This window comes from Lutjanus erythropterus, chromosome 11 (genome assembly GCF_056507025.1).
Source record: "Lutjanus erythropterus isolate fLutEry1 chromosome 11, fLutEry1.hap2, whole genome shotgun sequence".
In the NCBI taxonomy this organism is placed as follows: domain Eukaryota; kingdom Metazoa; phylum Chordata; class Actinopteri; order Lutjaniformes; family Lutjanidae; genus Lutjanus; species Lutjanus erythropterus.
In genome coordinates, this window is record NC_139327.1 from 27,563,133 (window position 1) to 27,707,311 (window position 144,179).

The following is a 144,179-nucleotide window of genomic DNA, read 5'->3' on the forward strand; positions in this document are numbered from 1 at the left end:
ACACTCTTATCAATTCCTTTCCCTAATGGTGGAGTGATAACTCTCTGTAGGTTTTTCACCTTGAATGGCATGTTTCACACAGTCATTTGAGCCACTGTATTACAAAAATATTAGTTATAGCAGTCAAAACTACTTATATACAAGCATTTTTTCTCATCATTATCATTAATAAACCTGAGAGAAATTATGCAAATGTCATAATAACCTCTATACAGAAGCCATAATATGTTAGAGAAGAAGAAAAATAAATCCACACAGTCACACTGTATCAGCAACTGGAAAAATCTACACACACGCATACACTGATCAATTAGTTCCATCATAATAATGTAATCTTAAGTAATATCAAGTTAATGCTGCTGTCGTCCTGGTTTTCAGTAAAGCTATTTGACACCAATGTATTTCCTTGTTAATGTTTCCATTCGCAACAAGCCTGCTGGTTGGAATAACCTCAGATGTTCCCTTCGTTCTTACCCATTACTGATTAACCCTGAGGGGAATTTTTAACTTGAATATAGCATCTTAAGCAGGCTTCTCACTTCCTCATCTGTTATCTTCCTCAAGAGAATCAAATCATTCACCCTGACCTTCTTATCACTGTTTAAAGAGACCTCCCTATTTATTACAGCGATGATGTCATATGAGCCAGAATGTACTTTAAATGGGCATCCATCATCTTATCAACCTTTCCAAGGTCCTTTTTTTATCAGAACGGAGCATGACATCACAATGACTTTGGCAAACCCGAGAACCATACCTGATGCTAACTAGCCTCCATGCTAACTACAGTTAAATTATTAGGTTATGTTAGGGTATCACCAAAGTTCTTTTGCATGCCACAATATTGTGAATTTATCTCCAATACTTCATCCTGAATAGTCTGAATTTACTACCCATGAATCCTTGATAATAAGGGGTCTGACAGACTTTGGACACCCACTTTGTAGCTCCTACCTTAGAAACACAATCTCATTATTTTGAGGGTAAAATGTATCCCTGTTCCTCCTTGTTATTCGTACTTGGGTTCCTAAAACAATGCATTTCAAACAGGCCTGCAACTATGGCTGAATGATTTTTTAAAAAGTATATAATTGCGATTATTATGACTAATATTATGATAGCAATATGATTTGTGATAGTAGAGGAAATGATAATTTGGACATAATCATTCTCATTTTCATTGAAAAATATTAAACATTAAAATGATTATGATGTAATTTTTTGCAGGGATCTGTACCAAACAAAAATCAACCAGCAAATGCTTGACACAATTTCCAGAAGTCTACAGTGACATCTTCAAATTGCAATTCTCATCCAACCAACATTTACTAACTGATGAATGATAAAGACAGATAGTAAATACTTACATTTAAAAGGCTGGAAACAGCAAATGTTTGACATTTTTACATGAAAATGTTTTTTATTTGTTTATGTATTTGTTCGGATCCCCATTAGGTGAGTTCTAAAGCAAAACTAGTCTTCCTGAGATCCACATGACACAATTAATGTCAAAATAGCTGGCAATTAATTTTCTCTTGATCAATTAATGAATTAATCAACTCAACATTGCAGCTCTTCAGTCAAAACCTGCTGCTAACTGACAATGACTGATTAAATCAGGCTGAATCACATGTTGGTGGTTTACAACGAATATAATTACAAATCCTCTCTTGCACTTGATTAAAGCCAGTCAATCATTTCACAGCTAAAAATAAAACACAGGTGAATTCCCCATTCCTTATGATGACTCATTAGCTATTTCCTTGAAGTATTTACTGTCATGCAACCAACAACTCCAGTGAAAGCCTCACGTCATGCAGGTACAAAGGAAGAGGTGGAATTACAAGATCCCACTGTAAACAACACAGGTAAGAATAAGAGAAACCAATGAGCTGTTAACTGATTTATAGCACTTGACACCTTCCTGCTACATCCTTCACCCTTTATGTCACTCTCACACCTTCACCAGTTCAAACAGATGCTATATAGAGTGATAATGATTTAATTACTGCAGCGTTTGGTAGGTTAAAATAAGATATCTCCACCTTTTAGCTGCTTTATTTCTGGAATTTCATTACATTTTTTATGTGCAATCCAACCATTTCAACAACATTTAAATTAAGTTTTCACTGTGTCATTGTTTTTGGCCAGCGCCTCCATAAGCTTCCTTGTTAATGAAGAATCAGTTTGAACTCATCTGAACCTCTAACCTAACCCACATAGCAAAAACCAGTTTTAGTCCATCCTTGCAGCGGTGGGCTGTGTAAAAGGTCACAGAAAGAATGTAAACATCCGAGTCAAAACCACACAGTTAAACACACCGAGAGTAACTTTCCACTGTTAAAAACAGAGCAAGCAGCCCTTCCATGTCAAAGGACAACACACCACACACAGTCCCAAACTCCTAAATTGTGCTATTTTAAGTCTGTGTATTAATACACATATATTGTAAGTTGCTTTTCCATTATGCTGCACACATTTCCTGTTACTTTAGAGGGAGGGGGGTCATGTTTCATCACTCAGGGTAAGTTTACAGGTATGGCCCATGGCTTTGTGAGGCTTCTCTTATTTTATAGCCTTGCCCTTGTATTTGCTTCCATCTTTTGTTTCCGGCTTCCTTTCTTCTTTAATCTTCCTGCAAACACACACCAGCTACTCAAGCTATCATACATACATCCACCTGTATGCAGCAGCCATTCTGGAAAGTAACTAAGTACATTTACATCTTAGACATTTACTAAGTACATCCTCTATCAGAGGATAATAATCTATTTATCTATCTATCCACATATCTTTACTCCACAGCATTTCTTTAATAACTTAAGTTACAAGTTACTTTTCAGATTCATATTTTACAGGGTTCAATGTTATTTTTTCAACCGCTCAGTCAGGCAAGTGGGTCAGAAATCTTTTTTAAATTTTTTATTGGCAGTTATCAAATAACAACTAAAGACCAAAGATTAAAGTTGACTATCATGTTTAATCTAGGGCTGCAATGTCTATAAAATATCGTGATGATTTCCATCTCAGTTTTTCAAAGTCCAAGGTGATGTCTTTAAAGGTGTTGTTTTGTCACTTCATGAGCAAAGATACTCAGTTTACTATGATAAGAAGCAGAAGAAAAGTGGGAAGTCTCCTTATTTGAGTGGCCGGAAACAGCATTTTCTGACATTTTTTGCATGAAATTATTTGCACAAATAATTGTTCATCAACATACTATAATAGTTTAATCCCTTTTTAGCCCAGTCAGGCAGGTGAGTTCCAAGATTTTCTAGCCTGACATGCCATTTTTTGTGTCTTGGGCAAAAGGAAAATAATTAGTTTTGAGCCCTGTTTTATAAAGAAAACATGTCAAATATAATGTGTTGTTATAGATTTAACAACTAACAGTATAAAGAAAGTTAAAATTAGCCCCACTTTGAAAACACACACATTATAGATCACAGTTATTTCTCCAATAATGATACATAATAACACAACACTCAAATGGGCTATTTTTCTGCAATGTGAGTACTTAAGATGTTTAACATTTTAGCACATAAAGCCAGTGATACTAGAGTTTTACTCGGGTACATTTCTGAACGTATGTTTCCATCGTGTCAGTTCTACTTTACTTAAGTAAAGGATCTGAATACTTCTTCCACCCCTGTGCAGCAATTGCCAAAAGTGTGTGTGCTACTGTCACATGTTTTGGCTTTGCGTCAAGTTATCACACGGTGTGTCACTTATTTGCACTTTATCTGAGAAGTTCAAGCATCCATCCATTGCTGCATGACTGGCCAAGCAATGGATGAGCTTCGGACCATCAGGTATTTGTTTTGGATGCAATTGTTTGGTTACTTTTCTCTGTGCACATGTTTTTGTGTTGCTTCTTATTTATTTTTTCAAGTATCTTGCCTTTGTCTTTGTGTATATACACATGCATTACACCAGAACAATATGGTAAAAACAATAATATTGCCATTGTTTTGACAGATTATGCAATTGCAATATGATTCACGATTAGTGGGAGTCATTTTTGCATCACAATTTTCATTTTGACCAAAAAGCGAACAACTATTAATTGACAATTGATTGGGGTCTGTACCAAGCTACCACTTTTTCTGACGAGCACAAGTTCAAGCATCCATCAGCCCACAATGAAGCAGTGCATCATTAGATGAGCAGGTGTTTGTAGTGGATGCATACTTGCTTCTGCCTCCCCCAAGCTCCCATGCAAGTGTTTGTGTTGGTGTTTGTAAGTCTCTCTTGTGCTTTTCTGTGTGTGTATATGCATGCATTACACCCACACGCACGTCCACTCTACACTAACGTCTCTGCGAGGGTCTCACTGCAGCCTCCGGGTCAGACTCTGTGGGTGCAGTGGAGTCGAGCCGGGTCAGTGGCCTGAGCTGAGCGTCCAGCAGCAGCACACAGAGAGACCAGTGTGCTCGTCCTGCTCCCACCATCTGACCAACGCACCGCATGAGTGCTTCAGTTTCAGCCACAGCACAAAACACCAGTGTCTGGTTTCCCCTAAAGCAACCGTGCCACAGCCGTGGCGCCTTTTGTTCCCACTTTAAATAAAACATAGTCCAGTCATTAGGCAGAAAGGCCCTCCTGTGCATAATTCAGGGCCAGGTATCAATTTGAGACAAGGAGATAAGGTTAGAGAAGGACAATACTGTGTTGTTCTCACAATGCTGTCAAACTACACACATTGCATAAGTAATATACACCATGGAAAGTATGGAAATGACAATTAAATGTGCTACTCTATTATTTGGCTTTACCCTCTTGTCATTATATCCACATTACTAATGATTATTTATTAAAAATCTCATTGTGTTAATATTTTGTAAATATCCCAATGCTTTATATACTGTTGGGTGGTTTAATCTACAGCAATGCATCATACTCTACAAGATCATCATAAGTTTGCACTATTTGAGAATTTACACTATGTTATTTTAGAGAAAATGTGTAGAGCTGCAAAGACTGGTCAATTAATTGTCAATTATTAAATTAATCGCCAACTGGTTTGCTAATCGATTAATTGTTTGAGTCATTTTATAGGGAAGAAAAGTCCATTTTTTTTAACTCCTCTCTAACAGTAACTGACTATCTTTAGGTTGTGGAGAAAACAAGACATTTAAGAACCTCATCTTGAGATCTGAGAAACACTGATCAACATTTCATCAACCACACCACTAATCCAATTCATTCACAATAAAAAGAATTGTTAGTTGCAGCTCTAAAAATGTGTACGTCAACATGTGTGACGTAAATCGTTGAATAGCCTAAAAATATTGAGATATTATTTTATTGATTAGTCCATACAGCCTAAAAGCATGTGAAAAATGCTCATCAAAAATTTTCCCAAACCCAAATTGCTTCTTTTTTCCAACTAACAATTAAAAACCCAAATAAACGAAAAGAACAATCTTCACATTTAGGAAGCTGGAGGCAGCAAATGCTTTACATTTTTGCTTGAGAAATGACTGAATCAGTTACTCAATTATAAAATGGTTGGCGACTAATTTTCTTGCAATCAACTGATTGGTTAGCCAACAAATTGTTGCAACTCTATTTTATTTATAAGCCCATATCACAAAACCCAGTATTTATTCAAAAAAGTTGTGAGATTTGATTTTGTCCACATTAGTCCTATTCTAAACTATGATAAAAGTATGTAGGTTTACAGCAAAATTAATGTCTGTTGCATTTCACGACTACAGATGTAGTTATTTTTAGAGAAAAAAAATATTTAGAGAAAATGTGTATACTGAGATATATATCGTGTTTCAAAGAATATTTGTAAATCATATCGCCCTTCTCTACAACCATGACCACCATTTTTTTTTATCATTAATTCATCTGCCAGTTGTCTTCACGGGGCCAAAGATGACAACTACATCTTAGGATATCAAAAATGACAACATTTGAAATATATTTACTGAGTAAGAATATGATATATAGAAAATTCAGCAGAAATTCAACAGGTGATAAGCTATGTTCAAATACACAACCGCTGCGACCGCTAACAAGGACTGTTTGCTATCTAACGTTTCCTCCTGACTCTGAACACAACAGTTGTGGCTTATTAGCTAATAAAGGACTGCGGTTATTTTAACGCCCAATACACTTTATAACTCAAAAAAATACATCTATAAAGAGAGATTCAAGATAAAGTCTTCGTTTGGTTTCATAACGCTATCATATGACAATATAGACATGAAACGGTGACCAACAAGATGACAGTTGACAACCGAAACTGAGCAGCCACACAGCGATACTACATGCACCTGCTGCTGCTCCTACAAAGTCCCCTTCACGTACCTGCTGATTCCCGATCACTTCGCGGTTCTCAACTTGTACTCCTTCTTTCTTTCAGATGTGTTTCTTCTTCTCGAAAAAACAGTTAGAAGAGCATTAACTGACGGTAACATTTACTTTTTGTCGCACAGTCGTTGGCTGACGTCCCTCACATCCCTCGGTAATGAGCTTTCCTTTTCCCTTCGCTCGCAGTTAGCTTACCTTATTCCCTACAGAGAGAAGCGGATGAAAGGTAATAGAGGACCGTGTGGACCAATCAGATCCGGCGGGAGGCGGGCACGTTAGGAATACACGATATCCTATTGGTCGCTCCGTGTTAATGGCGGAACAGTGAAAACGGGAATTTCACTGTATTGTTTTGATGTTCTTCAATTCACTGAAAAGTGGCTGAATCTAAAACTAAACTGATATATTTACTGCAACACTGAACTCACTGACAGGGATATATGAAAGCACATTACTGCCGATAAAAGAAAAAAAAAAAACCCTCTTTTGTCTGTAAGAGTCGAAATTAAAAGATAAAAAGTCAAATTTATGAAATAAAAAGTTAAAATAATTAGATTAAAATCAGAATTATGCGTTAAATAAATTATGAGATAAAAACTCAAAACTATTTGATAAAAAGTCTAAATTATGGGACCAAAAGTCAAAATTCTGAGATAATTCATAATTATGAGATAAAGAAGTCAAAATTATGAAACATTAAGTCAAAACTATGAGATAATGAGTCATAATTATGACAATAAAGGCCAGAATTATGAGATAAAAGTCATAGCAAGTGGAAATTATTAGAAAAGAAATCATAATTGTGAGATAAAAAGTAAATGTTATGAGTTAAAAGTCGAAGTTATGAGTTTAAAAATCCATTATAAGATAAATAGGGGGAAATTATAAGACAAAAAAGTCAAACTTATGAGATAAATTTGAAATTCTGAGATAAAAAGTCAAAATTAAAGCCATCTTCATGATATGAAAAGTCATGGTTGTGAGATTAAAAATCAAAATTGTGAGATAAAAAAAGTTGAATTTATGAAACAAAAAGTCAAGTATGGAATTTAAATGAACATTTATCTCATAATTTCACCTTTTTATCTTATAATTCTTGATATTTTATTCATAATTCTGACTTTTATCTCAGCATTCCTCATAAATATGAGTTTAGGTTATTTTGTTTAGCTAATAGTTGAACAAATTAAATATTCATACTGAAGGGAAACGTAAATCTTTCAAATGTGATAACTATAAGTAAAAACTGACAAGAGAAAACCCAAAATGTGTAAAGACAAAATAGCAGTCTACACAAGAGTACAAACAGTCTATACAAGAGTTAATGTTCTCGAGGCAGCACAATGTGGATTGGAAGCAGCTAATCATTTCTAAGAGGCTCTGCAATGCCAAGCTAGGCTATATAAACTACTTTGAATACCTTTGTTTCATGCACAGAAAGATTAACTAGGCAGCATCTATTCTTATTGAAACAGACAAACAACATTTTGTTTTTCATCCAGCTGGCATTTATTCGTTATTCCATAATTATCAGTGTCAGACAGAGTGGAAGAGGTTCTTTTAGGTACTCAAATTACATTGTACACTTACAAGCAGCTGTCTTTTTGAGGACAGGGTCATGATATGTTACAATACAGTACAATGTCACACACAGTATAGCTACAGAGAGAAATATTATTTATATATTGGCAAAAGACTAATGTCACTTACATGGTAAAGTGTAATTTTTTTCTAAAATGACCACAAATTATATTTAGCTGGAGTACACTATTTTCTAATGTGAACTGTATTGTACATTTTTCTGTACATTTATATAATCAATCTGACCATGAAGCCCTGTTGGTGAATGTTTGTTTTTTTGGCATCTTAAAGAAATTAATGGCCTTGTGAGGTCTTTAAACATGCTTATGTACTGTATGACAAACTGTTAAAATGAAATAATAATAATAAAAAAAAGCAAAATGTGCTAACAGCAAAGGCAGATTATTATGTGACTGCTGGAAAAATAATCCACATAAAATGAGTGAATGATTGTATTGATATTTACAGAAATATATTTACTTTAAAATTCCTCTGTCAATTATAAGTTTACAGCAATTTACTGTATACATGTTATACAGTAAGTATGTCACACATTACAGTAATCATGCTATAAAAACTACAGAAAATGCTGTATATAAACTATACAGTAAGGATTTCTTCATTTTACAGTAATAATGCTGAATAATTACAGAATTTTGTTATAGTGTAGTTTACAATCAATGACTCCGATAAATGGTTTCAAAAGTCTTGAAAATTAAGTAAAAGTATGGAATTATCAGCAAAATGTACTTAAAACAGTAAAAGTACCCATTTTACTGTAGTGGCTGGTTGAGGTGGAGCTCATTTTAAACTATTTTGTACAGGACTGCAGATGAAGTGGAGTCAAAGTAGACAGTGGCATGAAAAGAAAATACTTACTAGAAGAGTACAAGTACCTCAAATTTGTATGACAGTGACTGTAATGACGATCCAGTGATAAAGAAGCTAAAACTGATGGGGTGACAGCACTGACAGTAGCACCTCATGACCACTTGGTGGCAATTTGTTCACTGAGAACTGAAGCAGACTGAAGTTTGGGCCTGTTGACAGCAGCTGTACCAATTATCTACTAGAGTATTTTTTAATTTTTATACACCTACATCTAAGAGGGGAATACTGTCCTACTCCTACTACTACTATTATCTAACAGCTGTAGTTACTTTCTTATTTATTATAAACAAAACCCATATGAGTTTAAAGAACACAATGCATTCCAGTGGGTGTATACTGCATTGCAAATAACACCACATCAACCAGCTGCATCATAAAATGCTGCTTAGTTTTTATTATTAGTATTATTATTTTATAAATGTACCTGTCATCTAGGCAGGCTAACATAATAATAATGTAGATATTATTGTACTATAAACAATTGAAATTGTGTTTTGTGGTAGAACTCTACAGATTAATTGAAGGAAAACACAAACAAACAAAAACAAAAACCTGTCTGTAAATTGACTTGAGTCAATATCCAACTTATTTTTTACTGCTTTATTATCTAAAAAAGTGAACTATTAATTGAGGTGAATCTAAACACTTTTCAAACCTTGAAACCACTACATTAAAACTCGAGTGTTTGCAAGGATTTTTAACAATTACAAGAACCCTGTGAATACTGATTCCCCTGTCCCTGGCTGCACTGAATACAAAACGTCCTTCATATCCACACTGGAACTTGTTGTGAGTGTTCATGAAGTCTGCATCGATTTATTTTTAAATGAATGTACCTGCAATTAGAGATTTGTTTGGGTTCTTTGTAGCTCTGCTAAGGTGCAATCAACAGATATGATAGATATGTTTGGAAATGATTTAGTCATTTAGAAATGGGAGTGTTTATAATATGCTGTCGTGTGTATTTATATGAGACTTTAAGTTTGTGACCTCTAGTAGCATTATGAAGGATGCACACAGATGCAAATACTGTGTTTTGGTGAGTAACACTGAATGCAAACATGACTTCCGTTTGTTTAAGAGACACTCCACAGGGGATATTTAAATTTACTGTTCAGTGAATCATAGAAAAAACACAAAGTCCAATTTGTTGTCTTAACTAGGCAGTCCTGAGCTTTTAGTCTTTCAGACCAACTAAATGAAAACTTCAAAATGTTAACAAGACATGAGATGCATGTGTGAGCTGCTTCAAGTGCTCTTTTTTTCCTCTACAGCTCATTAATATCATGAAATAAAACAAGTAATACTCCATTAAACATATCCATATATATTTTATTCTCAATACGGCAAAATACAAAGAATATTCAGGACAGACTCTCATTAGTCACAATTAATACTCACTTCACAAGAATGCTTTTAAATTACATAACCTAAGTTTGAAGATCAAACTCAATGAGTACCTTTAATCATATTGCATCCATCATATATAGTATCTCTATCATCAGTTCTCTTAAAACTAATCCAATTTAGTCTATTGTACATAGTGTGTATGCTGCTGCTGTTGGTCTCACTTTAGAGACGACTTTTAGAAAAAAGGTGTTATACAACATACTGTATAAACTGCTACAACTGTTCTGACCTGTAGAGAAATACCTCTGTTTCAAAAGACATGTTGGACCAATTGTTCAAAAGGGACAAATAGTAAATACATCTCTCTCATGAGGACGAAAACAGACGCGGTTTTACATAACAGACTGTACACGCCATCATCCATCCATCCATCCATCCATCCATCCATCCATCCATCCATCCATCCATCCATCCATCCATCCAATGAGATCAACAATATACATTTCATGAAAAGTACACGCCTCCATATCAAATACAGAGAAGACAAAATATTCGCACTTGGATCTCTAGAGACATTAATGATTATGTGGCGAACGTGATACTGAGAGACAGTGAAGCAGAAGAAGACAAAGAATACGAGCACAGTAAGAAAAAGGACTGAGAAATCAAGTCGATATACAGACCGGGATCTGTAACAGCTTGGAAGAAGAAGAAGGAGAAGAAGAAGAAGAAGAAAACACAAAAGCCCACAGAGAAAACAAAATGTGCATAAAGTATCTCACAAATGTATTTACAGCATTTTTAAATTTCAATAGAAATGTCAACCTGTAGTAGAAATTCACCCTTAAAGAAATGTTATATTTACACTTTATACATTTGTATTTAAATAGAAACATGCAAGTGTTAACATCTTCCTACTGAATGTCAAAAAAACTCATCTTACCCTGGATTCTTTCAAGTTAGAATTAATATTAATTACTACTTTACAATGAAATCTCATCATGAACAACCCCCAATACATTTACATCTTCCTATTTCATAAAATGGTACTCCGTAAAATGGCAAAAATAGAAAAAAACGTTAAGCAAAGGGGCAGAAAAATAAATAAGTGTGAGTAGCAAACTGTTAAAAATTATTCTAATGCTAAATTTTGTACATTTGACTACAAGATAGTGTAGGGAACACAAGGCGCGGACCTGTACTTACAAAGTGTACCAGTGTATGAAGACATTGACTGGGCTGGCAAAACCCACAGAGGAATTCCTATGAGAAAAAGTGGCCTCCAGCTTTTTAAGTACAAAATGGCTCAAGCCATCTGTGTTTGGTTATAAAAACAGATCTATATACACATATATACTAAACCAGTACACAAAAATTGCAAAAGCTAAAGGCATTGGACACTTGAGTTCAACAGGTTTCTCACTGAGGCGGAAAAAAAGGAGTGGGGAAAAAAATCCCAAGCCTAAAAATTAAATTTTTCTCCACAGAAACAGATCCTTTTTTTTTTTTTTTTGTAAAAATCCTGCATAGATTAAAATAATACCTCCTCTGACTTTCTCTTTTTCAAGTGCAAGAGGAAATAACAGTATCCCCTCCTACAGTAAAGGCCAGGGAGCCAGTGAAGGAAAAGAAAATACAAAACCCAAAAGAAAAAGGTCAAACCTGAGCCAAATAGTAATTCTTTGGATTTGTTTTGGAAGAAAAAGAAAAGGTGTAAGTTGAGGTGTCAACTCAGAAAATACACCAAATTTATGTCTGAAAATAGAAGAAAAGTACAAGAAAGACTATCACAGGTTTTTAAGGGATAGTTGGGATTATCTGAAGTGTGGCTGTATGAGATACAACACGCTCCCAGTTTGAAGAAAGAAAGAAAGAAGAAGTACCGCTGAAGGAAGCTAAGCAATTTATTGCTGTGGAGGATCAGCAGCACAATGAATTTTAGCTGCTTAAAATAAAAAAAATAATCAATATCAGTTTAAGTGTATGCTATATTAAAAATATTTTCATGGCTTTACCTTGCCGTCTGACAGCTTTTTCTGAGGGGAAAACAGTGTTATATAAGTCAAATATCCAAACCTCACTGGTGAAATCTGTCATTTTACCTCATAGAAAATGGCAGCTGCTGGTCTACTGCTGCCTCGATCACTTAGTTTGTTTGTGTTACCGTCTGACTTTTGTGTTGAAAAAGATTAGTTCAGATTCATCAAAGTCACACAGTAACACAAACAAACAAACAGATCAAGGCAGCAGCAGACCAGCAACACCATGTTCTGTGAGGTAAAATTACTGATTTTGTGAATGAAGTCTGGTTGAGCGGGGTTGGCTTATATAGCTGTAGTTTTCTGTCCAAAAAAGGCTGTCTGACAGCAGGATAAAACAATGAAAATATTCTAAATATTACACATACTTGCACTGACTAAGATTTCTTTTACAATGTGTTTTGCTGCTGACCCTGCAGCACATTTCTCAGCTTCCAGGTGGTTACTCCTCTGTGTTTCTCCAAACTGGAAGCATGTTGACTTCTACTGTAGCTAATACACTGACTATCGATAAATACCTCATACAACCCCACTTAAAATAATCCAGGCTATCCCTTTTACACTTGCTGGCACTTTCCTCTCATCAAAAACTCATCTGGCATTAGCTAAACCAACCAATAATAATTTCCATAAATACTATTTGGCCCAGGCTTTAATATTTCCAGCATGTTTTAGTTGGAAGTGGACTAAAAAAAAAAAGGACAAAAAAAAAAAAAAGGACAGTCCTTCATGTTATTGACCATTACCAAACACCCAAAAGTCACAAAACCTTGAGTGTAACGTAATTCATTCAAAACAACCATCATTCATTTCCCCTTGATGACAACCAGTAAATTTAAATAACCAACAGAAATGTTCATATCTGGACAGCTGACATACTCTGATGTCTTTACCCTGCCAGCTGTAGCACGCTGACATCAACTACCTGATGCGTTTCTTATCTAACATCTTGTAATACAAGCATTGATTAAGATTTTAAAATTTAAATAGGAACAATTACATACACAAATACTTTGCATCTTATAACCCTTGTTCAACCCTGTTTTACAAGTATGCATTTGAAAAGTTATACTTCTGCTTGGCCAGAAGACGAACAAATAAAAAAAGAACTGCTTGGTATATAAATAAAATCTATATTGGCCGTTATATTTTTGAAATATATAATAATCATAGATTTAAAACTCTTTGTTCTATAAATGCAACACTGCTAATCTGCATCAATGACGACTCTCTAAAAAACATCTTTTCCTTTCTGATGAACTTTTGTTGTGCCAAATTAGTGGTCCAGTTTTTTTTTTTAGCAACTGCAATGTAAGTTACTGCACTGTACATGTGGAAATGATTCAATACTTAAAAACACTCCCTGCTGTTCCTTAGAAAAATACACTCTGAGCAAACACGGGGATCAAAACATGAATAACACTGTGAGGAAGTGACTCACCCTCAAGGGAAATTTCTCAATGAACAATGAGCGTAAAAACATTTCATAGGAAAGAGACCTGTACTCTGGAATTTCAAAGACAGCAAATCTCTTAGAGATGAATGTTAATGTGATCAATCTAATTAAGGCCAAGAGAACAGAAGTGCCCACTAGTGGCCCCTGGAGGCCACGCTGCTCCTTACAGCAAACTTCACTGAAGTGGTTTGGACAACCGGGACTCCCTAAAAGCATTTTATTTAATCCTGATGGGCCTGGTTTTGCAGGATGTAGCATAACAAAAAGTTGGACTGAGTGGCAAAGTATAGGCAAATTTTACTTCTAAAGCTTGAAAAATTAAACAAACTAGACTGAATACATGAGATAAGTTTATTAGATGTGTGTGAGCCTTGTTAGCCTGTTTGATACTACACTGATAGAGTACAGACCCCACATTTTTGTTGCTGGACATCATTCATTCTTGAGAACTGGGATAAAACTGTATTTTTTATGCAGGAAAATATATTTTACAAGATCAAACTCATGAGGAGGCCAACCTCATAATATGGACACCATTTAGTTCAGGGAGGTGTAATGTATCTTCATAAACTAATGATTACATAAATAACAAAATCATCTCTGTTTGCAGTAATAATCAGTCGTGAGGTCTCCTGTATGTTTAATCTTGGGCTTAAGGCAAACATTACATTAATAAACAACTTTTTAGGTTATGTTTTTTTTTATCCACAAAGTGACAAAACGATTCAAACGACCCCAGGGCAAAATACCAAGTTTTTAGGGAGTCCCTTCAACAACTAGCAGGGCTATAATAAGTTCATGATTGTGAAAATATAAAATGACACTGTTAAAAACAAATACACTGATTAATAATGATAACATCAATAAATATGTGTGTGTCAGAAGTATTAATCTGCTGTGCACAGTAGCCCTTCCAACAGTCCGAAAAATCTTGCGGGCATGCTGCAAGATTAACCTCTAGTGCCTGGAGACTATGAATGAAAGATAAATCATAATGGTGTAAAGCATCTTAATTCATGACACCATCTTCGCTCTAAAACGTCAAATGCGTCGACAGGACTTAAAACTGAAAGACTGCAATTAAAACATTATTGTTGCCAGCTTCCGTTAACTGCTAAGATTTTAAAAATGCAAAAAACACAAAAGAGGGTAAATAAAAACAGCTGATTCAGATATGATGGGTGGCTGTTCGTTTTCCTGTAGCTCACATACAAGGCACAAAAATGATAAAGAGAAACCTTCATTTTTAAAGCACCTTTGGTGTTTATGGGAGGTACTTTGGTGAAACAAAGTCAAATAAAAAATTAAAAAGCCAAAGTAGCCTAAAAACCAAACCCCATTTTTAAGCATATTCATAGCCCAGCGCTTCCATGCTGAATAGATAAAAACATGGCCTTCGTAGATTTTGTCTGAATGCCGATATATGAAGCGTGGCGATGAGCTCGTTTTGTTCCTGTGCTGCAGCTTCGATGCTTCTCCCTGTGTGGTGCTGTCGACGGTGTGAGATGCTCTAAATTGCTCAGTGTTTTTGGCAAGCTGGTGTAGGAAATGGACACAGTGTTGGAGATATGTTTGAGGAGTTCATCACGTGTGTGTGTGTGTGTGTGTGTGTGTGTGTGTGTACATGGAGGACCAGAGGCGGGCTGTGTGTGTGCATACAGTACATGTGTGTGTCTGTCTGCAAGGGCATGCTTGTGTGTCTTTGAGCACATGTTTCCGAGGTGTGTGTGTGTGTGTGTGTGCGTGTGTGTGAGAGAGAGCAGCGTGCAGGAGGCGAGTCCTCGCTAGGGAATAAGCTTTGCGTCCAGTCGCAGCCAGTGGAGGCCCTGCCGTGTGTAACGCACCAGTTCTGTCATGCTGCTGGTGTTGAAGATCAGAGGACCCATCACCTTGTCCAACTCTAAGAAGAAGTCTGAGGAGACAAAAGACACAGCGTCAGTTTGAAAACCGCTGACTCGAGGACCGTTTCATCACAGGCTTTCAAAAAAGGACAAATCGATGGGAGGTCTGCAGAGTGATTATTATTTTATCTTTAGTTACTTTATCTGGAAAAGAATCGTGGAAATACCACATTTTTTAATCCACCTGGAGGAGACGACTAGTCTAAAAGTTAGAAAACACTCAGAAAACAGTCAATATTGTTTACAACTTTGATAAAGACTTAGTTGAGTCAAAATGCATTGGTGTATCCATTATTTAATAAGGAATTTTTAATTTATTTTTTATTTTAATTTATTGCCTTGGATCATTCCAAACTGCCATCCATCATTTTTCACTTATATCGTCGGTAAGGTAGAAAGCCACCTTCCCTGAAGAGCATCTGACTTTTCCTTTTTTTTTTTGCATTGCCAATACTACTTTTTTTTTTTCGACCCTGTGCAGCACTTCCCATTTTTCCTTTATTCATTGCAACTTAATCGATAAGGTTAAACAGCCTTAAGCATTCGCCTGCAACAAAGTTGAACATAAAGCAGATCTTGTGCAGTCACTGCTATGACGAGCTGTTATCACTTGAAATTTACAAGAATCACTGAATCTGCAGGTAAACAAGGTCATACTGGTCTGCAGAGTGCAGCTAACATTAGCAGCACCGGCAGCCTGCTCTCCTCCTCTTGTCTGTGCTGAATGTGGTTACACATTGCCCTAGTTGAGTGGTTATACGCCAGTGTATTCTGACACAGCCTACAAACAACCTTATTTTCATTTTCGAGATCAAAACTACCACCGCCGGACCACACTGGCTTTATGAAACGTCATCTGCCCCACTTTCAACCTTGCTAGTTTACAACATCAGCGAGAGGAGCTGTAGCCCCAGCTAGCGGCTGGCAGCTGCAGGACATCTTGGACTCAGCAGTAAACTAGCGCTGTACATTAATAAAATACTAATAATTAGTTTAACTGACAAGTATTCTTGGTGTCGAGTTGTAATGTTTAACCATTTAGTTTAATCCTTTAGTTTCGAATTCTCACACTTGAAAAGTTAAAACCAACATATATTTGGTATTTTTGTTTGATGAATTACAAACTATCTGCTGTCAAAATTGTTGTCAATATCGTGTCAAACTAATAATTTCAGCACTAGTGAATACTTTTTAGTTTTTAAAGTATTTTTGCGACCATGACACAGAATACAGTAAAGATGTGAAAGGAAACTTCTGCACCAACGATTTTTTTTTATCTCCAATCAAGTGGAAACAATCCTGTCATTTCAAAATAAATTTCCAAAATTTTCTCTTCACATAAACATCTGAATTTGAAGAATACACAACATAGCATATATAAAATTTTGTTTCGAATTGTTGGGTTAACAACGAATTTATCTTTATATAAAAATATAAAATTTTAGAGTTAGAGATGTCAATTTCCCCCCCAAAATGGTATTGAATATTGATTGATTTTTCAAGGTATTGTTTCAAAGTTAGAAATTTCAGCATCGTGACAACACTAGGAGGGACTGCCTACCTATCCAATTAACAATAATAAAAAAAATTGACAAGCTTTCGAGGTAGTTTACCCTTCTGCTCCTTGGACAGTTGCTCCGCCTGGTCCCAGACCTCGGTGGCGTACAGGAAGTTGGAGGTGACCTGGACGTAGCTGGCGGCCATCTGGTGGATCCGCTGAGGGATGGTCACAGACGAGCTGGCGCTGCTGCTGCTGCTGACTGATGGGTAGCCACCGCCTGTGCCAGGCGACAGCTTGGGAGACACTGGAGAGGGCATACCCGCTGCCTTGCTGCGTTAGGAAACAGACACAAGCAGACATGATCATCTGGTAACTGGTTTAAAAACAGTTTGGTAAATGGTTAAGTTATTTTTAGACGTTAAAACAAACACATGCGACCACATGATAGTTAAATAGAGTGTTGTGTAATGTAATTGCTGCCCACTATGACTCAAAACTGTTTCTCAAAACAACACCTAAAAACAGGTGCAATTACAGCAAATCAACAAGTGTCTGCAGAGACACACAAAACAGTATTTACCAGTTTCCTTAACTTCATGCGAAATCTAAAACTTTAACCCGTAAACTAATTTAATATACTTTTTCTCAACATTCAAGACTTACTTTCCCATTCCAGGAGAGGGAGCCTGGGTGTTACTCAGAGAATTCTGTCAAACAAAATAAGGTGAACAACATTGTTTACACAGTCAGGAGGCTGGTTAAACATTCACAGAAAAAAAGAACACTGCATGCAAGGATTCCAGGAAACGAAAAGTACCTTTAAGTGTTCGGTGAGTGTTTTGGAGTATTTTAGTGCGCTGTCTTTCCTCAGCTTGAATAACCGCAGGTAGAGGAGAGACTGGCATCGAAGGCTGGAAAGAGAAATAGGTTAATATTGATCTAAAACCACAGTTATGTGTAAATACACTACTAATGCTCCATAATCAAATAGCCTTCACCTCAAAGTACTCGGATTCCTGGCTATGGACAGGACAACACAAGGTCTGTGCGATATGATCAAAATCTCATATCCTGATAATTTTATAAACAATGAATCCAGTGAATATATAACATAACCACACGGACAAGCCACATGGACATATTTTTTAAAATTATGTTTTGTACTATATTCCCAGAAAATAAAGGGCAACTTACTCATATTTGATTATTTTTCTCCTTTTATGTAGAACTGTCATGCAAATTCTAAATTAAACATGTATAAAAATATAAAATATTAATGTATGAATTATAAATAGATTAATGGAAAACATTTCAGGTGAAGGAGATCAGTGGTGTTTGAGTCTGTTGTGAGGACAGTAATTTGCAAAATGGGTTTTTTTGGTCCATGTCAGACTTTCCATAAAAACTGAATAAAACGTCTATGTGACAGCAGTAGCCCTTCTTTTAGGTACAAACTCCTCATTTTGTCCTCCTCTTGTTCAATTTACCCCGTTTATTTTGTGTTGCCTTCATGCACCATTTCCTGCCTCCATCCATGCCATGTGGAGGAACTCAAAGTGTTTGCACAGTCCTATCTTGAACGAAATGGAAATCCATCTCCAGATGTTATCCAGTGTACTCACCAAAGCACAGCTAGCCTCTTGTCTGCTGAAGTAGCATCTGGGGCCATGTAGCTTTTTAACTTCATAGTGTATCTGAACACAGAAACAGGACAAATGTTTAGTTCTTAGGAGAAACAACTCTTAAAGTCATTATAGAAACAGAGATTTAGGTGAGTTAAGCTAGTAGCAGCAAGGAGTGTAACAATCCATCGATACAATCCCATCAATGCAAAGTGAAAGCTTTCATCAATACTGATACCCATTTATTTTGAAATTCCAATGACCCACCTTCAGACAATGCTAGCGCCTGGTAGATAATGGCAAATAGTCAAGAAAAAGATGATGAGAATATTTACCCCTGACATATGAATGAATCAAACTAAAAGTATGAAAACAAATAGTCAGGAGACACAACGAGCCTGGGTGGGCATCCAGCCCACTAACGTGTTGTTCTCACCATGGAAATATTAGCTGCTCATTTGTCAGTATTAGGCTGAAAAAAGGTGCATACATTTTCTGTTGGGGGATGCAGTGCAGTGAGTGAGAAAAAATATAAATAATTCATGTTATTTGTGAAGCATTAAGTAGAAGAAAAGTCTGCTAACTACAAGGCTAATTTATGGAATATAAATGCCATAAGCTTAAGCTACTAAAGGTGACTGGAGGTAACCGTTTTGTCTCGGAGTCTTGGCAGTTATTACTGAGCCTAATTTAATACTTATGTTAAATCTTGTCGATGTTAAAGCTGCTGTAGGCTAATTGAACATTCACCCCTCTCTCTGCTGCTTTGTATCACTCTGCTAAGCCCCTCCCACAAATGATGCACAAACATGCAAGCCCATTTTGCTGGGCTTGAAGCCCAACATTAAAGCTGTAATCCGTTGAAACTAGCAAGCAAACTAATGTCTGTTCTATTCGTCTACTTATGTTTGACGTGGTGGTAAGAAAGATCCAAACACACCAAACAGAGCCACTGTGATTGGCTAGTTACGTGCTAGTTAAACCTGATTGGTTGTTTGATTGAGACTGGGTCTAACTTTAATAAAATACATACAAAGGGGCTGGCGCTCTCAGACACATTTTTAAAAGGAACCCTTTGATTAATTATTGTTAATGAGATGCAATGGTCATTACATAAACTAAACTATAATGAAATAATATTGCCTACTGCAGCTTTGATCTGTGTTTTATGTGTGTTTCTTTCTTTTATGGCCAAAAACAGAAAAGAAAGGGATGGCAGCTTCTTCTGTAACTGACTGTGTTAAAGGGGCATATGAATAAAGGTCCTTGAAATTAATCAAATCTAAATTAAAAGAATCAATATAATATTGAGTAGCAGCTAATGTGGCCTTGAGCCACTAGCCTCAAATAGATACAAGGTGCGAGCTACAGAGGTCTGGTAAGTTCACTTCTTTTGTGCACATTGATTTTTTTCACTTTTAAACTTGTATACTTCAGCCCTGACTGACACTGCCTCAAGTAAAATCCGTGGAGTTCCCCTTTAAATTGCAATGCTGTGCCACTGATGATGTTATTTATGTTTGTCCTTACTTGATGAGCTCCACCGTCTCAGCATACATGGGGAAGGGAGACTTGGCCTCCTGGGCGCTCTTCTCCAGAGCGTTACCACATTCAATGAACGACACCACAGCATCCAGGTAGTAAACCGCCTTCTCAAAGCGGTCCAACTGTAAGAGAGGGAACAGACAGGGAGCAGAAATAAACTCAGTGTGTTAGTGAGCACCATCACAGCAGTAGAGGACTAAATGCAGTTCACATGACATTTAATTTGACAAGGTTTTGACATGGCCACGTTACATAACTGACACGGTTTGACTTGGTGTGGATTATATAAACTCTCTTTCCATTAAATAGCAGCAGAAGCAGCCCTGGGAGAGTTGCACACGGCCTCATTCAATTCAAGGTAGAGCTGCGGCTAATTATTACTTTCACTTTCAATAAATCTGATGCTTTTTATTGACTTTGTCCAACCAAAACACAAAGACTACTTATTTGTCATAAATAACATGAAGCTGGAATCAAAGGTTTGACATTTTGCTTAAAAAAAATGACAAATTATTAATCAGTTATAAAAGTAGTTGGCAACTAGTTTTCTTCTGACCAACTAATCAATTAATCAACTAATCAAAGTGCTGCATCACCTCCATTTTTCCAAAATTAATCTGCCTAAAATGCTCTCAGATGTAGATTCGACCAATCTTCAAACCACTGTCAGACATTTTCAAAATGGTAATTCAGATGGATCCTATGACACGTAGTTTTGGCACAGTAGAAGAAAACAATCTCTGTAACTCGGCTCAAAATAACCAAATTTGTCACTTTTTTTACAGAGACTATTTCCACTCATTATCCTCTGAGCTGGACTCAGTGGCTGAAGGAGGTGATGCAGCACCTTAACCTTGAGAAACCGAGGAAAAAAACAAAACTTTTGTCCACAGGAGCCTCCAAAATCTAATGTACTAAATTACTAATTTAAAGCAACTAAAATGCAGCTGCTTAAACTGCTAAAATATAAAATAAATAAACAATAAGTGTTTTATTCATTCCTACATTTTATTCACTTTCTAATTAACTGATTTTTGATTTTAGCAGTTACCATCCTCTGTATAAATACAAATGCAGAAGCAAAATAATGATTCAAGGATTTCAAGTGGAAATAAAATGCAGCAGAGTCGGGTGTCTCATGAGCCCCAGGTAAGTAAGTGACACCTGACCTGCAGTTAAATATAGCAACATGTTCATTGTTCAGCAGCCTGGTAACAAAAGCATTTTTGTTTTTGTTTGTTCTTGGATGTCTACCTGATTACAAATGGGATTTGGAAAACTTTGATGTAAATTTCTGAGTCAATACAACAAACATGAAACCATGTTCTAATATCCAACAGTGAGCCCTATGCAAAATCCTACTGGGATGTTTTTTTTACTCTCCTCTCACTTCTTTGCATGCAGCAACTGACACAAACAGCTCAATTTCATATGTAAATAGTCACTAGGTGCTCGCTCTTACCAGTGCATCTGCATTGTGTTTGAGTTTCTTGGCCTCTTGTAAGTAGTGATCTGCAGAATGGACCCTGAAACAAAATTGTTTTAAAAATTAATTATAAAAAAACAGCCCAACAGAAACAATTTTACAAAACTGTGCATTTCCTCTAAGCATAAAACCTGTACAGTACAAATAAAAACATTCTCTTAAATCCTTATTATTCCATCAAAATCAAACTCTGAAACAAAAAACACAAAACTAAGAAGGAACACTGTGTTGTTTCTTTACCTCTGCATGAAAAGAACACAGACTCCCAACAGAGCACCTTTTAAAATGGAAATTTACGTCATCTCTGCTGCACGCAGGCACATCTATTCATGACCTCCCCAACCTCCTACAGCTTTATGCATCAAAGGCAACCCTAGATCCCCACAGCAGTTCTTTCTGCATACCCTGCTGAGGGGTTATCCACAGTGGAAAGAGCTCCTCTTACCTGTCCTCAAACACCAGCTTGGATCTCTGAGACTTGGAGCCGTCCGTGGAGAGCGGCGGCACGGCCAGCTGGTTATCACAGCCCTTTGAGGATTTCTCCTGCAGAGACAGCGAGCAAGAGGGAATAAAGTTACAGGAAGAAAGACAGCCTGGTGTTTGAAGTGGAGGATAAAACAGAGAAAAAGGTGAGACTGAGGGAGTCTGGAGGTAGACATGTTTCACGCTCTATGGATATTGGGAATAAATAATATATACTGTAGGCCCAAATAAATACCTGAATCATTAGTGTCATGAATCATATTTAAAAACATGCATGCCCTAAGTGCTAATTAATATTAAAAGCCATCAGGCTATGCTCTCAACACTCTTTGTTAACCCTTTAATGCTGCGTTCCAGCATTAAATGCCAGAATTTCACCACTCCCTAAAAGAAAAAGTACAACGCAACACCACTCTAAGTCAGAATTTCTACTTGTGAACTCATAGTCTCGCATGGCAGGACCTCTCTCCAAAGCGTTCATCACTGGAGAAAGGTGAGGAAATGACATTTGGTGTAGCTGTACTGTTGACCAGGTGGAAACCGTACACTTTTAGAGTCGCAGGGCTTAAACACGCTATTCAGTGTCAGAAACCGGTTGTGCTAACGAAAAGATAAAAAGGAAAAATTTGTCATGAATCATGAGAATTGTGAACCTGGAAAAAAAGACAGCAGAGGGCAATGAAAAACAGGAGTCTCTCAGGAAAATCGGGAAGGTTGGCAAATGTTCTTCCCACTTGTTATTCAAGTTCCCTAGAGAAAACGCTGCACAGCTGGCAAACATGATGAAAGATTGCACGCCAACTTCCCAGTTTTCACAAATACGAATGCCCGGCATTAAGGTTGCTCACACCCACCTTGCCCTCGCGTGTGCTACGTCCCTTGTCCTCTCCTTTTCTGTGTTTGGAGGTGGAGTTGCTCTTGGTGCTGTGGCTTCCCTCCTTCCCACTTCCTGTCCCGCTGGACAAAGAGGTCGAAGACTGGCTGACTGTCCTCTTCCGACTTGGATGCTCTGCCTTGGGGGTCCGTTGAAGACCTGACATGGAGGGAGAGGGGACTGGCTCCTCTTTCTTCTCCAGAGACCTTTTAGACCTGGTGGGATGTGAATAATCAGTGTAATACACATTATTACTTAAAGGGACAGTTCAGCTTATTTGAAGTGGGATTGTATGAGGTACTTATTAATCAGTGTATTACCTACAGTAAATAAATGAATGCTATTGCTAACCCTTTTTGTATGTGGGATTTGCAAACATTTAAGCTTTTGAACGTATTAAAAAGAGATACTTTGACTATGAACAATGCAATTTAAAAAAACTTTTTTTTTCAATTTCCTGAAAAGTGACAGTTTTAGACACACAAGGTTTATGCTCAACAAGACGGTAAGTTTTAAGTGTATGCTATATTTAGAATATTTTCATCACTTTACCTTGCTGTCAGATTGCCCTTTCCTATGGGAAACTACCATCACATAAACCAAATATCACTCTCTCCAAACCACCCAAACTCCATTGTCAAAATCAGTAATTTTACCAAGCAAAACATGAAGTTTTACTGCTGCCTTGATTGCTTAGGTTTTTTTTATTTGTTGTGTGACTTTGGCAGTTTATAATGATAGTTTACATTCACAGAAGTCACACAACAACACAAACAAACTAAGATCAAGGCAGGGGTAGACCGGCAACATAAGTGTTCTGCAAGGTAAAATTAATGAGTGCACCAACAGGGTTTGGCTGAAAATATTTTTTTAGGTGGCTAAAATACATTTTTGCTGCCGACTCTGTCCACAGCAGTGCACTGCTTCTTACACCAGTACTTCTGCAGCTTCTCCCATATACAGTAATACAGTGACTAGGTACCTCATACAACCGCACTTCAAAAAAAATCTCAACAATCCCTTTAAATGGATCTGTTTTGTAGCAGTTATACACTCTGAATCACAAAACATTAACACTCAAAGATTAAATATTAACATTTCAAGTATTTCAACATTAAGAACTTAGCAGAGATGTCATTAGAATAAAGGTTAACAGGCTGTAATGTAATAAACAAGCCACGTCACTGAGCTTTTAAACTTAAATTTTTATGACGCTCATTAGAGTTTATAGGGTTTATTTGTGAGTTGTAAGAACAGAGAAAAAGACATCTGGAAAGCCTCGTTCTGCCTGTTACAAAATGAAGTTCAATTGTCACACCAAGTGCGCCGAGTGTTCCTGGTGTGCAGAGGGTTCATGGTGAATGATAATCAGGAGGGAAAAGAAGAATACTCACTCTTTACTGCTGTTCTTATGATGGGACAGAGACTTATCCTCCAGCTTGCATCGCTTGCTCTCTGGCTTGGTGCCTTCTTCGTCGTTCTAAAGAGAAAAAAGATCACAGAAAATTAAAAACAAAGACACATTAAAGGATTTATTGATGTATGTGCGTGTGCCTCTGTAGAGAGTGATTTTAAAAAGGTACAGTGCAACCCTCTGCCAATGCTGGCTGTTACACCCTGAGATATCAGCTAAGTCTCTTTTCTCTGGTAGTTTCACAGCTATGATTAAAAAACTTGCACCATCACCTAATGGCAGAATTTCCAGATCTGGATATCCACCAAAATTTAATCAATTGTTCTTTGGCTCAAAGGCATTTTCTTGTTTTAAACGAAATCTGTTTGAAGGTTATTTTAAGAGACTTGGTTTCCTTTGGAAGGCCAACTAAAATGGAACATCATAAGTTCCCTTATAAAAGCAATAACAAATACAAGCTCTCAATGAATCACGATTCAGGGTGCAAGATCGTACTGAAAACACCACCCTCTAAAAAAGTTTTAGAGCAGGGGTCTCAAACAGCCTTTCACACCCCTTGACAATGCTACAAATGACGTGTTTAAAATGTGTGTTGTTCAGTTGCACAAGTGACGTGACACAACAGAAATGGCATGAGAAAATAAGTGCAGATGAAAAATTAAAAGTAAAAATCATAAAAATAAGACAGGTCTGCTGCTAGTATGCCAGTTTGTAAGTCTATTACCTGTTACTTTGTATACAGACAGTGGTTCAATTCAAAGTAAGGCATTTAAATTCAAAATAAAGTTAAATTAAACCTTTTTTTCATTAAAAATAGGTAATTAAAATGATCAGTGATTATCAATAATGACTAAAATAAAGCATTTTATCCTGATTGTCCAGCCCTCCTTAAACATCTATATGTTAAAGTAAAATTTACACTTACAGGGAAAATCTGATATTTTACTCTCCTTTTACTCTTCCTAAAGTGATAAAAAAAAATGCACTCATCAGGAGTAGCATCAAAGCAGCAAAGAACACAAACAGGAATTCCATACCTTGTGTTTCCTCTTGGTCTTACTCGAGGTCTTCTCAGAGCTCTGTTTGCTGAAGTCTTTGCTGTCTCTGTCTAGAGAGTCATCCCTCTCCGCTTTTATCTCGACAGGCTCCTTGTAGGGCCGCCCTGGGATCCTTGACAGCAGGTTGAGATCTATAGGAAATGGGAAGGAAAGGGAAGGGTAGGGTTCAGTTAGGTCCAAAGTAAAGACAAGCGTCACAAGTGTGCACTCAAGCTAGACGAGTATAAAACAAGTGCACAGAATACAGTGAGAATTTGTACAAGACCATGTCCTGATTGAATACAATGTGTCTGAACTGTGCAGTGCTAAACTTTTGTCAGATGCCCTGTTTCTATTTATCCATGATGCTACTGTTGAAAGTGCTGCAAAACAGTTGATTCATTCTGTTAAGATAAAGTGTTATCTGTTTGATTCCTCCTACGGTGTCAGCTAGCCGGAGGGAGACTGCCAGAGAGCTACTTATAAAGCTAACTGACAATCGCTAATAGCAACCTACTAACGAAACATATAAAATATCAAAGTATAACATGTTTTCTATTTAAAAAGAAGAACATAAGAAGTAGGGCTGTCTCCAACTCAGGCTTTTTTTTAGTTGAATCGGATTTGTCCATCCAATACGAACATTCAATGATTAGTGTTTTTGTTTTTGATTTTGTGTTTTACGAGTAAGACTCACATTTTAAAACATCTGACAACATGAAAACATCTGATTTTCACACACTCAGAGAAAGTAAAAGTCTGTGGCCTCCTATGGCTCAGTTATAAAATCAATTGGACCTGCAAAACATCTCCCTCCAGGCTGTAGCAGCATTGCAGCTGCTGTCTGGCATCACCTGCCCGGCACACTCTTCTTCACACCGTAAATTTAGAGTTTATTTTGATCAAACCAGAGCTGGTGACTGTTGGAACCGTGGAAATACGACCAAAGACGTTTTTGGTGAGTTTTATTTCGTTCCTGTCTGTTTGAATGAAGCCGATGATGATGTTTTGCAGTTTAGTCTAGTGAGTTTGCAGATAACAATAAAACAGCTTTCTTTCTTTTTTTTTTTTCAAATACGTATATTACTCTCTCACTGTAGTGATCCTTTTCATAATGTTGTCAGAGACTTACAATATCATTCTGAGTCTGTCAGTGACAAAAACAAGCACAAGCAAGTGTCAGCTACCCTGTGCGCTGCACTCGGCTGAAGTGTCTGACAGCACATCACCTACGCTCTGTTTCTTTCTCTCTTGTCTGCCTCAATCAGTTAGTTTTGTTGTTTATGATGATTTAGACACTCTGTAAATTTTACGGCCTGTCATGCTGTTGCATTGTTGTGTACAATGATGCAGCTAAATAATAAGAACTGAAACTTGTTTACCAAACCACTTGTTTGACCTTCTCTCATCATCTTTTTATTAAGTGTGCCAGCTAATATGAAAATATACTTATGATTCCCCTTGATTTCTCTTTGAAATTTTCTCCCTGCGACCAGTTTTATCTTTTAATTGTAATGCACACTGACTGACAAAGAAATAAAAGGACTCGAGGAATCTCAGTTGTTTGAGGGGTCTCTGACTAATGATTTAAATTTTCGACTTTGAGCGAGCAGTCCTCGTTAGAAGATAGCAAGTACTCACCCACCTTCTACTTGAGTGGTTACATCTCCAGTCTGATCTCAAGAGCACAGCTGATAGGTACATTGCACGGTGGGGAATTATCTTTTCAAAATGTGGACATTTACCACCCACTGACTGATAAATGTTCACATTCATCGTTATCATTATTTTGTGTTTGAAATCTAGCAGCCACTTTCTTCTTTTACCTGCTTCTGGCTGATCCTAATTTCCCACCCTGTTAATGTTTTTGATTACATGAAGAAGTGCATATTTTAACAGATTCAACGCCCCATGTTATGTTTCAATTAGGACACAGTATCTGACTCTAAGCAGTTTTGACTCACCTATCTTCACTAGTAAAACCTGCTGTTGCGGCGGCCTCGCTGGGTACCGCTCCTCAGGGTCGCTGAGTGGAGACAACAACTCTTTCTCCTCCATGGGAGAAAACACACACACAGGCGTCCTGATACTCTCTGTGTACTTGGGCGTCTGCGATGAGGATGGGATGCTGTCATTCCCCTCAGAGTCCGATGATGAAGAGTCCGTATCAACAAACTCCCGAGACTTCTGGGAAGTCTTGGTGGGCGCCTTGGCCTTGCGTTTATCTGCCGTGGTGGTGACAGCAGCCGTCGTGGGCCTCGGAGAGGATTTAGGCTCTTTTTTGATGCTCGGTTTGCGGGAACCTTTCGTGGCAGCTTTGGGCCGATGAGGAGGAATCTCCGGAGGCGCCTCAGTCTCCACTTTCAGACCTCCCTTGGGCTCCTCCACCACTGGGGGCTTCTCAGACTTTTTAGGCTGTTTTTTACCCACACTCCTTCGTGGGTTCGTGCTACCCTCACTCTGGGCGGGGGATTTTTGCCGGCCACGACCGCCCTCTGCGCCCTTTTGCGCTGCTCGTAGGTCCCTGCCGGGGGTGGGTGTTGTTGAGTCTTTTGACCCACCTCCCTGGCTGCCGTAGCTGCGTCCTGAGCCGTTGTCTCTTCCCTCTTTCTTGCACTTGGTCGGAACATTATTGTCCACTGGAGAAGCTGGTGAGAACTGCTTGGTCTTCTTGAACCAGTTGTCCAGCTGCCATTTGTTGGCCATGGCTGGTTCAGGCTGAAGGGAAGCAGAAGAACACAAAGATGTCAGAAATGATCTTCGTGAGAAAAAAAAATGAATTATTATTATTGGCCAGAAGAAAAAACAATCAATGTGTTGTAATAATCTGAATACAAAACAAGAGTGAATGAAGTTACATACAGTTTTCTCAAAAACACATAAAAAAAGTGACACTTAAATTAAAAGTAACCTCTACTTCATAATCCAATCAACATTTAAGATGTGTCAAAATCATATTTAATAATTTTTAAGGCCTATATTTCACATTATTGGACTCCAGACTACGTTTAAAGGACCAACAGAAACCAGGTTGTACAAAGTTAATGTTTTGTGTCATTACTTCGGGAGAGGCGGGCCGCGGGTGCTCATTGGCTTCGCTGTCCGTCGTGCTGCTTTCACTCTCGCTGTCGGAGCCTGAGCTGCTCTCTGAGCCGCTGTGGCTGCTCGAATCGTCCCTCGACTGCTCCGCTCCTTCACTGTTATTGCTGTAGTTAGAGTCAAACAGAATTATACTGTGTGTAAAAAAAAATACATATTCAGTCATGCTGAAATTGCAGATAAGATTTAAAACACAGGGCATGATTCAGTTGTGTGTATGCATAGATCAATAAATACAAGTACACAGTTACAGTTCACAGTTGAGCTATAATGATAATAATAATGTGAGCATCCACACTGATGAATGATAACAGCTGGCAGTATGCCTCAAGTAAAACTACATTTTTAATATGCACTCAGCAGCCTAATAAGTTGTGGGCTATACTAAACGCAGGTGTAGCTGTCAGTGTTTTTATCATTCACCAAATTGCTCTGAAAGTTATTCCAACAATATAATTCACTACTGTTCACTCCTGCTGTCTTTGTAGTTGTGGTATGGACCCCATCCACTTGAAGTAGAATGATTTTTAAAACAATATAGTTATAATTATAGTCGTCATTCTTGATATGGGTGGTCCTGTAGGGACAAATCTTTTCGCTCATTGTGAAGATTTGAACTGTTCAATGGGCCGATAATCTCTGGACAATAAGCAACAGTTTTATAACGGAGGATTATTCTTAACCACGACATAAAGCTTCTGTTCTATTCATGATTTGTAATTTGCACATTTTTCAGCTGTGTTTTTCTAGAATTGGGTATTTGCTTCACACTACAGTCCTTGTGTCACTGATAACTCCCACGGCTGGCCTTGGGCAGCAACAAGGACAGAATCTGCCAGAAACTGCACTTTATTTTTCACACTTAGGAACTTTCTGTACTCATGGAGAAACCCTGGGAAGTGTATTTCTGAACCAACAACAAAGGAATAAGTCCAGACTTAATATAATTTTATAAAAAAGCCAATTTTTGAGGTTTAACAAAAAAACAAACAAACAAACAAACCAAAAATAAGCGAATTGATTATTTCATATCAAAGACCAAAAGATATTCCTCTTTCAGTTCAGATTGTGCCACTGAGCTGATGATTCAGTTTTAATTTCGGATTGCTCCTAGGGACATGATTTTATTAATACCAACATGGATACTGCTTATTGATACTGATCAATTATCAATAATCTTGCTGATACTACTTTGCATAGTTTGATGCATGACAAGAAAACATGCATAAGTGTGAAAGGTGGTGGTAATCTCCTGAGCTAACAAGGACCAGTGTTAATAAAATGAGAATAGCTGGCCTAGTCCACCTTAAACGTCAGTCCACCTTAGGTGAGCCTGCAGCATTTATTCACAGACAAACAGCCTAAGAACTGTAAGCAAACAGCACTTCACTGCTACTTTCACAGCTATAACGTCACACATGCTCTCTCAACTGAGCACACGTCAACAGCGAGACTAGAGTGAATTAACGTCACATAAATACAGTTAGCTGAAGCGTTTGTCCAGGAGCTTATAAATATTTCACTACTGACCAATCAGGAACTGGTACCAATTTAGTACTGGCTTTTGATACCCATCCCTAATTGCCTCATCCATATGAGAACATAATATAAGATACAAAATGACAGAAAAGAAGAAAGTTACCTAAAATAAATGTCTTTGAATATAATGCAAGTCAAAACCAAACATGGCCTGAGAATTTAAGCTGGAGTCAACATCTCCCTGCTACAGTCATAACAAAAACTCATATCACACAGTGTTCAAATTTCACAGAAGCAGATGTAGTCCTGTGTGTGCTTGTGTACCTTGCTGATGTGTTCCTCGAGGCATTCTTGGCAGAGTCCTGTTCTCCATCACTGTCCTCACTGCTGCTCAGCTTCAGGTCATCTTCCAGCATACTGAGATACAGGAATGAAACTAAATTAAATCTTTTTATTTTATTACCGCAGTGTAATTGCTACAGTTCGGGATTGCTGGCTCCGCATGACTGAGGCCATCTATGCACGTCTGGTTTCTTTAGGTTTCTTAATTTACATTAGGGATGAATGAGTACAACATTATCTGTATCTGGGAATGGGTTATTGGTCAGGGTTTATTTTGCAATAATGACCTGCTCACTGTACATTATCCTGTTTATTGCATGGTTACTTACTTAAAAAAAAAAATCAATAATTTTACACAAAATATTTGTTTTAAACTGATTTTATGGATTTAAAATGAATTTATTGTTCCTCCAGAGTCTATAATCAGAACTGTGTCCATAGCAACGGTCTGTTCTTCATAGCAACGGTCTGTTATACAGAAATAACAGACCTTAATGCTGTAATTGACCAGTCAGCGTTGAGTATTTAACAAAGCCATGTAATAAAATGCCTTTACTGCTTGGCATCAAGCCAAAACTTGTGTAATATTAGCTACCCAATAATGATTTCCCTTCGTCACAACTACAGATACTGACAGTTTTCTCTGATGATACTTGCACCCATATAAAGTACACTATCCATACTCCTTTCAGATTAATACTCACTCAACCCTACTCCAGATAAATATGTGTTTTAATGTCCTGCTCTCTGTTGTGTGAATCCATACTGGAAAAACTACAAACATGGGTTCATGATGACAAAGGATGAAACACTTACGTTGGCTGGTCATCACAAGCTTTGGGCTGGTGGCTGCCTGAGCTCTTGGAAGAACTGGCTCGCTCTAGAAACACACAAACAAACCTCATGAGCAATAACTGGACGCAAACATGCAAATCAAATATAAAGATGCACCAATCGATCTGCCAGCGATTGGAACTGGATGACTTTCAGTTTGGCCAGCTATAACTTCACAGCTGTGAGTGAAGATGACTGAGTTTTTAATTTGTAATACCTGTTAGGCCAAAATCAGCTGTGGAACAACAACCACAAAAATGTTCAGAAAAACAAACTTATTTAGACACTTAGAACACCATCACCCTGCTGAACGCATCCAATTTGAAGACGCTAGTAAAGGTAAAGTGTAGTGTAGGTAAAGCTAGAGGGCATGCAGAGCTATCCGCGAGCTGGCAGTCTCTGCTACATTTCACTAGTATCAGCAATTCAAGCCAAAAAGAAGAAAGAGGGGAAATCAGAATCAGCATGTAAGACTTTTTTTTAATAAAAAAAGTTGGAATCGGCCAACAAAATTGCAAATAGTGCATCTCTAATCAGAAATATAGACAGTATAAATACATAATTGTTTGGTAAACATTGTATTGGATGTGTGTGATACTCACTGTGTCCACCTGGAAAAGGATGAGAATCCTGAGGTAAAGAAAAGACATATTCTGAATTATTCTGATGATCCTTTTTGTCTTTTCATGCATTACCATATAACGTGTTTGTTAAGCAAATTAATCAATCAATAAATCAACTAAAAAAGATTTATTCCTCCTTGAATTTGTGGCAGTTTATATTTACATGACAGCACTTCACGAAACAAACACCAAAGCTGACTGAAAAGTAGTTCTTCTTCTATCAGATTAAATATTCATCAATATTAACCCCCATGACACATCATAGTTCCAATTAGACATTCATTAAACAAGATTTGTCTTGATTGGCTGCATGTGTTATGTAAGGTCAACACCATACAAAAGTAATAACAAATAATTAAGTGTAATTAATTCATCATGACAGATTCATTTGAACGGTAAACACAGGGACTGGTGTGATGCTGACCTTGGTGGGGAATGGAAACTTGGAGGGCTCAGTTTTGCAGGGGGTGTGGATGGCTGTCAGCGGAGGGGGCCACGACTGAGTCATTTCCTGAAAGACGGGAAAAAAAAAGAGAAAAACACACACACACAGGGAAAGAATGTGCAAATTAGTTGTGAGGTGTGAGTAATGCAAAATGCTCTTTCACTGACTTCAGGCAGCAGGCTTTTCTATGAATGCTCAAGAGATTTTAATCAAAACATAGCGACATACGTACCTTCAGGATCTCGTCGACACAGTTTGCGTCACCAGATCCCTAAAGACGAAGGAGGGGAAATACAAGTTTAGCACATGTTCATGAAGAAAATGATGCAGCAGGTGAACATCCATTTTCAGTGGCATGAGTCATTCTTTGGGCATTTTATGAGACATATGAGTTCAGTCAGACCAAATGCACCCTGCTGTGAGATAATCTATTCCAGTTATTACATCATTACAAATACATGCTCCAAACATAAACACTGCTCTGCCGTTCTAAGTCTATATATTCCACATGCAACAGCCACTAGTATTGATTTATATCTTAAAGTTTAACTTTTTCAACCTGAACCCTATTTTTCCATCATTTAGTCACTAATGGTGACAACATTTTTAAAAAATGTTTCAGTATTGAGGGAAACCACTGCAGCAGGCAAAAAGGAAACTAAGCTACAGTGTAATTCCTACAGGTAGAGTTGTCATGACACCAGAATTTTAAACTACATACAATACTCGTGTTTAAAATGATAATCAATCTCTCTTTCAATACCACAGCAAAAAGATAAAAAAGGCAGAACAATATTTTTCTTTTTTTTTCAGAACCTGCACACAGTGCTGGTGCATAAAGAGTCAGTGAGAACTGTTATGCTGCAAGCCAAATTTCAGGTAGAACAATAAAGGCTGAACTGAAATAAGATCTTGAACGAGCACTTAAGATATATACTATCAAAAGGTAGTATTAGGTTGTTTTTAAACAAGTAGTTTTGAAAAACTGTCGATACTTGGATACTTTTGACAAGGTTACCTCTGGAAAACTGCACACCATCAGCGCTTCCACTAAAAGTGCTTGCTTTTTGCTAACGACAGGCTCAGACTGTTATTATAAGGGTTTAACAGACCCCCTTTGCAAAAAGGGGCTTTTTAACATCACCATTGTCATCATCTTCATTCAAACTCAACAGAACCAAAATGAAAGTCATCAAAACCATATTTTCACTGTTCCAACAATCAACAACTCTTGTTTTGTCTAAATTAACCCTCAATTCATCCCATTAGATGTAAAAATATTGGGAGAAGAGCGAGAGGGAATTTTTTTTCCAACCAAACAACCAGAGTTTGCGATTGCTGGAACAGTGCAAAGACTAGCCTGCAAATAGAGGGTTTGAAGAATTGTGACACCTCTAAATTTAAAAACTAAATTAAAAATACAAAGTCTGTAGACAATCCTTACCTCAACCGGCTGTGAGGGGATCTTGAGTTTGGACAGTGAGGCCTTGCTGTTGGACTTCATCTCTCCCATGGTGCTGCTGTGCGACTGTCCGCTGTAGCTTTCTGCTTGTGAGCTCTTGGGTTCCGCTGTCTCCTGGCCGTCCATAGGCCGCACATACGCTGTGGGCTTTTGCAGCATGGAGCCTGGTTTGGACATGAGGGACGGGGGAAAGGCCTGACTCGAGTGCTGTCCGCTGGGGAAGGAGGTGTGAACCCGCGAGGGTGAGTCCCAGTTGGCCTCTCTGTCTCGCGGGGACTTGGAGCGGTAGCGCTCCTTGCTGTGATGCTGCTCGGCTGACAAGGAGCTCCGCAAGTGGCTGTTGCTGCTGGAGGAACTCAGCGAGCCCTTGGCGGGACTCGACGTGTGCGACTTTGAGTGCTCTGACCCTCCGCTGTGTTTACTTGACTTCTTTTCCCGCACCTCGCCTCCGTGTCTTTGGCTACTGCTGCTGCTGCCGCTACTGCCACCGCTGCCCCTCTGGCCGCTGAGCCCTGAGCGTTTCTGGGACTGGGATGAAGATCCACCTGCTGCGGGGCCAACAGGAGTCCACTTACTGCTCTGGCTGCTGCCACCGCCACGCTGGTCCCCACCAAACAAAGGCGGGCCCGACTTCTCCTCAGAGGAAGATGAGCTGTTAGAAGGTTTACTGCTGAGCTTTGGAAGTGTGTCACCGATCGGTTCTTTCATCTCGTCGTAATTGCCCAGCATGCTCTGAATACGGCTGGACAGTTTATCTTCCTTGCTGGACTGAAGAGAGAAGCAGATAATGGTGGAGAGGACAGCATGATGATGGAGGAAAAAATAAAAAAAGAGGAGACAGAGAAGAAAATAAATGAGAGAAATGAAAAGAGAGAAGAAGGGGCAGAGAAAACAGTCATTATGGGCATGAGTTCAACACTTGGGTTAATTGCTTTTCATCAAAAACACTGAAAGCAGAGAGAAAATGTATCCCTCCTACTAAGAAAAACTAAAAATCAGTAAAATATGCAAATTAAAATGCAAATTTTCACCTGACAAAAGACAAAAATGATATCCTAATCCCATGTGTCACCAGGTTTATGTTACAAAATAATCAATTGAACATAAAAAGCGATTTAATCAGCCAATCAAACAGCTGGACTGTTCAAACTGGGGCCCAGATCAGCCCACACCCATCTGTGACCACAGATAAGAGTCCACCCGCAGTTACAACACAGAGGTTAATCAATCACTTTGAGGACACGAATTCCAGCAGACCTGCGTGCAATCAACCCGTGACAGAAGTCTGTACAGAATATCCACTTTCACACGCGGCCCCAGATTCACACACAGGGTGAGGAAACACAAACCGTTGCCTGTAGCAGGAAATGTAACCAGCTTGGTCATAACATGCACTCGACAACCTCCTGCTAGCATGGCCAGGCTCACACGTGAGTGGTTGGTGAAGTGCAGCATTGTAGATGTTTCTTATATGGGGTTGGTTTCTCTTTGTAGTATGGATAAAAATAATGTGTTTTATTATGATGGCATTAGATCTTGAGTGGAACAAAATACCTTCTACTTTTTAAATAAAGTTAATTACTTAAATTTAAGTACTTTATATAAGTATTTTCAAAGGGGTGTTTTCAAGATGCAAACAATGAGAAGTAATAAAAAGAAGGTGCTTGAGATAAATTAGAAACAGCTGAATCATTAGACTGTTTGTTCATCAAACTCACTGTTTAGAGACATTGATTGCAACACTCTGTAGTCTGGCAGAAGAAAAACAAGTAAGTTGTACTGTACTGTAAATAATGTATTATAGTAACATAATCAGTCCAAAAGACCCCAATTAGCTCGTATTTTGTCAGTTGAACCTCTAAACTTGCAGGAGCAGCAGCATCTCAAAATGACTAACTGTGACAAATGACAAAACTAACTGTGATGGACGTGGACGGCAGTGTGAGCACAACTCCAGTTTAACGCTGCAACTAACGATTACTTTCAATGGCATTTAATCTCTGAATTATTTTCCTGATCAATCAAGTAGTTGTTTGGTCTATAAAATGTCAGGAAATGGTGAAAAATGTTGATCACTGTTTTGCAAAGCACGAGATAACATCCTCAAATGTCTTGTTTTGTCCACAAGCCAAAGATCGTCCTTTGTCAAGGACAATTAAAGAAACTCGTAAGTATTCACATTTGAGAAGCTGAAATCGGAGAATTACGACTTTTTTCTTCAAAAATTACTCAAAGCGATTGATTATTACAATAGTTGGCGATTAAATTAATACCTGAAAACCAATCTATTAATCCATAAAATGTTGACCCTCTCTGCTCTGGTTCAAAAGCGGTTTGGCCAATTTCACCAACAGTCATCACCAGACGGTGGTACACATAGGTCAGTGTACATTCTGGCAGTTCATATTTTTGTTTTAAACCAAAAAGGAAACCCCTAAAATATCATATTTTTTGTTTTGCTTTTTCAGCTACTGCTGTTCCCTGCGATTGAGTCCTTGGCTGACAGCCCTGTCAGCAGCCCCACCAGGGAGGCACTCCATGGTGCGCTGGGATTTTACAGCTGAACTATAAGTAGGAGATCTCAAACTTAAACTTTCTCTGACTATGTGAAAATCTGTTTTCACATCACAGACGATAAAGAAAGGCGTTTAAACGTGAGGTAGGCTGAAACGTGAGGTTTATGTAGGTTGATATAGGAGTTAAGTGTAAAACGTGTTTTTAAAAAAAACAGACAAGAAAAGAATGAATAATCCAATCTTCATATAGAACAGCCAAATCTAATTTAACTCTTGTGCAGCCCTGCATAATACATACATAATATGCTGTACAAAATGTATATCTCAGATTAAATCTGTGTCAAACCTTTTGATATTGCCCTTGTTGTCTGCAGAAACTTTCCATATAAAGAACTCAGGAATACCTCTAGGATGACCAGAGGAACCTGGTTTAAGTTTTGTTTCCTGCCCCACAGAAATACCCCTGAGGCAGTACTTGCCTTCCAGCCAGGGACTACTCTTTCTAACTAGGGTTGCAACAGCTTTTTCACCGTATGATACTGGTCTCAGAAAATATAATGGTTTTACGGTATCACAATATACAGTATTACACAATTCGTATAATTAGCAGTCACAGTGACACTTTAAGGGGCAGAAATACAGGAGTTTTGGTTGAAGAAATGCTTAAAAATAATACTATTAGAGTAGAATTAAATTCCATAGATGAGCAAATGTACATGATATCATATCCGTCAATGTTCATACCCTTGTATTCTGATCATTTTCAAACATCAGTGTAAACACTGCATTTCCACAACAGTAAAGGAAGAAAATAAACACTGATTGTCATCTATTCAAAATAATTTCCTCTGCTCTAATGGCCGTCTTTTCCCATGCAAAATAACAAACTAAGCAATCAGTTTTCAGTCTCATATCTGTCTAATTTGCCTAATCTCTGCAGTTTTTAAATTGCAGTTTAAAAAGCAAACATGAATGTGCCTAATGGAATTTTGATTGTTTCTGGAACTAGAACTTGGCACAGTTTGGTTAAAAAGGCCTGTTAATCACAATGAAGGGACTCTTGATTAAAAAACATGCATTTATACAATATGTATGTACTGCATCATCAAAAATACAAGATCAGAGTTTAATCCTATATTATCCTGAAATACACAATACTACAGGGCTCAAATTTTCAGCAGATAATCTTGTGCTCTTCGCTCTGTGCAGCTGAGTTACAAGTGCGTGAACTCTGCACCATAAAAATGTTACTGCTCGGCTGGTCTACATCTGGGAGGCCGCAGCTGCAGCTGTGCGCACACATGGCCTTTAATGCAGAACACAGTAAACTTAGACTTACTGGAGCATGACAGAGGGGGAGAAAAAAGTCAAACTGAAGCTTACATAAGACTCAGAAAAGCCAGAGATATAAAGTGCACAACAGCCAGTGTCTTAAACAGTTGGCCTTTTTCACATTTGTTGTACTATCGCCCAGCAAGCCACCCAGACACAAGAATAAAAACGCACATTAAAATTATTTGCTGCAAATGCCTTTTTTTCTGCACAAAGGTCAAGGAGTATTCCTTCTTCAATGTCAGCTTTCACTTTGTTGTGGACCAAAACATGAAGGCCTGCACTCATCACTCACCTCTGCTCCCCTTCCTACTCCCAACCTGTCAGGACACATTCCTTGTTGCCTCTTTGATGGCTCACTCCAGCAAAGGAGAGCAGCCACTTACCTCTGCTCAAATCTGGTTAGTGGCAAAGATTAGACCAGTACGGAGAACTCAAATCCTCTTTACAATTACACTGACCGGGTGGAGGCCGGCTGGCCTACATCTACATGTATGTGTGTCGTTCTCATGTTTACCTTCCTCAGCTGCACCACAAAACAGCTCAACAAAGACAGGTGTTGTCATTTCAACTATCTCTTTTGTGTTGTGTGCGGAGTCAGTCACAAGCTGACAACTAACCATTATCTAATTCAGGTCAGAAATGTCTGGCAAAACATTTGACACTTTTTTATTCATTTAATTTAATTTTATGCCCTTGTCAAGTTTTATTCCTTGTTTTTACTCTTATTATTTCACTCTATTACAGTTTTCACTTGTTCTGTCTTATTGTCAGTCATCTGTTAAGCACTCTGAATTGCATTAACCTGTATGAAAGATGCCACACAAATAAAGTTTGAGACATTGCAGCCTTAGATTAAACACAACAATCCACTTTAGACTTTGTTGTAATTTGATAAGCGCTAAGAAATAAAACAATTTGTATAGGGGGAAATAAAAATTGATCATGAGCAGGTCGATTTCTGACACAGTTGCCCAACTGAGCAAGTGCAAAAAACATTAACACTGAACCCTGTAATAAGTAAGTCAAGGTTTCCGTTAAACTGAGTGAATGAAAGTGAGGGTAAATATGAGCAGCAATAAATAGTGACAGTTTACTCCCCTGTTGTTTTACATGTGTGTATGACTAAAATACATGCACTAACATTTCTCAAAAATCTCCACAAAGAGTACAACTTTACATCAATAACTATCTTCAGTTTCTATAAATAATAATTAGTTGGATAAAACCTGTTGTATATTTTAAAGGACATCTCTTTGACTTTGTTGGTTGTAAAAAACACTTTGCGGCAATTGCCAAACTCCTTCCAGCAAATGTGAACCAATATGATAAGGCAGAGGGTGTATCTTGGTTGTCTTGTTGAAAAAGTTGGCAAATTGCTTTATTCAGGGTGGCCCCCTGGGTTCTCCAAGCTAAATTTAAGACTATTTAAGACCTTTTTAATACCACTTAAAAGTAGGAAAGATATCATGGGAAATCAGTATGGGTTTTAAGCCCTACAGATAAGTACTTGAATTTAATAAAACATTTCATTATAAAACTCACATTCATATTGCCTGGAATAGGCTTAACTCACCCATATTTTGGATTCTGCTGCCACTTAAAAAACAGCACTTATCAGTTTGTTTTCATTATTAAATAATTACTTTTTAAAAAACAGATTATTTTTAAAGGAATAAATTCATAACAGGATTAGATTTGAATATTTTAAATATAACTAAATCTTGTCTCTAAACCAGCAACAGTAATGTTTACAACAGCAAAGTCACAATGTGAACTCAATATCTCACTAGATACAAATCTAGATATTATGGTGTTATGCTATTTAAATAGGCCTATGAAAAGACAAGAACAAATTAAGACTTCTGTTAATGAAACTGAATACTTTTATAGACTTATTTTGAAAATCTCAAATTCAATACTTTACTACTTTTAAAACGATGTGGGTATCATATTGATTTTAATCTTAGTTTTCCAAGAAAAACAAGTTCCCCAGCAGCTGATTCAATTGCATCCAACAGTAGAGGGTGACCGTCATTCCCCTCAAGACCTTTAAAACATAGGACTGTCATCATCAGTGGAGCTTGTTCAGACATGTCACATAAAACAGCTCCCGCATGGGTATTAAAAGCATATCTTGGGTTTGCCCTATTTAGCTTTCATCTCACAAACTGTAAACAAAACCAAGACTGCGGGATCCTGAAGGTCATTGTGAAAAAGAAAAACACCCATTTCCCTCTTTCTCATTAAAAGGCAGCAGCAAAATGTAATCTAAAGCCTAAATCAAATATAGGATTTTCTTGAGAACAACTTGGGTAAAAAATAATTGACTTACAACTAAAAGATTTTTTATATATATACTCAGGCGATGTAAGAATGAAGTCAAACAAACTCACGCGCACACTCACACATCTGTAGGAAGACACCAAAAGAAATGTTTCCACCTTTGCCACAGAGGCCTGAAGATAAACATTCCTCTTAGCAGTTAAGCAACGCAGGCAAAAATAGCAAAGGCATATTTCAAACAATACGTGCTGACAGACACAAATTCTCCTTGTAGTCAGTGCAGTTCTCGCTTCCTAACACTGTAAAAAATTACTCTGAAATGATGACTAATGAATGACATGTCAAAAGTGCATGTGAGTTAAGCAATCTTACCACTTTGTAGGGTTCAGGAAAGAGAGGGGAATTCGCTGGAAAGGCCTCTCCTCCTCCCTGCTGGATTTCTTGATTTCTCCTTTCTCTTTCTTTCATTCGGAGCACATTCCGGTCCTCACGGTTCATGTTGCTGAAAAAACAAACGGAACAACAAATCAACATTAAAACGCGTTGAAGAGAGAAAATACACAGGCTTCTTATTTCATGGCTTTACAGCGATGGGGATGAAAGAAGGGAGCATTATAAAACTGAGACAAGAAACACCTGTCGTGCATGTAAGAATTTACCTAAAAATGTAAAAAATGTACACTTGGTAAACAGTGACGTAATGTAAGTACACATGAGCCCATCAGATGTCACTCCTGCTATGATTTTTGAGTCATAAATGTGTATACCGGCTGGGTAGTTCAAGTTTTCAATACCATATAATACTAGGGCCAGGATCACTGATAAATACTGATAGATACTTTTTATTGTAAAAAGCAGCTAATGCACTATCATGTACGGCAGGGTCCCTGTTCTAAATGTGATGGCTTTGATTTTTGGCTTTGTTTTGTTTTTTTTATATATAATTCTTCCATGATTGTCCATGATTAGGGTGTTTTGGTGCCTCCTCCAGTATTTGATTCCCTCTACACAGCACGAAGCAAGTGTATATAGCAGCAGCACGGATGTTGAGCTTGATTACTTAATTACTACTATCCTACTTCTAAATATATTACCATTGTTATTATTAATTACTTAATCACTTGCATGTATGAACACAACATTTTTTATTGGTAAATTAAGAACTGTGCATTATGTGAATCACTGCACACACTCATACAGCAGCTGCAGAGGTACAAATATTCCAGAACTAAGAATGTTTTTTGTGTCCACAATGTCATAGTTTTTGCAATGATCTCATTAGTATCAACACTCAAATGAAGTCTTCATAATGGTAATAGATACTTTAGAGATCTATCTGCCCACCCTAGTTTTCAACTGTTCACAAAAGACGCAGCTCTCGAATTAAGGATGTCCCATTGTCCTGAGGACATTAAAACAGCACCACGATACTGTGTCTGGGGCAACTGTGGGACAGTAGAAAAACTTTTCACAAATGAAATTAAGCTTATGCATCACAGAAATGAAAGGTGACACCTGCACAAGCTCCACACTACACTTGTGCTTCCGTACTTTTTTTAAGATTAAGCTGTACTGTATAAAATAGTTAATATAAGACATGTTCAAACTGTGCATTTTCAATTGCTGTATACCAATCGTACACAGGTTTGTATTTGCATTGCAGTGCTGCTCTTAACGATCACACAGTTAGAACTAAACAAGAATCAGTGACTCAAGCATTGGCTAAAAGAATAATGAAAACTGATTTGGGCCAAACACTGAGAGTGATTTGAATTTTTATTCAGATGTAAGTGCATGAAGCAGCACTTCCAGGGCGGACCAGAGTGAGTCAATGAAGTGATGTGAGTCACTGAATCAGTTATTAAACTACATTTAAATTATGTTCAACGGGGGAAAAAAAGAACTTCAATTTGGGACCATGGTTGCTGAAGTTGAGTGAATTTCTTCAGTGTGGCATCAAGAAACCTTATTTTATCTAAATCCTGGGACAGCTGAAAGTAGAATTTGGGATAGCTGTGTGACATTGAGTGAGGAAAAAGTTCATTTCAAGCCCCGAACAGATTACACAGTCAGGCTGCCCACATCTACTCTCCACTTTTGAGTCACAGTATTTTTGGTAAACCACAAATCGGACCATCATTAACGAAACCCCACACACCATAAACAGAGGGGAGCAGCACAGAGATGACCTGTGGAGAAAGTAGTCCCTAATAGGCTTAGGTTAGTCTAGACAACGTGCAATAGCCTACTTCTACTGCAAATAATCTCCTTGTGCAGATGGTCAGTGTAAATTTGTACTCCTGCTGAAACTACTAATGTCCATTTTCAACGTTTTCATACACTGAGAGATTTATTTACTACAATGTGTGTGCTTGTTGGCTCACTGAGCAGTTCATGTTTCTTGAAGCAGACTGTAAAGGAATACTAGACATCACAAACACCACATGAAAAGAACATGAAAGTCTTCTCAGGAGCAGCATAAAACAGACTGTAATTAGGATTAAATAATAACCCAATGCCATAAAACTGTAGCATGAAGCCAAAACTGTTGGCTAAACACGTGACTCTGTCCCTCTGAACCTGATGGGATGTGTGCAGTGCAAATATTAAAGCAGAGAGCTATTTGAGGACAAGTATCTCGTAAGTGAATGTATTGATTTAAACCACTGAGACAAACGGCACCAAATGAAAGGACATGTCATAAAACTGTGCACACTACCCGAGGATAAAAGACACAGCTTTTCATGTTCATTAGGAACAAGTAGCCTGAGAAAGTGTGACTTCTGACTGTTGCACACTTTGGTTAACAGAAAGTACAATGTGAGAGCTTTTAAAACTTGAAACAAGCAAATTATCAGCCAGGCGTGTCGCCTCCCACCTTAAGAGGACAGCTTCAGGCTCTGCCAGTGACAACAATGATTTTAAGGCTGTTGACAGAGTACAACTGGGCAGCAACAACCACACAACCTCCTAGATCATAAATACAACACACAGGGGTGTTTTTACTATGTATGACAAAGGATGAAAAGTAGCAGATGGGAAAAACAACACACAGGGAAGTCAAACTAGACATGACAGGTAGACAAACTGAGCTACATATTTGAGACCAAAAAAACAAAAACTGGTATTACTCTAGGCTAAATCCTCCCAGCAATTCAGCAAAACACTTCCCAAGTTTCTTACAACTTCTGCCTGGTTCTCTGTAAGCTTATCGGTGAGTCTAAACAGTAATTTCCCAACCAACCTCCTTACAAAGCCTCTGCCTGTTTTACATCATTTACAACACCCAACTCTGAGTCATCAGTCTTTACAGTGTACGTGATTTACTCACTATAGGCAGGCTACATTACACCAGAGCTCAAAAAGCAACCAAGGCCATAACCACCGAGAGCTGTTTGACACACACCATTAACACCAGTTTTATCAGCAGAGGTGGAAAGAAAAATGTTGTTTAGGTTATCCATCATCCAAATATCCATCAACACCCTGCTGTTATCACTACTAGACTTTAAAAGAACCAAGTTTAGATTATACAATGTCAAAGACTAAACAGACACTGGAATGAGTTGAAATGCGCAATAACAAACCTGCTACAACTTCGACTATGTTTACATGCACACTGATTTTTCACTATTATTCAGAATATCACCATATTCTGAATTCAATACATAGCATGTAAACAGCTTAGATCTTTTGACTATTCTGAATTAGGCCTTATTCTGAATGGAGCATTTTCCATTTAAGACATGTGAGATATTACACTATTACTGTGGTGTATATTGGAGCTTTTCCACTGGCAATTTGGCTGCGCAGAATCAAATCGTGAGGAGCTGATTTGCATTTCCTTTGACACTTTTATTGCGGCAATCTGTGCAGAGTCATGTCTGAGATAGACCATCGCTGGAGAAGGGATGTCACAAGAACCAATGCTTTGGTACCAAGTCACGTTTTGATGTCCCGCAGGTACCGGATATGCAATTCCTCAAGTCCTGATCTCCCCTACAAGTGCTGTAATCTGCTGTTAAATGCCCAAGTAAGAAGAAAACAGTGGAATAGTAACACCTGAATGTGTTAAGATACGAACATGTGCAGCTGCAGCCACAGCTCTGCCTTGACTTAACAAAAGGAAAGGCAGTAAACTTATACTAAAAGTTCTAAAACAAAATTCACTGCAATTTTGCATCACTCTCCAGACATGACAACACAATGACAGTGTGTCAGGCATAATAAATACCCTCCACGTCTTTTGCCCTAGTTGCTCAGAAGAGTTTTGTAGCAAAGGAAAATAATGGCTGAATGTTAAGCTTTGTTTTTGTTTTCTACCATGGTATTAACTTGGATATCGAGAATTGTGGAAATTCACTGGTATTGGTATTGTTTTTTTTAAGTCTGTGTGTTCAGCTCTCAGTGTTATTGTAGCTTCTAACTGAATCTCTGTAGTTTCAAGTTTAGTTTCTCTCCTGCGTTGCTTTCTCTATTTTCAGGTAACCATTTTTTTTTTTTTTTTTTACAGTTTCATGTTTGCTTTCAGCTGGATAGGAGTTGCATTAAATTACTACTGATGAAATGAAATTTCCTGATTTTGCTGTTGTGTTTGAATAACAAAATAACAGGGGATGTTTATTCTTAAGAATTACTAGGAAATTAAGTGTTTATTTGCCGTTTTTACAGCCACTTGACTCATCTTCAGTTACAAGACATACCTTAACGCGGGTATGCTTGTTTTATTGGAGATGTAAATCCCCACTGTGCTGGACTGACGTGCCCAGTCAAATTCTGCCGAGCCAGACCAGCACGTGTATGGAAAAGGGGTTATGTGACAAAAGTGATTTAAGGCTGCTGACAGAGGGCGATTAGGCACCAACTACATGGCCTCCTCCTTGATCATAAACATAGCACACAAGGGTGTTTTAAACCTTTACTATGTATGACTGAAATGATGAAACGAAGCAGATGGGGAAAACACAGGGAAGTCATACAAGCCATGAAAGATAGACAAACTGGGCTACATATTTGAAACTATAAGAGTTTCCAGGAAACACTACTTCACGCTACTTGTACACGATATGATAAAATACATGGAACATGACAGTATTATTCTGGGTTTCACTGGACATATCATAGTCTGCAACACACGTCTTCTTGCCTTTTTATAGTCAGCTCTCTGCAGTGTAAACAAACCAACAGGTTGCAAAGCAGGAGTAGAAATGCTTGCACAAACTTAAGCTCACATTTGTGGTCAGAAGGAGAATCATACCTATTTTTAAACATTATGAAAGACCTGAAAATCAACAGGTTTTTGGATATGTGCAAAAAACATAATGCACAGGGTTCTTACACCTTTTCCAATGTCAAGCACTTTTCAAGCATTTTCAAGCTTTTTAGCACCTTATAGCTGTGGTATTATATATTATATTATTATATGCCAAAATGATTAGGAACTTTTTAATTTCTCTGGCACATTAAATAAGATGTTGAGCTATAACAACAAAAAATTATGTTGCAACCTAAAGCGAAGTTGTCTTCATTTTGTGCAAAAGCAATTAGGCTTAATGTATAATGCAAACTATTATAACTAATTATTTATTATGAAAGTAATGCAATTACAATATGAGGCTCTTTCAAGTACTTTATCCAAAATCCAAGCACTTTTCAAACCTTAAAACGTTACATTTAAATTCAAGTGTTTTCAAGGATTTCCAGCACCTGTAAGAATCCTGACTGCAATACCAACATTTCAAGACAAGTTCAAAAAAGACTTTGAAAAAATACTATTTTGATGCTAAAAAACAAAATGGCTCAAGTGGCTCCAGATGTTCCACTTTTCCCATAATCAGAGTATGCACAGCTGCATGTAAACAGGAATTTTAGTGGAATATTTACTTCCATTAGCCATGTTAATAGTTTAGTAGGAATATAGACTTTTTTAACAAAAACATGAATATATTGTGCATGTAAACACAGTCACGGATCACTTTGTATAGATAATAAGTGTCTACTACAGCTAACAGTGCGTCAGATTTATTGCAGCCACATTCTAGTAAATTCTGCTTGATGTTAGTTATTTTACTTTATACCACCCAACTGACAAGTGCCCACTATCATTTGAAGATCTTTCATGCTATAAATGTTGCCTGTGGTTTAAGAAAAAAAACTGTTTCATGTCCTGAAAATACAACCATCTAGATCTTCAGTGGTTACACGAATAATCAAACAAAAATAATTACGTACCAAGGGTGCATTTAGTACTCTGGTACTACTTTTACATGTAAATTAACCTTTCAGTGTCAGTTTTAGAGTGGAGCTGAATGTGTGAATGGTGGACAGTTACCACAGTACTAAATGATCAAAAGCCCCAGGCACAGGATCCTTTGTAAACACTGCTCGTGTCCATTCTGCCTGACTAATTGACCTGATCTGTTGGTTTTTAGGAGCTGAACAGCAGGTTACACCCAAAGCAGTAAAGAAAATCATCAGGCAGGAGGTTCAATTGTCTGCTATTAGTTTCAATGATACTGGACTAAATGTACCAGCCAGCAGACTACGCAGTCAGAATAACTTCTTTGACAAATTCCTCTGTCGCTTTCAAAGAATTTTTCTTGGTTAAAATAAAAGGCAAAACATGGGCTTCATCTCCTGTGTTGCTTTTAAAAGCTCACTGTTTCTTCACTTAAAGTGTGCTTTAGGTTTTGAATTAATAAATAAGTACAACGAGAACCCAAACAGAAGACAGAATGTGAAAAACTTGTGTTGGTGACATGATGTGACTGTGTGAATATGGATCAAGCCTCTGAGTTCAAACTGTTTTTAAAATGGCTTCACACCAGCTCTAAACTCAAACCAGGTTATATATGGAGAAGCAAAACAAACCCAGTTCAAAATGCCCTTAAAGGTACATCAGGACCTACAGCCTTTCTGTAAACATTTGCACTCAAGCATTTTTCCATTCATTTCATTAGACTTTCAGGACAAGTTAACATGAATAGTTCTTAAGGCTGCACAAAAACAGTTTGAAGCTTCATTCATAATGTTGGCACTGTACAGCTTTTTTTTTTTTTAAAGATTAGACTACTTTATGATAAGTCAGATAGACACCATCATAACAGAGACAGAGTTCTCTACCGCATTTTGCTGTCATGTACGGTCATGTTCATGGCTGCGGTCGAGACAGGGAACCAGGTGAATTGAAGTTAACGTTTCATTGCAGTTGTGGTCAACTCATGTACAAAGTAGAAAAGCTTTATTTCCACCTGTCTTGTCTACAGTTGTTGTTTTACACAACCACAGAACACTTGTTAAGTTAAAACCAAAGTGCTGAAAAGAAAAAACAACAATACTGTGACAAGTTCTCTCAGACAGGAAAAACGCTATATGGACACAAGCCCTTTACTCAATCAGATGAACCACTTTAATCTAATTGAAAAATTTGTTAAAGGGTTGGTCACTCAACTCATGGCATCGAGGGATTGCTTGTGCAAGGCTGACAACAACAACAGTTTAACACAGAAAAAAATAAGAAGAAACTCTGTTGTGTTGATTTATCATTATGGATTTTTCTTACCATGTCTCTAAAACAGATGCTGCAGACTATAAAGCTTCTGAAAGGGGTATGGATCACACAGGAGCCAACGTTATGAATTTCCAACACTAACATCAGCTTTAACATTAACCTTTCTTGCTCAGCTTACTTCCTTCGCTTTTCCAGCAGTTGAGAAATAACAGACAGGACTTTTCTTACAGCTGAGAGGCTGCAGCATTTATTGACACATTATAACCACTACTGTACATTTACTGCCACAGTGACACCTTTGTGCTAAGTTTAAGTTTCTGTTCTGCTGGGAGCAGCACAGTCACTCATCTGCTGCTCAGTCTACCTCACTTGTACGTACTGCCAAATTCACTTAAGGAGCTACACTTCTCTTACAACAGTATCCTTCAATGAAGTCCAATAATCAAGAATAACCAAGAATCAGTTGCTTTTTCACTGCTGTCAGAAGTCCATCACTAAAGAACCTCACCAGAAGCTGCAAATGTAAAAAATGACATTCAGTACAGCCCCAATAGTTCTATATAAAGCAAAGTTTATATGAACTTTGGATAAAAATCAATCGTTCAGCAAGGAATATGCATTCTATTTCAACTTATTGATTCCTGAAAAACTTTGAACCAACCCCACTGTCTGTCTTCATCGCCGGTTTTCCTTGCGTCAACACGTGCTGTTTACAATACGGTGGATAGAAGCTACTGTGTACAAGTTGTGACTTAGCATCACAAAAGCCAGCATGAGAAAGCAACTAGTACTACAGCATGGTTGAAGGGCTGTCCCCAGACAGTCGCAGTCATAATGCCCCAGAATCAACTAATGCTACAAGCCACAAGACGGTTCCAACAGACTTTCAAGTTGAATACCAAGTTTTTCAGGCTAAGTAGTGGGGGATTTCCTTCAACAGCTAAGGGGGACCCAGTGAGCATATTGTTTATGTATTTCTGAGGCCAGTAACAAATATTGAGGGCTGTATAAATAAGACATGACTCAATAACCTGGTGTCTTCTGGAAAACCATGCACTAGTGTCATATCCTAATATCAGCCAAGAACAGGCAAACCTTAATTTCTATTTAAACTGTTTTGAGAGTAAATTTTAGAGGGAAAGATCATAAATAAGCCTTGGTTTGAAGCCAGCATCCAGCCCTACTGAGCCAATCAGCCAACGTAGTAAGTTTCAAAACAAGGAAAACACAAGCCTAAGCAAATCACTTCTTACATAACATGCATTTCAATGGCATTTATTATCATCAAAGTGTAATGGCCAACTATGTTTATTGTAATCATTCAACAGTGTGCCAGACTGAAAAGGTCAAAGTCTGCAGAGCTGAAAAGGCAGTTCACTCTGTACCCAAATTAATCAGTTCATCTGTCTCATTCTAACTCACAACATAACAGCCAGGCCACGTCTCGACACAATCCAACAAAAGAAAAAAAACGGGAAGCAGAAGAACTGATGGTCATCTGAGCACCAAGAATACAGGACTTTACTTCTGTGACACAACCATAATGTAAGGGAATCCAAAAACAGAGAAGTATGGCTTCTACGACAGAGTGAAAAATGCATTTATTCTTTGCAGATGCCAAGAGAAATAAGTAAAGCAGCCAACTAGCCGTGCATTTCTTACCCTGACTGAGAGGCCATGGCCCCAACCACTGAAACATTGGAAGGAGGAGGGAGGAGGGTTCAGAGGATCTCCCAGGGATTCAGAAGTACTCTCGTCATGACTTGTCAGCCTAAATTTCTACGCCAGCCTCCTCCAGTGAAGACAAGCTGGCCCTTTTTTGTCCTCCTAAATGTATCTGTGGGCGTCCAGCTGGAAGAGTTGTAACTACAGTTTTCTTTACTGGACTCGAAGGTACAGTGTATTTCCTTAGAGTGGAGACAAATCTGACTTAGGGAGGGGAGGTGACTGCTTGCTCTCGGGAGATACCATGTCGGCAAACAGCGGGGGTAGTCACATGCTAGGTGAAAGTCTGGGAGAGCGCAGCAGCTTTTCAGTGTAGTGTTTTGAGGTTAAAAGCATGTGTTTGAGAACAAGAGAGGTGATAAGAGGCTGGGGGTGGATAAGCACAAGGGTGAGTGAATGTTAAGAGTGAATTGTGAGAGAGAGGGAGAAAAAAGATTTTTGGCATGTCTCCTGTTCACAAGAGTACCAGACAGTCCTGGTCGTGTCTCTTGTTTTAAATGCCAACAGTGCTGAGGGCCAATTTTAATCTTGAGCTATGAGGGAAAAACTGCACAGCAAGGAGCAGAGGAATCTTTTAATCGCAATAAATTATGAATTATCCAAAGGAAGCATAGTGCTCAACACGACAACAAAGCATAGTTATGATAAGGCACCCGTAAAGACTGCCAAAAAACTGCAGTACGTCTTAAAAATTAATCTGAGTAATTGCACCTTGAAGTATTAAATCAAAGATGAGAGACAGCGAGAAAACAGAAGGGGAAAAAAGTCTTCATGCAGTTTTTTTTTTTTTTAAAAACACTTTCAAACTCTAAATTAACCGACTGAAAACTGACCTCTCTTGGGAGACAATGATTTTGTTTAAATTGCTCTAAAATACAAAACATACTATCTAGAGTACTCATTCTTTCTGCAGGAGAAAGTGGCTTTGCAGCAGCTTTTGTCTTCCATGTCATCACATTGTATGCTTGTGATGACATCATTACTAGAGCTGCAACAGTTAATCAGTAAGTTGTCAGCTACTGAATTTAACACTAACTGATTATTGATTCATTGGTTTGGGAATTTCTGTAACGAAAAAGGACCAAACAAATAACCAATTAATCAAGAAAATAATCAATTGACAATGATTAATTGACAATGAGAGCAATCATTAGTTGCTCCCTAGGGTTGCAGCCCTACTTACTACATCATGTTATTTGAAATAAAGAAGGTGACAAATGGCCACAGGAGATTGGTTGCATGATTTTCTTAATCGAACAAAAGTAAAAAACAAACAAACAAACAAACAAAAAATTCTTTTTGCAGCAGAAAGCTGAGGTTTCTGTCCATCGCACCATTATATTGTGTGATTACATTAAATTACATTATATGCAGAACAAAACATGGTGACAGCACGAGTTGGCGCTGTGAAATGGCACAAGCAGAAGAGCAGAGAGACGGGTAAATAGTTCACATGAAAGAGAGAATGAGAGAAATAGGATTTAGGCAGTAGTTTTGAGTTCAGGTTGTGCAAATTTTAGAAATATGAAGTATTTCAAATAACCTCAGTTATTTTCAGATGCATGTTTTGTTAAGTGGGCCTTGAGCCTCTTTGGGGGCCACAAGGGAGTCCCAAAGGGCCCTCATCAGATGAAAGAAGATGCTAAAAAATGCACTGTTATAGAATATAACTTATAATGTGTATATTATTTAAAGTGTATCTATGGCATTTATGAAAGTAAAGAAGTTTTGCTTCTGTTTACATTTGTTATTTGGGGTCCGTTGGCATGGAAAGGTTTAAATTTCAATTGTCTTTTGCAGATGATACAAAATACCTTTGGACTCTAAAAAACTAAAACAAGTAAAAAGGTCAAATACATTTATCATGTTTCCACTTTTGTAAATCTTTTGAATCAATATGTTATATGTTGTTTATTTAAAAAAAAAGTTGATGAAAAAACATTTCCAATTTATTTAGTAGCTTGTACAACATTTTAGATAGAAGCATACACACTAGCGGGCCATTTCTTTTGCAGAATTCAAAGGGTTAAGAGAAGTAAACAAAGGCTGATAAAAGAGTTGGTTTAAAAACAGTGGATTAACACTATAGATATAAATGTTCAGATTCACAGATTTATAATAATGCACAAAACCACTTAACAGGACAATTAGGGGGAAATCTACAAGGAGCAGAGCATTGAGGGAGCAGTGAGAAAAATCACCCCTCTCTCTGAGAATGGAACGCTCCACCTCGTCCCATAAAAGGAGATGTTATTTTACACCACAGGACCTCTCCTCCATGTGATGTCACTGTTCTCAGTGAGGCCCAGCCAATCAGGTTTCATCTTTCCATCAACAACCTCCCTCCCTCCCCCACTATGCCCAGAGCACAGGGCAGAGCACCGTGCAGCCTGTTAAAGAGACAGCGCGCAGCGGCGGTTTCCGGCTGGTTGTAACAACCGGGAGATGTTTTCATCAGCCACATATGATGATGACACAGGCTGACAAATGTTTAATCATCACATGTCGCAAGGGTTTTTGTCTAGTACAAGAACTAGTGGCAACATCATGCCATTTGTCTTCTGGTGTCTCTCTACTGGCTTCCTGTTATGCTGAGGGTTGATTTTAACATTTGATCACTGCTACAACACACCTGGGTCTGACTGGTTCCTTAATATATTATAGATAACCACCAGAGAGTTGGTACACAGATCCCTGTTTACCATTCAGCTCATTACAAAGATCTGATTTATAGGAAAAACTCTTTCTTTTAAAAGTTTTTTTTTAATTAGTTTTCTTACTAGTTAGTGAACTATCTATGGCATATAATTCCTGTCAGAAGGGTTCCCGCCTCTTGAGATTTCTCCCATTAAAAGTTTTTTTTGTGTGAAGTTTTCCCTGTTCAAATCGAAGCTCTAATGATCACAGGCATTGTTGTCAAAGCAGTAGAGACTTGAGGCAAATGTAATTTATGATTTAGGCTTACAAAGATGAAAACTGACTTCAGTAAACATGACTACGTTGGTGCTATTAGACTTTATACTTTAATCTTTTAAAATTTTTGAAAACATTTGTTCAAAGATGTTACTTTGCTTTAAATCCTAAATGTTGCAAATTCTTCCTATCATGCATTTACTACTTAATATCCAGCTCCTCTTGTTTTGTCTGTCTTGGACTTGCTTTGAATTATGAATATGTTTTCCTTATTTGATTGGTAAGGACTTTTGTTACAAGTATTAAAGAAAAAAAAAGATCATTATAGTTTCAAAACGCATCAGAGTTAGTTTCAAATATTGCACTTTTGAGGAACATGCATAATAATGTTACCAGAAAATGTTATAATCTTTATGATGTGCTGTTAAGACAATGGAAAGTTTGGACATAAAATTATGCCAAGTCTGTACTTGGGAAACTCCCTCTGACTCAGTTCACAGTCACTTAATTGTGACATTTGTCTTTAGACATAATTGTCAATGACAGTTTCCGTCAGCACAGAATTGAGAAGAGATCCATGTCTTTATGATCGGCGCTTATGTTTTCTGAAATACTTTGTACTGTCGATTCAGTAGTGAATTTGAATTCTTCAGTACAGCACACAGCCCTTTTCTCATCTCTTTCTCTCTGTTTAAATTCATACGTGTATACAGCAGGATTAGTAGGTTATTTTCAGCACATCAATTATATATGTTATTTATTTCTTATAAATAGAAGCAGAGTGCTCTCCTAGGTTGATTTAATCAATAACAAAGCTTGTTAAGTACAACGTGTAACCAGGCACCTGCAAAGCTATAGGATACCACTGAGCTGGTACATACAGGATCTGAAAATCTTGTCACTTCGTACTAACTACAGCTACGTTCACACAAAGGATCAGAAAAATAGCTTAATCAGAATAAAAGTGCCTCAATCTGAAGAGACTGGCCTGATCCAGCCAGTTCTGGAGGAAAGTAACATTTGATAATCCATTCGATAGGAAAAAAATAACGTTATTGTAATGTAACTGCCTATTCTAATTGTTTCTCTGCGATTAGAATTTTTTCTGCACGTCTGCCCCATGTTGGCGTAGGTGACACGCCACAAATGAGTTTCCAGGAGGGACAGACGCATGAAGGTAGTAAAACAGAACTGATCTGTGGCTGATATAACTTTTCTGTTTGACACCTTAAAAGATTTAAAAGATGTTATATTGTTCGCAGAATAAACTATATGTCCATCTTGAAAATTAAAAGGCAGACACTGCTTCTTCTTCTTTGTTTAATGGCAGTTGGTTGGCAAACCTGAACCACTTCTTCTTCTTTCCAGTAGATTAAACACTTCACAGTGGGCAGAACTAGATTGCAAATGCCTCTCACACAAAAATAAAAACAACAACAACAACAAAAAAAAAAACAATCTAATAAATGCTTTGGAGATTTTGGAGATTATATAATATCAGTCAGCCTGATATTACCTTATCACAGCTATAGTGTTTTATCGGCACAATATGCGCCAATATAAAAACACTTTTTTAAACATAACATAATGCAGATTGTGTTAATTTATTAGCTTTATAGGCAGCATTCTATATATATATAGTATATACAGTAACAGTATATATATTTGTATTTTGCTCTGTTTTATTTAAAAGTCGTTTATAATTATTTAAAAAACAGAGATTAAAGTTTACTATTTCACTGCCCTGATATCATTTTGGACAGTAAAGTTCATTGTTAAACTGTAAAATATCCTGCCACCATTGCCTATCTTTGTCACCAGTGTTTGATAACCATATTTGCGGGATTAGTTAAAAAAAAGTGTTCATTCTTTATGCCATACATTATATTCAATGCTAAGAATATCGGCCAACATATCGGTATTGGAAATTTTTTGCTCTCTAATCCCCTGTATTAGCATCAACCACAAAAATCCAGCATTTTTCTCTGATCAAATGATTTAGCATCCATGTAAACAGTTCAGTTGGAATTTCTGATGAGAATGATTTCCACTGAATTTAAGAGACATTTCCCATGTAAACAATTTTGCATTTACAAGTCTGAGGCACACAAAGTAATTTTCATGTAAATACTTAATGTTACAAAATAAATGCAGCCTCATGTTTCTCCAGTTATGTTATTAAGAAAACCCAAACTGTAATGTTATAAATGGTTTCCTGTATTTTATATGAACGTGGTTTAGAACAAGTTTACTTTTAATATAATGTATCTGAACAAATGAAGAATGTTGATGGTTAACTGATTAATCCTTGTTAAGAATTGAACCGATTAATTGTGCCTTATTTGGCGTGGTTTTGTCTAGCAGAGTAATTTGTTGAATAAGGAAACCTGGAATGAGAAAAAAAAATGTTCACGTCTTCAGCTATCAATTAAAGAAAATGCACAAAATCTGCTACCCTAGAACAAGTACTCAGTAATGGGTACAGATGGGTAGACTGTGCCACCTCCCCTGGTGCTTTTGAAACAAACCTGCTGACGACAGGCATTCCAGAGGGAGGGTCCATTCAAATGCTGGAAACCTGCCTCATATAAGCAGCTGTTTGGGTGCCGTTAAAGCCATGTGCTGCTAGGACCACATCAGAAACCCCCAAAAATAATCTTTGAAAATGCAGTGACTCTAAATGAGCACACTCTTGCAAAATCAAATAACTTTCCCGAACAAGAGCAAATGGTAATACACATTAGATCTTGTGGTAGCTCCGAGACATACTCCTGTATGAGGCAGAAACATTATCTCATTCACACAATAACAGGGGTAATGAATAAGCCTAATTTTCTGGGTGCCTTTTATGTGAAAGTAATTAGCTGATGATGTTTGAAGAAGACAATGTCAAAAATTAGGATTAAGTCTGAGTATACAGAATTCTTTAGTTCCTCCTTCAGTAAAAACCCTTCAATATTTCTCTGTGGCTTCAGATTAGCACTAATTAACATATCAAAACAAGGCTCTAAATCTTGATTGGCATGTTCTCTAAACAACTGCTTATATCCTTTTATTCAGGCAGGTTTGAAGCGTTTGAACTGACTCACTGCCTGGAATGCCTCCACTCAGCAGGCGTGCTTTATCCAAGTCAGAGGGAGCCGGTAGCATTTACCAATCAGGGCTGAGTGTTGTGACTGCTCTGCATTTAAAAACTAATTAATTGCGATTCAGTTTAGGAGAGTTATTCATGTTTGACATCGAGCAAACCTGTTCACTCAGAGGCTAGAGGTTTTGTCCTTGTGTGCTTTAAAAACTGCACTACATGCCTTCAGGACAGTGACGTCTTCATGCAAAGATCGTTAAAAAAAAAAAAAAAAACACTTTGAGCAACATTTAGATTAATTTATCTACCATTACTGAGATGTACTTAGCATGTCTCTCAAAACAGTGCAGTAGTCTGAGGTAAAGTCTATGGCATACATACCTAAACTGTAAGATCACATGGATTTTGACTTGAAAAATAATGTCAAATGAGCTCAGTAAGAAAATGTTCTCACTCACAGCTTTGACACAAATAACACAATGTTCAGGGTACTTTTCTTCTGCCACATTGTTAGTGGAACATGACACACAACCCTCAATTATCTTGGCACCATTTCAAAAGAATGTGCGTCACTAAAGCTCTTCAACGTTCAAACCAAGCTGATCACAAGGCTTTTGCTTTTTTACACGACCCTCGTCACCCATATCTGAACTATGCTAAGATTTTTCATGATTTACACTCACTCCCCTTAGCTTTGAGTCAATATGGATTCAACATACTGTAGTGTATGATGCAACTATGGTTTTAACTCAGCATGTTCCAACATGTTCAGTACACACAGCGTTTACCAATGTCCTATTTAAATTCTTATAGTCAACAGTAAAATCATTCAGGTTAAAACAAGCTTTACAAGCAGGTACGTGCCACAAAAGAATATATACAGTCACATTTCATAAAATTATGTTCAGGCAATGCAACATATCACATCTAATAAAGCCTTTAAGCAGAAATTTCTTGTAATGGTTTGGTTTGGTTTGTTTAATAACAACAGTTGGACAGTGGGATAAGTAGCAGTAACTTTGTGAACATGTATTACCTTGGATTGTATTGGAAAAAAAGCCTTTATCAACTGTAAATAAAGCTTTCACATGTATGTATTTTGTTTGTTTTAATATTTAACTGATTATTTGTCATTAATGTGGCTTAAAATTTATATCCTAAGCCTAACACTAAAGAATTAACCTGGGGATAGGTATCACAATATTGGGGTTTGGATTCAATATCTTTTTTTTAAAACAAGTGAGGTTATTTTTTAAATATGATTTTAAGAAAACTGTCATTAAAATCATAAGGAACTGGATCTTTTCATTTTTTTATTTTGGCCACTTTCATGTGAGGTCTTAAATCAGATACGTGTCTGACTTTTTGCAAAGCAACCTCAGTGTGAACATTCACATCAGAATTCACACCACTTTTATGTCACACAACACATCTAAAATGTCTTCCTGCAAGACTCATGTAGTAAGGCACAGATGTATGTAGTTAAAAAGTAAGGCTGCAACTAATCATATTCATTGTTGATTAATCGGTCTATTACTTTCTCAATTAATCGATTAATAGTTGCTTAAGAAGCTGGATCTTAAAAACTTACTCAAGCCGATTAATCTGTTATCAAAATAGTTGGTGATTAATTCAATAACTGATTAATAATCATAATTGTTGCAGCTCTTGTTAAAAGCAGCCCTTGACATCCTGAAATGTGAGATGAAAACTCTTCCTGTAAAGCCACTCACATCACAATCCAACAGTCTCTTTCTTCTCCTCGTTATCATGCGCTTACAAATTTGCTGGTTTCCACTGCACAAATGAAACCACAAACGCCAACTTCAGCAGCCTCCGTGTCTACTTTCGTACAACAGCATGCTGTGTTTGACGTCTTTTGTTATTGTTCTTGTGTGCATGTAATAAATGTGAAATGACCACTAAAGCACTAAGGCTGGCATTGTGAACGTGCATGCCATGAATCAACTTCATCATGTTAACGTGATCTCCTATAACCTGCAATAACCCAGCTGAAACATGACCTGAGTAATTAAAACTGAGGACATCATGCAACTTATAGCTACAGCACCAACATGCAGACATTTCTAAATTTATCACGTGATAACAAGAAAAGTCAATAATTAACATAACGGTACTGAGGAGTCATAGAAATGTTTGTAGGATGTGTAATAATTTTCTTTCTATCAGTCACAATCTGATTGCTCAGAGAGCAGTGTGTCCTTAATTTGACACTGGAGTATCTGCCTGCCTACAAATAGAAACACGCTAACCTATAGCTTACTACTCTGAATCTCTAAATAAACCTTCACACCCTCCAAAGCAGGCGCTTTGATACATGATGTGGCCAAATGGAAATGGAGACACCAGCAGATGAAAATTAAAATTGTATGATTCATGAATTGGGGACTTTGCTTTTAACTTCACATAAATTAGGGCAGATGTCCCTATTAAGCCAACATACCATATAAGCCCACTTGCAGGTTCTGAGTAAAATAATTATGAATAAAACAAACCCAAAACACAGTATTTTTTGCTGTGTGATGCTCTTCAAATGAAGCTACTTGCTAAGTAAAACACATTTTTATTGTAAGCAAATCAGATTAGTAGATATTGAGCTATCGACGCACATGTACCAACATGTGCCTGCTGGTTGCAAAAAACTTTGGTAATTTTGGTACTGACTGAGGAGAACATATTTAGAGTATTTCTACTCCCATTTTTAAAGTATTATGTGTTATCAAATAAAATAATAAAAATAAACAAAATATAGTTTTCAATGAGATGTATGATAGAATATGACTTTAATTAGAAATATGTTTTCTTTTGAAATCAAAACATGAGTTTATCAATACATTAGCCGCATAGGATTGGTTCATTACAATAGAACAAAGCATGATAGGCATGTATAGTTTACATTTTTATACACATTTTACTGTTAAATAAACAACAAATGTGTAAATGTATCTTTATTTCTTAATCAGCACTTTTAGCTGATGGGTTTACAGGGGACACAAGACAAAAAAAATTAAACACTATCTGGCGTGGAAGTAAATGAGAATAGCACATTATTCCTCTGCATGACTAATTTATGCTTTTCATATTCCGTTATTGTGTCATTTAAAGATTTATTTCATATATTTTTTAGTAGAGTATAATAACATATTCTGAGTTTTAACCATAATTTTCCTTTAAACCCACCTGCTGCCATTAAGCCCATTTGACTGTGTTTCAATTGAGATTTTTTCCCCCTTTTGACTTTTGAACCATTTTCCCCCTAATTCTGACTTCACCTGATGACTCAGCTCCATTATTCTAATAATTAATACCCAAATCTAATGAGAGACTAAGCTTCCATTGTAACTGAAATATTCTCACTTACTTTGGGGCAGTATATATTAAAAATGTCTGAAAAGTTGATTTGGTGGGCTTTATGGGGACATTTACCCCTAAAACTTGTTATAGTTCTTGTTTTATTCCTCTGAATTCATCTCACTGTCTGGGTTTTTTACTGTTTATGTTACTGATCCATTTGTTATTGCCTGCAAAGCACTCACCCCTTCATGAAAAATGTTACGCCAATAAATTTCATTCTGTTCATTATTAAGTATTACTGCTGCAATAGACTATGACTGATGTTATCATTTCCAGGCCGATATTATAGAGCAGCAACATCCCCTCACAGCACAGCTGTATGCCAGATCTGTGAAATGAAATGACCTTAATGAGCTTCACCTCCACCGGACTAACTATCTACCCACATGAGAGCTTAACTCTCACATCCAAGAGAGAACAAAAGCTGAAGAACAGATGCACGAGGTCAGGACACAGTGAGTAGCATATTTTTCTGCTGTGTGAGCAACAGTACAGAGGGATAAAAAAAAAAGAGCTGCTGATGTCTGATTAGATTCAGGCTAATTAAACTGGCAGACTCTGGAAGAGCCTTCAAACAACTGACTTTCAACGAGTGAAGAAAATGAGATTCGATTATAAACTTGCAGGCCTTAGCTGAAGAAACAATTAGTTCTTACTTGGGGTAAGGTTTAAAGAATAACAGCTAAAATCGAGTGGATTCTAAACAATAAACAAACCAGATGACTTATATGATATAATTCCTTGTGTACTTTAGTTTTTAAATTTATCTCAACCGCCGCAGGGAGATGAAGACGAAGGTGATAAGAGAGGATAAAGGAGGCATTTGGCTTATTCAGACAGGGACTGCTCTGTCTTACGAGGACAGCCCTACAATCCTGTACAATTACACGTTGTTGTTGAACAGCCTGAACCAAGGTATTGCTCATTTTTCAAACATCCAGCCAGCATAACCACAGCACACTACTACTACCACCACCACAATGTACAATAGACGTGTCAGAGCCAAAGAAAACATGCACCCACTCCTCTGACTGGAATGGACAAAACAAGTGACCATAACATCTCAGCACAACATGTGCAGCATTTTCCCTTCACTTGCCAACAGAGGAAACAGTTATGCTAAAACCACAGAGCAAAACCTAAACAGGAAGTGAAGATTTCACTCAGTCAGCTGCGTCACATGGAGCACAAACAGACAGAACGAACCTTTTTATCAGCCATATCACACTGACCACGGTTACATGGACTGCATTAGTGTCAATATGGGTGTTTATTATGAACAATAAAACAGCATTTCAATTAGGTTCTTTACATTGGAAACAAGGATTGTTAATATTCCTACAATGCTCGCTTTGGGAAACACATATTTTGTTCATGTCTCATGTCTGTCTACAACTACAACACCCAATCATCTTGTGGTCAAATGCTTCTACTTCATGTCATTGCTCAACATGCATGTCTCAACAATATGGCTTGCCCGTGGCAGGTAAAATGCCATGTCAGGTAAGTAAATATAGCCACTCACATGCCTGACAAGGCATGTGGCAAAAAAGATTTTCAGTACTTTAAGTAATGATTAATGATTCAAGTAATTTTGATGCTGTTTTCAGCCTCTCAAAAATGGTGACTTCTGCTTTTCATTGTCATCTAATGTAATAAACAGATTATCTTGGGGTTTTGGACTGACTATGCAAGACATTTATAGACATCATGTTGAAAGACTGACATTTTTCACTACTTTCTGAGTTTCTCAGTGGTGCTACCACCACCATAACCACAAAACTTAACATAAAAAAATAATTATCTACAGAAAAATCTCCTCTTGCTTCCTTTTAATTTTGCGAGGAAAAATGTAAACAGACTCCACCAGTCTGCACGCTGACCCAGTGACAGGCATCAAGAATAACTATTTAGAAGTAACCAATCTTCTTAGTGATGGTCTGGTTTACTTATGTAGGTCATACAGAGACATCAGTTTTAAATTGAGACTGTTTCATAACCAGTTACAAATGCCCTGTAGTATGCTTTAAGTTATTATTATATTGATTTTTCATCCAAGCCTGATTTATCACTTAAACAGTTCTCACTACATCAGCCTCCAGTATTTCAATTTAAGTTTCTTTTATATAGCTATTAAGCTGCAGGTTATAAGGAAAATCTGCGATGTGCAATAAAATTGTTCAATATTGTGATGATATGACTTGCAAGATATAAAAATATATTAAAGTGTGAATATGAGCTTGTTTGCTCTGGTAGTTGATGTAACTGTTCAGCATGTTTTAGACAGTACCTGGGGGCTTTAGAGGACTTGGATTATACCGGATCAGTAGTATGGAGGCATTTTATGTTTGTTTGTTTTTTTTTATTAATGTTTTTTATGTTTGGAAACTGGCCACCATGCACTTAAACTGTTGAGAAGGTTCTGCATGGTGCTTTCCTGTGAAACTCCAGCAGTGTTTCGTGGACTAAAAAAATTAAACCTGACCAGTAAGCATGAGGATAATGATAATGACTGAATTATCATTTTTTGGCCAGCTATCCCTTTAAGCTGTCTCCACCATCAAATAGTCAGATTTCCCTCTGTGTCACAAAATGTCATCATAAAGAATAGTTCAGCGAAGCTGTTTACATCTGCATCAGTAACACACACTGGAATACTTGGCATGTTTTACAGCCAGTATGCTTACTCAGACTGAGCTAAGAAAACTTGCTTGGCAATTTCTTTTGAGGGAGTAATGCTTTAACGCTAAGTATGGGGTTAGTAGGGGTGGGGGGATCAATTATCAAATGCATTGTGATTCTCTCCTGAAAAATACTGAACTGACGCAGAAAAACGAGTAATCAGAAATTTAAAACCCAGTCACCTGCAACCATTGTATTACATGTGCTTTGTGTTTACATTCTAAATTAGGTTACTTGTGGAGTTTTAGTGAGGACGGCTGAGCATGAGCAACTGCAGATAGATACAATCAGACAAAAGGTAGCACATGGAAGTATTTTGGCTTTTATGACGGTGAAAGTAAATGTGACCTGGAAAAGAGCCAGACTGCATGCATATGGTCTCTAACTACACCAACTAGGCTATAGATCATTACAAATATGCAATGTTTTCAAAGTAGGAAGTAATCATATACAAGAAGATACAACAAATCATGTATCAAAAACAACATTTTTGATCCATCAAAGTGCATCAACAATTGCTTTGTAATTACATGAGATCCCTAGGAACCTAATCAAATCATGAGGTGCCAAGACATTCACACCCCTAGCTGCTAATGTCACTGCCTAAAAGAGTAGAGAGGTGTTATAGCTGTCTTATTTAAACATGAAAGTGGCATCACCACTCCTATATGTCCAGATTAAAATAAAACAACTTTCACGCACAGTGTATATCATAAACAACTGCACCCACAACTTTAACAGCCTAAACATCGTTCTATCACCTGACAACAGATGTTCTGCCAGTTCACAGCTACCTGCCATAAATGGGTTCATGACCTCAGGCCTCAACCACCACCATGATGTGTCAGCCAGCATAAACAAGCTGGGAGCTCTGCCCTTGCGAAGTATATCCTGCAACATATATAGACTATAAGCACACTATATTCCTAACTGTGTAGAGTTACTCTGGACTTAGGATGCATTTTCTGGCCCTTCCCCCAACTGTGGCACGTAAAATGGCTTCCTAGAAAAGCATATCAGCTGTCCTTTTTGCTTGACACATTACAGTTTGACTATCCTGTTGCCCTTCAACGCCACAATAATCATGACTCATTTGGGATTTTTAAATATGACAGCAAGGAGCGACACTGAAGATTATCTGGTGTGATAAATTATGTAAGGAGGCTAACGTACGGGACAACCAACCAAAAGTTTTGGCTAGTCACTGTGAGAAAACTGACGACTGCTGTGGGCCTGAGATTGGCTAAATTGTGGTATTTGCGGTCTAAAAATCGCAAGCAAGTAAAAATAAATGCTACTAGGATTTAAGTGTAAGAGTTCCTTCAGAGTTTACAGCTGAATTTGATGGCAGTTAAGCATTTGCCTGATAAACAAACTATGCGCAGCTTCTGTTTACCATTTGCACTTAAAATATCATATAACGTCGATAGCATAAATTAACAATAGTTAGCTAACTTAGTTATGTCAGCGAATGCTAAACAGAGAAAACACAAACATCAGACGTCATGACTTGTTAGCCAACATTACATGAACAGAAACAGAAACATGATCAGTATTACTGAGATGGTTGGTTTACTTCACGATAACAGAAAGTCGCCGCACGAATAACATTAAAAGTTAACGTTAATATAATTTGCACAGCCAATTTCTGACGTTAACAGAACTCAAAATTAGCTACAATGCCTAAACATTGAGCAATAGGCTAACGCGCTACCTATAGGAGTACCTGCATCTTTAGCATAATGCTAGCTAGCCACTTACGCTAGTAGCGTTCAGAGGCTATGCTAGCGGCTAGCTAGCTATGAAACCACTGAAATTTTCTGCAGAAATTTAAATTAACACTCACTCCAAACGTCAGATAACCACTAAGTAGAGTTAATTATCAAACAGAATCTTTTGTGATATTCGGCATCCTTACCTCTTGTCTTCTTTTTAGGCCCAAACCATTCTAGCTATTGGAAAGCTCTTTTCTCTTTGTCTTTTCCACTTCCAGTTACACGCAAAATGGACTCAAGCAAAACCGCTTTAACAGCTAAAATACTGAAACCAAATGGACGGTCTCCATCGTTCTCTTAAAAAGCAACTGCGCATCGAGTGGAAAACTAAATAAAATCATTTTGTCTGTCGTTCATTTTGTTATTCCTGAACAGAAGTCACTGATAGGTAAAGCTGCTAGCTAAGTTAAGTAGCCAGCAGGTACAACAGACAGGACTGGATGCATGGATGGCAGCAAGCGGTGCTGCCTTCATTGGCTGTCGGAAACATCTCCACCCAACCACCTATCAACCTACAAAACAGACAAACAGAGGTTACTTTTTTTTTTTTTGTTGTAAACTTGGCAGGAAAAGTAGATGATTTTTGGTACACGACGGACGACGGGTTATTTTTTTCTGTAGCTATCAAGTGGTATATACGATGTGTTATGTTGACTGTTGAAATATTGTCAGTTTACCGATCACCAATAAGGAAGTTATGGAAGCTCTTAAGCCAGTAAAAGAAAAAAAATATCCCCAGTGTAAATTACAATTATGAGATTAAAAAGTTGCAATTATGTGATTAAAAAGTCACAATTATGAGATAATATTCACATTTATATGTTTAAAAGTTATAATTATGAGATAAAACATCACAATTATGAAATAAAAAGTCATTTTTTTTATCTCATTATAATAACTTTTTATCTTCTCATAATTATGACTTTTTGTGTCATTATTTCACCCTTTTATTTCATAGTTTTGACTTTTTATCTCATAATTATGAGTTTTAGCCCATAATTTAAACTTTTCATCTAATATTTATGACTTTTTTTAAAATCTGTAACTCCGACTTTTTAGCTCATTGGGGTGATTTTTCTTTCTTTTTTAACTATGACTTTTTGACTCTTATCTTTTTTAACCTCACAATTATGACTTTTTTCCCCTAGGATTTTGACTTTCTAATTAATAATTTTGACTTTGCTTCTTAATTTCAACGTTTTCATTTCATAATTATTATTTATTTATCTCATAATTCCAACTTTTTTTGTTATGAACCATTTAATTTTTACTTGACAGTGTCACAGTAGCAGTGCCGCCATTTATTAATGATTCTGGCATTTCCCACATGCTCTGAATGCAACACCTCTGTGACGCACAGGTTGCCCAGAGTTGACGTTCAGGACGGATATCACGGAGAGCGTTTCATTGTTCTCTGATGCTGATTGATATCTAATTGTAAATATGCAACTGGACTTCTGAATTCAGTTGTCACGCGTCTTCAGCTAATAAATAAAGAAATTAAAATTTAAGTTACGCACGATAATCTGTTTTCTTCTTTGTGGTGCTTAATTTCTGCCATAAACTTCTTATCTTTTGTGTGCTTTAATGTGCAACAACTCCTTTATAAGTTCACCCAGAAGTTCTGCAAGTGCTTGGCTTGAGATCTGTCTTGAGACGTGTCTCTTGACACAATGAGTTAAAAGGATTAAAACAAACTGTTTTTTTTTCTTTAAGATCTTGACATCTGACTTGTTAGATTAGTCTTTACTGGATACTTCAGACCCAATTTATTCAAGCAAAGCAAGCAAAAAAGAACCATCCTGACAGAAAATCAATAAACTATCCCTCCAAAAGATTAGCAGCAGAAGAACATTCATAATCTTTAGCCTCGAGTGCACAGAAAAAAAACATCTTTGCACTTAAAGTTATGGACCGTTATGGACTTAGGGACAGTTTTACGGTCTGCAACACCCAAATTCATCAATATCATCCTCATCCAAGATGGAAGTAGCCCAGGAAACGTCACGTTAAATTCATGCTTGCAAATAACAACAGAGCTGTGACAATTAATCAGTTCATTTTTATGGAAAAAAAAAGTCAAAATGAGAATATTTCTTAGGTTTCTTAAGTTCTTTCTGACAATAAAGTGAATATCTATGGGTTGCAGGCAAAACAAGACATCTGAGGTCTTCACCTTGGGCTTTGGGAAACACTGATCAACATTTTTGACCATTCTCTGACATTATCTAGACCAAACAATTAATCAATTAATCGAGAAAATAACTGACAGGTTAATTGACAATAAAAATAATCTTTAGCTGCAGCCCCAAATAACAAAACATTTCAAAACACCTCAGATTTATATTATCCTAGCAGACAACAACATGCCCACAAACATTGCCTGGAACTACTGTTTTTTGAAAATATTCTATATTAAAATTATTTAAGAAATCTTCTGAAATTTAAGAAAGAATCTGTTATGATTTTATTCACAAATTCATAAATGTAAAGACATTATAACTAATTTCTCTTTTGCAAAAACATTTACAAAAGGAAATATGCAAAAGCCCTAAAAAAAAAAATATTTTACAATGAAACAAACAAGACCTTCCATTTAAAGGGTTAAATCCTGAAACTGACTGAACATTTGATAATTATTATCAGGAATGATGCTGGTTAAAAAAATAATTTAAAGTGGGAAAACAATTTTAATATTAAATTTTTTTGTCCCTTTTTTTCCACACAGACATTTTTGTCCTCCGAGGACCCCAATGCATGTTTTTTAAAGTGATGCACAAGAGTTAAGAAACAGAACTTTTATTCAGTATCCTTTAAAAAGTCTTGTATCAGTGTCTTTTCAATACTTGATATGGCGTTGCTTTATTAAGGTCGTGAGCTGTACAGATTAAGTTTGGCTAAAAATATACTTTAGTACAAAACCACAAATAGAACATGAATATACACATTAGTTTCCTCAGATATTTAAAATTCAGACCTACAAACTTGAGAAAATATCACATTAATACCAGTGACGAGGGAAATATGTTTTGAAAACCAAACATGACACAATGGGACAAACCAAAATAATCTCATCCTTATGACGACCATTTTTGCTAAAAAAACGTACGAGCAGTATGCAGCTGTAGGATTTACACTCCTAAATGTGTCCTATTCATTCAGATCCAGCACAACTATGGTGGAAAAGAGCCAAAAAACGTGGACATCTAAAATTACAAAACAAACATTTATTCTAGCGTACTTATTCATTTTTTCTTTTTCTTCTTCTTTGGAGGTCCTTGATCTGAATCGCTGCTGCTTCCTGAGTCTGAGCTGTCTGAGGACGAGGAGGAGGAGGAGGAAGAGGAGGACGAGGACGAGCTGTCATCGTCGCTGTCACTGCTGCTGTCGCTGTCATCTGAAGAGGAGCTGGAGGAGTCGCTGCTGTCTGACGATGAGTCACTGGACGAGCCGTCTGAATCACTGCTGCTGTCGCTGGAGTCTTTGGACCTGAGAGCAAAGTGGTGGAGCACAAAGAGGGAAAACAGAACAGAACAGAGTGTTATTGTTATCAAGGAGTCACGCTGTACCTGTTACAGTCTGTCACTTCACAGAAGAGATGGAAAAAAAAAAAAAAAACCTGTTTGACTGTGCTTCAATAACAGGAACCTGCTCTGCTGACAATATAGCAAATGCATGTACAAAAATGAGTGGCGCTGTCCAAACAGGAGTCCTAGACCCGAAAAATAAATAGGTTGAAATCCTATTTAATAAACGATCTATGGTTGAAGCGAGTTGTTTTCCCTCACTTCCTCCTCTCCAGACTCAAGGAAGCTCTGCAGGTTGCAGGAACTCTGCAGGACGCACATGACATCATAAACTGACAACAACAAGTGACGATGAGTCCTTGACTATAAGTTGATCAGCTGTTTATGACTATCAATCGTCAGTCAATGGAAAGTTTTGCTCATTATCCTGAAAACAAAAGCTCACTCTGGACTTCGAGTTCAATGGCTGCTTGCCTCATTTCCTGCCAAACTCCATTAACATATTGCTCATTTTAACCGTTATAAACATCTACTCCTTCTATTAAGATCATGAAGGATTTCTTACAGCTCATAAACAGACACTTACTCATTTGGTGAACACTTTTGCGGAATTGGCAAACTAAAACAGTCATTCCTTGATCTCTGATGACACATCATGGTCATTTTATGATCAATTACAGTACGTATATTACAGATGTCTCCTTTAAACTGAGAAAATAGAATAAAACCCTGAACATTATCTGCACATGTACTTTTGTCCCCTCTGGATGATGGATAGAGAGGAAAAACAGTCAGATTAGTTTCAACCATCAGTGTCTTTTATGAGTGGAGAACGGCACCTTCCCTTCTCTGAAACAGTAATTAAATATTTCATTAATGAACAACTAATTTCACAATAAAAAGATGTTAAATTACAAAGTAATTGCTGCTGCTGTTTACATTCAACCTGATGCAAATTACATAAATGCACTACAGGATTATTTCCTTGGTGCACATATGCATATGTATAGATGTAAATTACTGTACATTTTGTTTTATTTTTTTATCCTATTCCATTCTGAATTTTAATTACCTACCTGTACATGTTGTATTTTATGTGTAGCATGAAAGAATGACAACTCTAATTTAATTGTACAACCCTTTGTTGTGTAAATTTTAATAAATGACCTTGACTCCTTAATAATTAGTTATTTGATACTATAATGGCCAATAAAAAGAGAAAGAATTTACAAATGAAATATTAATCTGTCGATAAATTGCTCAACTTAAAAAGGGATTTATAAAAACAACATAAAACAGTCAATAAATAGGCTGTGTCATTTTAAAATTCATTAATGAATTCATAAACAAATGACAGAATTTGAAAAAATGTTTAAAAGGGGGGAAATAAATAGCTGTAATTACAAATTGAGTTAAGAAAACAGATTTTAATCAGGCATTTAAAGGGGCAATTTTCTCCCTCATTTGAATTTCCCTTTCCTTTTTTCTACTCAATTTGCTCAGTCATTCTTATTAGAAGTCTTTTTTTTATTGTCCATTAAAATATCAAATTATGAGTTACTTGGTAATTTAGTGTATTTATTTATCAATTAATAATTTAATTTGTAAAAATGTATTACCTGTTTTTATTGTACAATTAGTTATTATTTAAATGCTTTATCTATATTTATGTGACACTTCCATACCCCACAGTCGATGGTATCTACTCCTCCTACCTACAGACAAGTGTGGCCAGCCACTCCAAAATAAACTGAAGCATCTAGACACAACACAACACCAGAATTAATGCTGGAGCCCAGCTGTCGACAGAGACGGCGAATCCACGCTGAATTAACGGGTGTTTCATAAACTGTAATACCCATTTGGTTACATTATTGTGACAAAGCCACAAGTCAATAATCAATCAGTAGTACTGCGGGCCGGTGGTTTCCAGGCTGGAGGTGAAAAGGTGGAGTGAAACTGAACAGACCTTTTGTCACAGCAGAGATTTTGACTTGGCAGACACAGGTGGAGCTGATAACATCGTTACTCGCCGCCCAGAACTGCAGTAACCGCTGGAGCTGAGCCATCGTTAAGGTTATTAGTTCCACCTGTGCTTTTCCTGCTACAACAAGTCAAACAGTGCCTGCTGTGAAAATGGTCGAAGAATCTTATTCATCTGGGAATTATTAAAAAAAACCATACCAGAAACAGTGGGGGTGAACTGTGGGTGTTCAGTCAAGTTGTTTTATTTAATAGCCCAGTAACACAAATTACAATTTGCCTCAAGAGCCCTTACAATCGCTACAGCAGTTCAGTACTGCATAAAAATATGGGCCTGTTCCCAGCGTTTGCATGTCTATTCAATCAGTAAAAACCTGGCATTTCTGCACAGTTGCAGACAAAGATTAGGGTACACTAATTTTATTGGTATTACACAATTAGATTTCACTGGTGGCTGCATTCCAACTCGAGTGAAACAAACATTTCCAATAACTTCTGAGCGTTATTAAGTCCAAAAGTCAATATCTATGAGGGCTGGGTATTGTGTAAAAAATGTCTGATTTTGGCACCAGTACTAATAGTTTGGTCTCAAAGACAGGTTCCTGAGTCAGACATTTTAAATATAAGATCCAGTTTAAGCGAAAGAACAAAAAATATTTAGTCACTTTCTGGGAAGAAGCTGCTCAAAGAGCTGGGAACAGCTGGATATCTGGACTAAAATGATGAAAGTGAAGGGATATTTGTACAGTACTGGACTGAAAAAAACAGATAAATAACTGTCAAAACTCCTTAGGTAACAATTGACAAGGCATTTTTCAATACTCAATAGTACTGAAGAAATTCAGTGCTACAGAAGTATTGAAGTTGGGTACCAAGGCCTAATATTTAGTGAAAAAAGTTTTGTGCAGCGGTACTGTTGCTGTTTCTCCAAACTGAGGGTGTGTCCACTGCAATCTACTGCAGGTAACACACTGAATATCAATAAGTACCTCACATAACCACACACAAAACACCTGAACTATCCCTTTAAGCAGTTTTAACAAACTGTAGTGGCTCGCTGTCGTCACTAGAGGGAACTCTTACGTCACACTTCTGTCAACAATGTTCAGACAGACTTCAGCAGTTTGAATCTAGAGTTGGTCAGTACTGCTGTAAAAAAAAAAAAAAAAAAAAGTCATCTGACCATCCACAAACAGCCTAACATCCCTTCTGAAGCAGATTCTCACACCAATTTAAACTTAAATTCACATGACCACGACTCTCACATGACTTTCGTGTGACTCCGACGACTCACATGTGACCTTTTCAACTGTCGAGAGATGACGTGTGGATGACCAAACAAACTGAGACGCCCAGGGACGACTTCACACCAGCCAGCAGAACTGAGGAAGGGTCTTACGACATCTTTAAGACTAAATCATTCAATCTAACTGTGTTTTTTCCTGAAATAGCTAACTGAACTAGGTTATAAGAAAAATAAACAACTAACATTAAGTAGAAAACCAAACTTTGCCTTACTTATGACTGATATTAACCTCTATTATATAATTTTCTAGTCAAGCTGAAAAACAGAAAAGCAACACAAACCCAAACAATGTTTGAAATATGATCAACAAATGTTACTCAATTATTTATCTGGGCTTCTTTCTTATTTAGTTATCATTTTTCCTCCTTCTTTGTATTATTTTGTCTTTACTGACTGTCAAAGTTTCCTGCACAATCCCTTTTGGGAATATTCTTTAAATTGTTTTTTTTAATTTTTTTTTATGTCATTACTAAGTTGCCTGGCACTTTGTTTCCTCTTTTTGTTCCATGAAGTTTTTTAGACGTTATTGTTGTTTTAATTTGACTTTTATCAATAAAAAAGAAAATATAAAATATGACATAAAATGTAAAAGCCCTCATGTATCGGTTTTTATTGTTGTTGTTTTACTTTTAATACCACTGTCTTATTTATATCAAAATATAAAGCATTCATACAATGTCAAAACAGTTCAGCAGTATACAAAATATTTGGTCACAAACACTGTAACTGTGAAGAACTATAATTTCACCACACAGGCAAAATTTTTTTTTAGCTATGTAGTACATAAGGTGTGCATGTCTAGTAACTGTTTTACATCAAAAGACATGTTGTGTGAAGTTAAAAGACTCAATACTGTCAAAATATGGTTTATTAAAGAATGTACTTACTTCTTTTTAATCTTCTTCTCACTGGAGCCTTCTCTTCCTGGTCTGTGAAGAGGAAAAAAGCCTTATTATTGTTACTTATTTAACAATGAGGTGACCTGATTTAGGCTGGTACTCACAAGTAATAAAGTAGGGATGCGTGTTGTATTGATCATTTATGTAATCAAACTAAACAAAACATGTTTCCCCACGAGAGACCGCTAGTTTAAAACCTAATTCCAGTTCAAGCGCCGACAATAATTCTAAAATCATCCGGGAAAGGCATCTTACCCAGTGATGCTGAGGGGTTTGTTCTCATTCTCCTTGAGTTTCTTTTTCATCTCGACTGTTCTTGACGGTCTGTGCACATATTTTCTCTTTCCCGTGCATTCATAGGTCCAGTGTCCCATCTCCAAACACTTCTGGCAACGCACATGTTGTTTGTTTGCCTCCCTGTGTGTGTGAAAACAGACAAATCCGAATAAGGACAAACAATGAATGACAGATGACAAGTCAAGTCGTTTGCAATCACTGCTGCAGAGACATTTTCCTTATTGAGTCAACTGAGTGCAATGTACAGCTTTGTGACTCATTACTATGGTTAAGATCGGGGAATTAACTAGTCTGTTAAAGTTAGGAAAATGTTATTAAGGTTCTGGAAACATCACAGTAAAGCTAATTTAAATAGCAATAAGTTGGGTTACACTGGCAGGTCTAAGGACTGAATTATCATTTTTCTTAGGCCATAATTTGTCAAGCTGTTGTCTGCTTAAATGAATATTTAAATCTCAGTGTCATTACCATTATCATCATCATTATCAGTTATTTATTTACTTTATTTAGGGATTCATGATAAATGTCCGGGCCAATACATTATTGGCTGATAATGTGAAATTCATATTATTATTTATTATACCAATAAGAACTGCATTACATCATCAAATATCTCATCAATCATCAACTACTTTGATAATCAATTAATCGTTTTGAGTTATTTTGATCAATTCTCCGATTTAATTTCTTAAATGTGAATATTTTCTGATTCCTAAGTCCTCTGTGACAGTAAACTGAATATCTTTGGGGTTTTGGAGAACATTTAGGACATTTAGGAAATAGTGATCAATTTTTCCACGTCTCAACTAACAACTACTCGAGTAATTAAAGTAAAAAAAGACTGACAAATTAGTCAATAGTTGTGTCCCATTTCTATGAATGAAATGATGGCAGATAAATATCAGCTATATTATCTGATTTGAAAGAATACGTCAAAGCTTTTAATTTGAATTCTTAGACAAAATGGCCTGTAAGAGACATATGTTTGTTAAGTTTCTGATGTACTTTACTACAAAAAAACAATATCTGAGGAGTCATAACTATTCTTCGTTTTTGTTGTAATGATGATGTCTGTTAGATTTGGTTTGGTCAGAGTTATGGAATATTAAATCATCCACTACTGCTCACTACATTAAATAAATTAAAAAAAATTAAATCTTATCTGTATTGGCCACGAAAAGCAGCTGATTATTGGTTATCAGTTTCAGCTGAAAAATATCCACATTATACATTCTTAATTTTATTTTACCTGTAAATGAGATATCGATCTCAATGGGACTTAGTGATTAAACAACGTATAAAACATCACACGTATGATTTATCATCATACTCAATGGTAATGAGACAGGCTATCTTTATATTAAAACACGAGTAAGTGATGATTTTCTACATATAAAGAGAAACATTCATAAAACAAATGTATTTAGCAAACAACATGTAATTAAAACACAAGCTTAGTTACTATTACTTCACATATCTTAGACTAAATCTCAAATAAACTGCGCTTCCGTTATTCGGATATTAAATCAAATCAAATCAGTGAAGAGATCAGAGCCTAAATAACAAATCTGGGATAGAAAACAGTCCGACTGTATGATTACAATTCTGTAAGGTTTTCATAAAGAAAGACAGCGGCGCATTTGTGCTCCATTAAATCCTGGACGGTTCGTAATTAACCTCCGGACGTTTTCTCTGAGGTGAAGCTCGAGGAGCTCGATGTCATTTGTGTTTATAGGACCATTATATTCACGAAAAACGAAAATGATATATTTGAATATAGTTGTTTAAATTATACTCACGCTTGCCGTCTGGCTATTATTCTATGCATGGGAGTCGCCATGTTGCAGTTTACTTTTTCTTCTTCGATGATTTCAGACCGGTACGTATTTCCGGCAACCTTAATGCGCCCAGTGCTCCCTAGTGACAGAGTTGGTGTACTGCATCTAAATGCTTTCTCAAGAACTCAGTGTTCATCAGTGTTTTGTTAAAAAAAGAACCTCTTAAATCAAAATAATTAGATGTATTTAAGTTTATTTGATTACTTTAATTAACTGTAGTTTCTTTTTTTAATATATGTATTTTTTATTTTGTTTTATTTTATTTTTTTCCAGTCATTTTGTATTTGTACAGTTTTGATAGATAAACATTTGACTGCCTTATTTGTCTGTATGTATGTCTGAAGTACTTAATAAAGACTTAAAGCATAAAAGGTGTATTATTAGTAAGTATTAATTTCCATATTAGCTGAAAAAGATGTTTAATGTGAATTATCTATTCATTTATTTGTTATTGTTATCAATTACTACTGTTTTTTTTTCTGAACAGTTTTTTTGTACGCCAGCAGGGAACTCGTCACACTAATAATGTGTTTTCTTTGTTTGTTTGTTTTAAAATGAAAACCAGTAGTAAAAGTAGCATACCTTAGTGTAAAAATACTCTGTTATATGTAAAAGTCCTGCATTCAAAATCTTACCTAAGTGACAGCACAGAAGCATTAGCATTTAAAATATACTTGAAAGCACAGAAAGGAGAAATCCTAATCATGCAGAATGGTCCATTTCATGTTCTGATTAGTGATACATGAACGTGATCATCTCTTTCTTGTTTCAGCTGATAAAGCTGCAGCTAATTTCAGCTAAACTATATACTGCTGGCCCCGAAAAGTGGTGTTTTTCTGTTGAACACCACTTTTCAGTTGTTGGACTCTCTTTGGTTTTTCATTGTCCTGTCAATACCCTGATTTATACTGAGCTGACTTGCCACCGTGATTATTTGCTGTGATTATTTGTGCGCTGTTGGTCTGGTGGTTCATTTTTATGAAAAGTGGATTTATGATGGAGTGGAGAATGGACATAACTATATCTTTGAGATAACAACTTCAGCTGTTTTTGTGTTCATTCACTTCTAAATAGGCCAATGTTTTAAGACTGTACACTTTATGGAGGTGTTGTACTGAACTCAATTATAATAAAAATGTCTTTTTTTCACAATCATTAACATTCTGAGTAAAAATAGAGTATGAAACACATTTTTCTATATAAATATACAAGAGTAATATACAAGGATACACTACACCAAATATAAAATACAAGTAGTGTACCACCACACTGTACAAACATATAAAAAATGCAGAAGTAGAATAGCATGACAGTTATGTACATAAGACAATGAGAAATGAGGTAGAGTGGGATTGGAACAAATAAACAAATTTACAGAATGCACAAACAGCTTATGTTTTCAGATAATCCCATTACGTAACATGGGTATACCGATAAGACAGAGCTATAGTTTCTGCTTGTGTTATCATATCTTACTGTTCAAACAGGTGCTGAGGTTGAACATTTGGTTATCTGTGTCACCAATGCAGGGCACCCTGAGACAGTTGAATGGTGGGTGACCCTCCCACCATTCAACTGTCATTACACCCACCCACACCTACGTTTCATCAGAGCTGAACGTAGGCCTACATGTCATTGTGCACATTTCTGTTCCACTCATTCTTAAACAGTATTTTCATTCCACCAACAAAACACATTAAATATCTATAATAAGTAATGGATTTAAATTATCCTTCATGTTTTGGGTAATTCATGAAGGTAAAACTCACATTTGTCAATAGAATGAACATTTAGATAAAGTAGGAAAACACTTATCCTTATAACAAAAATGTATTATTTAATCATAAATGTTGTTCACTTGTATTTTTTGTCAGACAATTTAGAGCTACAAGGATTAGTCAATTAGTTGTCAACTATTAAATTAATTGCCAACTATTTTGACAACGGCATAACTGCACTGAGTTATTTTCTTTAACAAAAGTGTCCAAAAAATCTCTCAATTGTGAATTTTCCTCTGGTTTCTTTATTCCTCTGTCACAGTAAACTGAATATCTTTGGGTTGTGAACAAAACAAGACACTTGAGAACATTACTTTGGCTTTGGGAAACAGTGATCAACATTTTTCAGCATTGTCTGATATTTTATAAATCAAAGAACTAATAGATTAGTCAAGAAAATAATTGATTAATCAGTGATGACAAAGTTGCAGTTCTCATTAATTTAATGTTGTGTTGGATTGTGTTGTGTGTTATATTGTTTTTTTTTAATACAACAGAATGAAATTAAATCAACTGCTATAAATAATAAATTATAGTAGAATAGAATAGAAAAAAATAGAGTAGTGTTAATTTTATGGTTAATAATAATACATATTATAATAACTATTATAGTTAGATAGAAACAACAAAGTAGTAAATAATCTTACTACAAAAGCTTTACTACATTAATAAAAATAATACTAATACTAATAATAATCTAAGGTTGGTGTATGTTCACTCACAACTTTTGTGTGGTTGGCTTGGCTTCTAATATGACTTCATACTTCAGACACCCTCACACAGCACAGTCTATTTTTGTTTCCTCAGTTAGAGTTGACCCAGACATCCTTAAATAAATCAGCCGTTGGTATTTTCGTATGCCATTTGCATTCACAGTAAACCTTAATCGCTCACATCATCTCGCAATAGTCAGAATTCTCGGGATATTTCTCCAAAAGCCTCGAGTATTGGAGAACAGTCTGTCACATGGTTATCGAAAGGTCCAGAGATAGCTAGAAGTGCGCAAATCTCGCGATAACGCCCGACGAGAACTCAGTAAGACCACCTTGCTGCTGCAGCTTGCAAGTACAGATCAGAGACACCGGTAATAGACGGTGTGGATTATGAATAGAAGTAGCCCTACTTAACGGAGCGCCGCACTTCACCTGACTTTTAAACGTTTTTAAATCTGTTGCTGTACGTTTGTTTTATTTTTCTATTGTCCAATTGTAGATCACGTTATATCTAGAAGACTGTCGTATCGCTGAAGATGTCAGTGGTGGGATTTGACTTGGGCTTTCAAAGCTGTTATGTTGCTGTTGCCCGAGCCGGAGGAATCGAGACAGTCGCTAATGAGTACAGCGACAGATGCACACCGTAAGTACCCACAATACAAGTATTATTACTTTTTTGACTTGTGGGGGAATGGCTACAGCAGAGAGGGGTTTGATTTTCCACTGATTGTTGTCCCACCGGCGATTGGCTTATAACACGTGAATACAGCTTTACTGACTAGCTGCCGTTAGCCAATTTTCGTTTCGTAGGATGGCGAAGTAATGACCCGCCCTACTTTGCTTCTGATTGGGTAGTACTCTTTGCCTTCGTTGGTTGGCTTGAGTATGACTAGTAGGCTTAGGCTGAGAATATCAGGGTAAGCCAATCAGAAACGGAGTAGGGCGGGCCAATCCTTCGTTGTCCTATGAAAAATATCTCTTTCTACTAGCTACCGTTAGCCTAACTTGTATCTCTATCATTGACTGTACATTGCGTTGGCTAATCAGTCTGCCTTTCAGTATGAGTAAATTATTGAAACGCTTTTAACTAATAATGTGATGGCGAACGTGGAAGCAGCACCTATAATTCATCTTTAGCTCACAGAGAGCTCGTTCACCCATCAACCCTGGGGCTAGCTAGTTAGCTAAGCTTACAGTTTTCAGTAACGGTAATATACGTTGTGACAACTGGCTTCAGTGTCCGGTCGGCGAACACGAGCGGGCGGTGTTCTAATTACTGTTGTTAATGTCTTGAAGGCGAGAGCTCCGGCCAACCGGTGTGTCCCCGTATGGCAAACTGTTCGCCCTGCGTTATGTTCGCGATGACGTCAGAAGCCACTCGCTTGTTGGAATATTCTAGCAATTCTTGGTGCCTTAAGAGTTTATTGACTTGTCCTTAAGATACATATAGTTTATATTAACTTTTAAAGAAATCATTTTCAAAATATCAGGGTGTCTTTATGTTGTGTGTTTAGCTGGCTGACAGGGCACACTTTGTACCCACAACGGTTGTACATCTTGTCAGCATATCAAAGGAAAAGAAAAATTAATCCACATGAATTTCAAAGAGTCTTTTGGCATCTAATGTAAGGTGTAGACAGGTGTGTCTTCAGCGTGCTGTTAGTGGGACTTTGTTAGTGAGTTCAAGAATAAGATTATTTATCACAAATTAGTTGACTGTATCTTTTAAAAATATTCCTTTAATCAGTTTTTGTGTCGTCTCATCAGATATTTAGTTTTTTTTTCACTGATGGATTTGAGGAATATTAAAATCCATTAAATGTATATAGGTATTATATTTAAGTTTCAAAATCATTTTCCAACAGTAGTATTTGTGAACTGATTTAAAACACATCACAAAAGATAATAATATGTTAAGTTAAAAAAAAAACTTACTATATATCATGTTGAGAAAACATTCATATTTTTCCAGCATATATGTGATATCTTGAATATAGCTAAAACTGAGGATAACTTAACAAGTTTGAGAAAAAAATGGTGTAATATATTAACTCTCAGAGATCAGTGAATGAGTTTGTTTGCAGCGAAGGGAAATATTTAAACAGGTCTGTCTTTATGCTACATGACTTGATACCAAGTCACAGAAAATGCTTTAAGTTGAAACCAATGACCCCTTGGCTATATACATTAACATATCTAAGCTGCATGGATTTCAAGAAGCCTTTTGGTGTTTCTGAAGTTTTCTTTGAAATGAAAAGGAAACATTACACTTTTAGTGAGTTTACAAGCCAACCTGATTGTAACAAACTAGTTATTACTGAAACAAGTAGTTGATTTATTGAATTAGATGATGGACAGAAAGATACAAGATGTAAAATGAAATAGAATAATGAATCATTGAAATAGTTTTTAGTTTTATTTCTTTTTTTTATTGTATCTGAAATAAAACCTCTTGGAGTCTTCTGTAAAACTCAGGTGTAATGGAAGGTAGTAAAACTGAATTAAAATAAATAAATCAAGAAGCAAGTAAGGACCAACAAAGTCAATAAAAACAGATATAAAACTAACAAATGAAATACACAATCGAAAACCAAACTTACTAAATAGAACCAGGGTGTACCTTCATGATGCTCAAATCACTTTAGAAAAAAAAATACTGTTTAACTAAAAAATAGTCTATTTATTAAAGAGTGATGATCATTGCCTTTAAGATGTTTTGCCCTAAAATGTTGTTCAATAATCCATAAAAGTAATTTTGTAATAAAAAAAACACCACATCACACAACTTGCTGCTCTGTCCTTGGGTTAACATGTGTCCAAGCGCCTGTTGAGCTGATTTCCTCAGAGACTTGTTGCGCTGACCTCTCTTTGACATCACCAACTGGACTTGTGTGTTGATAGTGACTGTAGCTCTGACATCTGTGTTTGATGGGGATGATGATGACAGATGACCCGCTGGGATACAAGTGGGCTGACCACACCACTTCAGACTGTGTTTGTACACTACAGTACTGTGTGAATAGTGAGAGATTGAGCTTAACAAGCCCGCATGGCACCACAATCCTGGTTTCAACAAAGCTGTCTTTGAAAAAAGTTATGATCTATCTTAGGCTAAAAAAGACATTTATCTTTGCATAATTGTACGTTTTAGAAGATACATTACTGATTTTAAGCAAATGTCTCACGAAAGCTGTAACCCTGATCATGTTACACACTGAATATTACTTTGGTGCAAACACAAGCAAACTGCTTGTGTTGCTACTGCCGACATGGGAAACAGTCTGTCCAGTTTTATGTGGGTTGGGCTCTGAAATGTCGTGTCATGTGTAGGCATGCGACCATGTAATAACTGACAAGTAAATCTGTCTTGGTTTGGGGTGTATTCACAATTATGTGGATTATTCAGTAGGGTTTCTGCAGGTCCTTAAAAAGTCTCAAATCCAATAATCTTAATTGTAGGCCTTACAAAGTCTTGAATGTGTCTTAAAATTGATTGAGTTATTAAATTAATACTGCTTTTATGAAGCTGTATTAACTACAGTCTTGCTTCTAAATGTATTTTTGGGGAAATTTGTATTGTTCATGCTTTAAAAACATTGACCCAGTAAACACTAATGCCAACTGTTGAATTGCATTCAAAAAGGTCTTAAAAAGTCTTAAATTTAACATGATGAAACCTGCAGAAACCTTGTACAAGGATCCTAGACTGTTTGGTCGTAATAGCATGTCATTTCTTAATGTTGTCTTTTGTTGTGTTGCAGGTCATTTGTATCATTTGGGCCTCGAAATCGAGCTATAGGAGCTGCTGCAAAGAGCCAGGTAAAATCAGTTCAGTCAGTCTGTTACATCCTTGTAGTTAAATGCAATACATATGTATTAAGGATAACACTCACTATTGTAACATCTTTTCTTTTATTTTCTCCTCTTTTGCCTCCTCCATCATGTCCAGGTGGTGACCAACTGTCAGAACACGGTACAGGGCTTCAAGCGATTCCATGGCCGGGCTTTTGCAGACCCCTATGTCCACTCAGCCAAGTCTAACCTGGTGTACGACCTGGCACAGATGCCCTCCGGATCCACCGGTATAAAAGTAAGATGAAGGATTTTACTCTCTTTGCTGAATTAAAGATTCCACAGTTCACCTGAAGTAGTGGGAGAAAAACAAGCAGTCTTGTCACAGCAAGGCTCAAGTTAGCACACTCAACAACCGGGTGTTTTATCCCCGATACTGTAAGCTTAACTAGAGCAATCAAGACTGAAAGGACAGCCATGAGATATTTAACAAGGAGAAAGCAGAGAAAACTCAACAGCTTACTCTTGACTATAGTGCTTCCCTCTCTCTAACCCGCTGTGCTCCAAAAGGTGCCTCTTGTAATGCTCTTTTCTCTGAATCATAGCTCATCTACATTATCTTTTCATTCTATCCGATCCTCTGTGCCTTTATCCTAAAAACAGTCTACTCTACCTCTCACTTCACTGTTATAATTATTTCACTGGCATTTTGTTGCTTGTAACAGAATGATCCTTGCACTGTGTCTCTCAACCATTCAGCTGAGTGCTTAAATATGAAATGTTGAAGCATTCAAGTTTGGTTTACACCTGATATTAAAATGAGATTTGTATCTGGATGCGTTATCCAGATAATAAATAATCTGATCTTGCCTTTGCACTTTCACTTAGTATTTTTAATGTGTTCTCATTATTTCCATTGAGATCGGATGTCTGTCCTTCAGAGCAAAGTCTGTAAGTGAGTAATTTGAGGTGGTGGAAAGTTTACAAAAGCATGCAGATCCAAACACAAATACAAGGTCCTGGACGGATGTACCTCTCAAGAATGAGTCTGTGAATTGGATGATACCTGAATATGTATCAATATACCACCATGTGTCTTAGGTATATCAATAAATGCAGTCAGCCACAGACTCCATAAAAATCCCAGTTTTGTGGTTGTTGAGTCAGGGAAACTTAAAACATTGTCTGCGACATCTTCTTAATTATTTGTCCTCTCTTGTAAATTCAGCAAATGTAATACATTAACTTATTTGTTCCTTTGTATAAAAATATTGTGTTGCAGTATTGGTGCAAAGACCACTCTGTGACTAGATAAGTTACACCTTGTTAATAGCAAATCAGCTGCACAGATGAATGCAGTGCATGCACAGGTGTTTCTGTCTATCATTCATTTTCCACCTGTGCTGCTTTCACTTGTCGTCGTTTTGGTGAATAATGCATCTCCCGGAGCTTTTGCTGGCCTTAACGATAAGGATTCCCCTCTTTCCCAGGGCCCAGGTAAAATGCCATGTGGGACTAGTAAACCTAGCAACTCACTTGCCAGACCGGGCAGGTGGAAAAAAAGAATTAAAGTGTTAGGTAAATTAAGTAATTTTTCATGTAAAATGGCAGAAAATGCTGTTTTCAGCCTCTCAAATATAGAGATTTCCTGCTTTTCTCCATGTATTATTGTATCAAACTGAATATCTTTGAGGTCTGGTTTGATCAAACAAGACAGTGAAAGACATCGCCTCTGACTTTGAGGAACTGGGATGGATGTTTCTCACTGTTTTCTGATATTTCATAGATGTTGTGGCCCTAGATTAAACATGGCAATAAACTTAAATCTTTGTTGTTATTTAATAATCGCTAATAAATAAATCAGTTTGTACAGGGACAAGTAAAAATTAACTTTGGGCAAGTAGATCAAGTAGAAAAAAAAACAATGTTAAACCCTGTATAAATGGGTTGTAAGACTGAAAACCTAACCAAGGTTCTTGCAAGTACACAAATGACGGTGCCTATTTTGCACAAAGCCAATACAAATACAGAGCTCAGCATGTTTTGTGTTCCTGTGGAGAGAATTAATGTGGGTCCTCACAGCAGATGAGAACAGAAGATGTCACAAATCTGAGAGGACTGTATTAACCTTTAGTTGCAAAAATCTGTTTTATGAGGTTTCCGCCTTTTAAAAGGCATTCAGTGAAACTGTGGTTGCCTTTTCCCTATTAAAAATATTTATGAATCATAGGCTCAGGCTGCACTATATGGTAATAATAAAGTCATTTTGCAATTATTTTGATAGATATTGCAATTCTGATATGATGCATGACAAGTGGGAAAGATGTTTGCATCACGATTTTAATTTTCACTGAAAATCATGATGGTGTGACATTTGTTGAGGTCTACACGAAACAAACATGTTTACTTACATCTGGAGAATATGATTTGTAGGCCAGAGTATCTCTGCAGCGTTACAGTACTTCATTATAATGCTGCTGTCACACATCGTTTTTTATCAAAACATTGCAGAGTCTTTGATATGGATGTTGCACTTGGCCTTATTACAGTTTTGATAATATTTCGATGAACTGTGCAGCCCTGTGCAAAGCTATTTAAATTATTTTTCCTGAAGACTAAATGTTTTTTAATTGTCATAAACTGCAGGTGATGTACATGGAGGAGGAGAAGGTTTTCAGCATCGAGCAGGTCACTGGCATGCTGCTGACTAAACTGAAGGAGACTGCTGAAAGTGCACTGAAGAAACCAGTTGCAGACTGTGTCATTTCGGTAAGCACCTCTGCAGACAATCTGCAACAGCTTCACCTGCATCAGCAGGGTGTCTGAAAATCTATAGAACTTCTTAAATAGACTTGTCAGTGCAATGCGTTCTTTTTCTGCTTATCCGGGTCCAGCTAGATGTCTTACTTTTGTGGCGACATAGCTTATCTAATTGGCTTTAAATGTCTAATGAGGCATTAATTTACTTGTTGGATCCCTGCACACGGCTTATTTAAAGATGTGACATTGCACTGACAAGACTTCAAGAGACGTGTGACTCACTTTACTTACTGTACTTTGTGCACTTCTCTGTACTAAAATGGAAGATTGCAGAATACTGTTTCATGTGTCAGCTTGCATTTTTAAGTAGTTTGGGTTATAAAATGCCTGGTACAAGCTGCCTCCAAGGTGTATAAATGTATTACCACCTGCTCATGTGACATTTTGAGCTTCAGGCACTTCACCAGATGTCTTGTCTGAGAGCTTTATTTCCTCCCTTGCACCTTGCTGGTGAAGAGTGGGATGTGTGTGTGTGTTTCTTGCTGTGTTCAGTATATGAATCCACCAGCAGCATCTGTTATGCAACGTTACAGATCTCACGCAGAGAGGCTGTTACTTTCACCCGTCCTAAATCTACTCTTTGCATCAGCCCTGGAGATGGATAACATGTCATTATTACTGTGGCCAAAAGCTAAATTTAGCCCCTGAGCTTTTCCACAAGGAGATGTTTTGTTTTGGCACCAGGAGTTACTAACACAGTAACGTTAACCAGACATCTTGTGATGCAGGCAATTCATCTTGGACGTCAATGCCTTACAGTAATTCCCCCTTTGTGTATTTTTTATCACTTAAATGTAGTATCTTCCCTCACTGAGACTCAATATTAACACAGTGTTGTTTTTCCTTTCCCAGGTTCCGAGCTATTTCACTGATGCAGAGAGACGGTCTGTCATGGATGCAGCTCAGATAGCAGGCCTCAACTGTCTACGACTAATGAATGAGACCACTGCAGGTACATTCAAACACAGTATGAACTATGCAAGACACGCAGCATCGGAATCACTGTAACTAGTTATCCCTAATAGGGCTTTTAGACGATTATAACACTGCTGTGAAATAATAACAATCTTTATTTATAGAGCACTTTGCTAAACCCAAAATACAAAGTGCTTCACATTAGGAAGCAGTTTCATAACAAGCAGATCATAAAAACAATATCCAAGAAATAAAATAGATAAATCCAGTAAAAGAAGCAGTCAGCAAAAATCAAAGCAAATGAAACCAACAGAGGGAAGTCAATGAAAGCAAGTGAAATCAGGAAAAGCTGATTTAAGAGGAGATTTAAACGCAGACATTGATTAGGGCCAGTGTCAGAAATGAACTTTTTCTTTCACCAGCCAGAGTGGCAGTCACATATGCAGAAATGAGCACTGCAGTCCAAATAATGAGTTAAAGCTGTAGACTGTATATTAAACAGGTTGAAATCCTATTTAATATCCAATCTATGATTGAAGCAAGTTGTTCTCCCCTGCCCCCTCCTCCCCAGACTCGAGGAAACTCAGGCAGTCTGCAGGAACACTGCAGGAGTGCAACATTGTAATTTGACAATAACAAGCAATGACAAGTCCTACATTTTTAGCAGATCAGATGTTCATAACTCTCAGTTGTCTGACAATGAAAAGTTAGGCCTGTTATCCTAAAAATAACAGCCCACTACTCTGAAAATACACACTCTGGAGTTTGAGTGCAGTAACTGCCTGCCCTACTGCATGGCAGACTCCATTAGGATTTTCTTCAATTGAACTGATTTAAACACCAGTTTAAACATCTGCTTCTTCTACAAGATTATTGCTGATGTCTTATGACTCATAAACAGACACTTACTCGTTCAGCATTAATTTGAACTATAATTAACGTGAAACAGGCAAACCAGAAATCATTTTAGGATTTTTTACAGTAAATATGATACATTTCTCTTATCCATTTTAATTGTGTCTCCCTCACACCACACGCATGCCCACTGTACTGTAGTCTGTAGATTCATTTTAAGGCAGAGCTTACACCTACAGTCTATCAAAAAGTACAGGTAGCTCTCAGCGGTAACTGCAAATAAAAACAAGTAAAACATATAGATCCCCAAAGTTTTACTTAATGAAAATAAATTCAACTGTTCAAACTTAGACTTGAGTCCCAGTCCTCAGGAATCAATAGTCTCGGTTCAGCGGCAGCAGGTTGTGGTGCAGAAAGCAGAGTTGCTCAGCAGCTCCAGTGAGATGACTTCTGTACTTTATGGAAGACGCACTCACTTGGAACAGACAAAGGTCATATTATTGCAACTTCGGCACTGTCTGAAGCAGCTCTGCCTGTCTTTCTGTTGCACACTAGCCTTGAGTGTTGAAAGGTTATTAGTCGTGATGTGTAAACAATCAGATTGTGCCATGAGCAGGACATAGAGTGAGACTACAGAGTGCAGTCAACTTGTTTTATCACTCCCCTTTGTATACCCACCACTGTGGCTAGTAGGTTGACAACATTCACTCTCGCCACTTCAAAAATTCACTTGCATTTGACTGATGGCTGGTGCTCATTTCCAACTCTGGTACTGGCTCATGTGAGTCTGAGAGGTCACATATATAGTGTGGTGAGAGGCCATGCACGGCCTCTAAAGCCAACAGTAAAATCTTAAAATCAACCAGTGTAAGGAGAGTAAAACAGACCTAATGTGGTCACTTCTCTTGGACCTTGTTTAAAGCCAAGAACTGACATTCAGATGCTATTAGGTGTGAGATTTTTTAAAAATCTCCTCTAGCGTTTGCCTCTTTTAAGAACACTATGAGAATTATCTTAAGTTGTCAACTTGGAGCTAAATATATGGCAAAATGTTGCATGCTGACTAGTACGCTGATACAGCAGTGGTCACAAGCTAACACTAGATTATGCCTGTTTGTTGCAGTGACTCTGGCATATGGTATCTACAAGCAGGACCTGCCAGCTCCAGAGGAGAAGCCCAGGATAGTGGTGTTTGTGGACCTGGGCCACTCGGGTTACCAGGTGTCAGTTTGTGCCTTCAATAAGGGAAAGCTCAAGGTGAGTAATGAATAATTTGTGCCCATTTTGAGTAGCAATACGGAAGGAGGGGAGAAGGTTGTAGGGCAGGTTATGATGATACATGATGTTGTTGTTTTTTTTTCTTATGTTGGCACAGATGAACAGAATATTAAGTAGTTCAGTCAAGGATGAAACCTATTCGTTGGAAATGTTTAGTTAGCAGAAAAGAACCCTCAACAAGCATGTTGCACACATTGTTGCTTCTTAGTAGTACATTTTGCCAGTACTTAAAGGGATAGTTTGTATTATTTGAAATGGAGTTGTATGAGGTACCTATTTGTAGACAGTGTATTACCTACAGTAGATGATGGTCAGCACGCTCCCAGTTTGGAGAAGCAGTGGGAGTACCAGGGCATGCAGCTAAGTTAAAATTCAATATCAGTTGTACTCTATATTTAGAATATTTTTCACTTTTACTTTGCCCTCAGAGAGTCTTTTCTGACAGGAAACCGCCATATTATAAGCCACATATCGCTCTCTGTTGCTCAACCAGACTCCCTTGGCAAAAACAGTATCTTTATTTCCCAGAACATGGGAGTTGCTGGTCTATTGGTGCCTCGATTGATCAGTTTGTCTGTGTTTTTGTGTGACTTTGGAGTTCTAAAAGGCTAGTTCAGATTCACCAAAGTCACACAATAACACAGACAAACAAACTGATTGAGGCAGCAGTAGACCAACAACTCCAGTGTAAGTAAAAGGTAAGTTTTCATTTTGAAGAGTTTGGTTGGGGTTAAGAGCAGTTTCTTTTAGGTAAGGCTGTCTGACAGTAAGATAAAGCAGTGAAAATATTCTAAACATAATACATTTAAACTGATATTGTTTTTTGTTTTACTTTTAGGTGGGTACTCTACTTTTTCCATCTCTTAACCTTTCATATACCCATAAAAGACATATAGATATCCAGGGGTATGCAATATTTATCCAGTAGTTTGATAATTTGCCATCACTTCAAATCTGCTCTTCCTCCTCCGTCAGATCCTGGCAACAGCGTTTGATTCAGAGCTTGGCGGGAAGGACTTTGATGACATCCTGGTCAGCCACTTCTGTGAGGAGTTTGGGAAGAAGTACAAGCTGGACGTTAAGTCCAAGCCCCGGGCGCTGGTGAGACTCTACCAAGAGTGTGAGAAGCTCAAGAAGCTGATGAGTGCCAACTCCTCAGACCTTCCTCTCAACATCGAGTGCTTCATGAATGATGTTGACGTTTCCAGTAAACTTAACAGGTGAGATGTTAAATAAAAAGAATAGTTTGGATTATTTGATGTGGGGTTGCATCAGGCACTCACTGACAGTCAGTGTATTAGCAGCACCAGCAAGGAAGCTAAGCAATGCACTGCTGTGGACAGTAAAATTGTTTTAGCCACTACAAAGAGACCCACTAAAAAAAAAAAAAAAAATCAGTCTAACAACACAAACAAACTCATAGATCAAGGCAGCGGGAGACCAGCAACTTTTGTGTTCTGTGAGGTATAGTTACTGATTTTCCTTTGGTTGGTCTGGAGAGAGTAATGTTTGGCTTACATAACAGCAGTTTATTGTCTGAAATAAATGTCAGATGCTAAAGTTAAAGTTACATTTAAACTGATAGGGTTTTTTTTGCTTGTTTCTTTGGGTTTTTAGGAGTTGCTAAAATACCTTTTGCTGCTGACCGTGTCCACAGCAGTACATTATTTAGCTTCTGTAATACACACAAACTATGGATATGTACCTCACAGAGCCCTACTTGAAATAATCTGAACTGTCCCTTTAAGAGGACAGAAATAGGCATAACAAAAATCATTAATGAGGTCTTGAGCAACACTAGAATCTCTGGGTTGTTTGTGCTGTTGTTTCTTTAGTTTAACTAGTGAAAATAAAGCTATATTTGTTGATTATGTGAAGCCTTTCCAGTCTTTTTCTGAGATTTTCTTTTTTGTGGACTAGCGTCAGATTGTTAAAGATGGCTGTTGTGGCTCAGCACAAATTAAAAAGTTGTGTTGATATAATTAGCAATGACTTTTAGAGGTGCAGCATCCATCTGCCTGTGTCATACTGCTCCTGAGTGTGTGAGTCTATTAATAACCTATGATCATGTGTCCTCAGAGGTCAGTTCGAAGAGATGTGCGCAGGGCTGCTGGCCAAAGTCGAGGGTCCCCTGCGCAGCGTCATGGAACAAGCCAGTGAGTACAGCCGACTTTAATAGCAGCTGGACTATCCCCGCCAGCACGTGCACACTCACGTAGACCAGGTTCAGTCAGTCGTGTGCTTTCGCTGAGACAGGCCTTCCCTCCGGACACTGGCAGCACGCCTGCCTTCCTGTCTCCCTTAAATCATTCTTCACTTCCTCTCTGCTTGCTCTTGCCTTTTCATATTGAGTAGTCATGTGGAACATAATTAATGGAAAATATAAGAGCTGCAACAATTAATTGATCAATCAATTATTAATTTATTATTTTATTACTCAGGAACTATCAATTTACCAGTTTGATTTTCTAAGAAAAAATAAATCCAAATTCTCTGACTCCAGCTTCTTAAATATTCATATTTTCTGTTTTTTTTTACTCCTCTGTGACAGTAAACTGAGTATCTCTGGGTTGAGGGTAAGGGGGAAAAAACAGACATTTGAGGACGTCACCTTGGGTTTTGAGAAACGCTGATAGACATTTTTCACTATTTCCTGACATTTTATGGACCAAACAACTAATCAGTGAATTGAGAAAATAATTGACAGATTAGAAAAAATATATTTTTGTGTACCATAGTTGTAGTGTTAGGTGTTGTTGAGATGGAAATATATAGACAAATAAAATGTAAAATAATTCAAATCATTTTTATTTATTTACCTTTGTATTGTATTTATTTTGTATACATTTATTTTATTATTTTTTTTAAATATCTCTTTTTGCATTTAAATTACACTATTTTTCTGTATATGTTTTCTTTCTTTTCTTTCTTTCTTTTTTTTTTAATCCAATTAATTTACTTATATTTTTTCCCACTTGCTTTGGCTTGAATGAACACATGAATTGCAGGAACTGACTACTCATCCTGAGCCAGCTGATTGACAGTTTGGCCCTTGAAGGAAAAGCAAAAGCAATAGTGAAATGAATGAGGAAAAAATATATCAATACATGTATTCAGAAATAAATGTGAAAATAATTGAAAATGAATATTCCTCTTTATATTTTCACAATTGAGATTTATTTTTCTCTAAGTCACTCCTGTGACACCATATAAGACTGATCAAATATATGTTGATACTGAAACAACAACAGCAGAGTTTTGGAAAGTGAAGCTGTGACTCTGTAAACTTTAACAAGCCTGTTCTGTGCCATCTTTGTCTCCGCCTTTCTTTATCCAGAGCTGAAAAAGGAGGATATCTATGCAGTGGAGATTGTGGGTGGTGCCTCCAGAATGCCCGCTATCAAAGAGCGAATCAGCAAATTCTTTGGCAAAGAGCTGAGCACCACCCTGAATGCAGACGAGGCCGTGGCCAGAGGTTGCGCTCTGCAGGTACGGCTCACCTGTCAGGACCAACACTGTGGTTTAGTGGGAGGAATATGACACAAAGCACACATACTGTGCACAATGTTTAAGTGATGCAGTTTATTTGATGTTAATGCAAGATTTGTTTGTTTTTGTTGCTAGGTCTAGTGTGTCTTTTTTGTAAGGATTTATTTATTGTAAGATGCTTACAGTACATAAAATATGTAAAAATTGCCAATCATATATGAAAAAAGAGATATAAAAGAAAGGAAAAGGAAAGATACACACTCATAAACTTGTAATAAAAAGATTAATTATGGTTCATCATGTTAAAGCTACTACAAGGAGTTTTTTTTACTGGTTATTAAACAGTTTAAATTTATTTTTTATGCCTCTTTAGGACCTACATAAGTTACCAAAACTGTCCCCAAGAAGACTGGCTATTTCTGTGTAGTTATTCTTATTGTCTGCCACTGGGCTGTATTCTCCTTGAAATAGGACGAAATAGTAATTTATTGTAATATTTGTGTTACATACTGAATTTCCTGGTCAGAATAAGGAAGTGACCTCAAAACTTGTTAACTTGTTTTTTGTGTTTTTCTCCTCAGTGTGCTATCTTATCACCAGCGTTCAAAGTCAGAGAGTTCTCTATCACAGATGTTGTCCCCTACCCCATCTCCCTAAAATGGAACTCAGCCGCAGAGGAAGGACTGAGGTACAGTCTCTGTTAATGTCATCTGAAAACATCAAACAAGCAGTTAATGTTTGAATTTCACAGGGAGAATAGGCGAATTCACGACACCAGTTAGTTTCAACATCACATTTTATGTGTTCCTGCAAAGCTGATATTCTTCTTTTTTGAAATGGGATCAATGGGCCCCATTGATATCATGGGGTTTGGGCTGTCAGGAGTTGTTTTTTTAGTGTTATGTAAGTACTTGAAGTTTGAAAAAAAATGTCTAGAAGGCAATCACCATATCAGTTTAATGTTTTCCTTTCTTATGTCTGTCAAACGGTAGTTCTCACAACTGAAACTACTCAGAAATGGGATTTCTTTCGCAACTCTCAGTATCAAATCTCCCCAAAACCTTTTGTGAAGACAAATTAAATCAGACCACACCTTTGAGCTGCCACTATCCTTTCAGACACACATACCTGTACCTGCAGGATTTTCTGCCACACCTGCACACACCCATAATTCATTTCTGCCATGCGAAATCTTCACATTTGACTAAATCATAGCTAAATCCAGACTAGTTTGCAGCTCTGGAAAATATGTGCAGCTAATGATCATTTCCTGTCTCAGTAGAACCCTGATTTAAGTTGTAAGACCCTTTAACTGTTAATGTCTCATTGACCTTCTCCTTCTGCTGTGCTTTTACAGTGATTGTGAGGTTTTTCCAAAGAATCATGCAGCGCCCTTCTCCAAAGTTTTGACCTTCTTCCGGAAAGAGCCCTTCACCCTCGAAGCGTACTACAACAACCCCAAGGAGCTGCCCTACCCCAACAGCTCCATAGGTACGATAAGTACAACCTCTGTTAGAGATAAGTGGGTGAAAAAGACAGGCATCAAATATGGAATAAGTTCTTTTTTTTTTTGTTTAATTTCATTTTTTTTAAAAAAGCTATACTTAATGAAACTGCAAAGTTATAACTGACATGTAATTCTTTTTCTCCTCTGTATTTTGATTTGATCTGTAATTTGCAGTACAAGTGCAGGTCCAAAGTGGGCCAATTAAGAGACAAAAGACAAAATATTTCATGTTCAATCTGATTAACTTAATTTTATTTTTTATTGTGAATTTACTCCATAAAAGGTTTGGACGGAGGCATGTTCTTTTAACAACACTCAGTAAGCTTTTGAGGACTGAGGACACTTAATGTTGAAGTTTTAAACGTGAAATTCTTTCCTATCGTTGCTTGATATGTGACTTCAGGTGCTCAACAGTCTGGGCTCTCTGTTGTCACTTTTTTGTGCTTCATAATGCGCCACACATTTTCAGTGGGAGTCAGGTCTGGTTTGCAGGCAGGACAGTCTAGTACCTTAACTCTTTTACCATGAAGCCACGCTGTTGTAACATGTGCAGATTGTGTCTTAGCATTGTCTTGACTGAAATAAGCAGGTATATCTCTGAAAGACACTGTCTGGATGGCTGCATATGTTGCACTTGTGGTAACCTGGTAACAATGAAGTCCTTTAAAATACATATTATGCTTAGCAAAATGAAATGTTACTTGGATTTGAAATGGATTATTGACGTTAATGCCAGAGCTGCATTGGTTGCAGTCCACCTTTGTCTGATATGTTACTGTTTTCATGATGACTGCATTGTGTTGTGAGATATTTATGCCAGCATAATGTCCAGTGCTTGCATACTGTGTTATTTTCATACTATTGGGTTGATATTAAGGTTTCGGACATGCTAAAGAATCTCACATACTGTTGTATAATACTAAATAGCATGTTGGTATAAAATTTCCACTGCTGCGAAGATGTTTGATATCATGCTGCAGATGCAACATCTTTTCCTGTGATTCACTTTAGCATCCTTGATGTATTTAAGACTATTTTTTATTTTTGGGGCTTTTGCCTTTATTTCAACAGTAACAGCTGAAGAGATGCCAGGAAAGTGGGTAGAGAGAGAGGGGATGACATGCAGGAAATGGGCAATAGGCAAGAGTCGAACCAGCTGCCACTGTAGAGTACTAACAGCCTCAGTACATGAGGTGCACGCACTATCAACTGAACTATAGGGGCACCCCAGGCCTCCTTAATGTATTTTAATGTATTTTTTAGAATGTTTCAATTCTAGTATGTTGGTTTTCTACACCCTTATATAGGAGGATGTTCTAACTTGTGACTCTTTGCTCTGACCCTGCAGGCCAGTTCCTGGTCCAGAATGTGGTTCCTCAGGCATCTGGGGAGAGTGCAAAGGTCAAGGTGAAAGTTCGGGTCAACGTTCACGGCGTGTTCAGTGTATCGAGCGCCTCGCTAATAGAGGTGGTGAAAACAGCCGAGGGAGAGGAGCCAATGGAGACAGACCAGACAGGGAAGGAGGAGGAGGTGTGTACTGAGTGTGTTTGGACTGGGTGAAAGAGAAAAAATGACATTTGTGTGTGTGTTTGTGTGTGTGCGTGTGTGTGTGTGTGTGTGTTCCTGGTTTGTTGTATGTGGTTTGCATTGTGTGTCAGTGTGGCCACACCTTTGTTTTTAATAGCCAGTCATGTCAGTACTTTGGAATTTAGCCGTCCTGCCTTAACAAGCTTAAGACAGTTTCAAAGGGGAGCATTTATTTCTCCTATGCCTCTTTGTAATTTGTTTGGCATTTTATTTTGGGTTGTTAGTCACCATCTGCACTCCAGAGCCAACTGTTAAACCACATTTGTGTTCATTATGGCCATTTTCCCCAAAGTAATGTGTCATAATTGTGGAGAGAGTGGACACAATATCAACACCTGGGCAATTAAAGCCATCAAACACAAAACCTGCGCAACAAATACCGCCTGTGAAAAGCTTCAAAAGCACGAGTCTGAGTCAGGGAGGCTTTAATTAATTTGGAACTTTTGGTGTGATGAACGGAAGGAAAAGTACGTGTTGTGTTAACAAGGCTCACACAGAAATCAACAACCGAAATAAATTGCACAAACCAATTGAATAATGTCAAGTTAATATCAGTGTTTCAACCTTGAAAATATGTATTTGGTTGTTGTCTCTCATTGATTTTTGGTTTTGACTCTGAATGTTAAAATTGTTTGAACCCAGAGTCTGGATAAAGGTGACCACAAAATGTCACTTTACGTTATTATATTTTCTGTACTATGGGTTTTCTTTTGTTACCGTGTGTCAGAACAAAATGCAGGTGGACCAGGATGATCAGAAACCTCAGGCTGCAGACAACGGAGACAAGAAATCAGAGGCTGAGGACATGGAGGTAACCTTGTGCTGGGCGATAAGGCGATCACTTTCATGCCAATACATTTTCCATAATACATACCGCAGAATTACACTACAGTCCACTCATTTCCAGCGTAAACAAGTATGTTAAAAAGTTGAGGAGGGCTGACATGTGGCAAGTTCAACAAAACTTGATGCCATTTCAGTAGGGCTGCCCTGTGATAGTCTGAGGAATCAAATCATCAGTCGGACACCCCTCAGTTGACTGAGATTCTTCCAGTTTGTCTTTCTTCCCTTTGTTAGTCAGTGTGCATTACAGTTACAGGATAAAACAGATGTAAGTTTACAAAAATGCACAGGGACATGATTTCAATGAGAAATTAAGTGGAATCATAAATATAGTTTCATATTAGTTCAAGCACTTATTAAAAACCCTCAGTGGTGGTTGATTGATGAAAGAGGTTGAACTGTGTGGTTGGTAAACAAGTTTCAGCTCTTGATTTTTAGCTGCATCGTTGTATGCAGAGCAAAGCAACATGACAGGCTGTAAACTTGACAAACACAGCTGGTGCTTGTTTTTGCCACCGACAGGCTCAGATTGTAGAATTGCTACAGTGAGAATAAGATCCATTTTGTTTAACCAGAAACTGATGATTAACTGCTCTTGGCAAACTCACCAGACTCCTTTTACAAAATGTGGTCATCGTTAGCTAAATTCAAACTAAACAGAAACGAAATTAAACTCACCAAAAACATCTTTGTTCAGTTTTCCACTGTTCCAATAATCACCAGCCTGGTTTGGTTGGAATAAATCCGTAATTCACAAGAGTGAAAAAGTCAGTTGTTTAGCAGATGCAACACAAAAATGTCAATCTGTAGGAAACACAGTGACTTCAAATGTTTTCAGGTTAAGGACTGACAGCATTATATGTGGACGATAACCCACAGAGCAGTTCTCTCTCTCTCTCTCTTCTTCAAACTGATTTAAAGAGGTAATTAAGACCAAAAATGGCATGTTATATTATTTTTTTTTAATGCCATTTTAGCATCACATGACATGTCTGGTCTAATGTTTGAATTCAGAATATTGAGTATTTCACAGAAATAGCATATATTAAAACACATATTGCTCTGGGATGATCTGGAAATTGTTTTTATGAAAACGTTTTCAGTTGTATCGCCCAGTACCAAGGTAGCCATTAAGTATTCTAACTTTTGGGGGTGCTCCCATAGCTCAGTTGGTGGAGCGTTCGCCCCATGCACTGAGGCTGTTGGTCCTCTGCAGCGGTCGCTGGTTGGATTCCTGCCTGTGACCCATTTGCTGCATGTCATTCCCCTCTCTCTGCCCCCTTTCCTGTCATATCTTCAGCTGTCCCTATCAAAATAAAGGCAAAAGCCCAAAAACTAATCTTAAAAAAAGTATACTAACTTTTTTGTGAACTGAAAGTTTCACTCTGGATGATCAGCATTCCTCAGAGGATATTGTGGTGCATTCACTGACACACACATACACACACATGCACATCTCAGAAGAAATTCAATGTGTTAAAACGTGAGGGTTTTTCCATTCTAATTACTGGGTAGGGATGTAATACTGAAAAATCAAAGTATGATGATGGCACAATAAAAAGTCTATGATTTGATATTTATCATGTTCTTAAAAAATAAAATAAAAGTAGCCAGCCATGACCTAAGCATGCGCAAAAAAACTGGCATGATTTGTATTTGCCAATGAATGTTCGAGTTATGTAAGTAAACAATGCAACAGTCAGTAGTAGTCATTTCATAAAATAAAAATAATAAAATAAAATAATTAACCATGTAATGTCATGTGAGATATCGCCACAGTCTGGTACAGTATCGAGACATTTTTCCATTGCAATATTCAATATATTGTTATTATTGTTAAATGGCTGTGTATTACAGCTGTACAGGTGTGGTAACCCATTTATTTTTATTAAGTGACATATTATGGTGTGTTCATGGGGAATTTGTAAAATAACCTCACAAAAACCATTTAAAGAGAACAATAACAGTTAAAAATGTCAGAGGTGACTGATTGTCAGGAGGTAGAGCAGGTCGTCCACTGATCATTGGATTGGTGTGTGTGAGTGAGTGTGTGAATCATGGATGTATTATAGAGCTGGATACCGGACAAAACAATTTGGATAAAAGTGCCATATAAGTGGCTACATTTATTTATTGTTACTACATACATACACTAAAAGACAAATATATATAAAATAATTTCATGTGGATCTTAAAGGTATTTAGAGTCTTTGTTTAATGTATTTAAACAAAAAAAAAAAAACAATCTGCCATTGACCTGATGCAAATTTTAAGTGACTTAATCATAACAGGTAAGACACTTTTATGCTGTAAAAGCATCTCTTTTGAATTTCTTTGAACATGTACTCTCAGATTTGGCACACTTCCACTTACCTATGTCATAGTTGTATGTTTTTTTTTTTTCATCTCTGACAAAAGCAGCAGAATTTAGAGACTAAAACTGTTAACCTTTTTTTCAGACCACGACAGAGGAAAAACAGGAGAAGAAGAACGACCAGCCCCCTCAGGCAAAGAAGCCCAAAGTGAAAACGAAGACAGTGGAGCTGCCCATAGAGAGCGATCTGCACTGGCAGCTGTCGGCTGACGTACTAAATATGTTTGTGGAGAATGAGGTAATGCTCTAAAAATCACCAGGAATGTCTAGTATGTGTTTGTACAAGCAATGAGCTCGTCACACTTACCGGTCATGATTTCTTTTGCTTTTTGTTTGCTTTAAAACAAACAAAAAAAAGGAATGTCAGCCACTTTACAATAAATGGTTATATTGTAATAGCTGTGCTTCATCTGATGATATAATAATAATGGTACAGCTTTCTAAAACTACTTAAAACTGAATGTTTTTCTCTCCATGAGGGTTTTTCTTCTCTGTTAATTTAAGATTTAGGAAGGCTTTTCCTACTTGTAATTTTCACCGTCTACATTTAGATACAACATGATTGTGACAGTTTTAATTGCTATTACTCTATGTGAAATGTATGTTATGTAATATCAAGAGGTGGATTATGTAGACAGTTACCTTTTAACTGTAATATGACGCCAAATATCATTTATATGTTCTGTCTTGGCGTCTCAGTGGTTTAATGTCGGATGTTTGTTTGTATGCACTTCTACACTAATCTGTAACATCTCTTGGGACTCTTCCAGGGTAAAATGATCATGCAGGATAAGCTGGAGAAGGAGAGGAATGACGCAAAGAACAACGTAGAAGAGTATGTGTACGACATGAGGGATAAACTGCACGGCGTCCTGGAGAAGTTTGTGAATGAAGCGGTGAGTGTAGATCACTTTCAAGTCCTATTGACGACAATGTAGTACATGTTAACAGACACTCAGTAGAAATGAGCAATGTTTTGTTTAACTTTCAGTGAGTTTAAAGTTTAAATTCAGACACACCGCACGTATTTAATGTTTTGTTCTGTTTTTAACGATTAATTTTTGGGCTTTTTGCCTTTATTTGATAGAAACAGCTGAAGAGCAGACAGGAAAGAGGATAGAGAGAGTGGATGACAGAAAAAGTCAAACTGGCAGCTGCTGCAGAGGACTGAGCTACAGGAGCACCCCATGTTTTGTTCTGTTGATGATTTTATAAATTGTGCATTTAATCTCACTTCTTGTACAACATGCAGGACCGTGATGCGTTCTCATTAAAACTGGAGGACACAGAGAACTGGCTGTATGAAGACGGAGAGGACCAACAGAAACAAGTTTACATTGACAAACTGGCTGAACTGAAGGTAACCAGGCTTATATAGTGTGTGACTGGACATTTGTTTCTAAAGGGACCTTTTACTGTACACAGGGTCCCTTCACGTTTTCCATGTTAAAGTATTGATCTCACGTTGAGTTACGCCAAAGATGTGACTGTGGGTGCAGAGGATGCTGTGACAAGACAACAGCGCTTTTTCCCCTTGCATCTGGCTAACAATTACTGCCTCCTCCATGTCACACAAAGTTTGTATCTAGCTTTCTTTTCTCATATGGAATCTGTAGCCAACCAGGCTTTATTATATTTGTGATTGTCAAGCCAGGCCTTGGAAATCTCGCATTTACCCATTGTGGCCATTCAGTCCACAAACATCTCTGCCCAAAAACAAAGTAAACTAACTGCTGCTACTTATACTCGTATTATTGTCCCATAACACATTAGCTAAATGATAAAATATTATTGTTCCCACTAGATTTTCTAGTTACTTTTATAAATAAGAAAATGAATTGAAAAAAGTTTAATAATTTAGTTTTTGCTGCATCTGTGCAGCCTTGTTTATTTACTTTGTCCATGGAAGCAATAATGAACGCAGTCATAAGGATTTGATTTTCTTATGCAGAAAAGATAACTACATTACTGCATTCTCATAAATGTTCACACAAGATCACATTTTGTTTATTTGTGGTGCTATATTTATATGCAAGTTAAAGATTTTCTTTGAAGCTAATTTGGTCACGGATGCCTGGATTTGGTACAGTTATAAGGCACTTGTGGCAGATCTGTGTTGCAGGCTGTGACATGCAGGCATAGAGGCAGCTCTATGTAGGAGAATTTTATATTTTTGAAAACAGAATAGGGGCAATAGTCTTGAAACGCAAAACATTTTCCCCAAAATTTTTTACCCTGCCTGTTAAGTTGACTGTGGTTGGCAAAATATGTTATCTTCTGTATTATGTGTTTTAATATAACACTGGTGGTTCAATATATATTCAATATATAATAGAATATATCCTCTACAATGTCACTATTTTTCAGAGGTTAGTGTAATGTTTGTCATTAAGTGGTGAATTAGCCTTGTTTTTGTCTTGCTGGATTATTAAAACTGATGTTGTCTCTTTTTGCAGAAACTTGGCCAGCCAATTCATGAAAGGTACATGGAAAGTGAGGAACGGCCAAAAGCATTCGAAGAGCTTGGCAGACAGATCCAGCTGTTCATGAAGGTCATTGAAGCTTACAAGGCAAAGGTAAACTGGCACAGAGAACCAGTTTGTTGATTTACCAAAGTAAATTTGCTCGATTAGATTTTGTCGGTGATATAACAGAGCAGTAGAGAGATGTTGTCTTATTGACAGAGACACTAAGATATTGTTAAAGTGATATCTAAGAATAGTTAATGTTGTATGGTAGATTATCATAATTTACCTGTTCTTCTTCCTACAGGAAGAGCAGTACATTCACCTGGACGAGCTGGAGGTGACTCGGGTGGACAAGCAGGTGAACGACGCCATGGTCTGGATGAACAGCATGATGAACCAGCAAAATAGTCAGGACCTCACTCTGGACCCAGTGGTCAAAGTCAAGGAGATTCAGGCCAAGACTAAGGTACTGAGAGAATGCATTCAAGGCACATACACGCATGGCTGTAAAAACACTGCAGGATGTGAAAAATGTTCAGGTAGTTTGCTGCCAGGGGCTTCACCAAATCCACTCCCTGTAGATCTGTGATGACTCTGTTTTCCTCCTGGTGTACGTCCAACATCGACACACGTGAAATTAAAAAGGAGAGGGGAAAATAATAAAAAGCACCTACTTCTGTGGGAGGACTAAGAATAAAACATTGTTTTATGTGTCATGTTTGTACATGAGAATGCAACTTGTGTGCACTCTTGAGGTAGTGTATGATTGCAGTTTTTTTTTCTTATGTGTTCTACAAAGCAGCACAAAATTTTAACACCACACAGCCAGCGGCAGAACAGCCAACACTGCAACAGTGGTTTGTGTGCAACAGTAACGCTAGCTACAGTGTTGTTAAGCTGGGAACCAGATGAATCAGCCGAGCTCATGTTTTCATTTGCTCTGGCAAATTTATCTGCCCCCCTTCTATTCAGACACAATTTCACCAGCCTTGGATCTGATTGGGACAACCACAACTGTATTTAATGAAGGATGGGTTTGATATAAGGATTGACAGAGGAATGCTGTTGAGATAGTTTAATAAACAACCAAGATGGCTGCCGTCAGTATTACACAAACTGTACAGTGTATTTTCTCTAAAAGAAGAACAAATATCACGGTTACATTAGAAATAGCAACGTGTAGTTGCGGAAGCGTGAGAGGATCACAGAGACACACTGCTGTCTGTAGTATTCCTATAATATTCCTATGATATTGCTATGATCATTTAGTAACATTAGCATCTGTGCTGCTGAAAATACACCCCCAGACCAAGTGATATATGTTAAGACAATGGCTGAATTTATGATGATTGAAGAGGAGGAGGAGATATCAAGATGTATTTTTCCTCCTGAAACACCAGAGCTAACAGCTGTCATATTTATTGCTCACATTGTGACAATAACTTTGTAGCTATGCAGCCGGTCACAGGAGTGGAACCATTTAACACCACTTTATAACAAGCTTACCTCTGTAATACTTGGCTATGCTGATGATGCTCTGGTCCTACTTAGAGTTGTCAGATTTGTGCAAAACTTTTTCAACCGTCTGATTCCTTTTACAGCTATTGATGCAAATGCTTTTCTTCCTCTTGCCATTTTCTTAAAACTGGTAAATCGTGTTTGATTCTTGAAAATATGCTGGTAAACGTTTGACAGGTTCATGTAGATTTTTTTAAAGTCAAAACTAGATAAACCTAGATAACCACTTGTATATTCAAATTCTTATGGCAAAAATAGCAATTCTCATTCATAGACATAGACTCTGTATACTGTAATCCATTTGCATTTTTCTGGCTCTCAGCTCCACATCACACGTTCTGTTGCTGTAACTGGTTGTAGGTCTAAGTGTGTCTTGTTCTGACGTTGCCATGCTACAGTTTTTTAGTAGAAGCTAAGAAGTGTAAAATGATAAAACAAGTCTTCATTGTACAAATTGGTCATAGAAAACAACATAATCATGTAATTTAATTTAAAAACTGATCAGGTAACAAAAACAACATTTTTATTAACCTTCCTCTAATTAATGTTTTCTTTTTCCCTGTTCAGGAGCTTTATTCAGCCTGCAACCCCGTGGTGTCCAAACCCAAGCCCAAGGTGGAGCCTCCTAAGGAGGAGAAGACAGAGAACGGGCCAGTCAACGGGCAGGAGGGAACAGAGAACCAGCCATGCAACCCAGACAAAGCCACATCTGCAGGCACGGAACAGGGAACAGCGGAAAACAAGCTCCCTGAAATGGACATTGACTAACTGTCGCAGCTGCCTGACGTTCACCTCCGTTTGTCCTGCTACTCGCCCCCAGTCGCATTCTGAGATTGTTATCGGCACAGTAGCCTCTCTCTTGAAGACACAGACAGCAGCATCCCTAATCAATACTGTTGATCAATCGGCCTCTTCGGCATGTCATTTCTCATGTTCTCTGAATACAAAAATATTGCGTAATGTTAATATTGAATGGACTCCATTATGACATAGAAGTTGTGGGCGTGGGATGGAAACTGCTTTCTCCGTGTTGCTTTGATGGTCCTGTTAAAGATTGTTTTGTTCAGCATCTCCTGAGCATATTTAAGCTAAGAATGTCAGATTTGATGAATTGTAAGCAAAGTGGCTGTGCAGAAGAAAACTAGTAATACACCCAGATTATAATGTTTTAAGTTTAAAAGTTCAGAATGGGGTTTATGTTAAGTTTACTTGTACTGTATGTTGAAACTAGATACTACAAGTTACTGTCATGCAGGATTTCATTTACTGGCTTTTCTCATTCAGAAGCAATGGTCCGTCGGTTGTTCTCTGGTAGCCTTGTATTGTTTTTTTTTCTACTTAACAGTGTGACTGCTGGTCCAACAAATCACCTGCTGGGTGCTGCTGTTGTTGCCACATCACCAAAAAAAGCAAAAATAAATCTTGACAAAAAAAACAAAACATGCAATGTGAGACATGGCTTATTGATAAAGAATAGTCGGTCATTGTTTTCATTAACACAGTAGATATCTCCTGTCTTCTTTTTTGGTCTATAAATTATCAGAAAATGGTGAAACATGTCGATCAGTGTTTGCCACAGTCCAAGATTATGTCTTCAAATGTCTTTTATCCACAACCCAAAGACATTCAGGTTAGTCTCAGAGAGGAGTTACGCAAACAGAAAATATTCACATTTAAGAAGCTGGAAAAAAAATCTTAAAAAATTATCCAAAATGATCAATCTGTTTTCAAAATAGTTGACAATTAAATTATTACTAAATTAATAATCAATTAATTGTTGCAGCTCTAGTAGAGTCCAAGTTAAATTTCCCATGGGGATGGGGGGAAATAAAGCTCGATCTAAAATGTGCTACCTGGGACATAGATGAAACATAAGCACATTAAAACATAAAAATATAAGAGTTAAAATGAATCGGGATATATAATTAAGTAAGAGAAATTTAGACCAGCAAATGGTCAGTAAAAAAAGAACAAGAAAATAAAAACTGTTTAAAAGGCAGTAAAACAAGACATAATAAAATAATTAAAACCAACAGTTGACTGACAAATAAAATAAAAAAAGAAAATTCTATTAACGTTGCAACCAGCAGACCAGACCAGTAATTTAAGTTCATATTATTAAGTAAAAAATACCGTTAACGTTTGCTGGTCACAGTCTTTTTTCATGTGATAGGAAATGTAATTGGAATGTACTGAATACTGAATTTCTTGCTCAGTCCTGGAGAATGCAAACCACTGGCTGAAAATGATGTCCATTGGTGTAGACATTGTGTACATTATTTATTATTATACATCTGAAAATTATAATTCATAATATTTAAAATATATTTATGCATTGAATTAGTAGAAAGTTCCTTTAAATATGAGTTTCCATCATGTTAGTTGAGTTGTACTTCTCAAAGTCGTTCAGCAGATGGTGCAATTTGTATTATAGACCAAAAGCTACGCTCCGCCCATCGGAGATCTGGTCCCGCCCACGTCCGACCCCGCCCCATTCCGCGTGCCGCAGCGCGAGATGAGTAACCCTGTAGTACACTAACCAGCCTGCAGGCGTCGCTATGACGCCCACATTGCCTGCAGTCATGAACCAGTCAGAGTGCAGGGGTCACTAGTGCTTTGGTCGGACAAGGTAAGAAGCGCGTCATGTTCACGTTATTACTCTGTTGTGGTACTTCTACAAGGTTTGCTCAGATGGACAGATGAATTTGACGGTTTGCAGCACAACAGAGTAGAATTTCCAGCTGGGTCGAGCTCACACTGGAGCCTGGTTACAACTGTTTACATCAGCTAACACTGCTAACGTTAGCTTGACTGCCTTCCCATGGTCGTGTCTAGAAGGGAACCCCAAATCCACGAACGACCTCGCGAGAAAGATCATTTTAACACAAACCATTATCTGTACTTCACCTTAACCAAGTGGTATCTGTCCCTTCACGCACCCCGATTTTAGCCACAGCGTTGCTACATTATAAAACATAGTAGGTTTACTCAAGATGTAGACTGTACAAATCTCGCGAGAGTTTCACAAATCAAGGGTTCCCTACTAGACACGACCCTTTCCATACTGCTAACTAGTTTGATAGCTTAACCGTCCCCTCCTGTGAAGTTTGCTTGCTTGCTTTAGTGTTAGATTGTTAAGTAATGACTGTCATGTCTAATGTTGAAAAAGTTTATTTTTGCTAGCCAGCATGCTAACTTTGTAGCCACAGTATACATGAGCCTTTTAGACAGCTGATGTTTTGTCACAACAAAGTTGCCATAGCTGTGTTTAAATACTGACTTTGCTCTCTATTGTTGCTGCGAAACCATACGATTTACTCTGGGTGCCTCTAGCATTATAATTAGCGTTAACTAACAATACATCGTCCAGTCACTAGACGAAGGGGTAGGACTGTTGAAAGATGTTTTTTTTTTTTTTTTTTTTTTTTTACTGATAGTAGCTAGCTGTGGTTGAATGCAACTGCAGGGGCTTGCACTTAACTACTGTATTTCCATTTTATGCAACTTAATACTTGTACTGTACTTCATCTAAGAGGCAAATATTGTACTTTTTAATCCACTACATTTCTGTGACAGCTTTAGTCACTAGCAGTGGTCAGACCGCTATATTGCTTGGCCAGTATTTTCAGAGCAATATTGTCAATACTGTCACAGCTATATCAGTTTAAAACAGTATCAACACCTGTGTTGTCCGATATGCAATGATATGAAAACTTTTTTTAAAAGTATGAAAGGCACAATTTTTTTTATTTATTACCGTTATAGGCATCATATTATGTATATTTGATCATTTTTCTTAATTCAAGTATAATATGGGTCTTCATATTTTGGTCAATTTGTGTTTTTTAAAGTTATTTATCATTATTAAAAATACCAGTGAAACATCAATATTTCAGTGTTTACTTGTTAAATTTCAAAATAAACTGCCTAATATACTGCAACACACAGTAATGCAGCAGTGATATTAATCCAAAAACATCACATATAATAGCAAAACACAGAACAATGACTACTTTCATTTTTCATACTTTTATGTACATTTAGCTGATAATACTTGAACACTTTAACTTAAGTAAAATTTACATTCATTCATTTGCTGTACTGATCTGAGTAATTTTTCCACCACTGGGTAGTTGTTCGTTTCGCTTTGCTACGTCCATGTGTTGATTTTCCTGTTGATTCTTTTTTGTAGATGATCATAATGATGAACTTATGTCACTCATGTTATTGTTGATATTGCAGGAATGTAAATGTCGGAGGACAGGGAAGCCCAGGAGGATGAGCTGCTTGCGTTAGCAAGTATCTATGATGAAGAGGAGTTCCACCGGGCAGAATCGGCGCAGGGGGGAGAGATCCAACTCTGTCTGGAGCTCCCCCCTGACTTCAAAGTTATTGCCAAAGGTACAGCAGCTGTCAGTCAGTCAGCTTTATGAATAAATAAGAACAACTTAAACACAACTCAGTTACAAGTCAAATGTAGTAGGCACTGCTCACTGCTCTGGGTCTCTATTATAGATGATTTTCATTAAGTTATTCTCTCCTACTCTCCTATTAAACTCTCGCTTTTTCTTATTAAAGGGATAGTTTGGATTTTGTGAAGTGGGATTGTATGATTTACTTTTCTATAGTCGGTGTGTTATCCACAGTAAATGGCAGTCGGGACACCCTCAGTTTAGAGAAGCAGCAGGAATACCAGTGTGGGAAGCTAAGTAATGTGCTGCTGTGGACAGGGTCTGCAGCAGGACTTAATTTAGCCACCTAGGACAAAAAGTCCCATGGATGGACGCTGAGGTCTCAGCAGTAGCCTGGGTTTGATTCCAACCTGTGGCCCTTTACTGCATGTTGTGGCCTCCACAGACAAAGGGCAGGCAGATGTTGCATTGGCCTTTTGATTGTATGTTGACTTCACCGCCAAATTGGTCCAGTCAAGACTTGTAAACAAATATAAACAAGTGAGGGTAAAAAACACCATAACATCATGTTTCTCAACCAATTTCAATGAGTTCTTTTAATATTTTTTAATCTATGAAAAAAACTTTTCCTGACTGACTGATAGAAATCGGATGAGAAATATAACATTGTAGATTTTTGACCAGAAAAAATGCAGCTTCCACCTTTATTTGTATTCGTTCACAGGCCAGTCTTGACAGGACCAATGCAGCTGCGATATTGACGTTTCACAGCATCAAGTCGAAGTGGTTTTTAGGTGTCTAAAACATGTTTTGTTGCTGACCCTGTTCACAGTGGTACATTGCTTAGCCTCCTACACTGGCACTCCTTCTGTTTTTCCAAACTGGAGGCGTGCTGACTGCCATACCACATTGACTATGGAGAAGTGCCTCACAAAAATCCACTTCAGAAAATCCAAACTGTCTCTTTTATACGGCATGTTAATTAGTCATACTCCTATTAAGATTGTAATTAAATGTCCTTTGTGTGTTGCAGGAGAGAAGCAAACTGAATACAACGTCAGCTTCTTACCTCCTTTGGTGCTCAACTTTGAGCTTCCTGCAGACTATCCATCCACATCTGCACCAATCTTCACTCTCAGCTCTAAGTGGATGACCAGAGCTCAGGTAACACTCAGGCTAGCTCATGTCATCCTTCATTACATCACATATCACACACGCTGATCTGGACATGTCCCCAAGGTTTGGTAAGGTTTGGCATGGTAAACTGAGAGTCAACTGAGGAAAAGTGAGAGGCTTTACCTTGAAAAAGAGTAATTGTTGATATGACTCAAAAGAGAGTTTCTGGACAGTCCTCACTGTGCATCACTCTCAGTGCCCGTTCATTATTGTCTTTCATTTTGCCTCCTCAGATGAGTTCTCTGTGCAGACGCCTGGATGAGCTGTGGGAGGAGAACCAAGGCTGTGTGGTTCTTTTCACATGGATCCAGCTGCTCAAAGAGGAGGCTCTGGACTTCCTGGGTATCCAGTCTCCTCTTGAAATCATCAGGGCAGGAAGTAAAGCAGCTGGTGAGCGCAGGAAAACAGACCCTGCAGCCACAGGTACAGCGTGTTTTGTGTACACTGGCTGTCCTTCTCTCTAAATATTGCATTGCAAAAACTCATATTAGTTTGCCACTAAGCACATTTTCATTTTGTAAAAAATTAAACTTATTAAAACGTCTTTTGTTCAGCTGTGACACAGACTGGGAGTCATTCTGAAAACGCAGAGGAGAAGAAAAAAGAAGCGAACAAGGAAAAGTCTGAGCCGCAGTTGTCTTCATCTTCTCAACTCGACCCGCGGGCCATCCTGTTGATGGACCCGCGTGCCGACCTCCTACCTCAGCTCCTGGACTTTGATGAGGCGCAGCGGCAGAGGGTGTTTGACGGCAAGGTGTTCTGCTGTGGGATCTGCTTTACAGAGAAGCTGGGCTCCAACTGCCTCTGCTTTAAGGAGTGTCAGCACGTCTACTGCAAGGCCTGCATGACCGAATACTTCCAGATCCAAATACGAGACGGCAACGTTCAGTGCCTTAACTGCCCTGAGCCCAAATGTACCTCCTTAGCCACACCGCTGCAGGTATGAGAGCAGTGAAGGAGATGTTTGTGTTTGTTCTAATGTCACTTTACAATTGAATAAGTGCTTTTTCAGACAAGAGTTTAACTTCTAACCAACTTATTTTTCCACCCTACTATCATTCATTTCTCTGCGTCTGTCTTAATCTCTCAGGTGAAGCAGCTGGTGGATGAGGAGCTGTTTGCCCGTTATGACCGTTTGCTGCTCCAGTCCAGTCTGGACCTCATGGCCGACGTGGTCTACTGTCCCCGGCAGTCCTGTGGCACCGCTGTCATGGTGGAGCCAGACACAACCATGGGCATTTGTCCGGCCTGCCAGTATGCTTTTTGCACACTGTGCAAGCTGGGATATCATGGTCTCTCCAACTGTAAAATCCCTGCAGGTGATGTCACTAAAAATACAGCATTTATGTTTCTAGAGGAAAGGAGTTATTTGTCAGTGTTGTTATTCATTGATATTATTTAATGCAGCTGAAAGCCTTGTGATTCTTAAAAGGCAACTCTGTGCAATCTTTTATTTTCTAGTTTTTCAAATGGAAACTCCCACTTAGCCCTCAGCAAAAAAAATATTTTTGACTCTAAAACACACACACATTTCAACCAACATTCTCATTTAATATATAAGGAACACTAATGGGAAGCTACAGAATGATGTGGAAACCTCAAAAAATGGGAATTATGTATGAAAATAATATATAAAATATTGTGTTTTGGAAAGGTTGTCATTTACCCTCAAAGTCCAAAAAGAATTTGGACCAAGTCAACTGAGTAAATTAGACCTATAAAGTCAAGAGTGAAAGGAAAAATTCAGCACCAAACATAGTTTTAGGTGACAAAAATACTAATCTGCACACCTACTGGCAACCCAGAGGAGCATAGTAGAAATCCAAGCTGAAATAGCCTGTAGTTCTTCCTCCTCAACACCAACTTTATCACTGGATACAGGAAGAACAGCACAACAACAGTGGAAGAAATCAGTTTTCTTGGACAAAATAGCACACACACCAAGGAATGTATTGCTTCAGTTGACATTTTGCCATTTGTTTTTGTTTTGATGGAGGAAAATTCACATTTATTAATTCAGCCGTGGTTTGCTGGATGTTTATGTGAATGTGAGACGTATATCCTGTTTAATTAATGTCATTCTCGTTGTCACCTTGTGTTCCCCATCAACAGCCATCTGAAAGCTCTACAGATACACTCAGAGCTATAGACAATAATGTTTGGTAACATTAAATATAAGTTAAATACTAATTGGCATGTATAATGTAAATATCACCCTTATGTTTAATAAAGTGCCATACATTACATTTCAGAAACAAAGAAGTTCCTTGTGTAGTCGAGACATTGTCAATATTAAAGGTTTTCAGGTGCTGTATTGCTAAATTATTAAAATAATTATAAAAGGTTTGAGTCCTCAGGTTAAAACCAGTCCTCTCCCTGTTTTCTGTCTTGTGCCACAGAGGAGCTGCGTAGCCTCAGAGATGAGTACCTGTCAGCCACAGCTGAGGGGAAAAAGTTCATGGAGCAACGCTTTGGGAAGAGGGTGATCCAGAAAGCAGTGGAAGAGTCCTTTAGCAGAGACTGGTTGAATGAGAACTGCAAGAGCTGCCCTCACTGTGGAACCAATATCCAGGTTGGGCTCCCCCTGCTGGTCACAACACAGTAGAACAGGCTGTAAATGTTCACTACTGGCATTAATACGGAATGTAATTATGTATTCTGTATTATCCCTGAAGATTTCTCTGTCCTGTCGCAGCTTGTGTCAGTCACTGATGCCTTGTCTCTTTTTCTCTCTATAGAAAGTGGACGGCTGTAACAAGATGACCTGTACCTCATGTAAACAGTACTTCTGTTGGCTGTGCCTGGGTGTGCTCAGCAAAGTCAACCCATACAGTCACTTTAACAACCCACATTCACCGTGTTACAACCAGTAAGTGATCCATCTTCTCCGTTATGTTCACCTCTTGAACCAACACACTAAATCAGACACTAACACTTACTATCCATCTATGAACATGCTGGTTGAATGCATCTTTTCTTACCTGTTGCAGACTCTTCCAAGGTGTGGACCTCGATGAAGAAGATGCCTTCTGGAGTGATGAGGAGGACTGACACCAGTGCGGTTCTTCACTGCTGTTTGCTCCATTTGAATGCACTTTATCTCACATAACCATCACTTATTACGCTTGCATTCGCACAACGGTGCCACTACAACAACCATGTACCATCGTTTATGTTTTGAATACTATCAGGCATCACTGGTATAAAACATTCAATGCCTGGGTGTAAATTGTTCCTGTTTACTTACAGGTGTAGTTCTTATGTTTTTTAACGTGGGTTTGTGTGAGATACTTATCCATAGTCAGTGTGTTACCAATTGTATATGGTGATCGGCTGTTTGGAGAAGCAGCAGGCATACTGCTGTAGGAAGCAAAACAATGTACTGCTGTGAAAATTAAAAAAAAAAAATCACTATGAGTTTAAGTGTTTGCTATATTTAGAATATTTTCACCCCCTTACCTTGTTGTCAGACAGCCATTTCTTACAGAAAACTGCTGTTTTATAGCCACAACTCCCATATTCTGAGAGGCAAAATGACTGATTTTGCTAAGGGTGGCTTTGGAGAGAGAGTGATATTAGGCTTATATAATGCCATTGGAAAAAAAGGCTGCCTTTAAAGATGGGAATGTGCTGCTATATAAGCCACATATTATTCTCTCCAAACCAGTGTTTTGCATCATGGTCTGCGGAGCCCACTGCATATTTCAGGTGTTTCCCTGCTCCAACAAACCTGAATCAGATGAACAGGTTGTCATCAGGCTTCTCCAGAGGCTTGATGATGTGCTCATAAAATGAATCAGCTGTGTTCGAGCAGGTAAACATTTAAAACATGCAGTGCAGTGAGCCCTGAGGACCAGGACTAGGAAACTACTCTAGACCCACCAAACTCTATGGTTGAAACCAGTTATTTTAACTCGCAGAGTACAGGAGCTGCTTGTCCACTGCTGCCTCGATCTGTGAGTTTGTTTATGTTATTGTGTGACTTAAGTCAATCCTAACTGTCCTTCTAAAACACCAAAGAGACACAATAACACAAACAAACAAACAGATCAAGACATTGGTAAACCAGCAACCAATGTGTTCAGTGAGGTAAAATTACTGATTTCACCAATAGAGTTTGGTTGGTTTGGAGAAGTTGTTATTGGCTTACGTAACAGCAGTTTCCTGTTGCAAAGGGCTGTCTGACAGCGAACTAAAGTGATAAAACATGCTAAATCTAGCACCTACACAGCTTCCTACAACAGTACTCCTGCTGCTTCTCCTAACTAGGCGTGTCTACCGCCATCTACTGTAGATGATAAATACCTCATACAATCCCACTTCAAAAAAAATCCAAACTATCCATTTAATGTAGGGCAGATGTCATGTATATAAGTATTCGACCAGGAATGGCAAGAGCAGTTTTAGCTTTTACGTCAGGGAAAATGGCGAGAAACAGCTATGATCCTATTGGTGAAAGCAGACATTTTTTTGGTTTTGAACGTCAATGATACACAGTTGGACAAGTGATTAGTGGCCTTTTGAATATGACAGGGTCATAGGTTTGGACTTGAAGTAGATTAAGTCTACAGATCTACTGTCTGTCTTCTTAATTGGACAGATGCTTCGTAGTGAGTTTTGACATCTCGCAGGCTTGTAATGATCGAGGAGTGATACTGAAACCACTGATTAGCACAGTTTGATCAGTTCAAGTTGTTTGCTTCCAATTAGCTATCATCTATCCCTTCTGAGTGTTGCAGGGGAAAGAAGGGCTGTGCATTTGCCCTTATTTGTCGTATTAATTATCCTGCTTTTCATACTAAGTACCCCTCTGGCTAACTTTCTATCACGTGTCAAAAGCTAACTTTTCTTCTGCAAGCTTGAAGGAGGATAATTAAGTGAATTTTATGATATAAGCAAGACTTAAACACACACACCATTGATAGAAGGTTAATGATTATATAATCCCAACATTATGGAGGGTTTGTTATTAAAATAAGAATAATTATAAGATTTTTGGTTGGGTGGTTTGACTACCTGAATGGGAAAACCTTATATCCCCCTCAGACTGACACAATGTGCATTTTCAGGTTGGGGTCATCTTATTTTCCTCTTTTCTAACAAGTTATGTTTACATTTGCATTTAATCGATGAGTTTATTAAAAGAGAATTGTCTTTGTGCTTCGTATGATAGAAATAACACATGTTGAAAAGAGGGATTTCATGACAGTGATGGTGGGGAAGTGGTTTCATAATTAGTTTGAAGTTGAAGTAAATATTCCTCTGATGGAGATACTGGGATTGTGATTATGGTGTGTGTGTGTATTCTTTGGAAAGTAAAGTCATTCAGGGACTAGTGTGTGAAAAAGGAAATCCTTATTTGGTGAACAGCCAAAGGCATTTAGGGATGCTATGATCTAGAAAAGATTTATTCACACCCACCCACCCTTTGTACAACTCATATTTTAATGTTGCCAAACATTACTGTCAAAGAGAGGCCATAGAATCTTGGTAATGTCTAGAGATACAAAAATATTTTGTATAATGTTTATTTATTTTCTTTTTTTTTCACATTTTAGCAGAAAGTAGACTATATCATGAAAGCAGTTGTGTTTGAAATTGAGCCCTGTTCCTTACTGCTTTCAGAGTTGATGCTGGACTGGTGAAAAGACAATCTCTTGTTCAGTCTTGAAACGCACATGGATTCACTTTCCTGTCACTTAATGTCTCATATAAGCAAAGTTTGAATACATGACCTGCAGAATCCTGTTCAAGTGCAACAAGCATACCGTTCCTCAAAATAAATGTTACCAGTTAAATTTTTTATTTGTTTTATTCTTTGGATCTGAGACTGAAAAACTGAAAAAAAACCCCATAATTCTTCTCCCCCTCAATATGTGTGTAAATGCACTGCTGTCCAGTGAGGCGAACACACTTCCAGTTAAGGTTGAAGATAGCACTTGTGAAACTGTAAAACCAGACCTGGAAACAAAGAAAATGATAAATGTGATTTAAAATAGGGAAAAGATGAGATTAGGCCAAAGGAGTTGTAATAATAAGTTGGTTACATTGTGTTTAATGTCAGGAAAAGAACAAGGCATCATAGGTTAAAGATAAACATTTAGTCTTGTCATATCGGACTTTCACTACACAATTATTGTTGGCAAAATAATCCATTATAATTTTACCACAATATCTACAGAACATTTCTTAAAAACAAAATGCTATATTCTGTATGTATTAAAAACAGGATTTCAGTATTTAATTTTTTAAAAAAATATCATGGTTGCTGTCAATAGTAGTAAATCGTGACCGCACCATAATGAATTAAGTCAACATACACAAAGTCCAAGAGAGTCAAAGAGTCAAAAGAGTTAGTTCAACAATTAGCATGAGTAACACGTTAGCCCCTGACAGCTTGTATAGTGGCTAACTAGGTTAGCAGTAAGCTGATGATAGAAAAACTAAATCACAAATCAGCAATCACACAAAGAGCTGTAATAAAAGAAGTATTTACAGATAATCCTCCAACGAGGGCAGACGGAGAGTAGATAAAAGATACCTGGACACAGATCCAACACAACGGTGGATGTAACGGTTATGAGTTGCCATGGAACTGTACAAGCGGTGGTTGCTACTGGCAACAGAACATCTGAAACCAGCTGCTGGTGACAGAACAATAATGCTGTTTCCAGTTGCTGTGGGGGTTAAGTTAAGGGACAGCCTTTGTCCAGACATTTGAATCTGCTCACGGGTTGACAGTTTGATATCAGGGTAGGTAAAGGACAGACTCAATTGAGTTGTGTCTCTTGTTTCTTCCACTCCACCTGATCCTCAAAAACAGTGTGCCAGTTGTTGCCAGGTAGTCTGTTTTTTCCTTATCTGTTGTCTGTTTTTAGTATTCAGTGAATTTGCTACACAGCTCCATTAATTCGGCCAACAAGTTTTTCCCAAAGGTGGAGAAATTAGAGCTTCTCTGCCGACCTATCCTGAGTCGGTTAACTAGCCTAACTGTTAAGCTTAGCTAGCAAACATCTGAATTGAGACACAGCTCTAATGTTTTGTTAACTCTTTAGCTAGCCAGCTAACAGTGAAATGTTTTGTTTTAGCCAGCTAGCAAACAAGGTAACTTTTCTTAACTTTAACTAGGTAGCACACAGTATAGTGTTAATTTTTTTCAGCTAGCCAGCAAACAATATAAAGTCTTTATAATTAAAAAAAAATAAATAAAATGTTTTATTTTTTAATTTTTGAGCAGCAGCAGAAACTTAGTAAAGGCTTACATTTAATTCAATAAACACTAAGTAGGCTTGCAGAAGGAGCCAATGTTTTCCTCTCCTCTTTTATGGTTGTCTAAAGAAGGAATTGAAATTAGAAAGTGAATGATGATGTTTTAGAAATTTATGAATGTACCCTATAAAACTCTTGTCATTATTCAACAAGAATATTTCATGTTTTGAAAAGTAATGAACATAATTCTTATAAAATAACAATGTAGTGTAGAAGACGGTCTGTGTCAAAGCTGATATCAGACTTTTCTTAAATTTGGTTTGATGATAAATGTCACTTTTTTTTTTGTTGCAATTTTAACCAAACATTAAAGATAATTTAGAATGAATTGTCAAAATCTGAAATATTACCAAAACCAAGATTGAGTATTTTTCCTATGGGATTTAAAAATCTGCTGTCTGTAGTGGTTTAAGTACACTTTAAGCCTTTCTAACATCTTATTACCTGAAACGTGACCCATATTTACCCTGTAATCTAGAGGTTATGCTGTGACAGAGACAAACAATGAAATACTAAAGAAACAAAGAGCAGCACGTTTTAGCCTGAGATTGAAAAGAGACGACAACATGGTGTAATCCCTTTGGCTAGAGTTGCTGACAGGGGATAACCCTTTAAAACGGCCCCTCTCTCCTGTGCTGCCCTCTGTTCTCACCCCCCCAGCCAGCCCCTGCCTGTCTTTCTCCATACACTGACTGACTGACTGACTGACTGAGCTGTTACTATGCCCGTAAAGACACCTGCGCTCACAAACACAGGAAACCACCGCCGCCAGCAGCAGCAGCAGCAGCAGCAGCACCATCACCTGACCAACACTGAGGAACTCCACTGACACCTCAAACCACTCATCGCTTCAACCTCAGCCAGGAGCAGGTTAGTGGGTTTTGATGTGGTGGCTGATGGGATGCCGTCTGCCGGGGCTCGGATGGTGGTGAAGATGATGAGGATCTCAGTCAGAGCTCAGTGTCATGGATGTGCGATCTGTTGTCAGCCATGTTTTTGTGGAATGCAGTGTTGAGCTCTGCCTGGCTGCTGGGGAAGCTATTATGTTTTTACAATGCTGTGGACCATCATAGGCCAATGTTAACCCACTTAACATGACAGCCTTGTGACTATATGTGCATTTTTTTTTACCTATCAAGTTACTATCTAAGAAGCATATGCAAGGTCAACTCCAACTATTTTTACAGTGCTAGTTTTGATGTAATGGCTTTTTTTAATCATGTGAAATGAATATCATGCGGTGCTGCCAGGTGGCTCTATAAATTAAAGCCATCTTTAGCAAGCCATAGTTAAATTTGAATGAATGAATGAAGTTTTATTATTGTCTCATTTGCACAACTATGCGCAGCCCGCACCGGCTTACAAGACATTTTAAAGTGATACCACAAAAGCCCAAAAAAAAAAGAAAAGTGATTGAATGATACAAAACAATATTCATAAATCACTGATAGTTTTTTATGTATTAAAGAATTTAATTGGCAGGACCACATAAAATAAACATAAACTTCAATACTTGAAATCAGATGATTTATACAGAAATATAGCTAAAAGCTATTTTTCATCCCCAATCCCAGGGCAGGTGAAACGAAACACAAACATTACATACAGCAGGCATTACAAAATACTTTACACCATGTACATAGTTACAGGATGCATATAGTATTTACAAAAACAATTGTTTGATCAGTAACATTACATTCTTGATTCTGCTTTAACACTACTTTTAGATTCATGGAAAATTTAATGAAAAATTTTGTGGATCTCTAAGTTATTAGTTATTGCCTCTCTTAATCAGCTACAGATTGTTTAGAATTGCATCATACTGGTTACTAGTTCATCAGGTGTTTTGCATGTAAAAACTAAAAAAGTGCTGTATCTCCCTCTGAAACGTAGTTAAGTAAACATTTGAAATATAATATATAATATATAATATAAGTTCCAGATCCGCAAAATTGTCCCTTAAGTCATTACTAGTGTAAATGTGTTTTCTGCTACTGTTCACTGCTTTATTATCTGCTTTGTTCCTGTCAGAGACGCACAGAATACTGAGACCAAACCAGCTCATCCACTGCGGGACCAAGAACAGAACCGAGCGGTTGCATCATGATTGAGAGTGACAGAGAGCTGTCGGCCATGGTGCAGGAGCTATGGGACAACGACGTCAACAGACTCAAGCCTGGAATCGACTACAGGATCTCTCTGCAGGTGCACCACACACACAATTTACGTGTGTGACCTTTACTGACATCCGAGCTGGCTTTTAAGGGACGGTTCACCCCGAAATTACTGTTACCCGTAGTGCTATTTATTCTGGAGATATCGACAATACAGATGTCTGTTTGAGAGAAGGCAAATATTCTCTTCAGCCAATATCTGCACCAAAACAATCTAGATAAGGGTTGTCAAATGTACGGCCCGCAGGCCAGAAGCAGCCCACCGTGGGGTCCAGTCCACTGGATGAAGTGTAAAAATTGCAGCGTAAAAATTTGAACAATTTCTGGATCTTTACAGGTTCCTTGAATTATATAAATACCAAATACTATAATGATGTTCAGTTCCAACATGTGCATTTGTAGATCCACTATGATCTGTATATTGTAATGCACATGTAATGACAGCAGACTGACTGATTGTGGAAAAACAATATGGAGACATTGTTGAAATTACACTTATTCTTAAGACATCTCAGGTGTCCATCATCTTTTTGTGGATGATTCATTAATTGTGAGCATTGAAATTAAATTGGGCTGTGGCCAGTGAGGTAAAATGAGTTTGACTTCCCTGATCTACATGGATAAATAGCACCACAAGCCGGATGAAAAATCTGTATTTTTGATTTTGGAGGGAACTGCCCCTTTGAGACATTAAATGAATGAATGCAAAATGTATGGAGGCATACAAAGAGAGCACTTGACAAACAGCATATTAGGATTTTTATTGGCAATCAGAAAGCAGTGAGTGTGCATAAACTGTTTGCACAAGTCAAATGTGAAAAGTTTGAGTGGTTCTCTTCCTGCTGCAGGGCAAAGCTGGAGACAGCATGGCTGTCAACAATGACGACAACAATGACGGAGCGGGATATCCTCTGTTTACATTTGTCAATGAAAACATTTTCAAAAAGGAGACTTTTTTGGGTAAGTTTACCAGGGTAGAGAAGTGTTTTTTTTTAACACAAGCTGCAAAATCAGCATCATTTAACTTTATTTTTAGTCAAAATTGATTGATCACAGCTGGATTTTCTGCCTCTCACACATCTGCACTGTCAGGAAACGTTTGAATTGACACAATCTCCTCACACAGTCCACTGCACCAGTTTGCCAGTTTGATACTCTCCTCCCCGTCACCTCCCTGCAGAGTAAAGCTTTTTCATCGACTCATAATCTCCTTATGACGAACAGTGGCATGTTGCATAAGCACAGAGCACACAGAGTTCACTGCGCTGGGTGCACAAAGATGCTCCCCTACAACCACTGGCTTCTCCTTCACGTCTTCCTCTGCATGAAAACTGCTGAAGCACACTTCCCTCTGGCAGCTTTTGTCTAGAGATGTTTTCACAGATTTATGTTGTGTAGCATGTAGGAGAAAAGCTGTATGGGGAGTTGTGTTATGTAATAGTCGGCATTCAGAGTTCACCCCGAGGCTGCTGTCCCATTGAAAAGTGTTCCCCTTCCTCACTGTTTTTGTACTTTGTACTTTGTCTGTAGTCTGTAGCAACCTGCTTCACTGTCCATCACCTGCTGACTTTAGCTGCTGGATTTATTCACACCAAATAGACGCAAATCTCAGTTTTTACACTCTTTTTGTCTGTACTCTAGCTTTGCTCAGTTGTCTTCAATATATCCATGTTTCCAGGATTGTACAACACTTCAATATTAAGTATTATGTGTTCTGAAAAATTTTAATATCCTAGACTGAACCAAACCAATTCTTGAAGAGCGTCTGCGTTTGTCTCTGCAGCCTTTATCTCCCTGTTGGATAACTATGAGAGTGACACCGGTGAGCCAGAGATTGTAACTCCGGAGGAGGTGGCTGAGAACCACAAGTTCCTGGACTCCATCATTCATACTCCCACTATGAAGGTACCTGCGGGGACGTTAAACCCTCCCCTTTTGTTGTGCCTCATAAAGATCCCTTTCTACTTAAGAATTAAAGGTCCCATGTGTTTGATTTATGGGGATCTACTGGCAGAACATGGTAGAAATAAAACAATATTCATAAGTATGTTTTCATTGGTGTGTGATAAATAAGAAATTAAGAATAATATTTTTGTTACTTTAGAATGAGCCATTTATACCCACAGAGGGTGGGGATCCTCTTCCGTGCAGGCTGGCCAGAGCGGACAAACCAAAGACTGACTCTAGATACAGTCTTTTGCGTTTCTTGATTTTTCTCGTTTGACAACTGCAGACCTCTAGTTGCTACTAAATCCCACACACTGGTCTGTTAATGACTCTTCCGAAGACCTGCCCCTTTTCTCCCTGTGGTCCAATATCATTTGAGCAAACTTGCTACCTTAAACAACCTTCTCCTTTTCCTGTAAAAATTATATATAGGGTCACGTCTTACGTTAACTAAAACATTAGATTACTAGCAGTCTGGCACATAATATATCTATGTACAGGTAACAGGAAAGGAGGAAGTTGACTGAGGTAGCAGGCTTGCTCAAATGTCATTGGATCACAGACTGAAAAGGGGCAGGACTTAGGAAGGGTCAATTAGGAGTTGCACAGTTGTTTAAATATTCATGCTCCCCGGTCCTTTGCCAATCTGCTAAATAGCTGTCCAGATATTTTTATCAGAGCAGCAGACCACCTGACTGATACAGCCACGCCACTAACATGATTAAAAGTGTAAAGCACAATGTTTTATAGGATATTCCTGTTTGTTCGCAGATAGCTCATAAATACCTGGTACAGAAGCACCTCTCCCCAGCGGATGACACAAAATTCAAGGAGCAGCTGTACAGGATCTGGTTTGAACTTTATGCTAGGAGAGGATCCAGCAGGTGGGTGGAATCTGGCACGGCACCTAAACATAACTTCACCAGAGGAATCTGGCACTGTGATGGTAAACGTCCTACTGACTCTGTTCAGCACATCCAGAATAGAACAACACTGAAAATGTCTATTTGTAGCTTGTTCAGGGACTTAACACAATTTTGTAATTTTCATTGACGCAAAGCTGCTCAGTCTGTCTTTAATTAAACTGAGTTTGGGGCATGATGGCCGTGAGCTGTTTTTGAACACATTTTTCTGTATGTAACAAGTAAGAAAGATCCTTCAGACAAAGTAACTGTCTACCTCCAGGCCAGACTCCTCAGGGTTTGAACACGTGTTTGTCGGAGAGACGAGAGGAAGGCGGACCGTCATCGGCTTTCACAACTGGATCCAGCTCTACCTACAAGAAAAGCTGGGACACATCGACTACAAAGGTTACACCGTCACTGCAAATTCACCCAAGGTACGATGTTATTGTGTGTTTCTTGCTTTAACTAACGTGCAAAATGTATCTGTATCTTTCAAGTATCTAAAAATCTAATAATCTTCCTCCTTGACCAGAGGAAGACTGTGTTTGTTTAACTTTGTTCATTTTTAAAACATCACACTTAAATTTTACACATTTGTAGTTCCATAATATGAATCCTCCTTTGTCCTTTTCAACAAACAACTACTAAAATGTACCCATCACACATTCATGCCCAAATATTTGACAAATCTCTCATCTGTCTCCTGGCGTCTCTTTTCTCCTCTATTCCCACCTGTTGACTTGAACTCCCAGTTTGTAGTCTTGCTCTCGTCATCGTTCTTACACGCTGATGACAAACCTCACACCCTGCTATGACCAAGTTTGCCCTCTTGCCTTTTGAGCCGCTCACTGAATTTTCTGTGATATTAGCCTCTTGGTCATGCTTATGTTGAGGTAAAGACATTATCCAAGGCTAACTTTTAGTAAAAAAAAGTTATATAGTCTGTGCAAACATTTTAATACATAATCTTCACTCAGTCTTGGCTATGTAGCCTGGTTTAACTTTAGAACTAAAGAGAAAGGAATCTTTTTTGTATCATATTTTACACAATTTTCACCAATCCCCTATGCAGTTTCCAAGCAATACTGCATTCCAACGTATTTGCATGGTACACTGGACCCAGAGGACATGATTATGTTTGATGTTCTGATCAGCTAATAGCTGAGTTGACCAGCAGGGCAGTCTTCCCAAAAATTGTGTGTATCCCTCCAAGTCATGTCCACATGGAGGCAGATTCCACCAAGAAAAATAGAAAAAGAAATTATATGAAAGGTTAAAAATACTCCTGCCAAACCAAACCTGTGACTTACTAAGTCAAAATTGTGAGATAGTGAGTTACATTGTATGGAAGCATACATACAGCATACATCAAAGTCAGAATTATGAGGTTGAAAATTAGAATTATGAAATACATAGTCATCACTCTCTCGTAATTGTGCCATCTAACCTTGTTTTTTTTCTTTCTTAGTTAAGACTGATTCATTACATGTTGACACTTCAAACATCCTGTCTGTTTCAGTCTCACCTCTCCTACACTTCTTCCTGTCCTGTCTCTTCTCGTCAGACTGATGAGAACGAGCCCACAGCTGCCTCTGCCAAACGCTCTTCCTCCATCCCTCACCTTCCTCTCCTCCTCTCTTTCATCACTTGCCATCTCTTTTTTCTTCTCTCTGTCTCACCGCAGCCTGACGAGAACAAACACATCCTGGCGCTACAGTTCAGCTGGAAGAACGGTATAAAGCCCAAGGGCAGCATCTTCATCGGCGTCAGTCCCGAGTTCGAGTTCGCCCTCTACACTCTCTGTTTCCTCACCTCACCCAACGAGCGTGTCAAAGTCCAGTTCAGTTTCTACGACGTGGAGATCGTTTGCCACCACTACAACCAGAAGCACATAGGCACCACGTACCCTGTGCTCCTTAAGTACCAGAACCCTCAGTAACCTTACGAGATATCAATTTGAGATACAACTCTTCTTGAGGTTGCATACAAAGTGTCACAGGTATTGTTGTTGTCTTTTTATTTTAAATAAAGAAACAATAAAACCTTATAAGACCCAATTGCTTTTGTTTTTGTTTTTATTGCATACTGATGCCTTTTCTTAGACTGTATAAGAATATAAGAATATAATATATAGTTTTTAAACCATCCATGAACATTATTTGGCTATTATAAAGTTGTAACTGATGATTTTAATACCTAACATACTTACATATGTAACTCATGTAATTTATGTGCGTGAACTTAGGGAACAAACTTATTTTAACCCAAAGCGTTTTCCTTAAACCCAGCTAAGTTTTTTTTTTTTGTTTTTTTTTTTCAAATTTCTGTATAACAGACCATTGCAAAGTATTACAGACTGTTGTTATGGATGCAGTTCTGATCATAGGCTCTGGAGGAACATTAAAAACATTTTAAAATTAATATTTTGCATCAAATTATTGATTTTTGGGGAGTAAGGAGCCGTGTAATGGGTGGGATTTATTTCACCATAATGACTCGTTATCCCTTACTTATGACACGTCTTTGTTAAATACTTGATTCTGAATCTCAAAATTATTAGTTACAAGGCTATCTTGAAATAATGACTTTCTCAAAAAATAGCTTAGTGTCTCAAAATAATGACTCAGTGTCTTAAAATGATGAAAAACATTCTCAACATAAGGATTCAGTATCTCAAAATAATGAGAAACTTTATGAAAATAGTTTTACACAGATACTAAATACATATTTTGAGATATTATGTCATTATTTTTAAATACTAAGTCATTATGTTAAAGTTTCATTATTTTTGATACGAGCTAAGAATTTTTTTTTTCAGGCAAGTAAGTCATTACATTGAAATATTAACTCATCATTTGAGATATCTCATTAGTTTAAGAGAGCCTCTCCTTATTTTGAGATACTAACTCATTATTTCGAGAAAGTTTCTCATTATGATTTATTAAGATTATAGTTATTTCTTTCTGTATCAAGAGGGGGCGGTGGAGGGTTTGTTGTGGCCAATGACGTCAATGGCTTGGGGAGCAAAATGTACGTCAAGTACCAAGAACACAGCGGAAACTGGGCGGTTTTGATTTCACAATAAAAGTACCGGAAATGTCTTTTTAACATGATATACTTTTCCTGAGGAGGTAATGATGAGATAAAGAGAGTAGTAATAATGCAGGGTAATTTTACGTGACGAAATCCAAGTCATAATATTCAAGACGACGCTGTATATGCTCCCCAAGTTGGACTTTATTTTAAAAATCCTAACAGGAAGCCGTATTTTCATGCTGAGAAATACGACACCTTGACAGTAGTGTGAACACGGAGCAGTCGGGGGAGAAATAGGTTTTCATTGTGGTGAGAGAGGGTTGAGTTTACAGTTTGTACTGTTATATAATTTCGTTTTCGTTGGGTGTCTCGGCGGCGTTCCTCCTCTGTTGTTGACTACCAGCCGTTCAAGTCGGAATGGCCGAACCGAGCGCCAGATATCAGCAGGTATGAGAAACACTATCAGTTAACTGACACGTTAAAGATTCAACATTACACGTTAACGTCAGCTGTTAACATTTAAAGAAGCTCACACTCACCCAGGTGTGCTGGTGTCACCTTCCTGAAAATGTCCTATTCAACGAAGCCGGGTGTCATTGTCGTCAAATATGTCATTTTTTCCTTTCGATGAAACTCATTATTTTCCTCGGCGGCAGCTGGCTTTTAACAGCTCACCGATGCTAACGTTTCCTCCTCGTTAGCTTTTTGGGCTAATGTTAGCTAATGTGAACTTGATTGTCTGATGGTGTCAAACGTTGAGTTTTGTGATTGCCAGCTAACTGTGTGCTAGCTAATTAGCTAGCATTGTTGAATACCAACGTCAAAGTAAAGATGTAATGTTAATTAATAATCTGTGTGTATGCTAATGTTAGTGTTTGGATAGCACATGACCTACAGCAGTGGGTGTGTTCGTTGGTCATCTAGCTAGCTTAACTGTTAAATCCGTCTGCTAACCTACTTAGTCTGGTTTTGTTTGGTCAGATAGTATGCTACAGTACTTGTCAATGCTTATTGATTATTTCCTGATAACAATTATTATATTCTTTAAATCTGGAACACTGCGTGATACAGTGACTTGAGTTGAGATGGGTGTATTGAGTTTATAAGCAGTTGTTATCTTCCAGAGGATTTCTTTTAAATAATCGCTCAATTTTTAAGTGAAATAAACATTAATTTATCATCCATTTATTATTTGGACGGTAAATATTATGATTATTACATATATTTTGAAAAATTTTATATGTTTGCATGTTCAGGTCATCTGACTGACTAAATGACTCGTTTCGTTATACTAACAAGTGGTTGGTTTTAATTAATTGAAATTTCTTATTTGGAAATGTGTGGGGCTGCAGCTAGAGCCAGGCAGATATATTGGTTGGCTGATACTGGCCTATCACACCTTTATCTGAAATGTACCTACATGAAAAGTTTTTTTTTGACACATCATAATGCAGATGTTTTATATTTTTGGCAGCATTTTCTGTTTATTTGATCCCTTTTATTAATATATAACGTGTGTGTGTGTGTATGTATGTAACTATACATGAAATTATTTTTAAAAATACCGTACTGTTTGAGTGACTGGTTATCATGTTGGACAATAAAGATAATTATCATCATCATCATATCAATCATGAAACTATAAAAGATTATGCCTCCATTACATAACCTGGTTACTAGTGTTTGATAAACACATTTGATAAAATAATTTTTTTTACTCCTTAATATCATTATCAGCATCGGCCTCAGACATCCAGAATTGGTCGGATCTAGCTGTAACTAAATATTATCTTTTTTATTTTTGATTAATCTGATGATTATTTTCCCTATTGTTTAATTATTATTTTCATGATTGTTTAAATATCCAAAAATCCAATATTCTCACATTTAAGAAGCGGGAACCAGCAAATATTTGAAATTTTTGCTTGAAAAATGAGTAGAAGAATTTATCAAAGTAGCTGGCAAAATTAATTGACTAATCTATTAACTGACTAATCGTTGCAGCTCTAGAAATGTGCCAGTTAGTAGTTGCCCGTATCTCCATATTCACTGTAATGTAATGTAGAGCTGCAACAAATAATTGATTAATCGATTATTAAATTAATCTGAAAGTATCTTGATAATCCATTAACTGGTTTGAGTACATTTTTAAGAAAAAAGGAACAACTTTCAGATTCTAGCTTCGTCACTGTAGAGCTACAACAATTAATTAAGTATTAATCAATTATTAAATGAACTGCCGACTATTTTTGTGATGATTCATCGATTTAAATGTGAATATTTTTGGTTTCTTTTCTTCCCTATGATAGTAAACTGAATAAACAAGACATTTTAGTACATCATTTTGAGGTTCTGGGAAACACTGATTGACATTTTCCACAATTTAAGACTAGCAACTATTAATTGATTAATTGAGAAGAATACTGACTATGAAAATAATCGCTCATTTCAGCCCTAATCTAATCTTACAGATTTATGGTAAAATAACAGTTCCTTTTATAGGAAATTAATGGAAATCTATGGGACCTGTAAAATAAAGTGTCACCCACACCAAAGGGAAAGCAAAGGTGTTTTTAACCTGTAATTTGTTCCCCGGCAAAGCCAGTGTTGCAGACTTACTACTTGGTATTCAGTACCAAGGCAGTGGCCTTTCTGGAAACTGACACTCGTGTTAATTGACTGAATGGGCAACGTTTTAAAATCCTGTTTATCTGAATCAGGAGGATCTGTGTCAGGTGTCTTTGTCTGATGTGACATATAAAAGTGATGAGCTGTTTTTAATTGATTCACGTGTTTTCTACTTCTAATGAGAGAAAGGTAAAAAAGGAGAAACGAGAACAGACTGTGGTATTGATGCCCATTTCCTCTTTATTATATTAATACTTTTATGAACATGAACAAGATGTGCGTCTGGGTTTCTGTTCCCCCCTCTGATCATTTTATTGATGCTTAGATCATGAGTTTTGAGAGGCTGTGGTGATGAGATAGCCTAATCATTGAACAGGAAGTATGAAGCTTCTCGCAACCATTATAAACACCCATGCATTGTAACCTCAAATAAACCAGGAAGTGGTTTCTCTCCCACCCTGCAGCTGCCCAATGAGGAGGACCCTGAAGAGAGTCCGCAGGTAGCAGCTGATGCTCCACCCCCATACAGCAGCATCGCAGTGGACAATGCTGGTAAGACTGCTGAGGTGATTTGCAATGGTGGAATATTGGGGAATCATATTTTTGGTGGTCTGCACAGTATAGGGTATTGATTAGAAATGTTCTGATACCATTGTATCTTCATCAATACTGATTCTGATACCTGAACTTTGTGTCTTGGCTGATTACAAATGAATGCTTAAAAAACATGGACACTGCTGTACACTACTATCTGTATGGATGTGATATGGCATCATGTTAAAGTTTTTTTCCTGTTTTGGGGATAATAAATTATGTGATATTGGATTTTGCATAGGCTCATGTACTCACACATACTTGACCCAGCATTTTAGGCAGTATCAGAGGTATTTCTGATTCTGGTATCTGTGTTGGAACAAGCCTAATATTAATATCTTAATAACTACAGTATACACATTGCAGCTTCAAAAGTAGAACTAAATTGATAGGTAAATGCAAAGTCATTGGTCAGAAGTACAGTCTTATTTTAGTGATGTCTTGATCAAGTTTTTTTTCCCCCCCGATTTTGATCTGAGTCCTTTTAACATCTGTCATTCCCGATTCAGATCTGATTAATTGAATTAACATCTGTAGCCTTCAAAATTTGGCACACCTTGTTTTTCATGAGCTTCTTGATCCAAATCTTAAAGGGCCTAATTCAAAACTATAAATTCAAAAAGTTTAAATTATTGATACGATATGAAATAAAGTTTAACTGTAAAAGTGCAACTTCTGATATTGACAAGAAGCAATCTGTTAAAGGGAAGACAAAACTACAAAACCACTCTCTGTGTCCACTGTCCATTAGTGGCTGTACAGCAGTGTTACAAAGTGTTGCTTCTTTAACCTCCTACACAATCTTTGGCTCTTGCTTAGAGCACAAAAACCACCAACAGCCAAACTAGATTTGGTCATCAAGTTACTCATGGAATTGACATTAATTAGTGAAAGCTGATATGACTGGCAACGTATGCCAGTTTAACTCATGAAAGTCACGGTCTGTGCTGGCTAAAATTGAGAATATATGCTGCTCTTTGCCAGTGGGAGGGAAAATAACAAATGTGTTGACGTCAGAAACCTCACAGTTTTTTTGATTACTCTGATCCCTTATCAGAGGATAAACTGGACACAAGACCGGGATTCTCCCTTTCAAGAAGAGCTGGTTGCTTTCAGAATGCCTGTTAGTTAGTTATAATAGTTGACTCATACATATTTAACCATCTTACAGAACCATAGCTTCTGATTTGATCAGTAAGCAAAATCACCCACATTAGAGATTTGTCTTGTTTGCATAAAACTGCCTTTATTGTAATCTAATAAGCTCAGTGAGTTTTGTAGTCAGTGGGGACTAGTAGTTCAGAGATCACCTCCAAGTCTTGAGCCTGTTTCCACTTCCACATTTGCTTCAGTGACTCCAAAAAAGAACAGGAACAAGATCACTCTTAAATATAGTGACTTTAGTTTTGTCAGTGACAGTTGATATGTGATGCAGTTACTATTCAGCTGTCTGCTAATTTTAAATAAGGCTTTTGAAACTGTTTCAGCCTACTTCGATTACAAAGAAGACGGGGTTTTCCCAAAACCTCCCTCATACAACGTAGCGACTACGCTACCTTCCTATGATGAAGCAGAAAGAACCAAGGCTGAGACTACTGTTCCCCTGGTAACTGGAAGAGTGAGTGTCACACTTTTTTTCCTCTTTGCCTGCAGTCACATTCAGTATATACACTCACACACATACAGACATGCAGCTTGTGCTCAAACACTTCCTGTATTGTCTGCAAGGCAGGAAGTGTTCAGCGCCGCAATACGGAAAGTTTTTTTTTTTTTGTTTTGTCTTCGCATATCTGACTGTATCTCTTCATCTTTCCCATGTGAACTACTCACAGCCTTCGTTGCTGGTTTGAATGACAGAAAAACATTTATCACCACACATACACTTTGTACTTGGGTTTGTACCCCTTGAGTATATATCAATGCAGCATCTGAAACATGAAGGGAGCCTTAGACTAAAGCCGATGCATCCAATTTTGAGCAGATTTTTAAACCAGTGTTTTAAGTCAGGCACAGAGGCTAATGTTTCCACTGGTAATCTGAGTATGTTTTATGGTTAGCTACTAGTTTAAACAGTGCCACCTCCTCACATCAGTGAATTTATCCTTGGTGATGGAGGTATGATTTTTCAGTGTAGAATTTAGAATCGAGGAGAGGATGCACCAGGACCAGGGTTGTCACAATAACAGAATTTGAAGCTTCACTATAGTAATAATATGAAAGAAACCATACTCAATACCTCTTTAAATACCATGGCAAAAAGAATAAATTGCTTTAGGCACATAAAATAGAATAATCTTTTTTTGTTTGTTTAATTAATAACCTGTACAGAGTGCTAGTACAGAAGAAGTATCTGACCACTGTCTAGTTCTGCTGTAAGACAAATTTCAGAGAGGACAATAAAAACTAAACTGAACTGAGGTCTTGAATGAGGACTTTGACATTTTTTTTAAAATAGCTTTGGTACTTCCAATACTGTCAGATGTTAGTATTGTTTATAACCATGTGGTATTGAAAAGGTAAAGTTACTAAATAAGTTTGAATATTTTTGACAACCTTAACCAGGAGTTCCATCGTAGTGGACATTTAGATCCTCATAGATGAGCTAACAGGTTAGCTGCACTGGCTAGTTAATAAGTGGCACTTAGTTCACAATTATCCGTGCAGATCAGTGGTACAGATGAGTAGCTGGCAGTAAAAACAATAATCTCCCTCTCTGTTTTGTTTGTTTGTTGGTATTGAAATTTGGTACAGATTGGTGAGGTGTTTTTCCAGCCTCAGTAGGATCGAAGCAATGCAGTCAGTGCCAGAAAAGTATTGTTCAGTACCCAGCCCAATGTAAATTACATGAAAAGTTTCAAAGCTTTAATACCATACTTGCTGGGGGAAACATCAGTGTTAATTTTTTAAATCTTTTAACCCTTTCTTTTTCAGACATTATGTAGTTGTTCTTTTGTTTTCAAAGGGAAAAGCACAACTCATCTTCTATTGCATGCCATTAAAACTTGTGCTTAATGTGTAACCGACTCTTTGAAAAGTCCACTCAACTCCAGTGTTTAGGTTTGTCATGAGCAGGTCAAACGGGAAGGCCACCTCTGAGCCTCTCTGTCTCAGTCAGAAAAATATCTTCTCACAGAAAAGTGATAGCTCTGACATCTCTGACCTCTAGTGGTCACTGTGATATAACTGCATGTGGGGTCACCCTGTTTGATTGTTGGTGTTGTGTTTCTCTGCCACACACTGCCTTGCGCTCAGCAGCAGCCTCAGCACAGGGAACGCCTGGAGACTTTTGACGATGTAATTCGCAGTACACTGGAGGTAAACTGGGAGGAATGGGTGGAGAGTGTATGATGAGAATTTGGTCCTGGTTTGGTGTGTGAAAACACAAATGTTACCTCAGTATATGTATTTAGTACCCCACCCTTCTTGTATGTTTGTGTATTTAGCTAGTGCTTAGTTAATAGTTATAATAGTTCTACTGGTTTTCCTGAAATCCTACATTGAATTTGACTCCAGACCTTTGGGTAAAGTGACGATAAGAGTAATTAATGGGATAGTGGTAACTGTGAAAAATCAGTGTATTACCTAGTTGATTTCAGGCTGCATGCCTCCAGTTTGAAAAAGCAGAGAGGTGTACCAGCATGGAAGCTAAGCAATCAACTTCTGTGGACAGGGTCAGCAGCACATGGGATTTTAACCACTTAAAAAAAAGGTCCAAGAAAGATAAACTTCACTTTAAGTGTGTGCTACATTTAGAATATTTTTGCCACTCTGACAGCCATTTCTGACAGGAAACTGACATTATATAAGCCAAATATCACTCTCTCCAAAGTCATCAGACTCCATAGGTGAAATAAGTGGTAGACGGACAGCTCCTGGTAAAATGATTTTGCCTTTAGAGTCTGCTGGCTTCGGAGAAGCTATTTTTTGGCTTATATAATGGCAGTTTTCCATCAAAAAAGTAGTGTGACAGCAATGTAGAGCCTTGAAAATATTCTACATGTAGCTTACACTTAAAATGATACTGACTGTTTTTTTTAGGGGAACCTTTTTTCCTCTTTTTAAGTGGCTAAAATACCTTTTGCTGCAGACCCTGTCCAGAGCAGTACATTTTGTATTGCCTGTGCTGGTACTCCTCCTTGCTTCTCCCAACTGGAGGTGTGCCGACTGGCATCAGCTGGAGGTAGTACACTGACTATTGATAAGTACTTCATATGACCCCACTTCAGGTAGTTTGAGCTATTCCTTTAAATGGGCTTGCTGTGTTGTGATGGTTCCACTGGTCTGTTGGTTGTTTGTGTTGCATTTACTCTCTGTTGTCAGCAAAGCTTGGTTTCCACCAGCAGATGCTTACCAGTGTTTCATCACAATTCACTTTGATCTGAAGTCACCACTTTGTGCATTGTAAATCAGTTAAAAAAAAAAAAACTTTATCAAACTGATTTGATTGATCTGAGTATCATAAAAAATAAGTAAAGCACTGGAAAGCTCTGCTACTGCCGTGTTGTGCTGTGATGAAGTTGTTTGAGTGCTTAAATAATTCAACTTTTTGTTTTGCCCTTCTGTTGCTTATTTCAACACAGGATGAAGACTTTGTGACCAGAGATGACTTTGAAGATGCTGATCAGCTGAGGATAGGAAATGATGGCATCTTCATGCTCACTTTTTTCAGTATGTTACCCAATCTACACATCTCTGTATTTCTGTTTTCTCATCTTACCGATCTTTTTTTAACCAGAGATATTGTATTACCTACAGTAGTTGGCAGTTGACACGCCCAGTCCTACTTTCACTCAGCCAGACTCGTGTCACGGGCATGTCAACGTCATCTGCTGTAGGTAATACACTGATTATTGCTAGGTACCTCATACAACCCCACCTCAAATGAACTGAACTGCCTCTTTAAGAATAACTGTATATTAATCCCTCTGATGGTTTCATTTGCGTATGTAGGTCATCTAGAGGCATCAGCATTACATCAAGACTGTTTCATAACCAGTTGAAAACTGCTTGTAGTATGTCTAAGGTACAAATGAGTGAAATTAGATTTATTTTTTTCTGATGACATATCTAACACTATCTTTTACCTCCATCCTTTGTTCAGTGGCATTCCTCTTCAACTGGATCGGTTTCTTCCTGTCTTTCTGTCTGACCACCTCAGCAGCCGGCCGCTACGGAGCCATCTCAGGCTTCGGCCTCTCCCTCATCAAATGGATCCTCATAGTCAGGGTACGACAAACAGCCCCCCCACACAAACACATATAAACACTGAAATGACATACAAACACATAAAATGTGGTTTCATGTATGCACAAACAACTCAAAAGCCCCAAACACCACTCTGGTATTTTAATGTTGTTTCTGTAGTGGTTGTCTTGTTGGCGCTGCACTATTTCCTCAAAGATCTCTTAAAACCGGCGCTGCCTTTCTTCATCCACTTTTAAAATGTAGGACTCATTTGAGTGAAACCATCGCAGGCCATATTTATTCTAACCAGTCATTTCTGTCATTCTGTTGGGTTTCCAGTTCTCCACATACTTCCCCGGTTACTTTGATGGACAGTACTGGCTGTGGTGGGTGTTCCTGGTGTTGGGTAAGTGGCCAACCTCTGAATTTATCTCAATCTAATGGGAAATCAAATGGTTTTGTCCAAATGTGCGACACATTTCTGCTCTCTGGAGCTCCATTGCAGCAGTGTTGAGGTGTCATATGCTGCAAACATGTTACATGGGGGTTACAGACAGTTACAAGAGTTATTATAAGACAATAAGGTCATTGTTTGAATTAATTAATTTAATGATATGAAGATCCAACTTTCCAACCCTTGACTTCAGCACATAGAGGCGCAAAGTGGAAGCAAAAAAGGTTTTTCTTAAATTATATGCCATTTTCATTAATATAGCTGCTATAATCAATATTATAATATTACCAATTAAATGATTATGTGTATGTTAAAGAGAAATTTCACGCCTAAATCAAAATACATATTTTCCTCTGGCCTGTCGTGAGATTTATCCATCATTTTTAAAGTTTCTTTTTCTTTTTTTTTTGGTTGGTCATGGTTTGTCCCAGTTCTCAAGAGTGGGTGAAATATAACAAAAACCAACACGTGAAACTACACTTATTGGCAAGGTAGCACAAGATGAAAGTATTAACAACATAAACTTTATCCAACATCAAACAGAGTTACATCTGTTTGGTATAAACTGAAATTTAACTTAATAAACTCGTTCAGCAACATGGCCGAGGGGAGACTGTAATGACTAATAAACACTTAAGAAAGATGCAGGAATGTTTGAGGTTTTCACTGAAAACAGCTGCCTGCTGCGGCCAGAAATGATGCTATGAGATCATACAAAACCAACGTTGGTGGGTTTTTCGCTACAGGTGTAAACATTAAAGGGACTGAAATCAAAAATACAATTTAAATACAAAAAAATATAAGTGTATATGCTGTCCATGTCATGTCCAGAAGAACTGCATCTCCTGTACCTACAGTACTGTAAAAAAAACAAAACGAGTACTGACACATTTTCTAAATTTTGGCATCGACTTAGTACCGATGTATTGGTTCTCACAATTTCCCTAGTAGAAAGAAAATAGTTCCCTCATGAGACTGCTCCCGACAAGGTCTGTGGGTTATCCTAAGTAACCGGGTCATGACTTCTGCAAAGACACTCTGCTGTTGAGTTTTTCAAATGTATTTTTGGTGCTTTGAGTGCCACAAGCGTGTACCATCTAGTTCTGTTATATTGGAGAAAAGACATCTCTACAGCCAATATCTCCAAAACTGTGCAGCTCACACCAAAACTATCTAGATGGATAAATGGCACTGCAGGTAAGAGGTAAAAAGATATTTATTTTTGGCAGAATTTTAGTGAAAAACCCCCCAACGTTGGTTTGTATGATCTCATAGCATCATTTTTGGCCGCAGCAGGCAGCTGTTGTCAGTGAAAACCTCAGACATTCCTGTATCTTTTTAAAGTGTTTATTGGTCTTTACAGTCTCCCCTTGGCCATGTTGTTGAATCAGTTTATTAAGTCGAATTAAAGTTTAGTTTATACCAAACAGACGTAACTCTGTTTGATGTTGGATAAAGTTTGTTTTAGCTAGTACTTTCTTTTTGTGCTACTTTGCCGGTAAGTGCAGTTTAATTGGCTGGTTTGTTGTTATGTTTCACCCATTCCTGAGAAGTGGTACAAATTTTTTTATTTGTCAACTGCATCAGATTTTTACAAAAACATGATTTAATCGGGCATAAAAAGGTTAAGCTGTCACAACATTAAATGGCTATGTCTGTGCTGTGAAATGAAAAAAATGGAACATTTCATTAACTCTGTAAGACATCACATTTAAAAATAAATCTTTCACAAGGTTTGCCCATTAAAAGGTTTAACAGCCAAGAGTGTGATATTTTAAAATATATTCTCCTAGTGTAGTTGAAGAGTAAAAATCAAAACCCACTCAAAATATATTTTTGTCCCAGTTTCTTGAGAACGAGTGATTTTCCTCAGAATTTATATTGGCTAACCCAGTCAGAAGTTCATAGTAATATTTATCACTGCTGCCAAGTCCTAACATGAAGTTATAATTTTGTTTCCTGTAGCATGCCTAGTTGTCTCACTGTCTCTTTTTGTTTTTGCTCTTCAGGCTTCTTGCTCTTCCTTCGAGGATTCATCAACTACGCCAGAATCCGCAAGATGGCCGACACCTTGTCCACCCTGCCCCGCACCCGAGTCCTCTTCATCTATTGAGCTCACAATCCATTAGTTTCCATCATCATTTTATTTTCTCCTTTTCAGTAAGACATACCGTCTCTCTAATCAAAAAGGGAGAAAAGAACTTTTATTTTCCTCTGCTTGACATGATTTGGACAATACAACCTCTATTGTCCCCTTTTGGTGTAAAATAGTGAATGCTGACAAATCTGTAAAACCCTTTCAGTTGTTAGTGGTGAACTGTCAAGTGCTATTTGCAATTATGAAGTGTGTGTGATGTATAAATTAATGCCTTATTTACTGTTTTACTATCTGTTGGTAGCAGCAGCATGCACTGTTCTCCGGTGTAGCCACCAGGGGGCAGTCTTGTTTGTGTTATTTTTCACCAGTCTTCTCTGATGAAGTCATTTGTATAGAGAGGTGGTTCTCAGCCCAGGGGTCAGTGGGTAATTTTGAGGTTTTGGATTGATTTATGCAGTGTGAAATAATATATTTCAAGTACCAATTTAATGTGTTTTTAACCTCTCTGACCAATATTTTTGCCCCATGTGAAATAGGATATAATTCAGTTAGTATAGAACTGAAAAGGGAAAATTACCTTTTTTTTTGGGTTTAGGGCCTGAAAAGGTTGAGGACCACATGTGTAGAAGATCAGGGGCCGGGTTTCCCCCACAGCATTTTTTCCCTGACTATTTGGGAATTCTCCATGCCAACACACGCATTATAATCGGGAATAAGTTTCCTTAAATATAGCAGATGTATGTCAGCAGAGAGGTGAAGCTGCAGGGGTGTCCGGGGCAGCCTGGAGCAGCAGGCCGGGGGTCAGTGACTTGCTCAAGGACAGTGACAGGGATGGAATAATGTGATTGTCTGTCACTGGATTCAGATGTGCAATTGTACGGTTCTGGTTTAAAAAATATTCTAACAAACTATCTAAGGTTTCTAAAGAGGGAAAAAAATATTCTATTGCCAGATGTGATTTGGAAACCCTGCCCTGAAAAACAAGGAATATATTAATACAGACCAGAGTTTTTTTTTCTATTTTTTTTTTTTTTTTTTACATTAAGATTATGTTGTACCAACAAAGGTTAGTTTCACCTAAGATTATTTCTAATCAGAGTTTAGCAGCAGCAGATTTAAAATTAATCAGAGCTCTGCCACACAATTTAAAAACTCATTTCTCTTTTGTAAATCCAAGTTTGTTGATGTAAATCAAAATAAATCAATATGGAGGTGGTTGCCTACCAAAATTAAAATAAATAAAGAAAAAATAAATTTGAGTGCTGTCTGGAACTAGTAAGTATAACAGATGGGGGGGAAATGTTAACTTTCAGCTGCTATGTACTCATTAACAAAACATTACACTGTTTGCTGTTTGCTAAAAAGTTAACGCATTACATAGTCTGCTAGCTAGCTAAAACAACTCTTCACATGGTTTGTGAGCTAGTTTAAAAGTTAACATGTTACATTGTTAGCTAGCTAGCTTAAGCTACCTAAAAAGTTAACAAAACATTAATGCAACATTGTTCGCTAACTAGCCAAAAAAACTGACATAACATTACATTTTTTTGACTAAAAAGATATTTAGCTTATTTAACATGATCACGATGGCTCAGCAGAGGTCTAATTTCTCCCCCTTTGAGAAAAAAAATTGTTGGTTTAATTAATGGACCAATATGGCCAAATAACAGACAATTAAAAAGCAGAAAACAGCACACTAAAATGGGGTAAAAAGAGGCTGCCAGGTAGCAAGCAGCAAACTGTTTTAATATTTTAACTGGAGTGAAAAAAAAGATCATAAAACTCAACTGCTGAATGTAACTCCAGAAGGCAGCCATTTTCAAAATTCAACCTCTAAGTATATATTTAAAGTTAATACTGGATCACAGCTAAATTGGAGTTTTGGTACAATAGAGCTAAACTTCATCTTTAGAGTAAAAAACTAAACTGGGGTTTAAATTAGACATTTTTTTTTTATTATTTTAAGCTAGTTTAGAAGTTTGGTGCATCATTTAAATTGTAACCGATCTAATAAAGTTTAAAAATTAATCCTTGTTGGTGCAACCCAGCCTGAGAGTCACTCATATATGTTTGCCCTCATTCTAGTGGAAGTGGACGATTATTTTTTATTCCAAGAATTTGAAGTATCTGGCTTGGAAAATGTTTGGAATTAAAGTGGAAAAAGTACATTTTGGTGTTGAGCTATTTATCAAATGCCGATGAGCGTCCAGTAAAAATATCACATGACATAACAGCCATTTTAGTTTTGCTTGTTATTCAGTACTTCCTCTCAGCTGGCTCACCACAACATCTTGAAATTATAGCACTCTGTCATATAGACTGACATCAGAGAGCAGTTAAGAGCTATTTCTGTCACTGCTGGATTTTATCAAACTAAATCGTTTACATACAAACAGTTCAGTGCTGTTGCTCTTTGGCTGCTTAAGAGGAAGCTCCGGTGTGTCTTGACTTAAGGATGAATTTAAAGCAAAGCATTTCACAAGAAATACAAGATTTACTATGTTTGGAGGCCAATTTTTGCCATTGTGATTTTTTAAAAAAAAGATCCTGTAAGTCGTTATAATGAGAAACCTTATAGAAAAAATGGTATCTCAAAATAATGACACAGTATCTAAAGATAATGAGAAATTTTCTCAAGAAATGACTTATCTTGAAATAATGTCTTCGTATTTGAAAAAATGACATAATATCTCAAAATAATTTGTATCAAAGTCAGTATTTCAAGGACATTTCTCATTATTTTGAGATACTAAGTCTTTATTTTGAGATAAGTCATTATTTTGAGAAAGTTTCCTGTTATTTTGTGATACTAATTAATTATTTTGATATACTAAATCATTTTTTGTGATGCTAAGTAATTATTTTAAGATAGTCATTATTTTGAGATGCCATTATTTTGCAATACTGAGCAATTATTTTAAGAAGGTTTCTCCTTATTTTGTGTTACTAAGTAATTATTTTGGCAATAGTAACTATGTTTAGATGTCATTATTTTGCAGTACTTACATGTATTGAGGAAGGTTCTAGGTTAGATACCAGGTCATCAGATAGGTTTTCATTATTATGCGATACACTCATAATCAGATATTTTCTCAAAATGATGAGTTAGTATCTCAAAATGAGTCTTACGACTTACAGGATCTTTAAGACTTTGAAATTCGAATGTTCTTTTTCTCCAAAATTCTTATTACTTATTATTTATTAGGAAATTTGACAAGTTTTATGCTGTAAGTGGATTATGAATTTTTTCAGATTGGATAAAGTTTCATTTGAACGCAGCCTCACACTCACGACCTTACAGGACCTATTTAAAAACATACCATGTTTAGTATTTTAGGGTGTGGATTGGGAAAGGTGGAGATCCAACAGGAAGCCCAGCTGACCATGATGTTCACTTACTGACATGAGACGTGCTTTTAGCCGAGCTAAATTTATCACACACATGAGACACGTGTGTGTGTGTGCAAGAATCGAGATGATTTACTGCTGGTGGCTAATTATACATGTCAGCAGTGTTTTTTTCCTTGCAGAAGGTCACCCCACCTGGAAGACATGTCACACCAACTGAAACAGTCTCTGGTTTCACTGGAAACTTTTACTGGTGTCACATCATCTCTGGATATTGGCCTCTAGTGGTGCTCAGCTGACATGACATTGGCTCCATTCAGGTCATCTTTCACAGGGCACAAGGGGGGAAATGTCACTCTCAATTCACTAAAATTATTATTTCACAGCGCTTTTCCCAAGAGCAGAACACAGAAGTTGATCAAACCAGATTTTCATGGCTGCATAAAAGTTTTTAGTGGACTACAAATGTTGTAAGCGAAATTAGGCGACAGGAAACAGAATTTGACGCAGGTTTGGGGACAAAAAACTCAAATCCTCCAATCAGAAACAAGTTAAGAGTGATGACACTTACTCTGCACATGCTCAGATTGTCTCTCTGCCTGTGGACAAGGAGCAGAATCATTTCACCTCGGTTTTCAACGAAAAACTGATGAAGATAGGGTATGAAAGTTACTTTTTGGATGTACAGCATTTTGCCTCTGCTGTCTAAAGTTTAGTCGAGTGCAAATTTAAACTTGCATCAATATTATTTGTAGTTAATTGGTTAAAAATGAACATGAATGAACTATGCTAATATAGGTTTGTCAGGTTTTATGAAGATTTTATCATAGCTGCAAGATCAGGGGTGATTGAAGTCGTTTTTGCTCTGTGCTCTAATCTTATTTGAGCAAACTTGTAACCTCAGTCAACTTCACTTATTTCCTGCAAAAGCAACATATAGGGTCATGTTTTACATTAGCTAATGTCAGCAAAAAGCCAGCTAGCTAGCTAGCTAGCTAAAGATTGGTGTAGATTATCTAGCTACGTAGCGAGAATTTTGCTAACATTAGCTAACAGAAAATGTGAATATCTGCTGCTTTTACAGATCCTTCAGCAACGTCTTTTAACAGTCTTTAAAATTTGTTTTTTCTTTCCAACACAGACGAGCCTAGCATGTAGCATATATACGTACAGGAAACAGGAAAGGAAAAAGTTGACTGAGGTTATGCTGGGAACTGAGCTCGGTCAAGTGTAGCACAGAGCAAAAAGGGCCAATTGTGACGCTGTTAGTGCATCAGAACTACACCTCAAGTCAGGTAAGTAAAATGTTCACAGTTTTGCACAATCAGTGCTATAATATCAACACAATGAAACTATTGATGAAGTCAATCTAACACTTGATCTTGTGCTCATGTAGTTGACTTGCCAGTGTAGGAACATATGACTTATTTTTTCAGGTTGGTTGCTCCCAACCGCTGGGCAATTTTAACACTGACTTTTTGCATTATATATAATAGTACAGCCTTGTCCTTATTAATGAAGACGTCACAGTTGCATTTTTAAAATGTTTCCTGGTTCAAACGATGACTTTTTTCATTCATGTGAACCTGAAGGGAAATGTAAAACAAATCTTACAACTGCCCCTGGTCTCCCTTCTTCATACTGAAGGGCAACTCTTGAATGTTGGATGACATTTGCATGTTTCTCTTCCCTACAATCTAAAGATTTTCTCTGTTGTTTAGCCTTAAATTGCGGCACCATCTGTGCTTTTTTTAAAATCAGATATCCTGAAGTCATTTCACCTTTTGTGCTGTGCACTATGAAAAAAAAAAGAAACAGCTGTGGTTCAGAAATTACAGATGTTCAGTCGCTCTGGGCTAAAAATGTGAACTTCAAACTTTCTCAGCTTTAGAAAATTCATCACTTGAACATTTTAAGATAATTGTTTGTCCATGTCATAGATTTTACATGGCATAAATAGTCTGTAAAGGCGGAAGAGTAGAAAAAGAGAAACAGGGCAAAGGTCATGTACCAGACCATCAACACGCTCCACTGAAGCACCGCGTCACCAGATGACCCTGGATAAACAAACTTCATTTTACCAGGTGCAGACGGGTTTAACCGCTGACACTGTTTCAGCTGTAAATTCTGGCAAAGCACACAAGCAGCAAAATCCCTTATCATCCACATCTTAGTTACACAAATTCAGCCCCGTTCGGTTCAGTCAAATCCGTCTGTAACGTCACTCCTCCGCTGCTCCAGCAGGGTCACCCAGTGCAGGTGTTCTTGTTATCCAGATGTCATTCATAAAATAACTCCATTGTGCCAGGAGCTGTCTGTGTCTTGTCAGCTGCCCTTGATTTACCGAGGCGGAAGTATTTCTTGGAGTAATTGATGGGAATTATGTGTGCTAGCCAAGTGGCTGCACTGCTTGCATGTTTTAGCTATCAAAAGATAAGAGGAGGCTGTTTGATTTACACAGAGTCTGGGATGGAGCCATCTTTCCGAAAAAGATGTGCTTTACTTTTTATGGCTTCTGTTAGACTGACTTTTGTGCAAAAAGACGATATGTTTAGGACAAAAAGCCTGTTGTCTGAAATAATAGGGAGACAGGGATCTTTAAACTGCTTTTTCCTATAAACACTAATAAACTTAACTTTTTTTTATAGATATTTCAACAGGTAAATTCTACACTGCAGGCTAGTTTATCTAAAAAGTTTTTTCCCCTTAATCTGCAGAAAATAAATGTATACTGTTTAAGTTCTGATATTTATAATATCTGTGCCAGCTACCTAAATTGCCATGATGATAATAAGCACTGAGTGAGTTTTGGATGTAGTAACAAATCCAGATATTATTTGAGAATTTACCATTTTCACAATAGGAAAATAGTAATTAGTAATGGTAAAAGACAGATTTTACTGAAAATTAAAAAATGCTTTTAGTGATACAAAAAGATGATTTTTTGATGAAAAAAATTCTTCAGGCTACTCTAAGAGTAAGATTTAAGCTAACGGCTATTAATCGACTAACAGAGAAAATAATTGTTAATTGCAGCCCCAAATGATACCACTATCAATATGAAGCTATTGCAAGACAGAGGTTAGCTTAGCTTAGCATGAGGACCGATAATTTCTTCTGGTGTTGCTTGGCAACTGGTGCCAACCAAGACATATGCTGCCTTCAGTTGGAACGCTGAACTTCTGATTATGACATGGGAAGTTGTGTACATGACATGCTTGGTGTTGAAATGGTTCAGTTGTGAGATCACAGCTGCTGGGCATAATGAAAATGTGAGGCTGCTGGAAATATCCACATTTTCCACAGACATACAATGAAATTACAAAGAAAAACTCTGTATGACTAAAGCTAAGCTTTGGGGTCTTGCATCATCCTGAAGGAGTTTAACAATAACGACCCGCTCACTGTACATTATCCCACTTATTACATGGTTACTTATTAATTTTAAAATGATTTTAGTGATTTAACAATGATTTCAGTGTTCCTAGAGTCTATGATAAGAACTGTGTCCATAGCAACGGTCTGTTCCTCACAACGCCGGTCTGTTTTACAGTAATAACAGATTTCAGAATGTTGTTAGCGACCAATCAGAATTGAGTATTTAACAAAGCCATGTAATAAAGCCTATTAACTTACCATCCACCGAAAAATTAACTTCTAAGCCCTCCACAAACATTTCACAACTTGTGAACTCAGAACTTTTAGAAAATTACCAGTCTATGATGTTGTGAATACCCTAAGAGGGGGGAGCTCAAACAGACTTTTTCCTTATGATCAGATACATACATGCAACGATTTACACAACTAAATTGAAAATGGTGAATTGTTGTTGTTAGACTGTTTTTTTTTCTCGTACAGATGAAACAAACGAGATAAAACATTAAATAGCGAGCTTTACAAGTGCTGGTAGGCACATTTTGTTTCTCTGACAGACCCAGGCTCTCTGTTTCCCCCTTTTTCCAGTCTTTCTGCTATGCTAAAGCTAACCAGCTGCTGGTTTCAGCCACAGATTAACTTTACAGAGATGATAGTGATATCAGTCTTCTCATCTAACTTTCAGCTACAAACCAAATAAGCCTATTTGCCAGAATAAAAACTATTCATATAATTAAGAGTGTGGTGAACAGCGGCCAAGGGTTGACTGTGCAGAACCATGTGGTATGATCACCACGTCTCCTTTTTTCTCCCTTATCAACCACCGCTGTTCTGCCAGAGCAGTGGTTCCCAAACTTCCTCTGGTATGCCCCCCTTCAGAGGCTGAAAAGAGTTCACACTCCCCACCACACATCTTTCTTTAAAGAAATAATTAACAATAATTGGGAAAGCAACTGATTAAAAAATTATCCAAGCTGAAGTTTAGTGAAATGAAGGTAAGTATGATAGCATCTGCAGTCTCTTGTTTATGTATTTTCTCTAAATGATATTCATTCAGCTTTTTTCCAACTTTTTGCCTGGTCGTCCACTATCACCCCTGCAGAGGCTCTACATCCCCCCAGAAGAGCATGCACCCCAGGATAGCAACCACTGGGCTAGAGCAAGAGGACACTTTAGATTCAGACTGCTAAAGTTGCTCAACAGCATATTATTAGCCATATTGAGCAGTTGCCCAGTATGAAACTTCTACCACAATATGAACACAAAAAAAAGAAAGAAAATGGAAAAAAAAGGAGGGGGCACTAATTTGCCACTGCTGCATTTATTATGTCACTCTGGATCAGATTTGTCCAGCTGCATGAGAATGAAAACAGCACGCGCAAAATAAATCACAGACGTAGTTTAGCCCAGGTGCAGAAGAAACAATAAGGCAACGAACAGGACACAATATTATGCAGCAGCACCAGCGTGTAGTGCTGACAGGAGTTCCAGAGGGCACTGTTCAGTGCAAATGGAGCTAAAGCAAGAAGAGTTTTCTCAGAAAGGCCTCTGGAAAAATCACTTGTAACACGTTTATCCTCCTCTTCATCCTCAGTAAGACAAAGATATATAAAACATTTGTCTTTAAAAAGATCCGTTTTGCTAACAGGAAAGGGTTTCTGGGAATTGTGGTCCTAAGTCTGAGATAGACCAGAACAAAAAAACAAAAAACACACAGGTACTGTGACATGGAGGCTGGCGAAGGTCTATTTATAGCAAGACACTGTATGACAACAGATTTCAACTCAAACAAATTGATATTAACTGCTAACTTTTCGACTTTGGACGTATTTATTTAAAGTGAGAACATCCTGGCAGAGAATTCCCATCACCTTAGACAAACTGCAGGCGGTTGGTCGGAGCCTCCTGCTGTCAGTCGGAGTTTCAGATGGGAGGTTCCCCAGGATGTGGGGAGGATGTGGGTTGCATCCAAATGATATGTCCTTCTTCTTCTTCTTCGTCTTCTTCTTCTGTGTGTGTATGTGTGTGTGTGTGTGTGTGTGTGTGTGTGTGTGTGTGTGTGTGTGTGTGTGTGATTGGGGCAGGGGGAGGGGTGTTATCATTGATGTGTGAGTCATCCTGACCCTCCCCTCCTCTCCCTGCACTTCATGTGGCGTGTGTGTGTGTAAAAGTGTGTGTGTGTGTCTACACTCATAGAAACAAAGATGCTAAACTACAGAACTATAAAGGGTTCTTCAGCTTGTCCCCATAGAAGTCACAGTTTGTTTTCTGGTAGAACATTTTGTAGTTGTTCCACCTGGGACACTTTCAGAGGGTTCTACTTGGATCCCAACATAAAGCCATCAAACCATCCGTGAAAGGTTTTATCCAAAACAGAACTTTTCTATCATGTAATGGTTCCACTTACAAGCCTCTCTGGGGGTTCTATGAAGAAACCTTTCCACCTTCCAGAGAACCTTTTAATATTAGTTTTTCATCCAGAGCACTGCCAGGAGGTTCTACTGAGAATCATTTCATATTCCAAGAATTTTATCTAGAACCCAGCCACGGGGTTCTAACAAGAACAATTTCAAATTCCAAGGGTTTTATTCAGGACCCAGGCAGAGGGTTCTGCCAATAACCTTTCTATATTTTCAATGTTTTATCTAGAACCCTTCCAGGGGGTTCTACTGAGTTCCAAGGGAACCCTTGATAAAAGAATTCCTCAAAGATTTCAACAATCCTTGAAGAACTCCTTCTTCCAAGGGGTGTTCTTTGAAAGGGGTTCTTAATGGAAGCTTTAGTCTTGCAAAGAACCTTTCATAGATTCTTTCTTCAAAAAGAGCATTCTTCAGAGGCAAAAAGTTCTGGGTAGAACCTCATCCTTTTAGGAAGAACCCTAGTGGAACCCTTATTTCTAAGAGTGTGAGTGCATGTGAGCGTCCTGTATGTTTGGCGACGTGGGTTTATGTGTTTGTTTGGAAGTCAACATGTTTCTAATGCCATGAAACGGGCTGCGTGTGCATGGCGTGTTGTTTTTTTTACACGTATGCCTGTCATGACGTATGGCGTGAGCATCCGTGTGTATTGTATGTGTGTGTATGTGTATGTGTGTATGTGTGTATGTGTGTGAGGTTGGTAAAGCAGTGGTGAGTCATCCACAGGCCAGCATTGCCTGTTACCATGGGTCACACACAGCAGGTACCCCACCTCCCCATGTAATCCTCTCTCTCTCTTTTTTTTTTACCCACCTCTCCTCTTCTTCCTTATCCTCTTCCTCCTCTTCCTCCTCCTCTTCTTTTTCCTCTCTGACTCACAGATGACTCCCCCATCACCACCACCAATGACATCACCACCCCCTCCCTAACACTTTGTTGTGGTGAATCATACTGTACGTTGAGATTTGCTCTGCTCCCGTCTTCAGCCAACCAGCAGGGCGAACCTGAATGTCACCCGTTCATTCATAAAATCAGACCCAAGACGCTGGAGAGCTTATCTCTGACTGCTGTGACGGTTCGGTAGGCAGGATAGTTTAGTGATGTCATCTATCATTGCATATATACAGTGATGTAATCAAAGGGATTAGACACATGCAGACAGATATTCTGGTTACATTTAGAGAAAGATCCTACACGCGAACAGTTTTCCTCTTGCCGAAGTCCTTTCTGCTCATTTCCTAATTAATCCACTATTTGTTTGCAGGAGTTTTGCTCTTTCCTACTCACTCTAAGTCAACAACTTCATATTGTAGATGCAGTTTTTAAGTCTCATTGTGGAGGTACGTGACTGTGACTCAAGTCACAGAATTGACGACAAAAGATGTGACAAAATCAAAAAAGAGTTTGCAGCTTGACTTGGACTCAGCAGGTCACATTATGTTTATATGTAAGGTATCGCATTTAAGAAGAAGGAATGAGGGAATATTGACCTTTTTTCTTAGAGAATTACTCAAACTGATTACCGATTAATTTGATAATCGATTCATAACCAATTAGTTGTTGCAGCGCTAAAATCAATTCATTTATCTTCATTTCCTGAATCAACTCACATTAACTCTATTCATTCCCTGCAAGATGACTCTTAATTCCCCAGGTCCACTTTGTTTAAATCAATCTGACAGCATCTAAGAGCAACTATGATACTTGTGTGCAAAACATGCAGGCGGAAAATTACAGACAGACAGAAATGCAACAACTTCCAGCTTTGTTCAACATTTTAAGTTGCACCTCTTAAAAAACTACCCTAATAACTAGTAATACTATGGGGCAATGCAACGACAAACATAGTAATCCAGTGTTCATTTTGACAGGAATTTTAAATTAAGTTTCAGCCTTAGTCGCTGACTGAAAATTGTTGTGAGCTTAAGTTACATTTTAGTCTTTTGTTATTGTTTTGTTTTAATCCAGCTTTACTGGAACTGGAACTTTAATTTTAGTGTTTTAGTTATAATTTTCTCAGAAAGTTTCATAATACTGTAATGAATAGGATGTTTCTCCCGGCTGTAAACTTTTATGTGAGAAGTAAGCACACCTTGAACTGTGTGTTTAGTCATCTGAAAATGTGCTACTGACACACTCTCTGATATCATGTAAAAGTGAATGCATGAGTCATCACTGGTGCGTCGTCATTGGTTTTCAGACACCGATGATGTTTATTTCCTGACAAAACAGACTTCTTATGTATTACTGTGGTCTTCTGCTAAAGTCAGTGTCATATTTCATTTATTATGAGTCCAACTTAATTAATTGCCAGCTCTGAAAATATGCTTCTGAGGCAGACGAGCATTATCTGGGAACTGTTATTATCTGGGATGTAAGCATAGCAAAGTCTAAAATATTCCTTTCACGAGGAAGAAAATGCTTTCGATTTATTTATTAGACCTCTATGATGCACATGATGCACACTCCAACTAATTGTACAGGGACCAATTTCAACTGAGCCAGTGAGATATTTATATATTTATTTTTGGCCTACATGGAATTTATGTGTGCGAGAGAAAAATGGCAACAAAATGGAGAGAGCCATGAAAACGCAGCTATATTGGCAACCAATATAGCTGCGTTTTCATGGCTCTCTCCATGTAATGTTTCAACTTGACCGTTCTTAAATCTGTATATTTATTCAGTTTATTTAAAGATGTTGACTGCTGCTGGCTAGTTATTTGGGCAGACATGGTAACCAATATTTGGTTAGAACACAATGTCAATATTTATTATAAATGATATATTTCCTTTCCTTTCAAATTGCAAAAAAGAGAAAAGAACATGGGGTCCATTAATTGTCTGGCTCTCGGTTAGAATGATAATGTTAGCCTGCATGTGGAAATAAAACCTACAGTATGTCAAAGGCTGATACAATAAAATGTGCTTTCTACAGCTTTTTCTGTCACCATTTACCGTAAATGTATCATATCAAGATTTTGCAACGTTCAAATAAATGGTTTACCATCCATTCAACGTAATGTAAAGTCATCACATATTTCCCTTTAGTTTTCTTGCTCGGTTGCACTATTTAATCTATGATATGAAAAGTGACCCTTGTTTCTCACTTTACTGCTTACCTCCACAGACTGCTGACGAGCCGAGTTCCTGCGGACGTTTCTGAATGTCATAAAACGCAAATCCGCCGTGTTGTCTGTGTTACTACCTGGCAGAACGTCTGAGAATGCCAGTGGTTAATGAGATGCTGCAGAGAGAGGCGAGTTTATCCACGACCTCATGCTGTTGTGATGTCAAAGGTAAGAGAGTGCGGTCGCCTGGCCTTGTTTTTTTGCCTTCACAATAAAAGACTGTAGAACCTGTGGCAATAATCATCTCTCTGCTCTTAATGTCTTGTTTTCTATTGCACATCTATTGCTCTGTTGTTACATTCCTCGTACGTTTGCTCTTGTGTTTCGGTTAAGTTTTTGATGGAAAAAGATGCCTCCCTCCAAACTCATGGGACAATGAGTAGCACTCTTCTTAGGGTTGCACCAACTAGGATGAATTTTTCAGCCTGATTAAATCATGGTTTAACGTTAAATTATAAATAGCCAATAGGAAAGATTAAATTTAAACCTCTCTTTAAACCTCAGTTTGGTTTTTACTCCAAACATAGATTACATTTATATATCTATTCACTGAAGTTTCTTTCAATCCACTTATTAATTAAGCCAACAATTTTTTTCTTAAAGGAGGAGAAATTAGAGCTTCTCTGCTGAGCTATCATGAGTAGGCTAACTAGGCTAACTAACTTTTTAGCTGACTAGCAAACAGTGTAAAGTTTAATTAACTTCTTAGCTAGCTAGCAAACAATATAACATGTTTTAATAGAACTTCTTAGCTAGCTGACAAACAGTATAACATTTTGTTAACTGTTTCGTTAGCAACCAATATAACTGTTTTTTAGTTTTGTCAACTTTTTAGTAGGGCTGAATGATTTTGAAAAAATATCTAAATGCATTTATTTTGACTGATATTGCAATTACAATATGATTTACAATATTAGATGATTAATGATCATTTTGACATCATTATTCTTATTTTGATTGAAAATCATGTTAAAATGGCTATGGTGTGATATTTTTTGCAGGAATCTGTACAAATGAAGATGCTTTCTTAAGTCTGTAGTTTCTGACGTGACACCTCTGCTTCACGACACTCATTCATCAAAACATTTTTTTGACACACATTTTGCCTTCAGCCAATACTGCAGAAAGCCATATTGTGATTTCAATAACATTTAAATTTCTTATGCAGTCCTACTTTTTTAGCTAGTTAGCAAACTGTTTTGTGTTTTACTTTTCTCGCTAGCTAGCAAACAATGTAACATTTTGTTAACTTTTAGCTAG

At 37.6% G+C, this 144,179-nt stretch overlaps 6 protein-coding genes across 11 annotated transcripts; 4 read left to right on the plus strand and 2 right to left on the minus strand.

Moving 5' to 3' along the window:
- Positions 1-14,207: 14,207 nt before the first annotated feature.
- On the minus strand, positions 14,208-63,452 carry aff4 (AF4/FMR2 family, member 4). Of its 3 annotated transcripts, none has more exons than XM_084729856.1 (21): positions 63,128-63,452; positions 40,292-40,421; positions 33,768-34,553; positions 32,556-32,594; positions 32,303-32,389; positions 31,858-31,885; positions 31,238-31,301; positions 30,404-30,496; positions 28,563-28,707; positions 27,466-28,219; positions 25,502-25,653; positions 24,445-24,530; positions 23,031-23,265; positions 22,139-22,236; positions 21,670-21,733; positions 20,193-20,329; positions 18,663-18,734; positions 17,858-17,951; positions 17,704-17,747; positions 17,153-17,370; positions 14,208-15,550 (listed from the first exon to the last, which is right to left on the minus strand). In XM_084729856.1, exons 2-21 carry the CDS (start codon positions 40,415-40,417, stop codon positions 15,423-15,425), a joined length of 3,450 nt encoding a protein of 1,149 aa, XP_084585982.1. In that variant the 5' UTR covers positions 40,418-40,421; positions 63,128-63,452; the 3' UTR covers positions 14,208-15,422. The 3 variants fall into 3 exon arrangements, with proteins under 3 accessions (XP_084585982.1, XP_084585981.1, XP_084585983.1); XM_084729855.1 differs by lacking the exon at positions 63,128-63,452 and adding an exon at positions 49,092-49,373; XM_084729857.1 differs by lacking the exon at positions 63,128-63,452 and having other exon boundaries at positions 33,768-34,548; positions 40,292-40,420.
- A 2,315-nt stretch (positions 63,453-65,767) lies between these two features.
- zcchc10 (zinc finger, CCHC domain containing 10) lies at positions 65,768-72,921 on the minus strand. The gene is made up of 4 exons (XM_084730357.1): positions 72,796-72,921; positions 70,955-71,116; positions 70,688-70,729; positions 65,768-66,473 (listed from the first exon to the last, which is right to left on the minus strand). The coding sequence occupies exons 1-4, from the start codon at positions 72,834-72,836 to the stop codon at positions 66,230-66,232; spliced, it is 489 nt and encodes a 162-aa protein (XP_084586483.1). The 5' UTR covers positions 72,837-72,921; the 3' UTR covers positions 65,768-66,229.
- Positions 72,922-75,649: 2,728 nt separating this feature from the next.
- Positions 75,650-100,211, plus strand: hspa4a (heat shock protein family A (Hsp70) member 4a). Of its 2 annotated transcripts, XM_084729858.1 has the most exons (19): positions 75,650-75,968; positions 79,087-79,144; positions 79,275-79,415; positions 81,764-81,886; positions 82,790-82,889; positions 84,831-84,964; positions 85,961-86,205; positions 87,065-87,141; positions 88,323-88,474; positions 89,056-89,162; positions 89,832-89,965; positions 91,330-91,511; positions 92,296-92,379; positions 94,871-95,023; positions 95,556-95,681; positions 96,038-96,145; positions 97,242-97,361; positions 97,558-97,719; positions 99,339-100,211. In XM_084729858.1, exons 1-19 carry the CDS (start codon positions 75,862-75,864, stop codon positions 99,537-99,539), a joined length of 2,514 nt encoding a protein of 837 aa, XP_084585984.1. In that variant the 5' UTR covers positions 75,650-75,861; the 3' UTR covers positions 99,540-100,211. The 2 variants fall into 2 exon arrangements, with proteins under 2 accessions (XP_084585984.1, XP_084585985.1); XM_084729859.1 differs by lacking the exon at positions 92,296-92,379.
- Positions 100,212-101,320: 1,109 nt separating this feature from the next.
- On the plus strand, positions 101,321-107,721 carry rnf14 (ring finger protein 14). The gene is made up of 9 exons (XM_084729860.1): positions 101,321-101,400; positions 103,014-103,172; positions 104,217-104,347; positions 104,593-104,782; positions 104,914-105,299; positions 105,450-105,678; positions 106,759-106,931; positions 107,098-107,228; positions 107,350-107,721. Exons 2-9 carry the CDS (start codon positions 103,022-103,024, stop codon positions 107,408-107,410), a joined length of 1,452 nt encoding a protein of 483 aa, XP_084585986.1. The 5' UTR covers positions 101,321-101,400; positions 103,014-103,021; the 3' UTR covers positions 107,411-107,721.
- Positions 107,722-111,709: 3,988 nt separating this feature from the next.
- On the plus strand, positions 111,710-118,711 carry endou2 (endonuclease, polyU-specific 2). Its single transcript, XM_084730358.1, has 7 exons — positions 111,710-112,498; positions 113,660-113,833; positions 114,651-114,762; positions 115,586-115,707; positions 116,521-116,633; positions 116,935-117,088; positions 118,339-118,711. Exons 2-7 carry the CDS (start codon positions 113,732-113,734, stop codon positions 118,591-118,593), a joined length of 858 nt encoding a protein of 285 aa, XP_084586484.1. The 5' UTR covers positions 111,710-112,498; positions 113,660-113,731; the 3' UTR covers positions 118,594-118,711.
- Positions 118,712-119,944: 1,233 nt separating this feature from the next.
- On the plus strand, positions 119,945-131,438 carry ndfip1l (Nedd4 family interacting protein 1, like). 3 transcript variants are annotated; one of them, XM_084729861.1, is made up of 8 exons: positions 119,945-120,137; positions 122,783-122,870; positions 124,400-124,530; positions 126,165-126,227; positions 127,493-127,580; positions 128,014-128,138; positions 128,436-128,502; positions 130,560-131,438. In XM_084729861.1, exons 1-8 carry the CDS (start codon positions 120,108-120,110, stop codon positions 130,661-130,663), a joined length of 696 nt encoding a protein of 231 aa, XP_084585987.1. In that variant the 5' UTR covers positions 119,945-120,107; the 3' UTR covers positions 130,664-131,438. The 3 variants fall into 3 exon arrangements, with proteins under 3 accessions (XP_084585987.1, XP_084585988.1, XP_084585990.1); XM_084729862.1 differs by having other exon boundaries at positions 119,946-120,137; positions 126,168-126,227; XM_084729864.1 differs by lacking the exon at positions 126,165-126,227 and having other exon boundaries at positions 119,946-120,137.
- The last annotated feature ends 12,741 nt before the right edge of the window (positions 131,439-144,179 follow it).

Excerpts from the sequence above, each read along its gene's own strand:
- ndfip1l (XM_084729861.1), top strand. The coding sequence starts at position 120,108 with ATGGCCGAACCGAGCGCCAGATATCAGCAG. Across the intron at positions 120,138-122,782 it reads CGAGCGCCAGATATCAGCAG|CTGCCCAATGAGGAGGACCC; the intron begins GTATGAGAAACA and ends CCCACCCTGCAG. Across the intron at positions 126,228-127,492 it reads TAATTCGCAGTACACTGGAG|GATGAAGACTTTGTGACCAG; the intron begins GTAAACTGGGAG and ends ATTTCAACACAG.
- rnf14 (XM_084729860.1), top strand. The coding sequence starts at position 103,022 with ATGTCGGAGGACAGGGAAGCCCAGGAGGATGAGCTGCTTGCGTTAGCA. Across the intron at positions 105,679-106,758 it reads CAACTGTAAAATCCCTGCAG|AGGAGCTGCGTAGCCTCAGA; the intron begins GTGATGTCACTA and ends CTTGTGCCACAG. Across the intron at positions 106,932-107,097 it reads ACTGTGGAACCAATATCCAG|AAAGTGGACGGCTGTAACAA; the intron begins GTTGGGCTCCCC and ends TTCTCTCTATAG.
- endou2 (XM_084730358.1), top strand. The coding sequence starts at position 113,732 with ATGATTGAGAGTGACAGAGAGCTGTCGGCCATGGTGCAGGAGCTATGG. Across the intron at positions 113,834-114,650 it reads ACTACAGGATCTCTCTGCAG|GGCAAAGCTGGAGACAGCAT; the intron begins GTGCACCACACA and ends TTCCTGCTGCAG. Across the intron at positions 114,763-115,585 it reads CAAAAAGGAGACTTTTTTGG|CCTTTATCTCCCTGTTGGAT; the intron begins GTAAGTTTACCA and ends TTGTCTCTGCAG.
- zcchc10 (XM_084730357.1), bottom strand. The coding sequence starts at position 72,836 with ATGGCGACTCCCATGCATAGAATAATAGCCAGACGGCAAGC. Across the intron at positions 71,117-72,795 it reads ATAATAGCCAGACGGCAAGC|GGAGGCAAACAAACAACATG; the intron begins GTGAGTATAATT and ends TCACACACACAG. Across the intron at positions 70,730-70,954 it reads AAACCCCTCAGCATCACTGG|ACCAGGAAGAGAAGGCTCCA; the intron begins GTAAGATGCCTT and ends TCCTCTTCACAG.
- aff4 (XM_084729855.1), bottom strand. Across the intron at positions 28,708-30,403 it reads TCGAGGAACACATCAGCAAG|CAATAACAGTGAAGGAGCGG; the intron begins GTACACAAGCAC and ends CTCTAACTACAG. Across the intron at positions 24,531-25,501 it reads AGACCAAGAGGAAACACAAG|AACGACGAAGAAGGCACCAA; the intron begins GTATGGAATTCC and ends TTTTCTCTTTAG.
- hspa4a (XM_084729858.1), top strand. The coding sequence starts at position 75,862 with ATGTCAGTGGTGGGATTTGACTTGGGCTTTCAAAGCTGTTATGTTGCT. Across the intron at positions 84,965-85,960 it reads TCAATAAGGGAAAGCTCAAG|ATCCTGGCAACAGCGTTTGA; the intron begins GTGAGTAATGAA and ends CTCCTCCGTCAG. Across the intron at positions 97,720-99,338 it reads AGATTCAGGCCAAGACTAAG|GAGCTTTATTCAGCCTGCAA; the intron begins GTACTGAGAGAA and ends TTCCCTGTTCAG.